We start from the raw sequence: 144179 nt of genomic DNA on the forward strand, positions 1-144179 counted from the left end.
GTAAGCTGCTAAATCCTTTCGAATATCTTGCCATGTTTCAGCCGGGACAAACAGTAACTACCTGGTGGTATTGAACAATTCTGGTAATCTTTAACATAGCAGCTTCCCAGAAGGTCTCTCAGAGGCTCATTAACTCTGAGAGTAGATTATCAGGGGTGTCTGTAAAACCAAGGCCTAATATATTTTCCTTTAGATACCTTTTATAACAATTTCCTATTAGCTTTTTGCCACAAAACTTTCAATAAGGTTATTTTGGAATTTTGAAGTCTTTGCTTTTAAATGCACTTCTTAAGTAATCTTATTGAATCATAACTTCCTTCTAATGGCCAACGTAATTATCCTGAGGCTGGAGGCAGTATGGCGGAACCCTTAGCTGAGTATGGAGTACAATTCACATTTCTGTCTGATCATCTCTGAACACAAAATGGGGTACAACCACATTTTTGTCTGACCAAATATTTTAGGACCCCAGCCTGACAATTATTAAGCTAAGCCCTCAGGACACAAGAGAAGCTTGGTAAGATTATTTTTGCTATTCTTTGTACATATTTACAGCTTCCAGAACCTTTAGTTTGAGCAATTATGCTGGAAGTTAGTAAGCTTTAAAAATGTCCCTATTACCTGGATCTTAGAAAAGGAGCCCCACAGTGGCTCCTGTAATTTTAAATTATCCTGAGTTATTTTGCCTGCCATTTACAGTTATCCCCATTTCGTTAAGCACTTGCAAGTTTCAGCATGAAGCCAGCCGGAGTTCTGATGGGAGGCTGCCCATTTGGGAACTGGTTGGCTTTTAGAAGCTTGATTTCCTATTTTTCTTTTAGCGTCATTTTACTATAAAGTCTGAACAATATCTAGGGACAATGTAGTGGGCTGGACATTCCCACAAGGTTCTCAGTCGCCTGAGAACACCTTACAGCTGGGAGGAGCTGGTGTCCCTTCTCTTCAGAGTGGAATAGGTTCAGACTCTAATTTCTCTATCGAACAGTTTGTTCAGATGCTATAAACATGATTTTTCCAAATTAAAAAAGGCCAACCTGCCCCATTCACTCCAAAGTTCCCCCTAGCTTCCCCTGGCCTAGGAAACTCCCCCCAGGTTTCTTTTTCCTAGGAATTCCCCCTTGATTCCTCTTACCTAGGAAATGTACCAGTACCCTCTTGAGACACCTAGTCTTAAGACAGCTCATATAAACTCTGGACCATCAACTTAAAATAAGGAGATCTATGTGTCAGGAGAACTCACCAGGGTCACCTGAAGAATGCAGTGATCTGGGTGGCTCAATAGGCCTCTATTGGTAGTGAACGCTGGTTCAGTGTAGATTCTAAGTCTTGTCTCATAGGTTTCTCTGAAATCCTGCCATGGCTATGCCAAGAACTGTGGACACAAATAATCCATACTCAATTTATAAATCAAAATTGGGGTGAGGTTATTATGAGCCATATTTGAGGACTATAACCCTGGGCCTTCTTTCCTTCCCGAAGGAAGGAAGGAAGGGCACCAAACAAGTGGGGTGTACAGAGTGGTAACATACCATCTTGGAACAAAGAGCATACATCACACATGACAGGAATATCTCTGTTACTACTGTCATGAGATGCTTAGCTGGCACCACAGGTCAGGGGTCAGCAGGTCAGTGTCACAATGTGAGCGCAGCAGGTCGGTAATTAATCCTTAGTTTTTAGGGAGAGATTCTATCCTAAAGGAAATGCCAATATGGGGGACATCCCTATCTTTAGGGGCATCGTTTTTGTCTTTGGGGCATAGCAAATGTTTAAAGCAGATTTACAATGCATGCTCAACAGGACACGTCAGGCCCATTTGGAAAAACAAGATCAGGCTGAATTAGGTTTACACCAAATCGTTTCCTCACATACTCCCAATATATCCTATTGCTTTTCATTTATTTATTGGTATTAATATAACATACGATAATCTGTAGAGTCCATGTGCAGGTAAGTCAGAGAAGCATTGATGGCAGCTCCCCTGACACTCTTAGGGCTCATGTTGAGGTTCACGAAATAAACTCCCAGAGAGGGGACCGTCTGTAGGACAGTGAAGGAGCAGAGCCCGTCTCCACCCTGGGATCAGCGCCTGGCACTTGAAGGAGAGCAACCTGACTGCACACCTGAGGCTCTCCGCAGAGAACCAGCCCGGAGGAGAGTTGTCTGACCCAATATGGCTGCTCTGCGACCAGTAGAAATGAGCCAAATAGTCCCCTCCCTCAGCCTCAGCTCCTTTCAGACCACCTCTGGCGATACTTTTTATGACACAGGTAAAAGAAAAAGTTATAGAGACCCAGGAAATGGTTAAAAAAAAATATGGGGGAGAGGGTGAGGAGAAATGGGACAGTTCTACATTTCCAGCCAGGGAAGCTCACAACACTAATTCACAAGCTATCTCCTGGGTTAGTATTCAGCTAAAGTGAGGGAGCACCTCCCGCAAACACGGAATTTAAGGAGGCGCCAAATCTAAGTAATCAAGATAAGTGATATATTAATCCAAAATTAAAAACTGAAAATTAATGCCAAAATGTCCATGATGAACAAAATATCAAAATTTTAAATAAAGACAAGAAATGGCCCTGCACTTGCAGGGCCCTGAGAGTCTTACAAAAGAAGGGGACTCCGTGCAAAGGAAATTTAGGCAAATTCCATTCAGTCTGTATAATTGATACCAAAGAAAATTAAATGACCTGACCTGCTAAATGTCCTCAACACCTTGTACAGAACATTAACTTTCTTTCAAAAAATACAGTCAAGGCGGGGTCCTGTGAAAGTCGTTTCAGCAACGTGAAAGTAAATAAAAATTATTTAAGATTGTCACGGAGGCCCGAGAAATTGTCAAGCACGTCAGTCCTCTCATTTGAAAACAAGTAAAGAAGTAATCTTGAAAATACCTGAGTTTGCTTCCATTAAAGCTAGGAAAGTATTATTATATTAAATTCTTCTTTAGGTATAAATAAAATATAGTTTAAATAAAGTTAAAGTTTAATAAAATACTGTTTTAATAGTTTTAATGTTAAAAATATTTTAAATTTTTATTTATATTTAATATTAAAATATTTTAATATCAAAAGCTGCTTAATAAAAAGCAGTTTCAATATTCCAGGTTTTCAGTTTCTCAGTACTGTCCTCCTCCACCTTCCCGCTGTCACGCTGGAAAGTCACTAGGAAAGTCCCCGAGCACGTGGGGGGCACCTTCCCCGCCTCGGACCCAGGGGCGCCGCGCCCGACTCACCCCCGCGGGTCCCCAACACCGTCCGCTCGCGGCCCACGTCCCCGCCGTCCCCTTTCTCCGCATCTGTCGCCGCATCTCGCCCACAAACGCTCCCGAATCTGTAAAAACCACTCAACACACTCGGATCCCGGCCTCAGACCCTCGGGAAACCGATTCGGTGTAAAAACAGCCTCGCTGAAGTTTCTGTGCGAAAGGAAAGCGCAAAACTCAGGGGCAAGTGCAGAAAGTGCCGGGTTCTGTGCTCTCTCCCTGAGAAACGCGTCCCCGGCGAGGCCGCGGCCAAGCTCTCCGCGCAGCAGTAGGGCCGCGGAGAGGAAGGTGTCTCGTGCACTATTAAAGAGGCACAAAGTTGGCTCCCAAGGCTGCGACCACACCCCCTCCAGCGGCCCGAACGACTGAAACCGACCAAGTCCGCGCCTCTGAGCGCCCGGCGTCAGGAAAGGCCCCCTGCGCGCCCCCTGGCGGCCGTGTAGTGAATCACAGGAATTCTCAATGGCCCAGATCCATTTGCTAGTGGCAGGAGTGATGCTCTGCTCCCTCCCCGCCTGCTCTCTTGACGGGGACTTGCCCTGGATCCATAGCCTAGAAAAGCAGGAAATCTTCATGCTGTTGAGACAACTGGAACGTATCCCATCTCAGTCATGCCTGAAAGACAGAACTGACTTCAAATTTCCTTGGGGAAGAGAGAATATCCCCGAAATGCAGAGGACAGAAGACGCCTGTTTCCACCATGAGATGCTCCGGCAGATCATCAACCTCTTCAACACAAAGGACAGCCATGCTGCGTGGAAGAACACCCTCCTTGAACAACTACTGTCTAGGCTTGATCATGGCCTGGAACGCCTGGAGCAGATGGAAGGAGAAAATCTGGCTTGCCCCTCTCTTGGAATTATTGTCCGGAAATACTTCCAAAGAATCTATCGCTTTCTGAAGGAAAAGAAATTCACCCTCTGTGCCTGGGAGATTGTCAGAGTGGAAATGAAAAGGTGCCTTTCCATCATGTAACGATCCTCGAAGAAAAGTCAGCAGATAAAGAGCAAAGTTATACTCATGATTCTCCCTAATCAATTACCTTACTGTTTGCTAAGCCCCCCAAAAGCAATCTTGACTCATGTTTCTGCACCAGTTGAAAAATGCCTGAAGCCAAAATCATGAGAATATTTTTAAAATATCTTGTGCGTTATGAGCTCACAAATATTTCTTTAGAGAGAAGGATATGGTCTATTTTCTTAAATAATTTTATGAACATTTTTAAATTTAAGATCTGGAGGGTATTTGCTGTTCCCAAAGGGTGAAATTTATTTTTTTATGGAAAGATTCTTCAGGATAGTTTATTGTTAGAGATATTTGTCAGTTAAGTTAATGGTAGCTGCTGTAACAGATAAACAGAAAATTGTAATTTGATCATAATAGAAATTTATCTTTCCTGTGTATAAGAGCCCAATGCAGCCATTTCTGATCAATCCTTCTCTCTCTTTTTTTTTTTTGCTGAGGAAGATTCACCCTGAGCTAACATCCACTGCCAGCCAAGCTTCCTCTTTTTGTATGTGAGCTGCCATTGCAGCATGGCCACTAACAGATGAGTGGTGTGGGTTTGCACCCAGGAACCAAACCTGGGCCACCAAAGCAGAGCTTGCTGAACTTAAACACTAGGCCACCATTGCTGGCCCAGTTGAATCTTCTTGTTGGCTCTTCTCCAAACTGTGATTCAGGGACATAGCACCCTCTATTTTGTGGCTTAGATATGTTTAACTGGTGACTCCAAATCTGTCTGTGGTACTTGAGTCTATTTCACTCAGTTGTAAAGAGCAAAAGCCAAGTGGATCACATGGGATGTTTTCAAGGGCCAGGACCAAACAGGGAAATATCACTTCTGCTCACATTAGTTTGGCCTGAATTTCTTTTCATGGGATGCCTAAGTGCAAAGAAGTTGGGAAATAGACTCCAATCAGGTGACTAATGGAAGAGGAGACAAGCTCAGTGAATGAGGCTACTCTTGGTTTTTGCACCATTTATACTGATGTTTTAGGGGAAAGAAAATAACCAATGTGTTTGCTGCACACACCTTATGTAAAAAAATACTGACCCAAAATCTGATTCCACAATTTAAACCCAGGGAGATGATGCAGATGTCACTCGTAAGAGTTTACAGCATCATTGACCCTTTGAAAGAAGCATTCAAGTTGACTCCCAAAGGCAGAGGTTAAAGTTGGAAAGCAGCCACTAGTATGGAGACATCACAAGTTGTTTCCTTATTACCTGGGGAGACAAGGAAAGTGTGACCAGATAGCTCCTTGCAGGTGTTGAGGATCACAGAAATAAAAGTGGAGAGTGAGTCTTCCATTCATGACCAGGCCTGGGATTCTCATGCTGGTATTCTAAATATTGAAAATGCAAACCTGAAGAAAAGATCCCTGCAACCAAAGAGTGTTTTATTTGTATCTTTTTTGTGTGTGAGGAAGATTGGCCCTGAGCTAACATCTGTTGCCAATCTTCCCCTTTATGCTTGAGGAAGATTGTCACTGAGCTAACATCTGTGCCAATCTTCCTCTATTTTACATGGGATGCCTCCACAGTGTGGCTTGATGAGTGGTGCTAGGTCTGCACTGGGTGTTCCAAACCCGTGAACCCTGGGCCACCAAAGCAGAGTGTGGGACTTAACCACTACACCCCTGGGCCAGCCCCCTAAACAGTTTTTTTTTTAATACATCACACAAGATTAAGTTATAACTTCTCTTGTAGAACCGTAAAGAATTTAGAAAGTATTGTTAGAGCTACTGTCCTCTCAAATTATAGCTATCTAGTATGTATTGGTATTACGCTTTCTTCTGTTCTTACCATGATTATTCTGTTCATGTATAGTATTGAACTCCTGAAATGGTAGGGACTGGACTAGATGCCTAGGAAGCAAGGTTGGGTAAGATGATTGCTCCGCCCACAGGTAGTTTACAGACTCCAGGGAGGTAGTCTAAGGAGATAAGAGGTCAGGTCAGGTCTTAGTCCATTTGGTCTACTTTAAAAAAAAAGCATAGACTGGGTAGCTTGTAAAGAACCAAAATTTATTGCTCACACTTCTAGAGGCTGGAAATCCAAGATCAGGGTGTCACCATGGTCTGGTTCTGGTGAGAGCCCGCTTCTGGGTCCCACACTGCTGACTTCTTATATTCTCATATTGCAGAAGATGGAGGGATCTATCTCAGGCCTGTTTTATTAGAACACTAATTCCATGTATGAGGGCTCCCCCTTCACGCCCTAATCAAGACCCTACCACCTAATACCATCACTTTGAGGTTAGAATTTTTCCATGAATTTTCTGGGGATGCAAGTATTCAGACCATAGCAGGACATTCGAGCCTACATGCCTGGCGTCTAGAAGACAGAAAACAGCCATGCTTAGTATAAAGAAGAATGAGCAGGTTAGCAGGCAAATACAGCAGACCACGGTCTCAGAATCTGGACTGTTGGTTCTCAACCTGAATTGGCACTGTAATTATTAAATGTCAAATTTTGGAAACCAAACTGAAATTGAGCCCACTAGCCCATGGAAATGGATGGAGATAACAAGATGCAAATGATCACTCATCCTTCTTTGTGAAGAGTCTCCAAAGAATCTCAGGATGGAGGTAGGTAATTACCACTTCAGTAATGAGCCACCAAAAAGTAATGTGGTAAATTCTCTAGGTGCTGTGAGCTGTGTGAATCAGAGAGAGTTTGAGTTTAGATATGTCACTCTGTGTATGACACCAGGCTAGTTGTTTTCTATTATGACAAAGTAGAGGGCAAAATAGAAAGGAGACCGTACTTGTGAGTTTAATATAGTCCTAGGCAGAGGCTCAAAATTGTGTTACTCTTGCAAATTGAATCCACAGAGCCACATGCACCTTGAAGGAAGTAGAATCCTAGTGTTTTTAGTAATAAATTCAGTAGGCATTATTGTCACCAGTAAGAGTAGACAATGTCAGCCATTGTCTGTTATAATCCTAGCCAATGTGGCCATGATGACGGAGAATACCTTGGTCATTCATGAACGCCTCCCAGTAGGAAGAGGAAATCTCAGAAATTTCTTTAGTGAAGGTTATTTATTGAGTAATTACACTGGACCTGGTGCCAAGGATAGAGCAGTGAATAACACAGAGTCCAGTTACTAATGAGCTGATTTGCTGAAGGTGGTCTCACACCTACCATTTAAAGAGTAAGAATGTAGAGGGCAGAGGAACATAACTCCCTAAAAAGAGTTCAGGATCAGAGCTGAAAGTTAATTCTTTACCTGATAATAATACTGATCCAATTCCAAATTTATTACAAAGATTGTTTCCTTTTGTTTGAAAAGAGTAGACATGGATTGGAACCTCTGAAAGTCCTTTGTGAAATATGAAATTGAATGCAAAAATATAAAGAAAGATTCAAACCGAGAATATTGTCTAAATCATGCATTGTCATCCTGGATGATATCGCTCCCCAAGGTACAAAAATCAGTTCTTAAGGGTGTGAAGAAATCTTAGGTATTATGATGCTTTGTGGCGCTCCAAAGCTCAACCCTATGCAACAAAATCTTATTCCTTAGTATTCATTTTTCTCTTTTATGTTTTTTTTGTGTGTGTGTATCAGACAGGAAGCACTAACACTTAGCTCGTGGAAGATAAAACTGTATGCAGGATCAGTGCTAAAACTATGGTGATTTGATGGCTCATTGGAGAACTTTCTTCCATCATTTGCTTGATCTTAAAGTCAGATCGTGAGAGGTGGCCTTCTTACTTATGAGCTGCCATTGACTATCCTGTGGATGTTGCTTGTGTTTGAGCCTCAGTTTGATGTGGATGTTGAGAATTAAATGCAAATAGTTTATATTTTATGATTTAATTCTACTAAAGTTATTCAACACATGAATAATTATGTCAAGTACTAAAAAAAAGGTTGACAATATCTAGATGAATATCTAGCAATTAGTAAAGTTAAAAATTATTTTCTGATATGAAACAAAGTTAAAAGTTTGCCTAAAATACACGTTAAGAAAGTAATTTATCGGGGCAGTCCCCATGGCTGAGTGTTAAGTTCTCGCACTCCACTTCTGCAGCCCAGGGTTTTGCTGGTTTGGATCCTGGCCACGGACCTGGCGTTGCTCATCAGGCGATGCTGAGGCAGCACCCCACATAGCAGAACTAGAAGGACCTACAACTAGAATACACAACTATGTACTGGGGGGGGTTTGGGGAGAAGAAGAAAACAAAAAGAAGATTGGCAACAGATGTTAGCTCAGGCGCCAATCTTAAGGAAAAAAAGAAAGTAATTTATTTTTTCAATGGCTTTTAGCAGTTTTACAATAATACATTGGTATTATTATAAAGTATTTATATAAATTTTTATTTGAATACGCAATTGGATACATTAATATTTATATAAGTAAATATATTACATTAAATGTCACTTTGCAAACTTACATATAAAGTTAAATTAACTCTAAATAGCTTTTTTTTTTTTTGGTCAGAAGGATTCTCCCTGAGCTGACATCCATTGCCAATCCTCCTCTTTTGTTTCACTGGAGGAAGATTAACCCTGAGCTAACGTCTGTGCCAATCTTCCTCTATGTTTTGTATGTGGGATGCCTCCATAGCATGGCTGACGAATGTAGCAGGTCCACACTTGGGTTCCGAACCCACATGTAGTGCATGGAACTTTAACCACTCAGCCATGGAGCTGGTCCCTAACTGTCAATAGCTTTTAAACTTAACTTAAACCTTAATTTTTTTAGTCATTCTGAATCCTGTATTGAATAAAAAGTGTAAGCTTTGAACTTTCTTTTTCTATGTATCAAGTGGAGACATAAATAAGGTACATAAATAGATAAACAGTATATCTGGGTTATCAAAATTTTATCAGGTCCAATAAGGAAAAAATATCTAAAAAGGCTCTGAGGGCAGCGGAGAGGGAGGCAATCATGAAAAAAAAAAAAAGAGTTGAGAAACACTGTCACCCGTTTGGAGAACACAAAATGAAAAGTAAAAACAGAAGTAGAAAATAAGAGAATATTCAGAAAATGGAAAATAATGTGAGCCTATTTAAGACACATGCACAAAGGAAGGTCTTCAGAAAACCCAGAGACCAAGGCTCACAGGTTACCCACCCCAGCCAGGCCAGCAGCATCTGCAAGATCCCCAATGGCTCTGCCTGTTTCCTTACTGATGGCCCTGGTGGTGCTCAGCTGCCACTCCAGCTGCTCTCTGGGATGTGACCTGCCTCACACCCATAGCCTGGGCAACACAAGGGTCTTGATGCTCCTGGGACAAATGAGGAGAATCTCCCCCTTCTCCTGCCTGAAGGACAGAAATGACTTTGGATTCCCCCAGGAGGTGTTTGACGGCAACCAGTTCCGGAAGGCTCAAGCCATCTCCGCGGTCCATGAGACGATCCAACAGATCTTCCACCTCTTCAGCACAGACGGCTCGTCTGCTGCCTGGGACGAGAGCCTCCTAGACAAGCTCTACACTGGACTCTATCAGCAGCTGACTGAGCTGGAAGCCTGTCTGAGCCAGGAGGTGGGGGTGGAAGAGACGCCCCTGATGAACGAGGACTCCCTGCTGGCTGTGAGGAGATACTTCCAAAGAATCGCTCTCTATCTGCAAGAGAAGAAATACAGCCCTTGTGCCTGGGAGGTCGTCAGAGCAGAAATCATGAGATCCTTCTCTTCATCCACAAACTTGCCGCAGAGTTAAGGAGGAAGAAATGACACCTGGTTCAACATGGAAATGCTTCTCATCGACTGATAATATCACACTTCCACTTGCTCTGCCATGTCAAAGACTCTCATGTCTGCTGTAATCATGACCTGAATTGAATTAATTTGTCAAAAGTTTTCAGGAATATTAAGCAACATCATGTTCAACTCTGTAGGCACTAGTCGCTTACAGATGACCATGCTGATCCATCTGTCCAAACATTTATTTATCTACCTATTTATTTACTTATAAGATTTCAATTAATGTTATTCATATGATATTATGTGCACTTTTAAATCATGTTTAAGAGAAAAAAATACAGTCTTTATATTTAGTCAATTTATTACTTTCTTTGTTCATTAAATTGTTTCTATAGAAAATTACTTGTATTTGTTTTTATTTAATAAAGAAACGCTACGTCTGATTGTAACCAGATTAAAGAATTCATGGTACAATTCAATTACTCATTATAATGTTTTTCAAGTTAGAAGTAAAAATAGATTTCCTCTAAGCCAGGTTATATGTTGTCCTCACGATATAGAGGTGAACACAACAAATCCAATCCTGTTTTCCGGTATCTTTGATTTTTGTTGAGAAACCAACCTGAAAACAGTAATCATACTTAATTAACATTAGTTATGCTAAATGATATAATAAGAAGATGGAAAAAATGGGATTCTCTCAGTGTAAGCTGGAGCAGGCATGTCAGGAAATCAAAACAAATCAGCAGGTATTGTCTACATTTGACTCATAGACACCCAAGTGCAGATATCCTTTGGAAAGTGGATATTTGAGTCTGCAATTTACAAGCAATTCTGTGAACTGAAAGCCTAGGAACAGAAGTGGTCACGTGGGAAGAGAGGATAGAATGAGAAAAGGACATAAAATTGATTCCTAGGACCTTTGACTGGTAAAGGCGGGAAAAAGCCACAAAAGAAGCAGGTGGATTGGCCATAAGTTAATAGGATGGGAGAGAATGGTGATTAGATTCTATTTAAAAGACTAAAACTGCTTTGACGAATTGCATCATTTCAAAATGTGGATGGAAACTGCCCATCACACTGGGAAAACAGATGGCTTTGGTGACCTTGGTGAGAGCTGGTGTGGTAGAATTAATCACTAGAGTCCATTATTGGAGTAGAAGGAAGGGTGAAGAAGAGCAGTTAGTGACTGTGTATAGAAACTAGTTTTGGGAGATTTGCCTTCTATAAGGCAAGAGAGAAATAGAGTGGGAATTGGAAAAGAAGGTGAATTTTTTCTGCCGAGTGTTCCCTTTTTTGAAATATTTTTGTCTCTGGATAGATTCATGGATTTGATGTATTGACAAATCATGCTAATATGTTTAATATTTTATTTACTTTAAATCATGACATATTTAATTATTCACGATAATTTATCATTGCTTTGATTAGTACTATGTTGAACGTCAGTCAGCTGCTCCGTGAATTGAAATCATCTGCTACACGGGGAAACAGATGGAACTGACCTTAGTGAGAGCTGGTTTGGTGGAATTAATGAGCAGAAACCACACTGGAGTGGTGGAACGGTGATTAGAGAAGAGAAGAACTCCCATTGCCATTTTTCTTACCTGGGGATTCACTCTATTTCTTTCATCCTATTCAGACCTACATGTATTCTCCTTTTGCCTCAGTGCATCCAAATGCAGGGACAGATTTCTAAGAAAGTTAAGTGGAGAAAGAAAGAAAAAATGATGTACTGAAAATGATGGAAAATAATGGTACAGGCCCTTACGTTTCCATTTTTATTTCTCTATTTTGGTACTAACCTCAAGACGAAATAGAAAGTAATTCAGAAACAGCAAGACAATCCTTGCCCAGAAAAATACTAAATTAAAATGAAAATATAAAATGTTAAGGATTCTGAAACTAGTAAAGCCAAGAAGGCTAGTTTTCTGCAGCATCATATGACGCCCTTACTGTCCTACATCTTCACCGTGAAAGGGAGAATGTGGAACCAACAAGCTCTATTGAAATGTACAGAGTGAACTATCTAGGGAGGGTTATTAACACTTCAATATAAGCTTTTAACAGGAGGTCAATCATCAATGACTCCCCTGTGGACAGCTCAGACACTTAGGGCATAATAGGTGTTCAACAGTTTAATAAATTGAACTCCACGTAAAAATCAACGTTTAGCAAAATAAAACTCCTTTTGCTATTTAAGGTGAAAACAAAACAAAACAAAATGGATAATTTACCTAAACCCATGCCCCCTCCACACACATATAGTGCATAACATTTGGCATGTGTCATCTGGAAACTGTGGAAATATTTGGCACCAGAGTACCTGAGAAAAAGAAGAGGCGTTGTCACAGAAATATTTACTCTGGGGTCTTGGGCAGTAAATTGTTCTGGGGACAAAAGCAATCACCCTCCAATAAAGATATGATAAAATGTGAAAGTCTGATGAGCTAGCTCCTGGAAGCTCATTAAACAGTGAGGTATCCAGAGTTAAATTGGAAGATATGTGGCTGTGTGCACATTGAGCCAGAGGGTCAGAAAAACACGTGCTAATTGGTAGGGTGAGATGGTGCCTGGGGAAGGATAAACATGTTGTAGGTCTTGTAATTAGAACTGAAACACCCATGCACACCTAAAAAAGTTAAGAAACCAACCAATAATTTTGGAAACAACCTGAAGAGTCATTAACAGGAAAATGTTGAAAGTGTGGAAAGTGCCAGTTACATTTCTGGTCAAGAGGTCCTAGGGAGCACTGCCACATGGCCATACTTGAAAGTCTTCTCTTGTACACAAAATCTGAGAATATTACTCATTAATAATTATGTCTTGGGGGCAGGCCAGCTGGTGTAGCGGCTAAGTTCACGCACTCTGCTTTGGCAGCCCAGGGTTTGCCGGTTCAGATCCTGGGTGCAGACCTACACACTGCTCATCAAGCCATGCTGTGGTGGCATCCCACATGGAAAAACTAGAAGGACTTACAACTAGGATATATAAATATGTACTGGGAGGAAAACAACATAATTATTATGTCTTGAGTAATTAATATGAACTCTGGCTAATGATAAAATTGTGAACAAGATATAGACCTTTCTCCTAAAGGTGTTATTGTCAAACAGGTCTAATAAATCCTTTCTTAAGAGGACAAATCCAGAAGAATGAGGCAGCTTTGCTGACATGCAAAATAAAGAGGGCAAAACAGAGTCCAGAAGCAGAGGTGAAATTTTGTTCTTAGCAAGGAGAACAATATTTGCATACTTTGACTTTAACAAAAAGTCTTTTCTCATTCGAAAGTTTTGAATCCATTTACATTGAAACATCTGAAGTTTTTTTGGCAAATTAAACTTAAATAGAAAAAATGAAAAGAACAATTTAAATAATTGATGTCTTCTAGTCTATTCTAATCTATTTGGTACACACATAAAGGAAAGCAAATAAAAAGAATAAAAAGTGTACAGGAACATTCAGAAAATGAAAATTACTATCTTTTATATTTAAGAGACATGTAAAGAAAGGACTTCAGAGAAACCAGGGGGTCAAGACTCACACAGACACACACCTCATCCAGGCCACAAGCATCCCCAAGGTCCCCAGTGCCCACCCCTCTGATGGCCTCCTCTGGTTAGCTGAATCACCATCTGATCTCTGGGCTGTGACCTGCCTCAGAGCCATGGACTGGCTCAAAGGAAGGCCAGATGCTTCTGAGACAAATGAGGAGGATCTCTCATTTCTCTTGACTGAAGGACATCTCTGGGAGATGGTGGATGGCAGCCAGTTCCAGAAGGCCCAGGGTTTCTCTGTCCGCCAGGATGTGCTCCAGCAGATCTCCACCCTCTTCCACACAGAGCGCTCCTCTTCTGCCTGGAACACGACCCTCCTGGACGAACTCTGCACTGGACTCCATCGGCAGCTGGAAGACCTGGACACCTGCTTAGCACAGAAAACAGGTAAAACCAAAGACACTCTTCTGAGAAGCAAGAAGCTTACACTAGAGGAGAAGAGGTACTTCCAGGGAATCCATCTCAATCTGAAAGAGAAGCAAATAGTGTGACTGTGCCTTGGAAGCTAGAAATCACGTGATCACTCTTCATATTCAAAATTGCAAGAAAGATGAAGAAGTATGGTAAGGAACCTGGAAATGATTCTCTTCAACAATTATACTAAATCACAGTCCCACATGTTTAGTCATTTTTAAGACTCTTATTTCTGCTTTAGTCTTAGAGTGCATCAAGTTAAATTGTGTTCAGATGCTGTTCTTAAATGAGTATCTCCGGGGTATCATTCCTTGAGAGATACCTGTAATGATGTTGTGTATGTATTCATGAATTGCGGGAACTGCTGGTTTCCCATTCACAGGTAACCAGCTTGGAAGTTATCATTCCAGAGCTCTTAGCAACAGCAACAAACATGCAAAACAAACTGAAAACAACAACTCTCCTTAGATCCATCAGAGAATTGAAGTCACAGTGCAAGCTGCCGCCCTTCTAACTGCAGAGAGAGGAGGATGCAGAGATCATGGCTTACCTGGAGCAGAAACCACAGCTGAAGCTAGTGTTGGTAGGAACACTTAACCTGTAATTCAAGAATTACTGAAGGGTCCATATGGATGAGCTTGAGATTAAAAACTGTAAGATGTCCACTCTTTGGGGGTCCCCGCACATTTGTGAGTTTTACCTTCAGGAGCCTCACTAGATTCTCACTGTGAAGATCAGAGAAAAATCTCTTACTGCTTCTGGCAGAGGAAGGGAAAAAGAAATCTTCTTGAAATACTCTCAGATCATTTTGAAACACTCATAACAAAGGCCTGCTCTCAAGGGAAACTATTTTACCAGAGCCTAATCCACCCAGGAGAAGGGAAATAGCTAACTCCAAACCCCTCTAACTTTCCTATTTCACCTAACAGGGTGGTAAAAATCTGAGAAGCACTTGTGAAGGTCACAGCCCAGGGGCATGGACTTTCTGAAAGACTGAGACATAATCATAGGGTTCTAGAACACTTTCCCTCCCCCATACCTCCACCACCTCAATAGGATTCCAGAATAATAACCAGAGATTACAATTGAAGGAACTGCAAAAGTCAGACTTTATTTAAGAAGAAATCTCTAGGGAAACCCTAAGACAAGAGAGGAGAAAAAAGCAAGGCCACAAGAGGAAATTTTAGCTTCTGACACCTAGGACATATTACTATGCCAATTTACTAATATGGTTACTTAATTTTCCCCTTTTTACATTGCCCTTTCTTTTATTATAAAACATATATATTTTGTGTATAGAGATTCATATGTCAAGACTTCATCTTCTCTCTTGCTTCCTCTCTGACTTTATATTCCACCAGATATTGGTGGCTTGTAAATATCTGGTATGGAGATTAGTCTCCTAAGCAGAAGTTGAAAAAGTGTATTTATTTGAATAATTATGTAGTAGATAATATATGATAGCATGTATTATACTATATAACATATTGAAATATATATAAGATATTTCTTTACTGATGCTGATACCTGGCACATTTCCCCCTTCCTCTCTTCTTGTCGGCCTCCCATTCTTTCACTCCCGTCTCCCCAGTGTTGAAATCCCCAGCATGCTCTCCTCATTCACTCCTCATTAACCTGTTCTGCGCATTCATACCAGTGCTTCCTGTTCTCTTGTGGTTTCTGCCTGTCAATTTTACTTGAGTCCAAAGTCACCAGTTGAAAGCAAAAGTTGTGTGAAAGTTCTAGGTTTTTCAGAAATTCCCATATGGGAGGTCTTTTTTTCTTCTTCTTCTGGTGACTATTTTTGGAAATGAGGGGATGTCCCTGTTGCAATGATGTAACAGTAGCTGTAGCAAAAAGGAACTAGAAAGCAGGGTCCATTTTACTCTGTGGACTATTAAAATATTTGTAAAGGAAGAGTGTCACCCACTGTCCAGGATGGACAAAGACAGCAACCAAGTCTGGAGATCTGGCTTCTGTTCTATGTAGAAGTTTGTGCCCTGGCAGGAGGTTTTTCTCCAGAGCTAAAAAAGGCTATTTCTTAGAAAGAACTGACTCTAATACTGGAAGAGCCTGTTTCTTTAGCTTTTATATATTTTTAAAAATATACTTTTTTAAAAAGAGCAGTTGGGTTCACAGCAAAATTGAGCAGAAGGTATAGAGATTTTCTATATACTCCCTGCCCCTATATTTGCATAGTCTCCCATTATCAACAACCCCCCCCAGATGGAACATTTGTTACAATTGCTTCCAAGGATGTCAAAATTTATTTCACAGAGGTGTGAACAAATCTCAGACATTGCAATGATTTGTGGCACTTTAAAACTCAAGCTTGTCTAACAAAACCTTATTCCTTAGTATTTATTTTCTCTCAATGGGTTTTCTTGTGTATCACACAAGAAACATTGACACTGGATTCATGGAAGATATACAACACGTATGCAAGATCAGTGCTACAAACCTATGGCTTTTAGCTGACTGTGATTGAAGAACTTTCTCTCCATTGTTTCCTGGATCTCAAAGTCATATTGTGAGAGGTCGCTTCTGCATACTTATGGCTGCCAATGGCTTTCTTGTGGACGTTGCTCATTTGACACTCAGCATTTCTGAATGTGATGTGGGCTTTGGAAATTAAATACAAATAGGGTATATTTTCTGATTTAATTCTACTAAAGTTACTCAACACATCAATAATTATGTCTAGTGCTAAACAGAAAAAAATGCTGACAATAGTTTGATGAATACCTGGTAGCTAGAGAAGTTAAAGATTATTTTCTCATATAACACAAAATTAAAATTCAGCACACTGAAAATTAACATTAAGAAAATAATTCAGGGGCTGGCCGTGTGGCTGAGTGGTTAAGTTCACATGCTGCACTTCAGTGGTCCAGGCTTTTGCCAGTTTGGATCCTGGGCACAAACCTACCAACATTCATCAAGCCATGCTGAGGCAGCATCCCACATAGCAGAGCCAGAAGGACTTACAGTTATGTACCAGGGGGATTTGGGGAGAATAAGAAAACTAAATAAAGCAAAACAAAAAAAGAAGATTGGGCAACAGATGTTAGCTCAGGTGCCAATCTTAAAAGAAAAAAAAAAGGAAAGAATTCAATTTTTCAATTGTTTTTAGCAGATTTGAATGATTTTAAATATTTCATTACATTGAAATTATTACTATGCATTTTTAGAAATTGCTAATTTGCATATGTAATTTTGTGTATTACAATTTATATAAGTAAATAAATTATAAGTCACTCAGCAAATTTAGTTATAAAGATGTGTCAATAGCTTTCAAATTTAACTTTTGTAGCTTAAAATTTTTATTTAGTCACACCTAACCTTGCACTGAATAAAAGAGTAAGCTTTACACTTTTTTTAATGTATAAAGTACAGATATAAATATAGTACATAAATATGTACACGGTATATATCTATATTACTAAGTTTTCTTGGGAGGTTTAATTAGCAAAACATCTAAAAAGACTCTGGGGGCAGGGGACAGTAATGAAAAAAAATAGTTGAGAAATGCTGCTCTCACCCATTTGGAGAGTGCAAAATGAAAAGCAAAAACAGAAGTAGAAAGGAAGAGACAACATTCAGAAAATGGAAACCAGCTCCCTATTTTAGACACATGCACAGAGGAAGGTCTTCAGAGAACCTTACACCAGGGTCACAGGTCACCCACCTGAGCCAGGCCAGCAGCATCTGCAAGATCCCCAATGGCCCTACTCTTTTCCTTACTGATGGCCCTGGTGGTGCTCAGCTGCCACTCCAGCTGCTCTCTGGGATGTGACCTGCCTCACACCCATAGCCTGGGCAACACAAGGGTCTTGATGCTCCTGGGACAAATGAGGAGAATCTCCCCCTTCTCCTGCCTGAAGGACAGAAATGACTTTGGATTCCCCCAGGAGGTGTTTGACGGCAACCAGTTCCGGAAGGCTCAAGCCATCTCCGCGGTCCATGAGACGATCCAACAGATCTTCCACCTCTTCAGCACAGACGGCTCGTCTGCTGCCTGGGACGAGAGCCTCCTAGACAAGCTCTACACTGGACTCTATCAGCAGCTGACTGAGCTGGAAGCCTGTCTGAGCCAGGAGGTGGGGGTGGAAGAGACGCCCCTGATGAACGAGGACTCCCTGCTGGCTGTGAGGAGATACTTCCAAAGAATCGCTCTCTATCTGCAAGAGAAGAAATACAGCCCTTGTGCCTGGGAGATCGTCAGAGCAGAAATCATGAGATGCTTCTCTTCATCCACAAACTTGCCGCAAAGTTAAGGAGGAAGAAATGACACCTGGTTCAACATGGAAATGCTTCTCACTGACTGATAACATCACACTTCCACTTGCTCTGCCATGTCAAGGACTCTCATTTCTGCTGTAAGCATAACCTGAATTGAATCAATTTGCCAAATGTTTCTGGAATACTAAGCAACATCATGTTCAACTCTGCAGGCACTAGTTGCTTACAGATGACCATGCTGATCTATTTACTTATCTATTTAAATATTTATTTATAAGATTTAAATTAGGTTTGTTCATATAACATCATGTACACCTTTACATTGTGGTAATATAATAAAATATGTTTTTATATTTAGTCAAATTATTTTGTTTTGTTTATTAAACTTTTACTATAGAAGACATATTCTTTAAAAAGAAACACCAAGCCTGATTGTACACCCTGATTAAAGAATGGATGGCACTATTCATTTACCCATCATGTTATATTCAGTTTATCCATAGCAAATGACTTTCTGTAAGCTAGGCTGTGTGTTGCCCTCAGGACATAGATGTTGTGGGGGATCAGAATTTGCCACCCCAGAATGTGTTTCTTTGGCTAGATTACTTTTTAAGAACAAAGGACTAGGAAGAAACTTTGACCTTCCCTCTAACTGCCTAAAAGAACTTAAGATAGAAGGCCTATTCCAGGAGGGAGCTAACACCATAAGATAGCTATAGTATGATATAAACTAGGCGTGTTTGAGAGAGAGGAACCTAGCAAGGGCCATTTAATCAAAGTCCTCTCCATCTCTCATTATCTTTTCATGGCATGTCAACATTTGTTTATCAAACATTTGCTTTTCCATCTGCATGTGAATTGACTTCCTCCCCTTTCAAGTCTTAAATCACTACCCCTAACATCCTCCTTTGTTTTTAGCTGAAGATGGCATTTAAGGCGGTGACTTTGGCCATTTCGGCAAGTTACTCAGTTTTCCTGGGTTTCTCTCATGTATACATGTAATTACATTTTGTTTGATTTTCTCCTGTTATTCTGTCTCACGTCAATTTAATTCTTAGAACAGCCAGAAGAACATAGAGGGTAGAGGAATGGTTCTTCCTCCCCTACAAGGTGAACAAAACAAATACAGTTCCTCCTTTCTTGTATCTTTGAGTTTTTAGGGAAAGAAGCCTAAAAACAATAATCATAACTAATATCAGTTATGTTAAATGCTATTATGAGATGAAGGAAAAACAAATGGACTCTCTCACCAGGAGCTAGAGTGAAGAATGAGAGGAAATAAAAGTAGTAGATATCCTCTACAGTTCGCTGGCTACTGAAAACCAGAAATGGAGGTGGTCATGTGGGGAGACAGTATAGAGTGAGAAAAAGACTTGAACTTGATTCTGAGGACATTTAAAGGAAGGGGAGAGAAGAGCCACAAAGGAAACAGAGGTAGAATGGCCATACATTAAGATAACAAGACAGAAAGGTGATAAGGGTTATTTAAGAAAATAAATGTGCTTAGAATAACATCAGTGGATTCATGGAAGATGTACATTGAAAGTGTCCACTACATCAGGAAAATCGATGGCATTAGTGACCTTAATGAGAGTTGGTTTGGTGGAATTAATAAGCATAAACCATAAGGGAGCAGATAGAAGCATAAATAAGAGAAGAGAAGTTAGTGACTCTGAGATGGAGAAGCAAATAGTGTGGAGTCTGGAAAAGAATGTGGGTTAGTTTTTCTGTGCATGGTTTTTCCTTTTTTGCTTTGTATTTTTTTTCTGAATGATTTCATGTAAGTGATGTACTTGCAAATCATATAAATGTTTAATATTCTATTTATTTTAAAACAAGACATTTAATTACTTAAAAAGATAATTTATCTTACCTTAGCTAATACTACTTTGTCTATCAGTAAGCTACTCAGTTTTTGTTAATTTATTAGGCAGAAATAGATAACTAATTGGATCCTTTAAATATCTAATTACTACTGATAATATAATGATTCCTGGCATTACTGGCTTTATTAATTAGTTTCTTAACTTACATCATTGTGACACTGGTTTACTACAGCAACTTTGTAGCACATTTCATTTTCTGGTAGAGCTAAATATGGTAAGAATTCTTTTATATTACTCCTTGGTAATTTTTCTAATTTTATGACTCTCACAATCATATGTGGAGCCCAAGATAACCAAATTACCATGGACATAAAAACTGACAGACTTCCTTCAAAAATGAAAATGGGAAACTGGATCAGGCAATCGCTTTTTCAATACTTAGGACAAAGGAAAAAAATTGGTCAAAATCAGCTGAAAATACAACATGAACATGGAGCGAGAGAGAGCTGTGTATAATTTGGGAGTAAAAGCAGACTTAACAATTATAACAGAAATCTAGCATACAAAACTCACAAAATCACCCATAACTCTCAATAAAGAAATTTTCATCGAAATTCCATTCTGCTTGGACATATGTCCTCTCAGGGAAGACGGCCCCTGGTGGCCAAGTGTAACGAGGACAGAGACCAAGAACTGGAGGGCAGGCTTGTGATCTAGGCAGATCTTACCGCTTCTTGGGGATGTGCTTTCATGCTTCAAAAGGGCTACTTCTTGGCAACAATAGATTCTAATGCTGTCATGATCCTGTTTCCTCATCCTTTGTCTATCACAAAGAGAAAGAGTCTCCGAGTCTCCAGCTTCAGGCAGGGTATGGACTCTTTGGGATGGGGCAGCCATAAGGACAGAGAAAAACATGTTGCCTGCCTACAATCTACTGTGGAGACCAGATCCTCCCTATGAATCACCCCTTCCACATACTTTGGGAGACTGGCAGATGGAGCTGCCAATCTGGGCATGGAACTCAATGGTAAGCAGGGAAATCTCACATTTAATAGTGCATTAAACAACCCTCAACAGTACAAGTTTAGCTTCACACATTTATTCCTAGTATCAGACTTCAACTATTATTAAGTAAGAAAATATTCTCATTTCCACTTTGAATAACGGTGTTCACATCTCTTTCACTCAGTAGTAAAAACTCTGTCTAGGTAGCAAAAGAGAGAAGTCTGATATAAGCTAAGGAATGTGAATGAATAGTATCATTATTACCTGAGAACTAGTGACATTTTATTTATTCAAATGCATCAATTTTGGTGCAATTTCTGCAATCAGCACGATATTTTCATTGACGCAGTTCACCAGGAAGTGTGTGTGAATTGCTAAGGTAGCAGGTGGTCCTGCAACCATGGAGAGGTCTCGAATCTTTTCCTTAGGTTACACGCTTGACATTTGGATTAGGTTACACACTTGACATTTGGATTTGCTGCTCTCCAACTTGGGGTTGGACAGTACCTTAGTTAAATTTCAACAGGCTTTTGTCCTTTGCTGTCTTGTCCTCCCCTCTGGAGGAGGGGATGATGGAAAAATTTAGGAGATGGACAAGGTTTGGAAACATGTGGCTTCCTGGCCTGTATTAGTCAGGGTTTTCCAGAAACAGAACCAACAGGATGTATACAAACATGGGGAAAGATTTATTTTAAGGAATTGGCTTAGGTGATTATGGAGGCCTGGCAAGTCCAAAATCTACAGAGTAGGCCAGCAGGCTAGAGACCCTAGGGAGAGTTGCTGTTTGATTCCAGAGGCAGTTTGCTGGCAGAATTCCTTTGTATGGATTCACCATGAGTTGCCCCAAGATGTACACTCTGGCATGGAGATTATTTCAAGCTAAAAACAATCAAGGCCCAAAAGACTCAGGAAGAACCTCTGACCTTCCCCCTAACTGTCTATAAAGAATTTAGATAAAGGATCTGTTCAAGGAAGGAGCTGTCACTATAGAGAACTATAGTATAACATGAACTAAGTGTGGTAGACAGGGCGGAACCTAGCAAGGCCTGTTTGATCAACGTCCTCTGTGTATCCCATTGTTTCTGGAAGGCCTAGGAAACATTTGTTTACCAAACATTAACTTTTTTTCTCCTTGTAAATTGTCTCCTTTGTCTTTGAAGTCCTAGACACACTCCTCCCTTCTCCTTAGGCCAGAATGACATACATACCTCATTTTGCCTGACTGTGTTTGGAATTTTTCACGATTCTGTGAATTCCCCATGCTTACATATTAAATTTGATTTTCTCCTGTTAATCTGTTGTACATCATTTTAATTATTTGACCAGCCAGAATAACAAAGAGGGGACGGGGGAGGTTTCCTTTCCCTGATATCTTCTTATTCTCCAAAGGGTCAGTCTGTTTCTATTAAGGCCTTCAAATGATTGGACATGGCCCACCCATATTATGGACGGTAATCTGCTTTACTCAAAGTCTACTGATTTAAATGTTAAATGCCCATAATCTCATGTAAAAGATACCTTCACAGAAACATCTAGAATAATGTTTGAGCAAATATCTGGATACCGTGGCCTAGCCAAGTTGACACATAAAATTAACTACCACACAGCTCCTCCCTAATTGATGTCTTAATATCTTTCAAAATATTATTCCTCTTCTATTCTTTGATGACTGCTTATGTATTTTCTATATTTTACTTAATTTTCCTTATTTTGTTGGTTTCTGGGTGAGGAAATCCTGAGATCAGGCTCTATTCAGTCACTTTGCCAGAAAAGTCTCTGTAGCTATACCCCATTTTATATCAAGAAGGTAGAAATTTGTATATATTCAAAAATAACGAACATTTCCCTTTTTAGGTTAGCTATTTCTCATGGTCTTCCAATGTTATCCTGGGCCTCCTCTCTCTTTTTAAAAATCTAATATTACTGTCAATTCTTCATTCCATCAAGATTTTATTATCATCTATGGCATGAGATGAGATTTTACATTGATTTCTTCCTAGATTGCTAACTAATCATACTAGAACCATTTATCGAAAAAAAATTTCCACCACATTAACATCAGTATATCCTTTATCTTAAGTCTAATTAATACAGATAATATAATTTCAGAGATTATGTTACCCCAGACCTTGGCTTCATAGACTATCCACAACTCTGCTCAAAACAAGCCTAACACATTCTCTTTAGCTTACAGGAAACCACAAAGAGAGGAAGGAAGAGATGGCAGGGACATATAGTCGAAACCAGTTAAAACCAGCTGAAGGCAACATGGCAGTCTGACTTGGCCTGACATAGACCCTGCAGCTCATTATATGCTTATTGTAATACATTACTGTGCTATGTAACACACCCAACAGCGCCATGACAGTTTACAACTGCCATGACAACAGCAGGATATAGCCAAATAAGGAAGGAAAAGAGGTGGCACCCTTGTTCCCCCAAAAAGCCTTCCCAGTTCCCCAAATAACTATGAATATTCATCCCCTTCATTACCTTGACCCCTTATAACATCTGCTTAATCACCCCAGGAGCTGAGATGCTGGTTTGTGAACACAGTTCTCACTTCTCCATCCTTTTGCCATTGTATAAAAGCTTGTGTGTTGAATGCTTAGCTTTGGTTTCACTGCAAATCCATGACACCAAAGAGAAAAGGACCCTTTGTGGAAGAAAGGGCTGATTGTGGTTTAACTGGGGGAAACAAAATTGGTAACAATTATGTGCTTTAATAATCTGTGTACCTAATTTCTCCCTTTATCACACTGTTTTTAGTATTACTGCTATAACCTCACTTCATTTTCTACAATAGATAGCTATGCCAAGAATTCTTCTATTCTTTAACATTATTTGCATTCTTCTTGACTAAATTTATATTTCATTTACAATATAGATCATCAGTTTCATAAAAATCACAGGCTTTTGGGGATGCACAGACAGCTAAATTGCAATGAACATAGTAGTCTGGACAATTCCTTCTAAGATGGAATAGTGCAACTGGATCAAGGAATTTCTCTTCCACAATATCTAAGGTAAAAGAATAGGTGAAAACCAGCAAAAAAAAAAAAACCCCCACAATAGCAAGCACCAATAATAATAATAAAAAAAGACAAGGGAGTAAGACCTGTCTAATTTTGGGATCAAAGTATATTTTAAAATATGCAACATAGAATTCTGTATTGAATCTTGATTCTGCCAGCAATTATGTGTGACCCTGGGAAATTCACTTAACATCTCTGAGCCTCAGTTTTCTTAAATGTAAAATAAGGTCAAAATATTCCTAGAGTTATTGCAAGTATTAAACACACTAAAACATCTTAAAAGACTTAATAGGCTATTTCCCAGAGTTAGGGCTTAAATATAATAACTATTTTCTTATTTTTTCATAGGGATATATATCAGAGTAGTGAACTCTCCCACCTGCAAAAACATGACAGGCTGAAGAATGGAAATTTGGGAAGTGTTCTGGAGAACACTGAAATAGAGTCACTGCTCACATTGAAGATGTCTGATTTGTATATTCAGTTAGGAAACGGCAGCTTGCAAAAGTATCTGGAAGAGAAGTTAGTCGATACCCGTAGTATTAATTTGCTCATTTTAATACTGGCACACTTTGCCTTTCCCTTCATGCTTTACTGAATCGAATTGTTCTATTCCCATATCACAATCGTCTCCTCTCTCTCTCCAGTGTAGAAATTCCCCGCGTGCTCGCCTCATTCACTCCTCCTTCGCCTGCAGCACCCATTCATACAGCTGTTTCCTGTTCCTTTGCGGTTTCCAGCCACCAATTTCCTTTCACAAGTACAAAGCCATCAATTAAAAGCAAAGTTTGAGTGAAAGTTCTAGGTTTTTCGGAAAGTCCTATATAAGAGACTATTTTTTTTCCTTCCAATGAAAATTTTAGAACTTAGGGAATGTCCCTGTTACAATGATGTAACAGTAGCTGTAGCTAAAACGAACTAGAAAGCAGGATTCATTTCACTCTGGGGGCTACTGAAACATTTACAGAGGAAGAGAGCCACCTATTGGCCAAGACGGGACGAAGACATAGACCAAGTCCGGAGAGCAGGCTTCTTTCTGTTCTAGGCAAAAGTCTGATGCGTTCCACCTACTTCAGAGCTACAAAGAGCTTCTTTCCTGGAAATAACTGACTCCAAAACTTTAAGCTGATTTCCTTAGCTTTTCTATCTTAGAGAGGGGAAACACTCCCAGCTTTGGGCCAGACGTGCCCTCTTTGGGCAATGGACAGCTATGTGGAGAGAAAGGGTCATCATGCGTTTCTTGCCTCCAGGCTGCTCACAATGGCCAGAGCCTCCTGAATCACTCCCTTTGCATAAATACATCCTGTAGGACACTTGCAGGCTTAGAGCCTACCATTCTGGGTGTGGAGAAGCAAGGCAAATCAGGAAATCTCTCCTGTTTGAAGGTGCTTTAACTCTTTCTCAAAACTAGGTTGTCAGTTATTTTTTAATTAAAAATTTTTTTTAATTACTATTTTTTTTTTGAGGAAAATTAGCCCTGAGCTAATATCCATGCCCATCTTCCTCTATTTTATATGTGGGATGCCTGCCACAGCATGGGTTGATAAGTGGTGAGTAGGTCTGTGCTGTGGACGGACTGGATCGAACCCTGCGCTGCTGAAGAGGAGCAGAGAACTTAATGTCTTGGCCACATGGCCGGCCCCTTGGAAGTTTCTCAGGTTCATTCCTACTATGGGATCGTGTTACTTGACTTTATAACTAGAGGAAAATTTTCAATGTCACTTTGAATAATGACTCCACTTGTATCCCTTCCACCTTAACTCAGTAGTAAGAAAGAACAGACACAGAGGAATTTCAGAGAATAAAATTGTCACCAACAGACAGCCTGTGGAGTATCTATTTGGGTATAAAGGAGAAGTATTAAGGTAATCCAATACTGTAGTTCAGGAAGTTAATCAGGAAGCATGTGTGAACTGCTCAGGTCGCAGGGAGGGGCTTCAATTTAGCCTGGATCTCTCAAATCTCTGCCTCTGGTTACAGACTCACTTTTTTTTTTTTTTTGAGGAAGATTAGCCCTGAGCCCTTTTCTTGCTGAGGAAGACTGGCCTTGAGCTAATATCCGTGCCCATCTTCCTCTATTTTATATGTGGGAGCCTACCACAGCATGACTTTACCAAGCAGTGCCATGTCCACACCAGGGATGTGAACCAGTGAACCATGGAGCCGCCCAAGCAGAACGTGGGAACTTAAGGGCTGCGCCACCAGACCCGCCCAGACTCAATCTTTAGATTGCTTCTCTCCAATTCATGGGTTAAAGGGCTCTAATTTACATGTTAAACGATTTTTGGTTTTTGCCTTTCTTTCCTACTCCACTGCTTGTGGGGGACCATTTAGGAGCAGGACAACATGGACATTTTTTTTATTCACTTTTCAAATATTGTGACTCTTTCCACTCTGGTTGTTGGTTATTATTTTTACTATAACTTTACCCTTTTTTGGTTGTTTTTCATTATATTTTCGGGGTGCAAAAGTTCTACGATTTGGTTTCATACTGTCACCTTACCCTGACAATCTCTATAGCCATATCCTGTTTCATATCCCAGAGTTATTAACTGTTAAATATTAGAAAGTGTCAGAGGACCAAGCGGCAGCCTGGAGGGCTGGGTGAGGGGGAGTAAGTGCTTCTCCCCTGCTGTCCCCGCCGCCTCGTGTCCAGCAGCTGAGCGCGACGTTACACCCCAAGGCGCCTCTGGTCTAATTGAGAAGGGGCGCGCGGTGCCTACGGATGGGCTGTGAGGGATCATGGCGCAGCACCAGCTCTCCCGAGGGTTTCCGGTGTCAGGAGCGAGTGTGAACGTGGCCATGCCTCCACTCTGCCTGCCAGCAGATTCCTGCGCTGCAGCCATCAGTGCCCCCGACTTCCAGCGTCCGGCACTGAAACACAGTAAAGACGAGGAGCCCCGCCCACGTATGTACGCCCAAGGACCTAGGAAAGAACCCGGGAGCTCATCTGTGCCTCTCTTTAGGCCGTTCCACGTCTCATTCCACTAGGAGGCTGTACCAGACGCAGGACTCTTGCTCAAAAAATCTAAGCAGACGCATATCTAGAAACGTGAAGACGTTTAAAGTCAGCAACAGCTTGAGAACTTGGAAGGAGAACAGAGATGTGTAAAGCATCCACTGGAACAGTGGCAGGTCCTCAGAAGGTGGAACAATACAAATAGGCAGCAGTGAGTCAACTGTTTCTCCAGATCCTTCTGATTCAGAGGATGAGAAGATTGAAGTTGATGCTGAGAGCACAGAGTTCCCCTACGGCGACACGGCCAATTAGCAGTGTCCCCAGCATGGGTGACACTGATAACACAGCAGCCTGCAGAGTATTAGAAAGGACGAGGGTTACCCTAGTGCCAGCTGCACACTTCCATTTCAAGTGGCAGAAAAATCTACTCCCTTATACCTATTTAAAAGGGATTCTGTCTACTTTTCCTTAGAACTTGAAGTCAGTGAGTTCAATTGATTCATACCACACCCTGTTGCTATGCAAAACAATAGACACCAATCCTTTGGTCCTGAAGTGGAAGTCAGGGTTCTTTGTCTTCTCACTCTCCTTGCTCTACTGATTTCACGCTGTGGCTGCTTGTGGGTTCATAAATCTCATGTCCACTTCTATCCTTCACTTCTTTTAACAGATTACTTCCAGGAAAGTCATTCTCTTAAATCTCCTTAAGGTTTTGGATCTTTGGTACCTTCAGGATAATCCACCCCTCCAGATTTATATTTCTCTACAAACAGTTGTATAAACAAATATAATCCAAATAGGGTCATTGAGAAGATTAAGATTTTAGAACAGTGGCTGGTCCATGGTTAGCATGCAATAAATTTCAGTGTTATCTTTTTTAAATATCATTATTATCCAGATTTAGAGCAGAATCTTTTAGCACCATCCAATTTCCTTTCTCATAATTCTAGATTTCTAGAGGCAATCTTTCCATTGTCCGAGTGGTTGATCAACTAGGTGGAGAGCTCAAGCAAGGGCTGATACCTCCTATCCTGCCAGACAGAGTTAGTGTTCTAGCAACTGAGGGTCTGGTTGCCAGTCTCTGTGAGCTGGTTGGTGAGACTTCCTTCTCTCCTCAGAGCTGATCACAAGTGGATTAAATGAAACAAACATCAGATGGCTGGGCTTGCAAAGCTGAAGGCAGGCCATTGACCCAGGAGTTGGTCTTTGAGCTTCTGGCAGAAGCGGCTATTGTCCTGCCTTTGTGTTGTTCAACATTGGCCCTCGTTCTTCCCCTCCGCCACACCCTGCTCCCCAACTTTGCTGCACTGAATTTTGCTAACTTAGAATATGTCATTTCATCAGCAGAAAAGTCACTTCTCTTTTTTCACTTTCATGACATTCAGAATTACGTTTGTTTAATTTTTTCCCACAAAGAACTGTCAAGTTTTGCTTTCTAGGAAAGTTGAAATGAGAAACAAAAAGTCTGAAGTCTTGAAAATCGTAGAGAAAAATAGCCCAGGCCCTTTGCCGTTCTTTCACTTCTCTTGTTCATGTTAACCTCGGGATGAAACAGAAAGAAATACAGCAGCAGGACGACAGACTGCCCAGGAAAGCACTATGTAAAAAATAAGTTATTGAAATAATTTTTGTTGTTTTCAAAATTTAAAATGAAATATCATGCATAAGTAAAGTAAAGAAGGCGTTTCTCTCTGACATAACAGTCTGGGCCTTACTGCCCTGCATTCTGAGCATGAGACAGAAATGGATGAGCAAAGAAGCCCAACAGTTGAATGAACAACAGACGATCACTAGCTTCCATAATGTAAGTTTCTACTCGAAGATGTCATCCTTCAATCCCCTGTGCCCAGCTCAGACATTTTGAGCATAACAAGTGTTCAATAGTTTAAGTAAAAAAGTTGAACAATAAAAGCTATAATTGGCAAAATAAAAATTATTTGCCTACTAAAGGTGAAATGATGACAATTTGGTAATTCCGCCACCTCCTTAGAGAAAACGAACTTTTACTCTCAGCACCTGAGGGCTGTTGACTCTTTTGATACCTGGGGCCTTCAGGTCAGGAGAAGAGGAGGTCACCACTGAGAATTCGGGTCCTTCACACACTCTAGGAGCCAGGGCCAGGGTCCTGGAAGATTGATTGTTCCACGAACAAAGAAACAAACCCCTCCTCAGTAGGGGAATTCTAAAGTCCTCAGGATGTGGTGAGCCTGTCCCCAGGGAGTGAGTCCAGGAGAGTTTGGGTTGAAGACACTGTCACTCCAGAGGAGAAGTGTTACTAGATGTGATAAATACCTTTTCAGTGAGGTGGTACTGAGAAAATACAATTACCTTGGAATTAGAATCTCCACACCTACATGCACCAGAAAAGGACCAGGATTCCTGCTGGGGGTATTGGCACAGCCTGAGGAGCACTACAGACTGGTTACAAAATGGCGGAAAGAAAGGGCAATATCTGTATCAGTCCGGACTTTGTGGACCCAGTGAAGTATAACCACGTGGACCTGCATGAATGTATTCTAGAAAGAAGAGAAACATTGGAGAAGCTCATTCACTTGTAATCATCAGGCACAGCTGTGAATAAAACAGTAAATAAAACTCGGTCATTTGTTCTAAAGAGCTTGTTTACCATATGTAGTCTGGTAAGTACCTAACAAAATGCAGAAACCTCTAGGGCTGAGGGAGACACTCTCCATATGTAAAGTAAGGAGGGTAAAATCATAGTCCAAAATCAAGGCCCAATATTGTCCTTAACACAGAGAAGAGCAATTTTGTATATTAAAAAATGCACGTGAGTATGTGTGTGTATGAGTGTTTACATATCTGCATACACTTCAGGCTTTAGGACAAAGAACTTTCTCATTTGATTAATGAGTATCCATTTGGATTGGCACATCTGAAGTTTACTGGGAAAATTAAACTTCTGTTGCAAAACTAACAGTTTAGATTGATGACGTCTTCTTAGACCACATGGAGAATACATAAATGAAAACAAAAAAAGGAAATAAAAGTGTAGAGAAATGTTTAGAAAGTGAAAATTACAGTGTTCCCTATTTAATGGCCATGCTTGGAAAGAATGTCATCAGAGAACCTCGGGTCCAAGGTTCAGAGACACCCAGCTCAGCCAGGCCAGCAGCACCCTCGTTTTCCCCATGGCCCTCCTGCCCTCTCTCTTGACGGCCCTGGTGGTGATCAGTTATGGCCCTGGTGGAGCTCTGGGCTGTGACCTGCCTCACAGCCACATCCTGGTTAGCAGGAAGAACTTCGTGCTTCTGGGCCAAATGAGGAGAATCTCCTCCGCAATCTGTCTGAAGGACAGAAAAGACTTCAGGTTCCCCCAGGACATGGCGGATGGCAGGCAGTTCCCAGAGGCCCAGGCCACGTCTGTCCTCCACGAGATGCTCCAGCAGATCTTCAGCCTCTTCCACACAGAGCGCTCCTCTGCTGCCTGGAACACGACCCTCCTGGACGAACTCTGCACGGGACTCCTTCGGCAGCTGGAAGACCTGGACACCTGTTTGGAGCAGGAGATGGGAGAGGAAGAATCTGCCCTGGGAACTGTGCGCCCTACACTGGCCCTGAAGAGGTACTTCCGGGGGATCCATCTCTACCTGAAAGAGAAGAAATACAGTGACTGTGCCTGGGAGATTGTCCGAATGGAAATCATGAGATCCTTCTCTTCATCAACAAACCTGCAGGGAAGGTTAGGAATGAAGGATGGAGACCTGGAGTCACCTTGAAATGATTCTTCTTGACTACTGTGCCGTGTCACCCTTGCACCTGTCTTTGGTCATTTCGAAAGTCTATTTCTGCTTTAGTCACAGAACTTATTGAGTTAATTCAGCTAATACTTTGTCAGTTATATTAAGCAAGAATATTTTTAAAATATTTAGCTCCAGGGTCCCTAAGAGATGACTCCTTTGGTATTATTTATTTATTTATTTATTTATTTAATTTCCATTCCTTCTTACATCTATGATATTTATAATATTTAGAAATTATATATATAATTACGTGTTCATCTTTACATTGTATTAAATTTTGCAAAATATATTTACCTTTCCATGTTATTAAATCTGCATTTTGTTTTATTTATTAAATTCTTATTAAAGAAAACTTCTTCAATTTGTTTATTTTAAAATAAAAAGTCCAAACCATCATTTTGTACACAATATGGAGGCATAGAGGGTGAAATTTATTTACTCATGCATTCCATTCATATTATACATATAAATTGAGTATCTAAATGACAAATTGTCTAATTGCTGGCAAGAAATATAGGTGAATAAAGCAAATACACGTCCCGCTATGTCAAACTCTTGAGTCTTACAGTGAAGGAGACATAAAAACATCCTAATGTTTATTTTATTTCAATTAAATTAAAAACTGCAAAGAGAAGTACAGGAAAATGATGTTCTCACACCAGAAGTTTTAGGTACAAATGATGCTGGAAAGGAAAAACAATATTAGATGTCCTCTCCAAGGTGCCTGGGAGATATATAAGTGCAGAGGCCTTATCAGCAGTTGGGAATATGGGTCTAGAATTTACAAAAATGCCATGGGTGCAGGTACTAATTTGGGATTCCTTACTGTGTATCTGGGCAGGAGGGCATGGGATGGATGTGTCACCTATAATAGAGTGGACGATGAGGAGAGGACCTAAACTTAGTCCTGCAGACCCTCAACAGTTAAAGGTTGGGCAGAGGAGAGTCTGCAATGAGCCCTGAGGCTGAGTGGCCAGTGGAGTTAGGACACATGGAGACGGATAGCAGGGAGACTACTGAAGGGAAGAGTGTGTTTAAAAGACAGAGTGGTGCTTGCAGGGCAGGTGTGGACTGAAGTGTCCCAGTAGACCTGAAAACAGATGCCACTGGGGACCTGAGCAGGATCTGGGTTAGCAGAAATAATGGGACAGAAACCAGATGGGAGTAGGTTGAAAAAGAAACACAAGAACGAGAAGTAGGGATACTGTGCAGAGAAAATTATCTTTGTAAGTGTGCTTGTGAAGTGGAAGAGAGAAAGAAGGTGGTCCCTGGAGGAGATTGTGGGTTAACATGCCCATGCGTATTTTTTCTTCGTGTTTTCTGAGAATCATTTTCAAAGAATGGATGAATTGGCACAAAATGTATGAATATTTTTAATATTTGACTTATTTGATTTCTATTACTTATTTAGATATTTCACATAATATATTGCTTATTTGGCTAAAAAGTAATTTATCATTGTTCTAATTAATATCACTTTGTAGTGATTTCAGTGTTAACATATTTGCTTGCTCATTTCAGTTATCTTTTCAATCAAGTTTCATTTTCTTGTATCAGTTACTTCATTTACTCTAGTTTTATGTAGGTCATTTAAATTATTTATTTATAATTTTATAATTTCTAATCATTGACGTAAACGTTTTCTATAAATTATAGCCATATTCTTTTGATGGACACTTGTTTTTAATTTCCCCTGTGTACGAAGAGCTGGACAGTTCCTTGCCTATTTCTCCAGGAGCTGTTGAGGACAGAGAACCAAGCCTCCTCCTAGTACATTCCTTTTTTGATTTTATACATATTCAGTTCCCTTTCTTGTTAACCTGTTTTTACATTAAATTCAATATTCCATTAGCAGATTTTTTCTAATCTATGATATGAGGTGAGAATCTAAATTGCTTTCTGTTAGAGTGCCAGAGAATTTTCCCAGAATATTTTATTGAAATGTTATTTCTTTCCTTATAACAAAGGATACATCTATACCAGAAATCTAATTAATTCTGATAATACAGCTATTTTTGAGATGATTTTCTTTATCTATATGATCACTGCATTTACTCGTGGCTACACTCATGTTACTATGGATACTTTAAAACTCATTTAATGCTTCTGATTGAGGTGGTTTAGGTAAAGAAGTCCTTTCTATTTTTTTAATATTATTGCTTGCATTACTTCCTGATTAACTTTAGAATTGTTCTAAGGACAAGAGCATTGGCTTCATGAAAAGCATAAACATTTGTGAATACCCAGATGACTAATTATACCAAGGAATGAGCCCTCCAATAAAAATGAATGAAAGAAATTGGATCAGAGAATCTTTTTCCCAAAACTGAAGGCAAAGAACAATTATTAAGTAATATGTAGGAAAAATTACAATACTAGCCACAAAAAAAAAAAAAAGACCAGGGAGCAAGAGAGTTTAGTGATTGCATAAATTCAAATTTAAGAAATGTTGACAGAAATCGGTAATATAAAACTTAGGGAATCCTCCATAACTCACAATATAGTATTTGGTATTGACCCACCCATTCTGCCCTTTGGTGTACATACATATGCATAATTTTACTTTCCATTCATTTTGTTGTATTTAATGTGAAAAACTTCTCCTAGCTAGCTCTGTACTGTCACCTTGCCCTGAAAATCTCCGTAGTCATATCCTGTTTAATACCCAGAAGTTATTAACTTGCATGTTCCAAAGTATTGGAGAACCAAGAAGCAGTGGGGCAATGCATAGCTGGGGATGAATGAGCTTCTGCCCCGCTGAGCTGCCAGCTCACCCTGCACAGGTCCTGTCCAGGCTCTGAACTGCAGCTGCCCAAGATATGCGGTCAGCTGGAGAAGAGGACGAGGGGAGATAGGGTCATGGCTGTGGTGGCCATGAGCTTCTGCAGGAGATCACGGTGCAGTGTTAGTGGGAGGCAGCTGAGTTTTGTTGGGCTGCAGGAGCGTGAGTGGGAACATAGCCACACCTCTACCCTCCCCACCTGCCACACCCTCCTCTGCAGAGGTCAGGGTGCCACTGATGTCCAGTCAGGCACAGAAACTCAGTAAACAGAGGGAGCTGCAGCACCGATACGGCCCACATGTCTGTACCAAACAAGCTAGTAAAGAATCCCGTGGCTCATAGCACCTATGTTTAGGTGCTTATGAGTTCTGATTCCACTAGGAGGAGACTGCACCTGTCACATGATGCCCAATGCTCAATAAACAAAGCATCAAGAACTATGAGAAAGTTGTAAGAGCCAGCAGCAGCTCAAGAATTTGAAATGTAAGAGACTTGGCAAATTCTGGTATATCCAGCTCTTGAATGCAGATTAAATAGGAGATGTCAAGTTGGTTACGTTTAAGTTACAAATGTGTTGTTTGGCCAAGTTGGAGGTCTGCTGGTCTGTCCTGTGGAGGATCATGGTAAGCTGCTATATTTATGGTTCTCTGCCTCCAGCTACATTTTAAGGTGAGTTGCAGGATGGCTGATTGGAGGAGGCAGCTGGAACCTGAGATCAGAAATTCAATGAAGGTAGAAAATAAACACTTCATATAATGCAAAATGTATACACCACCCAAATTCAGTTTTTAGAAAACGCTGCTGGTCAAACATAGAAGGAAACATCCTCAGGATGATGAGACTAATTTGTAACAGGTATAAGGAAAGTGATGACCAAATCAACTGCACTGAAAAATGTCTGTCTCAAGGGAATGTCGCCTGCTATGACTGGGACAAATGGGAATTGGAGAGAAAGAACTTATTGTTTCTTTATGTAATACTGTCCTGGAGAAAGGATGCTCAGATTCTCAGCAATATCTCTGATTCTTGTGGACAGTGATATTCCCAGAATTGGTAAAAAGCTCAGAGTGTGGAGTCAGAGAACCAGAATTCCAAAATGAGGCCCAGAACTTCAGAAAATTATTTAATCTCCCTGTGGCCCTGTTTTCTTCTCTATTCCAGGAGGATAATGAAAGAACCAACATCAGCCTGGTTTGTTAACAGATATAAAGATCAGAGAAACTCGAGAGTCAAAGACCATAAAGGAATAGAGCAACACATTTTAAGATATTAATTTTAAAAAGTCTGCCAAGCATCATAAAAAATTTAAATCTCATGAGATTGAAAAATTTTATAACGTATAATAGAGTATTAACATTTTCAATATAGAAAAGGCTCAAGAAAAGTTTAAGAATGCCATAAAAATCTGAGCAAAAGAATATAAAGAGGCAATTTACAGAAGCAGAAATAACTGAGAGGATAATATACATATGCCAAATCATCAGCCTGTCTAGTGATTGTGGATTTTTAAAATAAATGAAATTTCAAATGAAAAATCTGATAAACAACAGCAACAAAAAGATTGCTTAGTGATGGGTAGGGTACAAATGCATCCTCATGCAGAGTTGGTAGAGGCACAAAATTTTCAAACATTATTGGTGCTTAGTTTTGTAGCATCTATCTAAATCACCAGACCCAGCAAACATAGTAGAGGTGTTTATCTTACAGAAATACTAAGTGAATGCTCAAATTGTTTCATTGTGAAGCATTATTTATATGAAAAGTAATTGAAGTCAACTTAATATGCCATTACAGGTGAATAGTTAAGTAAACTATGATTCCTTCACATTATATTGTGCAGGCACATTAAATTAAACGAGGTAGATCAATGCTCACCAGCAGCCAAGGGTGTTCCTGACATTATCAGTGTTTTCTTGAGTGAAAAAGCAAGTTAACGAATAAGAATGATCACATTGGTGAAACTGATATCCAATTATTCCTAAAGATTAGGATTTGAGGAAATAAAGAATAGAAATGGGATTATTTGATGTCTTGTTTTCTGGAACCTAAATATCTCTTTATTTACTTCTAAGAATTAGCTATGTATTTAAAATTGATTTTTTACGTTGTTTCCAACATTTCTATTAGATTGAAGCAAAGGATGTTCATCTTAGCTCAGTGGCCCACATGTTGAAAGTGGAAATGGGCACTGTCTTTGTACCACGAGGAGAAGATGTGGGGGGAAATGGTTTACTGGATTCTTTAAAAGGTAGAACGGACGGCATTGACCACTTAAAACCTTCGGTAGCAGTCAGAACGTTCCACCAATACAGAAAAGAGAGAATGGTAGTGAATGTTTCTCCTTTAATAAATAAAAACTTTGAGATAACTTTATATAAAAGTAATGTTTTGAATCTTGGAAGTTCATTGCCTCTTTAACATATGAGTTTTCTTAGTAGTATGAATGAATAAAAAGCATGTCTTGATTTTTTGTTCAGACTCTTCTAGGTCTTGGAGTTGTTTCTGCTCCTCTTGACAGTGATTTGTTTCCTTTATAGAGCCTGAGTTTGCATCACAAAAGAGTCCTCTGATTCAATATTCTGCTCCAAATTTACCTTTAGCTGTTCCGTCAGCTAAGAAATCCTCCATGGGTCTCTATTCCAATCAGTAGGGAACTCATGGATGAAAATAACATGGAGGGTCTGCTGTGTGCCGTATGGAAGTGACACACTGAACAAGGTCTTCTGGTACAAACTTAGCAAAGATCTCCTACCTGCAGAGAATATCAACCTAAATCGTAAGTTTTGACATATATATCTCTCCATAAAACCATCACAACAATCAATGTAATGAAGATAACTGTCACTCCCCTCCAAAATTCCTTCATGCACCTTTGTCATCCCTTCTTCTGTCCCTCTCCAACATGCCCCCAGCCCCCATCAGCCAGCCATTTCCGTCCCCATAGAGAAGTATGCATTTCCTAGAATTTTGTGTAAATGGGATAATACCATATGTATTCTTTTTCTTCTTTCATTTCAGCTTCAAAAATTTAAGATTCATTCATACTTTGTCATGCTTCAATAGTTGATTCCTTTTGTTGTTGATAACCTTCCATTTTATGGATATATGATAATTTATCATTTCACTTGTCGTTTGACAGTTTTTTTCAGTGTTTTGTAGTGCAAATGAAGCTTCTCTGAACCTCTGAGTATAAGCCTTTATGAGGACATATGCTTTCATTTCTCTTAGGTACATATCTAAGAGTGGAATGGCTAAATCATATGGAAAGTATATGTTTTATATTTTAGGAAACTACCAAACCATTTTCCAAAGCGGTGTACCATTTGACATTCTCACCAGCAAAGGAGACTTGCAATTACACCACATCCTCTCCAGCACTAGTTATGGACAGTCTTTTTAGTTTTAACAGTCCCCATAGACAGGAAGCAGTATTTAATTGTGCTTTCAATTTGCATTTCCCTAATGACTAATGATGTTGAGCATCTTTTCATGTCTTTATTTGACATTCACATGTCTTCTTTGGTAAAATATCTGTACAAATCTGTCCAAAAATTTTTTACAGAGAAAGATTTAAAGGATTTAAAGAACTTCCATTCTTCAGTTCCAACTTTTGTCTGAGTCATGATGTGACTCAGGTCACAGGCTAGACAAGAGGCACATCTTTCTTTTCTTTTCTTTTTTTTAATACTTTTTGGTAAGGAAGATTGGCCATGAGCTAACATCTGTTGCCAATCTTCTTCTTTTTTTTCTCCCCAAAGCCTCAATACGCAGTTGTATATCCTATTTTTAGGTTATTCTAGTTCTTCTATGTGGCATGGCTTGAGGAGCAGTGCATAGGTCTGTGCCTGGGATCCCAACTGACAAAGCCCTGGCCGCCAATGCAGAGCCTCCGGACTTAGTCACTTGGCCACAGGGACAGCCCCAAGAGGCACATCTTACTGTTCCTCCAACAAAAAATGAGTGTTTCCCATCTGTTGTTCCTGCAGAATCTGACATTAGGTACCCTGAGATGCTGGGGGATGCTGGCCAGCTCTAGAGAGCCAGCCCCATGCTGTCTGCCCTGAGATGTCTCTGCAGCATCTTCAGCCCACGATGTTTGGGATGAGACCCTCTTGGAGAAATTCCACACTGGACTTCATCGGTAGCTGAAACAGCTGGAGATGTATTTGGGACAAGAGAGAGTTTTAGAAGAGAATTTGATGGAAGTGACTGTCTGTGAAGAGTTACTTTCAAGATATTAGCCTTTCCCTGAAGAAGGAAGGATACAAACCCTGTGTTTAAGAAATTGTCACAGTGGAAATCAGCAGGTTCCTTCTCTCTGTAACAAACTGGTACCAAAAAAAAAATAAGGAAAAAAGGAAGAGAACCAGACTGTCACAAAACGGTGACCACATGATTCTTATGAAGCCCAAGTAGTCATGCATTTTCGAAGTTGCTTTATCAACTGAAAACTGAAGCCTAGAATCAACATTGGTGACTTTAAAAGCAGAGAAATATGGATTATGTTCAATGATCAGCATGACAGGTTTAAATTTGTTTTTACGTATTTATTTTTTACATAGCATTTTTTTAAAAATAAAATGTTCCCTTTATAATGTATAATTTTATTTTATAAAAATACATGGAATTTCTCAAAAATTGTGTTCATGTGTTCAATTTTTACGTCTAAATCAATGGACACACAGACTGTAGGACCGTAGATGTTTTTCCATGTGAGATCTACACCAGAAACAAGGAATACCTGTACTTCCCAGACTGATTCTGGGGTTGAATCTCAGGGAAGTGTCTTCATTCAGGACCAATGGCCACATTAAGTTCTTGGGATGAGGGAGCATCTCCAGGCACGTGTCATAAACTCTATATCAAAATATTCTGGCTCTAAGAGAGCTTCAGTCTGTTATCGTCTCTATTTGGGGATAAAAATTGAACTTGCTTAAAGGCAAAAATAGATGGTTTATTTTGGCAACCCAAAGTATGTTAACACCAACTGAGAAGCTTCACTCACACCAGAGATGATGTAGCACAGACTGGACCTTCTCCTGTCACACTCTGAAAGCTTGGAGAACAGGTGCTGACTATTAGGAAACCTATCAGACTCATCTTAGGCATCTACAAGCAGGCCTTAAAAGTATGTCAATTCATCTGCAGTGCTTTATCACTGCCACACGCACATAAAAATACAAAAAGGGCAAAATCTTATTAAGCAGCAGCAGAAACAGAAATTATTAACATGGGAGAATTCACTCACTGTCTTTCTTACCTCAGGGACTCTCTCTAAAGAAACTCCTGAAGTCGTCTGAGTCTTTGTCGTGTGTGCTCAGAATAATGCATTACAGGGAAAGAGAAGCAGATCCGGAAAGGACCTAAAACAAGCAATGGAGCTTTCATATTGGACTGGAGGGAACATTTTGGGCAAAGAGTTGGGAAGAATGGATCCAGAAAAGTGCTGGTGTGCTCACACATGCCCCAGATAGGGGACCCAGCCCCCAAGAGTGAAGAACTCTCTTTCTGTCCTTTTCCTTGAACGAAAATAAAGTGGATTCCCCAGGTTGTTGTTGATTCTTACAAACTAGAGGCTATTTCTTGAAGCACAGTTTATAATTATTATCTGGAGGGAGGTGCGTGTATGTGAACAGAGAGGATGACAGGAAAAGTGGAAGAAACTTTAAGCCTGTTGTGAAGAAGTAAAATTTGCATGGACCGTGAAACTATGGGTTAACATTGAGTTTTCTAAAATTAAAATTCACAGCGAGTGAGAGAAAATTTCTTACTGATGACTCGACTTTGACTTAAAGAATATTTTGATTTCTGAGTATTACACTTTCCCACTTAATAAGAAAAAGTAGATGAGTCGATAGTAAATATAACCCTCCTCCCTCAGCCTCCTTGTCCATGCCCCCTAAGCCGTTGACTGGCCCTTGGCTGAAATACGTCAAAGAATGATAAGCTCTCACTTTTATGGTAACAAGTCCAGGGACATGGACCAGTAAAGGGCTGGACATGCTTTTATAGACAAGAAGTGGCAAAGGAGAGGGCAGAGCTTGAGTCATAGACCTGGGGAGCTCCCATTCACTGTGTATCCATCCTGTTCTGATATTGCCTCTTAACTAAACTTATTCCTTTGATTATATCTATATAAGAAGGATGGAAATACGTGTAGGTAAGTTGTAGTTTTGGATGCATCATTAAACAGCACATCCATCTTAAGCGGGAAATGCTTAGTGTAGGAGAATATCCTGCAGGGAGGATAGGCGGGAGCATGGGGGGATGCAGTCAATGCCACTTGACTGTTCATGTGGTCCACAAATAACCTTGCTTGAAACACTTGTGAGTACTAGGAGAATTTAGGTTAGCTGGTCCAGAAGCCATTCTGTATCATTCATACATGGGTGCCTGTGTGTGTGTTTGTGGGGGTTCATATTTATGTGCCTTTGTTCGTGCGTGTGTGTGTTCTTGTGTGTGTATGCAAGTGTTTTCCTGAATTCGGTGAAAGCTATTGGGCTACAGAAGCAAAAATCCTAGTCCTTATCATGTAATAGGGTATAAAAAGCATTTAGAATATTAAAACTTGTCAGCTTTATTTAGCTGTGGTTATGTTGCATGTTCCATTTTTTCTGCCTTTGAAAAATGTTACTCTCTTAAAGCTTGAAGATAATGCACTCTGCTCAGAAAATGGCATGGGGAAGCCATTGTTAAACGGTATTGTTGGTTCTGAATGCTTAAAATCAAGTTGAAATGTTGCAGGTTTGAAAACTTTTGAATGAGAAAATGGACTAAACAACGTAAATCTGAAATATAATACAATTAAAATATTTCTGCTCTGATTATTTGATGATGTAGATACATCATTTTTTCCATAGTGTTTTATTTATTTTTGGCTTGTTTTCTTTCTAAGGGGAAAATTTCATAAAGATTCTACCTTAACGCTATTTTCCTGGAAAGTATCTAAACTGGGATTTTCAATTTGAACCAGTAGAGGGCAGAAGAACATTAGTTACTAGAATGCGTTTACTCAATGTATCAACGGTAAGAAAGTAACTCTAGATATTCATGTCTTAGTACATTTGGTTAAGCAACATAACACCATGCTATGGTCATCCTTAATGAACATAGCTAAGGCTTTTGTTTTTTACCAGCAGTCAGTCATTCAAATATGCTCCTTAGCGAAGGAAAACCAGAGGACAAAGTTATTAAAATCAGGATGGAAAAAATTCCCTTAAAAAACAATTATATTGGACTGTCTGATGTGGTCAGATTAGATAGAAAATAATAACACAGGCACCGGCCCCATGGCTAAGCGGTTAAGTTCACACACTCCACTCTGGCAGCCCAGGGTTTCACCGGTTCGAATCCTGGGCACGGACATGGCACTGTTTATCAGGCTATGCTGAGGCAGTATCCCACATGCCACAACTAGAAGGACCTACAACTAAAAATACACAACTATGTACTGGGGGGCTTTGGAGAGAAAAAGAAAGAGTAAAATCTTAAAAAAAAAAAAAAAAGAAAAGAAGAACACAGAACTGGTATTCGGCTGACATTACCATTTTAAAGCCCATCTTTTCCCCTCTGTTTTGCATTATTTACTTGTTTTAGATTCCCATGAATATATTTGCTATTTAAATAAAATGACACTGAAGATTTTTTGTACAAATTGTTTTCAAGTTAGTTACAATCGATAATGTGATCAGTAACATGGATTTTAATTTTTTTTGTGAGGAAGATTAGCCCTGAGCTAACATCCGTGCCCATCTTCCTCTACTTTATATGTGGGATGCCTGCCACAGTATGGCTTGACAAGTGGCGTGTAGATCCACACCCGGGATCTGAACCGGCGAACCGGGGTCTCCGAAGCACAACGTGCGAACTTAACCACTGAGCCACCGGCCAGCCCCAGTAACATGGATTTTTGATCTACCTACCTGGAACAATTCAAAACAACCTATTCATCAGTATTTAACATGAGAAAACTAAACTGGCATCTCAAATATTTTGATGTGATATTTGTAAAAAAAGACATAATATACATCATAACTTTAAAGATTCCAAATTAATGAGAAATAAACAAATACATGCAAATAATATCAAGCATGTTTCTTGCAAGCAAGAGAATATTCTGTTAAACCAGAACATTATTTATAAAAATTAGGTAAAAGGCAACTATGCCTATTTTCCCCTCTAGTATTTAATATTGCAGTGGAACAATAAACTAAAAAGTTGTAAAACAAACAAGAGGAGTCAAAATTATTGTAATATGTAGATAATGTGGTTCCTTCAGGTACAAGTGCAACTCCCTTTGTGCCCTCCTAACAAGTGTCCCACCATAAACCTAACCACTCTCGCGTCCTCTGTCACCACAGACTGGTTTTGCCAGTTTCTGAACTTCCTGTAAATGAAAACACACTTCAGGTACTTTTGAATATCTAGCTTTTCAATCAGTAATATGTCTGTGAAATGATCCTTATTGTTTCTTGTATCAATAGCTCATTATTTTCATTGGTATGTATTGTTTTGTTTTTTTGTTTTGGTGAGGAAGATTGTTGCTGAGCTAACATCTGTGCCAATCTTCTTCCATTTTGTATGTGGCACGCTGCCATGGCATGGCTTGATGAGTGATGTGTAGGTCCAAGCCCGGGATCCGAACCCACTAACCCCAGGCCACCAAAGCAAAGCATGCAGAACTTTAACCACTATGCCAATGGGCTGGCCCCTGTACTGTTGTTTTTTGAATAGATCAAAATACATGTGTCAATTCTAGTATTAATGTACTTTTTCTTTATTTCTTTGGCATAGGTGGGGGCTACTATGATTAAACCTTCAGTGAGCATGCTTGGACGTTTCTTTTGGTGGACCTAAGCAACAATTTCTTTTGGATATATACCCAGGAGTAGAATGGCTTTGTCATGGGGTTTGTGTGTACATGTTTACCTTTATAGACACTGCCAAACCCTTTCCAAAAATTTTAATAATTTACGCTCCCATTGTCACCAAATGTATGTCAGTCTTTTTAGTTTTTTAGTTTAATCTTTTTAGTTTTAGCCATTCTTGTGTGTGTGTTATGGAATGACACTTTGGTTTTAATTTGCATCCCATGAGCAGTAATGATGTTGAACACTTTTTTTCAAGGTTTACTGATCATTTGGATATCCTCTTTTGTGAGGTATCTGTTCAAATTTTTGACTGCTTTTAATTGGACTCTTTCTCATTGACACTAAAATACGTATCTTAAAAGATATGCAAGAAAGCTACAGATGTAAATAGGCTGAAGAGGCAAGTGAGTTCATAACCTCCTGAATCTCTCACCCTGGTTAGTCTGACAGCATCACAGTGGACTTTGGTATCCCGTGAGGCCCTCTGATCCATCCAAAATGCCTCCTTAGTAGAGCTTTGCTTTAGATTCATACTCCCTGCCTGTAGGTGGGAGATCTTGGCTAATTCTGTACAAGAATTCTCAATGTCTTTCTTCCATACATTGTGTCCCAGAAGTTCTTCCTTCATGTTAATTTCATCAGAGCTTCCCTTCTGATAGGGATAGAGACAGATGCAGAGATTTCTGCTATAACTTATTCAGCAATTGCTGGATCAACTAAAAGTAGGTTTGGAACAGGATACTGAGTTAGAGTAGTCCTTTTTAAGTGCAAATATTTGCTCAAAAGAGAAAATAAGTCAATACCAAGAGGTGCAGAAACATAGATCCAAGATCTAGAATAGTGCTGAAGAGAAAAATCAGGATGGGCTTTATTCATCCATAAACCATTATGAAAAACCATACAGTAAAGACGATGTCAGTCAGCATCCAGGCATCAGAACTATATTCTTAGAGTTAAAGCAATATTTTTATTCATTAAATGAGAAATCACTAAAATTCTCTTATTTGTGTATTAGCAGGAAAATAAGATTGTTATCCAAAATTCCGTCGGTTCCACCTTCAGTTTTCAATAGCGTCCAGTGTCGTGGTCCCTCCACACTGTCTCTGAGGATACAAAGGAGGAGTCATCTTCCAGTACCCACCACAGAGAGACTGCACTAAGACAAGCTCCTTTTCCTTCAGAAAAATAGAAATACTGGACACAATTTAAAAGAGTCCATTTTAAACACATAGCTAAGAAGAAAAAAAAAGGTAAAGATTCCCAGTTTCCAGAAACTAAAAGGGAGTTTAAAGATCTCATTTCTACCTTCCATCTCCTCAAATCCTCCTCTTCAGGAATAGTGAGACATCAGTTTTCACCAGTGTAACCATTCTTACTCCTTAACTTGCTTTTTCACTCAACAACACTCAATGTATTTTGGACAAGCTTGGATGCAGGTGAACATTCTTTACCTAAATGAATTTAATGGCTGTATAGTATCCTGTAATATGAAGGGACCATTGTTTACTTAACCCGTCCTCTATAACAGTGCACTAATTAAACTACAGTTATCCTTTATATAAATAAAGCTGCAATAAGTAAATTTGTGTACACATTTGGGCAGGTATATGGACAGAGTATTTCCGTAATATAACTACCTAGGACTGTATTTGCTGGGTCCAGTGGTTTAAAAATTTTGGTAGATTTTACAAAATTAACCACTGGTGTTTGAAAACGTTACACTTCAGCTGTGTATGTGTGTGTGCTCTTACCCCACTATCACCAAGTCATCTCGTTGTTTATCAGATTTTTCACTTATATGAAAAATCCATGATCACTAGGAAGGCTGATTATTAGGCATATGTACATTATCTAGTTGTAGCTATTTCTGCTTTTGTAAATTGACTTTGTATTCTTGCTCATATTGCTATTGGGTTATTAAACTTTTTTGAGCTCTTTTATATTGAAAATATTAATACTCAATTATATGTTTAAGATTATTTCCTTATGTATTTAAATTTTCTTGATAGTTCTTTACTGGACAGACTTGTTAAAAATTCATGTATTATAATGTGTTGTTGTTTTCATTTCTGGGCTTGGGTCTCACATCACTCAGGAATAGCTTTCCCATTTGAGGGTTTTAAAACTTTTTACATACACATTTTTCTAACATTTAATAGGTCTGTTTTTGTTTCATATATTTATAACCATAGCCGTTCAGTGATTTAGTGACTTTTATTACCCTCACTTAACAGCTGGATGGACTGAGACCTAGAGAGACAGAGTAACATGCTCATGGCCATAAAGTATGGCAAAGCCGGTATTGAAACCCAGGCGATATGCCTTCAAAGCCCACTCTCTTATTTCCTCTTATTCCTTATACATCATATTTCATTTTGTGTATTGTGGGAGATTTGGAATCTAAGTTTTTCCCCCAGATAGCCTATTTTCCCAACAACATTTATTGAATCAGTCAACCTTTCCCCTTTGTTTCAAAAACAATCATTACTCAATCATCAGTTCTCATATATACATAAGTATATGCCAGGGATCTTAAAGCAATTTTATTTGTATATTTTTGTGCCAGTATACACTTTAAAAAGTCGTATTTTTAAAGTTATCTTTCTCTTTAAATAAACAGTTATATATGTCCCTACATAAAATATGCTTTTGCAAGGGCATATGAAAATACAATTCAAGTTGTTTTTGGAATCCATCTTTCCCAGGCTTTTCCATCTGGATTCTGCTCACCCCGTCCTGCACCCTATTCCTCCATGCCCTGCATGGCAGAACCCCTCACAATATTTCCCCCTTACCCCTCTCTTTCTAAATGCCCAGAAATGCTCTTCAAACCATCTCTGACGCACAGAGAGTTGCCCTTTTTTGGTCCCTGCCACTGTTTCGCTAGATCCATTCTTCTACCCATCTCCTAATTGCTTTCTTCCTTTCTATTACAAATATTGCTCTATATTTTTCTGGAGATCATTCCATTTCTGCATCACTGTCTACACTTTTTATATACATCTAATGCAGCATGGTAAAAGAGTCCTAAACCAAGCAGAGATGCACAATCTTCCTTAGAGGATACCTAAGAGGGAAAGGCTGTAAAGACTCATTCGTTTTTTATTCTGCTCCTGTTAATATTTCAATGCATATGAATTTGTATACAGCTTGTATCACATATTTAAATAAACAAGTAAAATGAGGACTTGGAGCTGATGAGGGAGGAGGCTATAGGAGGTCTACTGATGATTCTGACTCGCAGCTGCCATTGAAGGGTGATGCTCAGGGTGCTTGAGGTGATTCTGGCAGTTGTTCTGGAAGGCAGGATCCTGGTCCCATTCTCTTCAGAGGACGTGGCCTGTGCCCCCATTTACGGTTTGATCTCTACTCTTAACAGATCCTGTGAATGCCATTTTCAGTAGTACTTCATGATTAAGTGTGGGTAGCAGAGAAAGTCAACATTCACCCCTACGTGGAGAGACCTTGAGTATCCTTCTTTACTTCTAATTTTCCTTAAATTTTCATCGCTTTTTTTTTCTGAGGAAGATTTGCCCTGAGCTAACATCTGTTGCCAATCTTCCTCTATTTTGTGTGTGAGTCGCCACCACAGCATGGCTGCCAACAAGTGGTGTAGGTCTGCGTCCAGGAACTGAACCCAGGCCACTGAAGCAGAGCACACTGAACTTAACCACTAGGCCAGGGGGGTGGCCCCTTAGCAAGTTTTTTAATGAAAAGAAAGCCTCACCTCATTTCCACACTGACATCCTCCCAGAGACTGTATTCTTTTGCTTTTGTATTGAGGCTTATTCCTTGGAAGATTCTCTTAATTTCCAGGCTTGGTTCCTCACTGTTCAGGAGGGAGGGGTCTCTTCTTCCCCCTTTCCCGCCCCTAATACATCTCCAGTTGTCCACCTGCTGCTGAGGCCCAGTGAGGAATTTCCCCATCTGGGTCTCATCCCAAATAGCCCAAGACCCTCTGTGCTGCAAGGCTGAAAATCTGCTGGTGTGCGCATGGACACAGTGGCCTGGCCTTTTGTCAGTGGCTGGCTGTCTTCCATCAGCCTCTGAGGGCATCTGAAGTCTTTCCTATTCTCCAGGCATGACAGAAGCAAAATTCTCATTTGGTACAGAAGCTTTGAGATCTCTTTCTTGACCAGATTATAACCCTGAGTCCAAGCCCGGCCCAGCGAGCAAGTAGGGCTGGAGCAGAGTTAGGACTGCAGTTAGGGGTATATCTATTTCTTCAAAACATGTTTTTATTAGGTATGGGTTTTAGTTTACTGGATGTATATCCAGGATGTGATATCATCTGAATTGTCTAAACATGTTTATATATTTTCTATTTTTTCTTATGTCCTGAAGATGCCTAGCTTGGGCCTAAGTGGTACTGCTCTTAGATTCATACCAGTGTGAGCTTGTGTTGGGAGTCTTAGTTGCATATGATGACAAGGAATATCCTAAGAAGAGCCCATCCTGAGGAAGAAGAGAGTTATATCTACAACCTCATCTAATCACAATAACTCTGCTTGGGAGCAGAAGGTCAGCTTTGATAAAGCCATGTGGTATAACACCAGGATCACCCTTGGCCCAACCCTTACAACCATGTACCTGAATGCTGTGAAAGAGAAGAACAACTCGTAGTTTTTGTTTGTTTTCATTTAATTTTTTCATATTTATTTTTTTTCTTTTTCCCTTTTGAACCCCTCCACCCATTTCTCCTACCCCCACCCTTCACTTCCGGCAACCACCGATCTGTTCTCTGTATCTATGAGCTTGCTTTTTTTTTTTTTAGATCTTTTTATTTATTTTTATTTTTAATATGTCTGGCATTCGTTGCATAAGACAGTACATAACAATCTGAGAGAGATGCTTTAGGGAAGAAATCTTTCTTCTGGAAATTTACTCTCTGCCCCATGTATGTATAATGTCACACAGAGTTTTTGATGTCCAAGACCTCAGATATGGACCCAAGTTCCCTAAGGAACTTTGTGCCTAGAACTTATAGCATAAACCTGTTGGTGGAATCTCTAACACTCTTTTTCCACAGGACTCTTGAACTTACATCTTTGAGAAAATTTCCATGTAGAGTGCTACAACTGAAACTCTGAACTGTCCAAATTCCTCTCCTGGCCCTTCTAATTTCAACCCATAGTAGAAATACACTTAACCAGAGGCATTTGGGGGATATTTTGTTACTTTATTTATTTGAGCTCCTGAACCCTATCCCGCCAGCAAAGAATGTGTCCTCTTTCCCCTCCTCCGCTACTAGACACAAATGGGTCCTTTAAGGTATTTTTCCTATAATCCCATAATTTGCTCTGGGAATATCCTTACTTCCTTCTAGTCCCACCCAGCCTCTTTCTCCTCCACTTATCCCTCCCTCATAAGAAGTGAGAATAGATTAGGAGCTGCTACTAAAAAAACGTCTGCGCTACTGAATAATACACCAGATAACAATTCAATTCTTAAGGCTCTCAAATTAACTCCATTTTTATCAGATTGATAACCACCTTCTTCATCTGACATGAACAGAAATGAATTTCTGTTATTTGGAATAATTAAATTTCTCCCCCACGGATCTCTGCCTTATTTAGTACAGGGTATATATTGAAACTTAACTTGGAATAAATTTCACTAAAACAGTGTGCACTTAGCTTTCTTATGTAGAAAAAATTACATGATTTATGGGTCAAGGGAGCCCTACTCTTTGGTCTACTCAAACCTCACTCCACTGTCCCAAGAAGTACACATCTCCACCTTCAGTGACGAAAACTTGGTTGAACAGGTTTCCACAATTCAAAGAAGCTGGGATTCTTCTTGCACTGAAAGTAAATCCATGGACTGTTTCTGTGTTATGATTTCTTCTTTGCAAACTTGCAATGTGACTCTGGCTACTTACCTCTAAACACTCACTACATGCTGGCTATCTTCTCCAAACCCATAATGTTTCAAGCATACAATCCAAAGGAATGAGGAAAAGTGCCATCAAGTCTTTACTAAAATCTAGTAGAAAAACCAATCCAGTGGCCACTCATTTTGGACAATAACAAGATAAGCGGTCTTTTGAATATAACAGTAGGAAGAGTGTTACAGTTTGTAGAATTATAAAATCGAGCCATTTAGACTATTTGCATGTATCATTTTCATAATCTTTCCAATATATTGTTTTTAATAAACTGAACCAAAAATAGATCCTATTGAAACCACCCAAGTTGGTGCCAGGGGTTTCTACATAACTTGGCAGTTGAAAGCATGACTAACCATCATCAGGCTGAGAGGAACCAAAGGCCCATAAAGAGTGGGCTCAGGAAAGGATTTTCTAAGATGACCAGAACAACCAGAAGAGAGGCTCCCACTTGGACTTCTGCCCTACACATCCTTATTTTATTGCGCCCTTACCATACAGGAATAAAAACCACCCTTTCATCAGAGAAAGATAGATGCTTTGAGTTTTACTCCAAGATGTAGCTTTTCCAAATGGTCCATCTGGGAAGAATAAACTGAAAAACAAAAATAGGAACTTAACCTCTTAGTAGACATATCTAAACAAGACTTCCTCGTCTACATGTAGAAGTGACCATGACAATATGGTAATGATATAGCCCTTCTTTCTTTTAATGCTGGATTTTTTTTTTTGAGGAAGATTAGCCCTGAGCTAACATTTGTCCCCATTTTCCTCTACTTTATATGTGGGTTGGCTGCCACAGCATGGCTTGATAAGCGGTGTGTAGGTCTGCCCAGGGATCTGAATAGGCGAACCCTAGGCCACCGAAGCGAACGCATGAACTTAACTGCTGTGCCACCTGGGCCAGCCCCTAATGCTGCATTTTTAATTTCTTTATTCATCCAACACTTAGATTGCCCCTGTTGTGTGCTGAAGAATGTTCCCTACCATGAAGTAGGCCATACCCTAGTTGGAAGAAAGAGACGTAATCTGTTACTTGTGTACAATGTGTTTTATGACATGACAAGAGTTGTGTTTTGGAGGAGCAAATAGATTCAGACAAATTAGACATAAGGGCTTTTTGTGAAGGGAACATTTTTTAGTGAGTCACGAATAGCAAGAGAGAGATGTTAACACACATTAGGAAGAGAATATGTACCTGGCTAAGGAAATAGCGTGTGAGTTTGGGTTTTTCTAAGGCTATAAATGGAAAATCTGCTATTGGAGGTCAGGTGCCAAGAAAGCAGACTCTGAGACAAAAATTAGCATGTAAGAAGTTTATTAGGGAGTGTTATGGGATCAACACTTACGGGAAGAGAAGGCAAGAGGATTGAGCAGAGGGAAAGCTGAGCTGCAAGGCAGTCACAAAGTGGCCTTGGTCAATTACGGGGAGGCCTCTGAAGCTGGCATGACCCTTCAGAGGTGGAGTGAGGAGTCTGAGTCTTTATATTTCCACACCACCCAGTCACTGGATACAGGCAGACCCCAGGAAGGGGGAAAACGGGCTCAATGACTCATTTCAGCAATTCCAAGAATGACCCTAAAATCTCTTTATTTACCAAACACCTATACTTGTCAATAGAGATTACTGGATCAGTTTTCCATCTTTCACCTTAGAATCCTCTATTTTTTAGAGGTGTGTCTCCTCTGTGTCCACAACATATTCTTTGTCCAATCAGTTATTGCTACAGTTGTAGTTTTGATTTCATTCAACCACTGGCACGAGGACCAGAAACCCTTTCAGAAAGAAACTTGGTTTGGACCATTTTCCTTAAAAGGCAGTTATTGTCACGGGGTGCACCTGGGGTGTTGTGGTCTCTACACACAGCTTCTTTAAGAAGGAAAGAGACCATCGAATCTGTTGCTGTGAAAAGGCAGCGATAGAAAAAAACTATCCTTACCAACTCTCTCCCATTTAGCGTACTTAGTTCTCTCCAGCTATCGTGGGAAAATATGAGAATATGAGACCATTAACGTCAAGGAGACCATGGCTTCATCTGTTAAGTCTACTAAGGTTATCAAGAAATGGGGTGTGGTTTATAATGTGTAGTCACATGACCAGCAGCATCAGCATCATCTAGGAACTGTTAGAAATGCAAATACTCAGGTCCCACTGCAGACCTATTGGATCAGAAACATTGGGGGTGAAGCCATGTGATCTGTGTTTTAACAAGCCCTCTAGAGGATTCTGATGCATGCTGGAGGTGAGGCTTAATTTACTACAGATGATAAGCATCCCAAGCCAAATCCACAAGGGGCCATGTTTGTTGTTCTTTTTTTAAATTTCAGAAATAAAATTATTTAATTTTTTCCTGGTTATAAAATGAATCCATATTCATGGGAGAAATATTTAATCCAAAAGGTGTAAGAGAATGGAAATTCTATCATCCAGATGGTACTACTGTGAACATTTTAGTGCATTTCTTTTAAGACATTTTTCATGCATATTTTATTTGTAGAAAATACAATGATGCTACACTTGTTATTTCGTAACCTGTTTTTGATTTAATAATCTACGTAGCTCAGTGCGTGTAGTTGTCAGAAGGATAACTCAGATGACCCAGCCAGCAAGGACAAACGAACTTATCTTTACTCTGAGCCCACTACTAGCAGGATGTCTAGCCTTTTAAAGTGTTTCTCTTCCTCAATATCTCCAAGTTTAGAACTCTGGTTTTAAAGTTTTAAGAGGGCATATATTTAGAAGCAAGCAATTTTTATCTTGTGATAGGCAGTTAAAACAGTCATATAAGCAGGATGTCAACTTAAAGCTAAATGGGGAAACGTTAGCATGTAAAGTATTGGTTTTTAGCTTCTAAATATGAATATTATTTCTGTTCTAAGTTACCACTGGCAGCTCCTCATACTGTTCTCAGTTCTTAGTAAAGAAATGTCCACAGGTAGAAAATGTCCTTTCTTTAATTCAAAACTGCAGAGAATATGTGAACTTGGAATAAGGAAAGCCAGGAGCAAATTTTTATCACTAACGTTACCATTATTATTTCGCGGTAGTGTTGCACAATGTTGTTCAGGTTTGTGACGTCTAGAACACCTGTGTAGGCTTCGAGTCAGGCAGACTTGGGAGGGAATCGTTGCTCTGGCACTTGCTGGCTCTATGGCTTGCTTGCTGTGCTGCTCTGAGCAAGTTACTTCACCTTTAAAACCTTGTTCTCCTCGCCTGAGAAAAGAAGAGAATAATGAACTATCTTGCCAGATTAATTTGAGAATTGAATGATGTGTTAAATGAAGGATTTGGTTTTGAAAAGTCCCTGGTTTAAAGAAAACAACAAAAATTCTAGAGACCGTGAGAAGCAAATGACCTGTATTTGCAGTTGTGTGGGGTAAATATTTTTCCTCTCTCCACTTCCCAACCTCTATGTGAACTTAAAGTTAAGTAGGCCAACTCCTGAGCTGAAATGTGAAGTTGACAGGCTTCCTCCTGACTGGCCGGCCTCTGCTCCCCTGCCCCTTCTGCTACTGCAGCAGACCTTGCCTCACTCTCAGGATCCGATTCAGTTCCTCCTCGTCCTTTTCAAGTGAAATCTGGCAGTGTTCAGCCGATAGTTAATACACTTAACCAATTAAACTGAAATGCAATACGTTTTGTTTCTCAGCAAGCTTTTACATTCAGTGATAACTTTTATCTCAAGTTATCCAACGAATCTGAAGCAGAACATGACATAAAGTAGAAGTAGCCCCAGATTTTTGGGATCATGGCTCTGCTTCTTACACTGGGCAAAAGTCACTGTGACTATGGGAAAGTCATCAAGTCTCAGTGAGCTTCAGTTTCTCTGGCCCCACGTTTGTTCCATGATGATTTCTGGGAGCTCCCAGCTGGAAGAGCTGGATTTCTTCATCACCAGCATCTCCCAGAAACAGGAACCCCCTCCCTTGGCATGGGCATTCTTCTGTCTAGCCCTCCTCCTCCCGGCCACCCAACCAAGGGTAGGCTGGCTCAGTCCTGTTTCTTCTAACCCTCACCTAGCACTTCCTTTTACCAGAAAGACTCCTTCATGCACATTTCTGATAACTACGATTTGTTAGATACCTTTTTTTGGAGGAAGATTAGCCCTGAGCTAATATCTGCCACCAATCCTCCTCTTTTTGCTGAGGAAGACTGGCCCTGAGCTAACATCCATGCCCATCTTCCTCTACTTTATATGTGGGACACCTACCACAGCATGGCTTGCCAAGTGGTACCATGTCCGCACCCGGGATCCGAACTAGCGAACCCTGGGCTGCCAAAGCGGAATGTGTGAACTTAACTGCTGCGCTACTGGGCCAGCCCCCTGTTAGATACATTTTGATTTATTATTTTAATTTGTAACATCCACATGATTAAAAATTAAAATATAAAAATTTACTATAAAACCTCTCTGACCCTGTCTTTCTCATTTAGTCTCTTCTCTTTCACCCCAAATACAAGAAATCATTTAAATTTATTTCTTATATATTCTCTATTTATTCACAAACAGGATCAAATATAAAACTTATTTTACACTGTAATCTCAAATATAGCATTTTATACACACTGTTCTGCACCTTGCCTATCTGTTTACTCTTTTACTTTATTGTTTACTTTACGGGAAGAGAACCCTCATTCTTTTCTCCAGCTGAATAGTATTCCTTTGTGTGAATATACCTCAAATGTCTCTAATTAGAAGAATTTAGGTGGTTTCCTGTCTTTGGATAGTGTAATGCTGCAATGAATAATATTGTTTGTAAGTCATTTCATACATGTGCAGGCATTTTTATAGGATACATTTCCAGACGTAGAATTGATGGATCAAAGACTATCACAACTGTAATTTTGATAGATATCACCAGATTGCCTCTACAGTGATTGTACCAATTTCTAATGCTCTGACAAATTATAAGACCATCCCTCCCCAAAGTCTCTACAAGAGTGTTTTTATGTCAGACTTTGGGATTTCACCTGATAGGTTATAAATGGCATGTTATCCACTTTTAATTTGTATTTTTTATTATTATGAGTGAGGTTGAAACTCTTTTCATGTATTTTCTTCTTCCTCTGCAAACTGCTCATTCATATCCTTTGGCCATATTTCTATTGTGTAATAAATATTCAGTGTGTAATGATATTTTCAAGTCTTGCAATGCAAATTATTCCTATCATTTCTACCAATTTCTGGCAAATAAAGAAATCATTGGAATGGATGTTCTATGTAAAGAAAAATATTATTACAATGAAGACATATTTCATTCTATCTACTCCGCCAATTTTATGAAAATATACTCATTTGAAGAACAAGCTATGAAATATTAATGAATCTATTTTAACTCACAAAGATTTGAGTTGGATAGAAAATATAAAGTGAAATTATGAAATGAAAACAATTGTAGTCAATATGTATAATCTTAAAGCACAGACAAATATATATATACACATACACACACACACAAAACCAAAACAATATTACCATTTTATGACAAAAAGAAATAAAAATGTCTGGAGAAGTCCTCCCACCTACCCTATCGTTTTAACGCCTGCGGTTGGCTCCTGCTCCACATGGTTCAAGGGTCCATTCCTTGTGTGCTCAGCTTTCCTGTGAGTTGGAACACAAAGAACAGACACCGGTTGATTTCTACTTGGACAATGGTCCTGGCACAGCTGCTGTATTCCTGGTTTTCCAGGTAATCACGGATCCTTCGGAAGTACATTTTAACCTGTAGCCTAAGGTTCTCACTACCCAGTGGGCCACATTTCTGCTCTGCTTCCAGTCCCATGAGCGCTTCTAGGTATTCCAGCTGTTGATGAAGTTCGATGAGGAACGTCTCCATGTGGCTTTCCTCCCAAGCATCCAGAGGAATATTGGCCCTGAAGAGGTTGAAGATCTGCTGAAGCATCTCATGAAGAATGGCCAGTGCGTGCCTTTTCTGGTACTGGTGTGGATTCACAGACTTCTGGGGAAGCAGGAAGTTTCTCCTGTGTGATAGACACTGCTGAATTGCTGAGGGTTGCAATCTATTCAAGAGTTTTAAACTCTCTCTGTTTACTCTTCTTTGTTGGAAGAGAACTAGTTTCAGTTCTAGGGAGAAAATAGTGGAAGAGGCAAGCAGTACCAACATAATCTCAAAGAATTGCTTGTTTATCATGGCTAAGATCAAATACGCCACTTATCTTTGTACACACTTAGTAAAGCTCTAACTCTAGTGAATGTTTGCCTTTCATGCATCTCAGATTGTTCTGGAAGGTGTTCTCCTTTGTTGGTTTTGTTTTCTATTGCTGTCATTTCTCCAAGTTTATGCGTTAGGCTTTCTGGTTCCCTATTCATAGTGTTCATGGGCCAATTCTTCACTTTCCCCATTGTGTTGGCTGTTTGAGGAAGTAACCAAAAGAACTTGTTTCATTGTATGCATTCTTTGAGACAATTACAGACTAGTCATCCCATATGACCTTCTATTACTCTCTTTATTTATTACGTACAAAGTTTCACTCAACACAACATGCTTTCTAAATATTTAGTCAAGCTTAATAAATTTCTTTTATTGAGAGTAAGGTGTCTTTGTTTTTTTTAAAGAGTAGTCTTTCACAAAGTAATATTTATCAGAGGCTTAGCAGAACCTGTAAGGCACTCGGGGGCAAAAGTTAAAATACATTCAGACTACTAAATTTAACACTTCAAGTAAAGCTGTAAATTTGCCCAAAGCTTGAGCAAATTGATCTTAAAATATGTATCAGCAATCTTAAGTTGTTTTATATCTTATCCAAGCAATATAATATCTAAGATTCTAGCCTATGGAAGTAAAGCGAAAGAAAAAAAATTAGCAAAAGAAGGTTGTTATAAAATTATTGCAATTGTAGAATATTAGAGACAGCCCATAGGCCCAACAATAGGGGAATGGTTAAATAAATGTTGGTAAATCCCTGTAATGAAATGCTTTATAACCGTTATAAATGATAACATTATATGAGAAGAGATTGGGGGCAGTTGGTTAGTCTATATTCCTTAGGATACCAATAACTATGGTACATCAGTGTGATTATCTTTACATCAATAATGCCTCTTGAATTACAAATATCCAGTTCCATATTCTAAGTCCTCCTGAACAAGCCCCTAATCTACCTTTTCCACCTTATCTCCCACTGTTGCTCTAAATATAGTGTGAGCGAAACTGAATTCCAGACAAAGTTAATGACATTATTTCCTTAGTACAGCTAGCACTAGTGTGTGTATTTACTGATGATGTTCTCTCTCTCTGAACCATCACCTATGGCCTCTTTCACCCCAAGTACCTGTGTGTCCCAGGTCTAAGGATTACTTCTCCTTTAGGGCCTGGATCTCCCCCTCAAGGAGCTATAATCTCTCTGGATCCTCACAGCAGTTTATACCTCCTTCGAGACACTTTTCTTGTTCTCTCTTATATATGGCTGTTGATGTACCTGTCTTACAACCTTTCAACATTAAAGAGGTTTAACTCTTAAGAGTGTGGAATAAACACTCATCATTTTTCCTGTCTATACAACTGTAGTAGGAGCTTAATAAACATGTGTTGCTTTGGAGTGAATCAATGTGCTCTACCACAAAGTAATACAAGATGTCACGTCTTATCTTTGACCATTTCTCTGCAGGCAGTTGGTGGGTGAAATCCTAATTATTGAAAACAGACACTCTGTAAACACATATGGTCTCATTATCTACCGGCTCAGCTCTATGTTGGTGTCGCTTAGTCTGCTATTAAATTGAAAGAAACTGAGTCAGCGTGCTCCATGGAGGAGTCTTGTCCTGTACGAAAGTTCAACTGCATTCATCAAAAAGTTTCTAACATTTTGGGTATTGCAGAATTGGAACTTTCAGATCCATGAGAGTCAAACTACAGAAATCTCTTATCTGAGCTAATAAGGAATAGACTTGAAGGTGATGTCAAAGAGTGGGAATTGGGAAGAAAAGAAAACTTCACACCTAATTGAACAATGATAACTCTGTTCAAAGGTAGATTATATCACGTTAAACCTTATGCCCATGTGTACAAACTTAACATCTAAGCTATGTATAGTTTGCACTGGATATTGTTCTCTAAAGCATGTCCTCTTTGGAAAGTTTTTAAACTTTCCACTTGATCAAAAATTACCTAACAATTTCATTAGAGTTATTGGTTATTTGACATCTGCACATAGCATTCCTCTACTTGGGATCATGTCCCAAATGTCTGAATACTTCATTCATGTTTTCACACCACCAGGGGCAACCAGTAACTTTACAACGTGATTCAGTGACCAAAGGGCTCTGTTCTTTCCCACTAGCTGCTAAAGAAGCCAAATGCTTAAGCAAAGGATAGAGAAAAAGATGGAAATCTGTTATATCCTATCATCCAAATTGTGGAATTTGGGTTTTGAAGTCACAGAGACCCGGACTGGAATATTCTGTCTACCATTTACTGGTTGTGTGACTTTGTGTAAGTTACTAACTTAATCTCTTTCTGCCTCAGTTTTTTCATCTCTAAACTCTAATTTATAAAACACTTTGGAGGATTACCAGATAGAAAGATTATAAGTAAAAATCTAGCATAGTGCCTAAAATGTGGTAAATAACTAATGCATATTAGTTCACTTCCAGTTAAAATGACTAAATCAGTCACATTCTTCCTGGGCGTTCATAGGTAGTTATAGTAAAATATTTTTACACATAGAGCAGAAGATATGAATTAAAAATTGAACATTTTTATCTTCTTGTGGCTTTCAACTTTTGAGGGTAAATTGAGTTTCTCTGGGCTTCTGAAAGGGTATGATCTCTTTATATCTGATATATTGTATTACGGCAGCAACTCCAATAGTGTTTCTGAAAGATCTTTCTCTTTCTCTCTCAGAAAAGACCTATGGTAAATTATAATATGATAAAGGGATAATAAGATTCTGCTTAATCTACCTGGACAGTAGAATTTTGACCTGGTCTCAACATAAATCTATACATCTTTAAAGCAGAACTTCAAGAAAACATGATAAGGATAAATAAGCATAATTTCTACTGCAATCAGGACTTCCACATCATTTTCATGGAGATAATAATGTAAAATTGTGCTGTTTAATTTCCAAATACTTGAGGATTTTCCAGATATCTTTCTGTTATTGGTTTCTAATTTGAATTGGCTGTGATCAAAGAATATAGTTTAAATTTATTGAGACATTAAATTTATTGAGAACATATTTACAAAATAAATCTTTGTTTTATTTTTATAGTAGTTTCTCCAGGGTTTAAAATAGACATCTTAATTTAACATATTATAGTTTATTTTCAAATAATGTTACACATAAAGTATAGTCTAAGGATATTACAACAATATGATTCTATTTCCTCCCTCTCGTCCTTTGTGTTATTGTCATACAGTTTTATATGTTTTAAACTCCACATACATGGATATATTTGTCATAAATAGTCAATTATATTTTAAAGAGATTATTAAAATGAGAAAATCTTTCTTCTATATATATTCACATAGTTACCACTTAACCAACCATACTTACCATTATCCAATATTTACCCACATAGTTATCATTTCTGGTGCTCTTCATTCCTTTGTGCAGATCTAAATTTCTATCTGGTATCATTTTCTTTATTCTTGAATAATTTCCTTTAGTATTTCTTGTATCTCAGGTCTCCTGGCAACGAATTCTCTTGGCTTTTGTTTGTCTGAAAAAGTTTTTTGCTTTCATTTTGGAAATATATTTTTGCTGGGTATAGGATTATAAGTTGACATATTTTTTCTCTCAGTCCTATAAATATGTTGCTCCACTGTCTTTTGGCTTCTGAAGAGAAGATTGCTGTTACTCTTAATTTTATTCCTCTGTGCATAATGTGTCTTCTTTTTCTCTGACTGCTTTTAAGATTTTCTCTCTATTATTATTTTTTGGCAATTTGATTATGATGTGCCTTAGTGTGATTTTCTTCTTGTATCTCCTACTAGGAGTTTCTTGAGCTTCTTGAATCTGTGATTTTATAATTTTAATCAAATTTGGAAATGTGTTAGACCTTACGTTTTCCAACAATTTTCATCTTCTTCTGGGACTCTAATATAGATATGTCAGATCATTCAATATTATCACACAGGCCACTGATGCTTTGTTCATTTATTTTTTAGTCTTTTATTTTTGATAATTTATATGAGCCACAAAAATTTCTGTGTCTTCAAGTGTCTTGGTATTTTCTTCTGCAACATCTTATTTAATGTTAATCCCATCCAGTATATTTATAATTTTAGGTATTATATTTTTCATCTCTAGAAGTTAAATTTGTTCCTTTTTGACATCTTTCATTTCCTTCTTTAGCATGTTCATCTTTTCTTCTACCTTCTTGAGCTTATAGGGTATATTTATAACAAGTGTTTTAACCTCCTTGTCTGCTAATGCTATCATTTGTGTCACTTCTGGGTCTGGTTTCTTGAGCATTGTTTCTACTGCTTTTGAGTCCTATTTTCCTGCTTCTTTGCATGCCTGATAGTTTTTGATTAGATTCTGAACACTGTAAATGTTACTTTATTGGGTACTGGATTTGTTAAGTCCTTTATGGTTGGGCTTTGTTTTAGGACATAGTTAAGTTACTTGGCATCTGCTTGATTCCTTTGGGGCTGGCTTTCAAGCCTTGTTAGTATGGATGGAGCAGACTTTATAGTCTATGGCAATGTCATCCCACTACCAAGGGAATAACCCCATGAAACTCCCCTTAAGTCCTCTTCCTGTATTAGGAAGTCTTTGCACATTGGCTCGTGGAAACATGAAATATTCCCAGTCCTGTAGATAGTTGGTCTTCTCCTTTCTGGGCATTCTTTCTCTATTCTTGGGTAACTCAAAGATCACAAATCAGCCGTAGACTCCACCAGATCCTTCTAGAGATCTGCAACTCTCCCTCTCACTGTGTGTAGCTCTATTCTCTTCAGTATTTCCCTTGCAATCTCTAGCTACCTCTCTGAACTCCAAAGTCTGATTTATCAACTCAGTGAGACCACTGCTCTGTTTGGGTTTCCTCCTCCTTCTTGTGCTGCAGCCTAGAAACTCTCTCCACGCAGTAAGATAGAGTGACTGTAGGGCTCACTGTGCTTATTTCTCTTCTCTCAAGGATCACTATCCTATGATGCTTATTGTCCAAAGTCTGAAAACTATTGTTTCATATATTTTATTTAGTTTTCTAGTTTTTTAAAGTGGGAAGATAATTCTGGTCATCCATCATGGCTGGAAGTGGAAGTTTTCTCATTAATGATCTGAAATAGGAGTTGGCAAACTACGGACCATGGGCCAAATCCAGTCTACTGCCTGTTTTTTTTAAGTAAAGTTTTATTGGAACACAACTATGCCCATTTCTCTATGTACTGTATGCGGCACTTTCATGCTATAATAGGAGAGTTGAGTAGTTGCAACAAAATCCATATGGTCTGTAAAGCCTAGAATATTTACTATCTGGTCCTTTATAGAAAAAGTTTGCTGAACCCTGATCTAAAAGATTAAAGATAAAATACAATTGTATTCAAAATCTAGAAACTTTGAATATATTTTTATCAAAAATGTAATCTAAACATTAAATTCTAAATTTTTTATGTTTTCAAAAATATGAAATATTCAGTATTATCTACTAAAATTAAAAGGCAAAATGCCTAGTATAATAAATATGAAATTTTTCTTTTGCTGAGGAAGATTTTCCCTGAGCTAACATCAGCTGCCAATCTTCCACTTTTTGTGTGTGAGCCACTGCCACAACATGGCCACTGACAGATGAGTGGTGTAGGTCTGCACCCAGGAACCAAACTCAGGCCGCCAAAGCAGAGCAGGCCAAACTTAATGACTAGGCCACTGGGGCTGGCCCTTATGAAATTTTCATCAAAATTATTTAATAGAGTTTATACTTAGCACTTTAATTTGAACTTTTATTTATTATTAAACATTAAACACTTTTATAGAAGTAAAATTATGTGCAAATCTATCTTTCAAGGTCTGTCCGGATGACAATGAAAAGAATTCTTATCACACTTCCAGCATGTTATGTCTAGACTGACATAAATACAGATTTAAGAGTAAAATAAATTGTTTAATATTGAAAAATATTTCTTAGTCTCCATGTGCAACTATTGCAAATGCCATCCTAATTTTTGAGTACCTTCTGAATTGTTACGTAAAGAAAAGCAAGCAAATGAACACTTGGTACCATTGAGAAATGATACTTTATTATGTAAGACACTACCATATTCATGCTGTCCCTGAGGAAGGATTTACAAGGCATTTATTGTGTCTCTTCTCTTCCCAAAGAACTTCTGTAGCTCAAATCCTCCTCATTCCAAAGAAATATCTCCTTAATGTCATCCAGGCACAGTCATTTTTTGTTTTGGGGACATAAAGCAAGAGATAGGAAGAAGTGTTTCCCTGGGCCTGAATGGAGTTGCTAATGAGAATAGATATTGATAGTTATCAGACCATGTGTGAGCACTGAGTACCGGATCCTAAGAGACATGGGCACCAGAAATTCTTTAAAAAAGTTGTGGGTGTGTATGTGCTTGAGTGTGTGCATGCATGTGTGTGTGTGCATGTAGAGGGTCATGTATGATATTCAGAGTCCTTGAAAGGGCAAAGCCTGTAGCATGGGTTCCTCTTGTCTAAATCTAAGGATATTCTTAACAGAATCCACTGCAAGCTTACAATGCTTTAGAGACAAACAATGGAAAAGTGTCATGATGAAAAAAAGTACTAAATCTGAAGCATCACTGAACACAACAAAGCCTGAAAAAAATGGAATAAACGACTAATGGTGGCAGTCTATCTTTTGCTAGAATGGGCTTTGTCAATGACTTTTAAATTTATTGCATAAATATATATTTTTATTTATTCACCTTTTCCAACAAATTATTTATTTACCATTACTGCCAATCTAAAACATGTAATGTTGTAATTAAGATCCTAATTACTTCTGTGTGTTAAAAATATACCAAACTTGTTCGTTAATAAGGAAGGCATTTTAAATTCAACCAAAGGATGGCAGCATAACATCAATTACTTAGACCCTGGGATCAACTTGCACTATAGGCAACAGAAATCAAAAAGTTCATGGCATCTAGTGGTCTAATAATGTGTGGTCAGCAACACATTATTACTTTGACCAAAGGAATTGTTCCTATAATGCATAAGATTACTAATCATGCTAACTCATATTAAGATACTTGCTGGTTGGTATTGTTAAATATTTCCTTTTATTGCCTTGATTACTCTAAGGGACATTTGTTGCTTTCTGGCCAGCCACTGTCATCACCTCTCCCTTTTCTGAAAGCTATGGGGAAACATATCCTCTATTCTCTGCTTACTCTTGGATCTTGTGCTTCTGGCCAGACTCCTTTGTGTGACAGATCTAGTCTTCGTCCAAGCTGTTCAGTGCTTCCCTTTGTCCTGGCCTCAGTGATTACTTCAGGCATGGTCACTCGTCTCAGTGATCTCAACACATCTCTACTCCCATTTTCTGAGCATGAATTTGCAAATATTTAACCATATTAATTTATCTATCATAGAATGTTGGCGTTGGAAGAGATCTTAAATGACATGTAATCTCTGCTACCCTTTCCCTTCCTGAAAAATCCAGTCCTAAAGCCAACAGATGGATAGAAAAAGTAAGCATTGTGCTGGAAGAAGCAGAGACCCATGGTGGTCCAGTGTGGGATGCCAGAGTTCAAAGAGGATGAGGTGATTGTCCATATGGAGAGAGAACCTGGCATGGGATTTCAGAGCCTGAGGAGAGTGAGGAGAGTAACCGTGGGTGGGATACTGATGTGAAAAGTCAGCGTGAGTGGGGTCAGGAGAGCAATGTTTCAAAGTACTGCCTTACAAAATCTTCCATAATTTTATTATTTATTTATTTATAAAAGTTGTCTATACTTAAGGTATACAACGTGAGGTTTTGATATACATATACGTCATGAAGTGATTACTATGGTCAAGCTAATTAATACATCCATTACCTCGCACAGTTATCTAAATGCTTATTAGTTGTTTTTTTAATTAATTATTTTTTTATAGTTTTTTTAAGATTGGCACCTGAGCTAACATCTGTTGCCAATCTTCTTTCTTTTTCTTCTTCTTCTCCCCAAAGCCCCCCAGTACATAGCTGTATATTCTAGTTGTAGGTCCTTATGGTTGTGCTATGTGGAACGCTGCCTCAGCACGGCCTGAGGAGCGGTGGCATGTCTGCACCCAGGATCCAAACCAGTGAAACTCTGGGCCGCCAAAGCAGAGCGTACGAATTTAACAACTCTGCCACGGGGCCGGCCCCTAAATGCTTATTAGTTTTAAAGAGTGAAAGAGCAACTTCACAGTGGGAAATCCTGGCATCCACAACCTTACTCAAGGGATTGGAGTGAACTTCATTAATAATGGGACAAATTGAAATCGCGGACCACCAGATGAGTTTGCAACTCAAAAAACACAAGATCCCCTCTGTGCTATTCCTGCCAAATGTAAATAATTTGAATCTAATCACGGGGAAACACCACTTAAACCCAAACTGAGGAACATTGTACAAAACAGTTGCCCTGTACCATTTGAAAGTGGTGAAAGTCAAAGAAACACCAAGATACTCTTCCAGATTAAAAGAGACTAAAGTGACTTCTGTTTTCCAGTTCTGCATATGAGGAGGTAGGAAGCCGTCTCTCTGTTCTAACAACAAGTAAAAAGCTAGACAGACTGAAAAATCAACAGCTCTTTTTGGATCCACAAGAGAGAGAAGACACAGGGCAAACTGCTGTCCCCAAAACTGAGAGAGAGACAGGAGAATACAGGAAGTGACACTGTACCAGAGCAGAGACTCACCAATGGAAACCACTGTGGGGACCAGTGCCAGGGGAGGAAAACCTGAACTGTAATTGGTGAATTGCTGGAGGCTCAGTGAGAATAATGGACATGCCGATGAATATACAGAGAGATTCTGAACAGCGTCCATTTGTTATTAAGGATATTATTGGTACAACTGAGCAAATCTAAATATGAATGCTGCGTATCATGTGGTACTGATGTAACATCATTAATTTTGTCAGTTTTGGTAACGATATTGTAGTAATGTGGGAGAAATGTCACTGTTTGTAGGAGACACACATTAAACTATTTAGACTATTATAGCATCTGATTGGCAACTTAGTCTGAAACGGTTTTAAAACCGTAAGGCCCTTTTTCTTACATTAGCAATTTTTGCAATTATTTCAAAAAGAAAAAAAGTGTGTGTGCGTGTGCGTGCATTTTTTAAAAATTAAAGAACTAATTTTTGAGATGTGATAACTGAATCCTCATAGGGCAGAGTAACCTTCTTTCTACACAATATCATCACCTATTCTACTCTTTCTTCTCCTCTTCCTGGTTTAAATTAGGCCAAGAATGGCAAAAATATATGGGAAAAAAGGCCACTAAGAGTATAGAGTACCCCATTAAGAGTATAGAATGATGCTTAAGTCCCTGGACTCTAAATTGTGACAGATTAGGTTTAAATCCCAACTCTACCATTTGTTTGCCATGTAGTCTTAGGCCAGCTATTAATGTCTCTATGTCTCAGTTACAGCAATGTGAAGACAAGGTAATAATGATATCTCATGTAACTGTTGTGAGATCTAATTGAGATACTCCAGTTCATGTGCTTATCACAGTGGACAGCACATGGTTCACGTTCAATAAATAATATTATTATGTTATTTACATTAGGCATGACAGTATTAATAGGATACAGCACTCTATTCCACTGACCCCTGGATAACTACCTTGAACATTGCTCTCCAAGAAATCCCCTATTAACCAATCACAGCTGGAAATAAGAAGAAGCCTGTCTCCCATCAATGGATTTTTCAGTAAAGGTCAATTAATCCAAAGAGTGACCCAGTGGGTACATGCTCTAGAAGCACTTACACAACATGTACTGGTCCTCAGGGTATTAACTCAGTCAACAAATTTTTATTGATTGTTTATTATCTTCCTATCATTGTTTTAGGCCTGTGCAGTGAGCCAGTGATAAAGATCTCTGGAATGGGTTTTCTCTGGATTAGCTAGGGTGAGAAGGGAGAAACAGAAAAGTATAAGAAAATTATATAGCATAGTATAAGATCAGTTGGGAGCATCTTTTCTTTCTATTTACTGACCCCATGGCTGTAGAACTTCCATATACAGAGTGAGAAGAGCAAGCAGCCTAAGATCAACTCCTGAGGAACATCAGTATTTAAGGAATGAGCAGAAGAGAATAACAGAAAGGGAAATAAAGAGTATCTAAATGAGCAGAAGGAAAACCAATTTTCAAGAAAGAAGGATAGTCCAACACTGTCCAGTGCTACAGTGTGGATAAGCAAAGTAAATACCTGAAAGCTTATGTTGGAGTAAATGACATGAAGGTCAGTAGTGACTTTGATAAATAGAATTTTCAATAGAGTAGTCTGGGTGTGTTTCAATGCTTTTAAGAAGAAATGGAAAAACAATGTAGACAAGTCAACAAAAAATTTGCTCACTACACCAAGGAGAAACATAAAGAGGAAGAAGGAGTAGGATGTTCAATCTTGGAAGGTTTTGTTAGTTTTTATTTTGATTTGTTTTTAAGGGGAGAAAGACTACCTGTTGACTGGAAGAAGCCAGCAGAGAGAGAGAGAGAGAGATGGAACTCATGGCAGACTTGGTCTTTAGCAGAAAGGAAGGAGGAAAGAATAGGCATGAACGCAGGTTGGAGTACAGGCTTGGAAGAGGAAGCTGAGAGTTTCATTCTGATGGTTTCTATTTATTTTCTTGGTGCAGTAGGAGGTTACATCACTGCAAGACCATCTTTGAGATCAACATTTGCCCTGGCACGTGCTGTTTCCTCTGCCTTGAAGGCCCCTCTTCTCCACCTCTCTTCACCTGGCTGATGTGCTCTTATGCATGTTCCTATAGTCCCACTTATGACTCTCGTCATAATCTATGTTTATCAGATTTGTGACTATTTGATTAATTTCTCTCTCTCCTCAGAGGACACTAACCAAGTCTGTTTTGCTCACACTGAAATCACACAGCCTAGCACACTATATTCCTAGCTTGGAATATAGTAGGTATCCAATAAAAGCTGGATAAAGAAATGCTTTTGTTCAATAGAGGGAGAAGCGTTCTAGGTTTGAAGAGAAGGGACAAGATTTAGGGTTGTGATAGCAAAGAATGTGAGGAAGAGATGGCTGATAGGGTAGGAGAGTAATACTGAATTACTGATGGTTAATTTTATGCGTCAACTTGGCTGGGCCATGGTAGTCAGATATTTGATCAAACATTATTCTGGATGTTTCTATGAGGGTGTTTTTGGATGAGATTTACGTTTAAATTGATGGACTTAAGCAAAGCAGATTGTTCTTCATAATATGGATGTGCCTCATCCAGTCAGTTGGAAGCCTGAATAAAACAAGACTGGCCTCCTCTAAGCAAGAAGGAATTCCACAGTAGACGGCCTTCGAACTTGAGCTGTAATATCAGCTTGTCTCTGGGTCTCCTGCCTGCTGGCCCATCCTTCAGATTTTGGATTTGCCTGCCTCCAAACTGCATGAGTCAATTCCTTAAAATGAATCTCTCTCTCTCTCCATCTCTTACTCTCTCTCTCTCTCTCTCTCATACACACACACACACACACACACACATCCTATTAGTTGACTAACACACCTGGTTACTGACCAGGTTGGTGATACTAAGTTAATAATGGTATCAATTTACATTGCTTTCAGCAGAAGCAGAGAAGTTCCACAGTCCATCCAGGGTTGACATTTTTCCAGGTGGTATTCAACTAAATGACAATGAAACAAGGGATTCTAAGATATTAGTTAAGAGAGTAGTAGAAAAATTAGACCCTGGAATTGATAACAGATGAGTTTGGATTATACACAAATGATCAAATTCAGGGGCAATACAGTCCTCCTAAACCCATCTGATCATATTTCATGATTGACTTCTCATTTTCTCTAGTCTTAATACTTGGTTAGATAACAAGGCTAGTTGCGTATCCACTCATATGGCAATGTCAAATAATAGCCACCACTTTCTGAATATATACTATATATAAAACACTTCTTGAAAAGCTTTATGTATTTGGTATTTATTACCTCCTTTTCTTTCCCTCTCAACCCACAGCAGGATTCTTTGGTAAAATATTGTAAAGCAACAGAGATTCTGTTAGCCATATAACACATCAAAGCTATAAGAAGTGGTCCAGATAGCAAGAGAAAGATTTGTCCTATATATGACCCACTTTGACAAAATTCAAAGACCTAAGCTTTTCTAAGATGAACAGTAAAACGTACACCAAAGCTCTTCAAAGATGCAGGCAGGTATGGTTATTGTAATCTTGAGGACATTTCATGATGTGGCCAGGAGCGAATCAGGAAATTGGGCAGGGAAGGAAAGAGAGATTCAGAGAGAGCAAAAATGAAGGGGAGCGGGATATTAGAGATATGGGACCCTGGACAACCATTCAAGATGGTCTCTATGGACTGAAAAGTATTTCAATGGGAAAAGCTAAGAAAGCGTTTGCATGTCCTCTGAATTCTAAATGTGTTCACTGTTGATTAATGGTAAGATTATTTTCTTTCTGGTGGTAGACAACACCCCCACGATTGTCCAAAATTATTTATTTAACTAACACTTATAACTCTTACTATAGGCTAGGCATTGTTCTAGGCAAACTACAAATATTAATTCATTTAATCCACATAACTACTCATGAAGTACATACTATTATTATGCCCATTGTACAAATAAGGAAACAGACACAGACATGTTAATGTTGTGCAGTACTAAGAGAATACATTAATATTATTTCTAATCTTCATAACATGTGTGAGGATAGGTCTTATGATCTCCTCTTTTAAAATGAAAAGAAAAAAATACCTGTGATTTGGAGAAGTTAAATAACATTTCCAACCACAAGGACTTAAACTTCTGGTCATGAGGGAGTAGCAGGGTCAAGAATTACCTTCCCATTGTAAACAACTAGAAAATTAGATAAAATATAGGCAACAAGTAGTTTTTGTCATTGGGAATAGGCAGGGGAAGACTATGATCCCTGAGAGACGGGAAGCCAATGAGGCTTTCTTCCCGGAAGCAATATCTAGATGAGGCTGCAGGGAGGAGAAACCTCCCTGGACAATCTCTTCTTTGAGTTGCAGAATCAGGGATCAGAGTTTGGGGAGGCCAAAGCAGCTAGAATTTGCAGGACACAGTACTCAAACGGAAGGAGCTATCTAGAGAAAGAGTCTAGAAATTTCCATAGGGGTAGTCTTGAGTCTTTGGTGAATACTGATGTGCACACATCAGGTGAAGCCCTAAAAGGCCCAGCAACTACAACCTGCAGAGGAAGAAAATAATTATCATGGAGTTTTAAGCCAAAGAGCACATTCAAGTTTATAAATCATTCAAGTTCCCACCAGCCACATGGGAAAGACCTCACTGAATATATAGTGCATTCAGCAAAGACCCCCAAAAGAACCACTCTTCAGTGTAAAGCTAAATTAGTTTTAAAGTAAAGACTACTCTAGAATGGCCTTAAAAAGCTTAAGAACAAGACTGGAAAGAAACAAACTAATCTACAACCAACATGACTGCCTGTCAGAACAAAATCCACAACTCTTTAAGGAAATACAACAAAATCCAGCACACTAAAACATAAAATCACAATGTCTGGCATTCAATAAAAAACTACTACACATATGAGGAAATGGGATAGTGTGACCAATACTCAGGAGAAAACTGAGTTTATAGAAATAGACCAAGAAACGATGGAATCAGCAAAGAATTTAAACAGCTATCATAAATATGCTCCATATGATCAACAGAGAGAAAAATGAACACAAACACAAAGAGAAGAGAAATGTAAAACAAAGCAAAACAAATGAACCAAAGAGAAATTCAAGTTTTGAAAAATACATTATCTGAAAATGTCACTAGATGGGATTAACAACCAAACAACAAAGATACAACATAGCAAAGGTCATAAGTAGAATTAAAACCCAGCTCCACGCGACTCGAAGGTATTATCATTTTCCCATGGTCCTTCTCATTTTATAGTGCCCTATAAAAGCCACAGCTAAAAACAAAATCGGAAACATCATTCAAGCAGAGGGACTGTGGGTAGAGAAACAAATGTATACATATCACAAGGAAGAGAACAATTTAGAATCAAAACAGACACAGGGTCAAATTCTAACTCTTTAAGTTAGCTAGAAGAACTTGCACAAATCTCTGAAAACTCTTGAGTTCATTGTCTCATCTGTAAAATTGGGATAGAAAGCCCCAATACATAGCAATAATTGAGATAACATGTGAGGAAATATTTATTACTATCTGCTTGGCACATAGGCACATAACTCTTCTTCAATAGCTGGTAGGGGAGAACCCTGAAATTCTTACCTGAGCTCAAGAAACTAAATATCACTGATTGGAAAGCCTAAACCAGGCTCAGGAAAAGCTATGGGATGTGTGTGTGTGTGTGTGTGTGTGTGTGTGTGTGTGTGTGTGTATTTAAGGTAGTGGTCCTGGGTGCCAAGAAGCCTTTTGCGCTAAGCTTCTAGTCACCTTTAATGGTAATGGGCCAGACAATGTGAGTGAACACAGCTCTCCCAAAATAGTATACAAAGTCTTAACGGATACTACTCTTTTGACCTAAAAACGTTAATAGGAATTCTAGATGAAAATCCTCATAGAAAAGGATTGGCCAAACTATACATATTAGGAAATGTGCCAGTCAACTTCACATTGTAATGAATGCTCTTTTTCCCTTGGAACAAAATGATGTATTTGAAAGACTCTGTGTTTCACCCTGAGACAGTACTGGCTCTGAAACCCAGCATACTAGATGTACAGTACTTGAAGAGTTAGTCAACCTTAGTAAGGCTCCGTTTTTGTAAAATAGGTGTGCTAATAATAACCTTGTAGAATAATTACAAGGATTAAATAAGGTAACATATGTAAATTGCCTAGCATTAGTAATTTAAAATTTATTTGTTTCCTGCCCTTTTGGAGTCCTTTTTTCCCTCCAATTCCTATTTATTTTATCTTATATTATGAAATCTTCCTCATATGGGGACTGAACTAAGATTCCATACCACTGACCTCTGATGTCAGCTTTCTCAGTTTAGACTTGTCACTTCTTTCTTTGCTGAAGAAACATTTGAGGGGTTAAAAGAGACAAACACCAGAGAAGTCATTGTAACCTCATGGGGCTTTGTCATATTTGGGGGTCATTAATCTCTGAGTTTTGAGAAGAACTCGGTTGGCTTTACTCCTTGGTAGAGCAAAGAGAAAAATAAACCAGAAGACTATAAAATATGAAAGAGCTGGAAACTTTGCCCTTTGCCTTCTTAATCTGGCCTACATTTTTCAAGGCTCTAAGCAATTATCAAGAGTTGTCTAAAATCAATACTGCTACCTTGTGCAGCCACCAGAAAACAGATATGAAGACTGGTGCCTGACCTGGTCCAGAGATTAATGAGTTTGCTGAGTAACGTTGTCTGACTACCCGGCCACACATTTCTCTTGGCACAGTCAACATCCAGGACTGGAAGGATGACTAGTGAGGAGGTTATGGCCTGAAGTGGTTCCAGGAAATGCTCAGATTGATGTATTATCAATGTCCAGTGAGACGGGAGATTATCCAAGAGATCTATAGACTGCCATGCTAGGAACCCAAGTTCACCTGAATTCTGGGTAAAAGTACTCTTGTAGGCAAGATAAAGGTTGTTGTCTCAAATAAGCAAGGTGCTCTTCTAAATACAGTAAAAACTGAGACAAGATATTACTTCTTAAAAAAAAGTCTTATTTGGGGGCCGACCCAGTGGCGCAGCAAAGTTCACAGGTTTCACTTTAGCGGCCCGGGGTTCGCCGGTTCGGATCCCTGGCATGGACCTATGCACCGCTTATCAAGCCATGCTGTAGCAGGCGTCCCACATATAAAGTAGAGGAAGATGGGCATGGATGTTAGCTCAGGGCCAGTCTTCCTCAGCAAAAAGAGGAGGATTGGCGGCAGATGTTAGCTCAGGGCTAATCTTCCTCAAAAAAAAAATCTTATTAAAGGTGTAGTAGTAGATCTGTAAAGCAGTAGATTTGTAAAGCCTGAGTATCTATGCCTGGAGCAGAGGGAAGAATACTGAATAGATTTACTTAAATTCAATTTCCATTTTTCTGGGCTTAATTACTTATTAACATTGGGTCAATTTATCTTCACGATCAACTTCCTGAGGGCACCTTAGTTGACCCCATCTATCAGTGTCAAACTTCAGTCTAACCTAGGAAGCCAAGAAACCCAACCTGTGCTGCCTTGGGTCACATGTGAATGCAAGATGAAGGAGGTCATTCTAAAGAAGTAAAACTGGGAGACTGCTGCCCAGAGGGGCCTCTCTTGAAATTCAAGAGGAGATGGCTTGGAAATGGTAACACACTCAACAACAGGTAGCAATTGGGGCCTGGGTGGAGCAAGCTGGAACAATGACAGTGTCTTTGATAAGCATCGTTGGTGGTGACAGTTCTCCTCTTTGGGGCAGGAATAAAGGTTTTTTTTTTTTTTAATCTTTAGACACAGAAACAAATGTCCTCTTTGTCACTGTGACTGTGCAGCAGATACAGTCAGGTCATATAATGAAACCATTCATTTGCCTTGGGAATATAAACTGAGCTTCTTCCTATTCATCTCACCCATCCTGAAGAAGATTAAGATCACCCTGAAATGAATTGCCTCCCTGGCTGGTGGTGTACTGATACTTTCAAGGTGGTTTAGTTACAAGAGTTTCTGAGGCCTTCAGAATTTTTTCTTTGAACCAGCAGGATATATAATATTTATGTGCAAAGCCGAAAATGACATTTTTAAGGAAAACACTTTATATCATAGAAGAGGGGAAACGGACATTATGAAATGTTGCCAGTCAGCTGTTATTGGGATTGAGTGCTGAACACAAAGTACTGTAGTACTACAAGACTTTGAGGTTATTCGTTGGAATTTCAGAGACCAAGGAGACATGCCATTTTATATTCACCATGTGGACTCAAAAAATGTGTAATTTCAAATCATAACTCACGGCCACATCCTTTGTACTTTCACATTACCATCCCAGATAGTTTAAGGACAGGGATTTTTTTTTTTTTAAAGGAGAGTATGAGCCTGAACACTACAGTGCTTAATTTTAGATTTTAGTAAAATTGAACTTTTCCATCTCTAATTCATGTCTATTAAGCCGTAATTAGAAAATCACACACTGATGGGAAAAGAAAAGGTGCATTTATGTGTGGTGAGGAGGGGGGTGGTAGGAAGCTGAGGGCATGAAAAAACAGGCAATAGGTCCAAAGATTTTGTAATTTATTGAGAACTAAGTACAGGCACAGCCATTTTTTTAAATATGAAAAGGAGTGATAAATTTTCTGAAAGTCAAATTTTACGTTAGACAGATTTGTGGTTTTTTAAATTATCAAAAGATAAATAACTAAGACCATCGGTTCTCAGAGTCAATGGAACAAAGATGTTGCAAGTTGAAGCCAGACGATCTACTGCTAAAATCAAATAATAGGAAGCGTTTCCCAACACATATACAAATAAGTTAATGGATGGAGCTTTTTAAATAGTAAGCATTCTCCTCATAAATTGGTCTTAAACTATGAGTGAGCAATGATTTATCTTGACTTCTCAAGGTGGTATCTGATTTGCCCATAATATATAATTAAGTTTGTCATACCAATAATTCATGGTGTTCTTTTAATAACACCATGACTCCTGGATGTTCTTTCCCTTAAAGATGTTAGAAAACAATAGACTAAGGCCATTGATCTCTTGGCAGATAAGCAAAGTTAAGCTTAAACAAATAAAGAGAAAGGAGTCCAGACATGCTTCTGGGCTTCAAACAAAAATGAGGACACTAGATGTGGTCGTGGAAAAGAAGGACACTGCATAGAAGACAATGTGGATATCTTTGGCAGTTTTTTCAAAGGAGGAAGTTTCAGTAAGCATTACACAGTTAATTCCGAGACTTTTCTGGAAGGCAGTGCTGTCATTAATTATTCTTTATGTTCCTCCCAAAAGAAACTTGATTTTTAAGCACTTGTTATTTCTTTAAAATCTAGGTAATGAGGGTTTCAAGTGACCATACACTCTATTTAAACACTGAAAAGACTGTCTGTCATTTTAACAAATATTTATTGAGTGCCTGTCAATGATAGCAGTGCAATCTAGATACTCCTCATCTGATTCCTTAGAGGTTGGTTTTGAATGTTATATTACACTGTTTTTCTAAATTATCATTCCTCGTGCCCTTTTTGAGAGAAAGAATATGTTAGCTTTTAGATTCTTCTCCTAAGAAGAGCTGGAGAATAAACCCACAGACCAAAACATATTAATGAGGAATTACAAATATTAGCTAAAGGCAAGAGAAATGCCAGTGAAGACTTTGTATATCAGCACGCTGCTTTATTACTATTTTTAAAAACTCAGTCCATTAATGTTTAAAAAAATTAAAGAAGGCCAAAATAAAGGAATGCTTAAGTCCGATTCTGGCTACAACCATAAAAGGATGTTTTCAGGAGCACATGAAGAAAAGTATAAGATGAGATTATTAGAAACTGGGGCTATTTATGCTATGGGCATAACGTCATGTACTGAGATACTCAGAATTACGTAACTTTGGATTTAAATCAAAAGTTCAAAGATCTTGGGGATTTCACAAGATATTAGACTTGATTCCTTTCATCTAGGAAGTACTTCTTTTTTTCTCATGACCTCTCTAACTCATTTATTCAACAAATCACTGAACTTCGAATTCATTTGTAGGGTGGGTGTGAAAAGAACCTGGCCTAGGGGCTGGCCCAGTGGCATAGTAGTTAAATTCAGGGGCTCCGCTTCAGTGGCCCAGGGTTTGCAGGTTTGGATCCTGGGCACGGACCTGCTCAGTGCTCATCAAGCTATGCTGTGGCAGCATCCCACAGACAAAATAGAGGAAGATTGCCACAGATGCTAGCTCAGCGATAATCTTCTTCAAGCAAAAAGAGGAGGATTAGCAACAGTTGTTAGCTCAGGGCCAATCTTCCTCATCAAAAAAGAAGAAGAACCTGGTCTAAAGTAGAACATGAAATTCAGAGAGCTAGCCTCATGTGTGCTCCAAACAGAGTTTATCCAAAATTCTTGGAAGAAACAAGATAAGGGATGATAAAAGAGAAGGTAAACACCAGAAATTGGGAATTTACATGGGCTCTATTATGAAAAGGTGAGGAAGAGGAGAGATAAGGAATTCCTAAGGTTTAAGCCTTTCTGGAACATCAGCATACCTAAATCTGATGTGTGTGAGAAAGTCCTGTAAATCAGTGGTTTGAAGGACAAAGTACATTATGACAAAGAGGAGAAACAGAAAAAGGGAAAAACAAGAATTGGGGTTATGATGTTTTTTACTCAATAAAATTAGTGTTTGTGTGAGTTTGGTTAGGATATATGATAGTAGGAAAATAATTCTAAATTTGTAAGTGTGAGTGGATATATAAGTGGTATTCAGTGATGGCATTTGGTGAGTTAGGCAGACACTGCTCACACCCTTTATGAAGAGGGCTCCACAATGCCTACAACCTAGGCAGCCATGATTTGTAGCAGGCTAGAGGTGATGGGACCAGAGGTGGTACGTGACCCAAGGCTGCCTCTGCTAGGACCCTATGATGTGGGCTGGTACAAAAGGAGAGCTGGGCCCATCAGCTTCTCACTCTTGGGAATTCGAATTGGGATAGATACATGGCGAGTCGGCTACAATTAACAGTGGGAGGTGAAGCTGAAAGGTTGTGATGCAGAGACAGAGTTCATAAAAGCAAGTGGTAGTACCCAGAAGAGCCCTTTCTAAGCCAAGCCTAGGAGTAAGAACAGAAAAGTGAATTGAAGAAGAAAATGGACTCTCAGAGGGGAGTAGGGAAGCAACGAGCAATAGATATATAGAAATGACAGGTGGAGAAAGGAGCCTACCCTTAGAGCTGCTTTGGTTCTTGACATCTAGTTCCAGTCATGAATCCTTACACTACACCCCTTCTCTTTGAGGTAACCTGTGTGAGTCTCTGATCCTTAAAGTCAATAGATCTTAACCACAGCAGCTCATATAATAAAGCACTTCTGGAAAGGCTGAGCTGGGAAATGAGCCCTCACATAGCAAAAGGGACTGTAATACATGCAGCCATTTCACAGATGTGTGTGCACGTGCATGTGTATGTTATTACAACTTATTAAAAGCTTACCTCTTGGAAGTACTTTGCACACTGAACAGAACAATTGATAATCATCGTGACAGATATTCATCAAATGTATTGTATGTACGAGGTTTTGTACTAGGTACCGTGAAGATACACAAAGAAATAAGATACGTACTCTCTCCTTCCAAAGCACTCTTACGAGGATCTGGCTAAACTTACCACACCTCTTCCTTGGAATGGGTTTCCTTCACCATTTCCTGTCCAAACTAGCTTCCCTTGTTAAGTTTCCACACACAAAAAAAAGTATTTCCCTATTATAATCAAACTTGCAATGGCTTATCTTTTTTCTAAGACTGCAAGCCATGGGAGGGTACTGACTATGTACCTGATACATGGTATGTAGTTAATAAATATTGAATGATGAATAAATAACTGAAAAAAAATCTAGGTCATGACCTAGAAAGTTGGGTAAAGGATTTCTGTAATTCTGAAAATACTGATAGAGCTTTTGTATCCAGTGAAGGTAACGATGCAAAGAAGAGTCACGTATTTCAGAATAATTAAAGCACTATATAATTATTTTGTATGTATTAAATTTAGGGAAAATATTCATCTAAAGACTTTAATTTTAAATGGTGAGTTTTCTCTTATTTTTCGGTTTGTGGCCCTGCCACAAACTACACTTGCTTCCTTTGTTTTGACCTCTTTTTCATTCTCAAGTGCTGATCCTTCTTTCAAGTAGATTACACCTTGACCTCCTTCCCAAGATAACCTTCTCTCTCTCCCCGGACAATCCAGCAACAGACCCAACCTAACTTTTTATGAGTCATCTCCAAAGCCCAGTTTATGGGTCCCATAAACAGTTTTAGAAATTAGGAAACGTTCGCAAGTAGAAAGGTAGGTGAGAAAATATGGGCAGAGATGATTCTTGGTCACAAAAATTCCATGAATGCTTTTCTGTAAATTATTTCAGTGGCCAGGTAATTAATTTGGAATCAGCAAGTCAAAGCACTCATTTTTTTGCAAAGTTAAGCAATTAGATATATTTCCAAAATATGCCAACTATGAAGGTGGCCTGCTTCCCAGCAACTACATCATCTCCCTGCAATGCCATCCCAGTTTTGTTTCCTCATGCTTGCTTGATGATTCTCCTCAGTACAGATCTTCTAAATTTTGAATTCCAAATTTAGCAAATTATCTTTGCTGACATTTTTCTAATTTGCTTTACTCATGCCATTACGTAGGCTTTGTAAGGCAAATGCTCGCACTGTTATTCTGATAGGAGTTGAGACTTCGAAAGTTCTCTAGGCTTTTTAAGAGGGGGTATCTGCCTTTGTTGCATGCAAACCGATGATGTGCCTGCTCTGCCAATGGGGCCTCTTATCTCCAAAGAGGACACACACCTATCCTCAAATACTCATTCAGGTTGGCTAATCAACTTACAGAAAGAATTTCTTATCATTTACCATGTGGGCTTTGCCTTCAAAGACATAAGATGCAATGTCTTTACATAGGGGAGATACTAATAATTCTTGATAGCAACTAAATATATGACCATATATGCAATGCATGGACAAAGTCGATTAATCCTCACTTAAAACTAAATTTTTTTTCATCCAAGAATAATATATGAACTTTTCAACTTGCACCGTGCATTGACAAAAGTTTAGGAAACATCTAACCTGTTCCAAAAAGCTTTCCCCTGCTCCTTCACAGCAGGATCTTGCTCATCCGAATTCTGTTTCCCAAAGTTTGGTATTTGGGGAGCACTTTCATAATTTTTGTCATATTCACTTACCATAAATTTATTTACATTTTATTTAAATTAACTTTTAAAACATTAAAGCAAATTTACTTTTAAAAGGAAACCCTAATGTGTATTTTAAAATGTACATTAAACAAATACATAAAATATTTATATAGAATAAAAACATCATCTAAATTTCAGTGAAACTAAAAGGAGTACTTTGGTTTAAATGTGACTTTGAGACACGTGTTGCTGGAATAGGAAATCCACTGTAGTGCATGCTCCAGAGTTTCCACTTTTTTTGCACCTGCATTCCTAGATGAGAACAGCTGAAAGAAGACGGGCCCAACAGACAATCTCCTGTCCGTCTAGTTGCTACAAAAAGAATAGTAAATAATTAGAACCCTAGGAATTAAAACTTTACAGCCAGGTTTAGGATAAAATATTTCAATTTTATTAAAATTTCAATCACTCCAAAAGCAAACTTTTGTAGGGGTAAGGGAGAGACGGAGGTTTGGAAGGACTTTATAAACATTATCTTAGGACCTTGTATAACTTCTTACCATTTTCGAAGCAGTTTCATATACCTTATCTAATTTGAATCTCATAATAAGCCAATAAGATGGAAAGCAGGTAAATGAGTCACAGAATCGTTATTAACATTTGAAGACCTATAAGCCATTACTAGCCTTTTAAACAGCAGAACAGAAGCTGCACCTTTCCTCAAGATAAAATTAACTAAAATATCACATTTCTTCTCTTTTGACTGCAATTGGTTAACAAATAAGTGGTTCAGGCTGGTTGAGAACAAAGTTCTGCCTTTTATCCAGAACTTATTATTTCTTTCTCATATTTATATTAGACGATAACAACACAAAGCAATAAAACATTGAAATAAATTTTAAATTACTACTAAAAATCAGCAATGATTTTCATTTTGTAGATTACCTTCCAGTTGGCCTAATGCTGGGTTTTCATGGCTGTATTTTGCTTTGCCCACTTTTCTTTCTAAAATATCATAGTCTCTCGTATTATCCCCAATTTACAAACAAGGTAACAGATTAAATGATCTTTCCAAAGTCGTGCACAGAGTCAGAAAATGACAGGACTGGCACTAGCCTAGATCTTTTTGCATTTCATTCTGGAACTCTTCCTACTACACCATACTAACTCACAAAGGAAAAGATGTCCCAATTAAAGAAAAATCCACAAAAATCTAAACTTAAGAAATAGATCAATTAAGATGTGATCTTTTAGTTTACAGAAAGATTTACCACCGTAGGAGACTCATAAATGTTGAAAATTCCCCTTCTGCATAATTAGACCCAGTCTCTAGCCTCAAGGAGCTCATATATCATTTACAATTTGTCAGGCATCTTAGAGAAGAATGTATATTTAGAAGTAAAGGATTTGGGTCAATATCAAATCAATCAGAAAAGAAAATAAAACATCTTGGAACTTGTAATGTGAACCAGTGGAGAAAAGATGATTGAAGTTAAAAACAACTCTGCAGAAGCACATTGGCAGCCCATAGTGCTCCTGTGTGTAGTTATATGGGCTGTTTATATAAGAAACCTCAGAGTATAAAGCACAATTACAAAACACTGTTCCAGTTTTCCATAAGCACAGATGCAGTGGGAAAGCAGGCTGCTTTCAAGACCATGCCCAAGTTCCATATTGGGAATTGTGTAAGATTTTTAAAAACCTGCCCTCTGACTTAGGACCTAAGACGAATATTCTGAAAGTGTAGTTTACTGTCAAACAGCATCAAAATAAGGTGCTTGTTAAAAGTGAAGATTCTTGAGTCTCAGTCAAGACCGATTAAATCAGAATGTCTAGGGGATGGTTTGGGATCTGCATTTTTTAACAAGGTCTCCAGGTGATTGATAACGCAGCACTAAAGTCTGAAAACAACTGACTTAGAGAAAATATTGGATACTTTAGAATATTAATTCCTTAGTCTCTCATTTTGATGTTCCTAAGTCCCAACTTTTGCTTTTCCGCCCTTGATCACTTGGAATCAAAAAAGAAGGTTCAGGTTTTTAGCAAATTACAGTAAAACACATTAAGATGTGGAGGATTGATCCAAGTGAGCTCAGTGTTCATGTCCATTATGGGTCCAGCTCATCAACCGTATTGAGGTTTAAGGTGCAGTGGATATCTCTGTCAACGGATGGAGATGGGGGTCAATGGAACTCTGAAAAAGGTGAAAGCAGACCAAACAAGCTGTTGAAACAAGTTTTTAGAACAAAGTTACAGGCGAAAAAAAGTATTAAATAACAGAGGTTCTTATAATAAGCTGTGTGTCCTGGCCTATTGACTCTGCACCAATTATTTTTACTAGCAAGATAGAGAATGAATAAGGCATGTGGATTTCAATTTCCAGCTATAGCTATTGTGTGGGTTCTTAAAAGTCTTCATGGGCAATACCAGCTTATGCAATGACCCTCCAGAGCTGGTGCTCTATGTATTTATTTCCGGCTGATAACTTTAAGAACTGAAAGAACAAAACAAGGTGATGAATATACAAACAATCAAGACTGAAATAATAGATCTGTAGCTACTTTAAAAAGTAGCATGGGGCCGGCTCCGTGGCCGAGTGGTTAAGTTGGTGCGCTCCACTGCGGCAGCCCAGGGTTCGGATCCTGGGCGCGGACACGGCACCACTCATCAGGCCACGTTGAGGCTGCGTCCCACATCCCACAACTAGAAGGACCGGCAACTAAGATATTCAACTGCGTACAGGAGGGGGTTGGGGAGATAAAGCAGGGGGGGGAAAAAAAGAGATTGGCAACAGTTGTTAGCCCAGGTGCCAAGCCTTAAAAAAAAAAAAAAAAGTAGCATAATATTGCTTAAGGTACTTAGTTATCATATTGAGTTTTAAATGATGTCTTTAAACTAATCATCCTGAAGTATAACCGGAATATGTATAAAACTTTTAGACTAAAACTGCCATACTTTTGTTCTACATAGTTTTGTTAAATTAAGAGCTCAGATTAATATACTCTAAGAGGTATGACATAAAGGTATAATGAACACTTTCTGAATGTTATAGTACCAAGAGTAACAATAAATAATGAGGGTCAAGAGTAGTGGTTATTTTTATTTCTTGGAAAAGCATTAAAATTAAAATTAAATTCAGTTTATTAGAAGCAAAACTTGTTATTAAAGTTTCAGTGCTAAAAACATGACCATGAAATAGTATGTATTAAATATTCTTATTCTGTAAAGTGAGTCTCTATGGCTGCTTTTCAAAGAAAGAGATCTACAGACAAGGAGTAACTCCAGAAATAAAGGAAGGTAGAACCAACCAGACAGGAGAATTTGAGATGCTCAACAGTTAACTCCTTGGCCTCTCAAGATCTCTGTCCTCACACGGAATTCCACATGTGGTGTATACTTCCACACATTCCATGTCAGATTACCTGTTTCTAAAACTAAAGAAAAATTAACTTTTTTTTCCTTAGTAGTAAAATAATTAAAATGTGTTGAGTGTCTACTCCTACATATACATCAGGAATTTTATAGACACTAACTTTTTAGATATGAAGTAAGAATCATCTGGCTAAAAAATATCGTTTTTTTAATCTCAAGAATCCTGGGGGTTAGTATTACTATCCTCATTTTGCAATTGAGAAAAATCATGGCTCAAAGGGTAAATGATTTTGTCCAAGAACACGCAGACAGGTGACACCACTGGTGAGATCTGAACATAGGTTTTATTTTGAAGCCCATGCTTTGCCCACTATGATAGGCCTTCCGTGAATCTGTGGACTCAATGACGTATACATTGTGACTGCTTTAAGGAGCCATGTGTGCAGGCCCAGCACAGCTGTTTATTTCCTTATTGTTACTTGTGAGTCAGGGGTTAACCAAAACCATTTGTACTGGGGAAAATATAATTATTTGACATCTCTCTTGGATGATAAAAGTCAGGGTGGAGTTTCAAAAATATGTACTGAGGCCCTACTATGTGTCAGGCTCTGGGGATACAGTGGTTGAACAAGATAAACAAGGTCCCTAACCCCAAAGGAGCTTACATTCTAATGTGGAACACAAAGGCACTAAACAAGTCAACAAATGTCTTTCACGTGGTGACCAATGTTTTGAAAAAATAAAGCAGGGTACAGGGAGCTACTTCAGATAGTGTGGTCAAGGAAGGCTTCTCTGGGGAGCTGTCCTCACTGAGACCCAAATGATGAGCAAGAGGCAGACAAGCTAAGAGGCAGGAATATCCAGGGTGTGTTGAAGGAACAGACAGCAAGGCCAGTGTGGTTAAAATGGAGTGACTCAGAGCATGGGAAGAGAGAGGTCAGGGAGGTGAGCAGGGCCATGTCATGGAAACCCACATCCAAGGAAGGGCACACATCCGTAGCAATACATGGAGGACTGGCATGCAGGTGGCCATGGCTGCTGTCAGACAAGAGAGATGGCAATATGTTGGCATAGCAGGTTCTCAGTTCAACAGCTATGCCAGCATCTTGCCTCCTCTCCAGTTCCAAGTTACAGGAGCAACATCATGCCTCTTCAGTGTTTCACTTTTCCAAAATCTTCCCTTCCACCTGAGGGGGGGAAAACACACTCATTAATTGCAAAGGCAAGCCTTGTTTCTGAACATTACAACACAGTCTTCTTAGAGCGCCCAATTTTGAAGATGTAGTTAAGCACAGGAAGGCTGTGGCTAGTTCATTTTTTTCATGGCCTTTGATCTAAAATGAACCCCGAGAATGTTTACTGACTGCTTGTGAAACGACAGGGGAAAAATTCTGACAAAAATTTTAAGTCAGTAAAGCCTAAAGTTGATGACAGTTAATTATAGGCTTTTACCACCATGTTTACAGTCCACCGCACATCCCAGTGACTCTCAATACAGTTTTATTTTTACTCTAATAACTCCACTGGTCAATTTCTGCCACTCAGATGTACTTAAATAATAACAAACTGTTGCTCTGTAGTGTGTAGTTCATTGCTTTATGTGCTCTTAAAAATAGCGCTCTTTTGAGCCCACAATCCCCAGCTAGGAACTTATTCCACAAGCACATTTGCAAAAGCACCACTAAGCTATGTGTCCAAGTTTGTTCGTTGCAACACTGTTTTTAATAGCAAAAAAAGAACTGGAAACAACTTGAATGTCCATCACTGTGATTGAAATCACCTAAATTATGACTATAAATTATGATGTGGTCTTAAAGTATTTTGTCATCCTCACAAAAGATCAAGGCAAAGAATAACGACACTGTGTATTAGAACTTTGGCGTAAGCCAAAAGGTATGCCTATACATACACACATCCTGGGGTTTACACATAAATTTTTTCCTGAAGGATATACAGGAGTGATTTATTATGTTAAATAGTGGTTTATTGTTTTAAAAAATAAGTGGATGATTGGATTATAAATCAATTTTGTTTTCCTCATTACACAAGTTTTGAATAAGAAAAAGTAGTATCGTTTACCAAAAAATGAGCATAAGATATACAGACAAAGGGAAAATATTTAGTTAGATAGTGCTATCAAGGTACAGATAAGAAGAAGCATATGCACTTAAACATGACTAATATCAACTGCATTTGCCAGATGTTTCCTAAGTCATGAACTAGGTACATATACACATAGTCATTCGCTTACACGTGTGCGGTATGTGATCTATATTTCTCGCAGGAAGGCAGGAGGGCAGGAGGGTTCTATTGCACAAGACCCTGTAAAATCTTGTCCTGGGGCTAGGTAAGTGGTGGAAGAGGTGCTAAATGACTTCCTAGAATACAATTCAACTTGATAACATGATCTATTAATGTGAAGGTATTGGGAATTTTTGGTTCATCAAGTACAGAACACTGGATCAAAATGAAGGGCAAAAACAATACAGATTAGGTCACAAAACACATCATTGGATCAAGAAGATTTAATTGAATCAAATTTCTCCAAAAAGTTCATTATTTTATATTCCTAATATTCCTAATTGAGAGGCAGATGTAGGTTGCATCATTTTAGAAGCTACACACTACATATTTGGAAACAATTTCTTGTGACTTTTTCAGACTCATTGTGGACATACAGAAGAAAACTGAATGCTAGCAATGATTTGATTGACCAGTCAGATGCAGCAGATACTTGAGAATTCACAGGGGCTGTTTTATACGAGGGTCACTTCAAGGGAAAAGACAGGATAATACGTCAACTCATGCCCTACTTTCCTCTTTCTGTTTATTTGCATATTTAAAAAGGAAGAAACTTACCTTGTAAGTTATCAAATAATTTCTAAGTTCATAATTTCAAAGTCTAGAAGAAGACCATATCCTTCCCCTATTATAGAAGCTGTTGCAACTTAGGTCCGTTCTTTTTTTTTTTAATTCAATAATGCTTTTATTTATTTTTCCTTTTTTCTTTAAATTGAAGTATAGTTGACATACAAAATTGTTAGCTTCAGGTATACAACATAGTGATTCAACATTTATATACATTACGAAAGGATCACTGGAACAAACGACACATTACAAAATTTCGTTAATTTCTCTGATGTATCCAGCGACGCATGGCTTCCATCAGGTCACTGGTAAAACGCACCTCCTTACCACACACACCTCAGACAAATTTCTTGCGAAAATACAGCCTAACCATGAATTATGTTACAACTAGGAAACAGAAAAAATTTTATGGGTGCCTGATTATAGCCTTTAGCAGTTAAGGTTAAACTTTGAAAAATACTGTCAATAAAATGCCCCGGAGAAAACGCAGGACCTATTTATATAAATGCTTTTCTAAAAGAAGAATATCATTTTTTTAAGTTTTTACATCTCAAACTGTTAGTAGTGTAATCAATAAACTTCAAAGTCTAGAATTTTTCAAATTATTTTAACTAACTTCAAATTCATTTTAAATGAATAATGTGATTTCATTTTGTGAATAATTGATTTAAAACTACTCTGGCAGCAAATCCAGCATGTCCCAGACTGAAGGGGGACAGGGGACAGGAGGTAGTTAGCTGTACCCGCCCCAATTAGTACACAGACATAAAGAATGAGAACAACCCAATCACGGCAACTAAAAAAATGGTGTAACTAATAGTCACTGTGTTTTTCCAGAGCTGGAATACAATCTACTTAACACCTCATTGAAAAAAAATTTTTTTCTAAAAAAAGTTGGAGGTGGGGGCTGATTATGTATGAAGAAGCTAGAATGTCCTATTTTTCAAATACAGTATTATGGAAAAATTTGTGGTCCAATCAAGAACATAACTGTGGGGAAAAAATAACATTCACTGAATGTGTTGGTATTGCTTTTGGGAACAGACAATTTGACAGGATGTGCTTAAAGCTACTCCCTACTGATAGAAGCCAGATGTGCGTCTGCCTACATCTGGCGGGTTGCAAGAAAGGAGTAAAGTTTTATATATATATACTTTATAATCAAAAGAAGAAATATATCTCTTATAAATTGATGAAAACAACATTATGGCCATAAGATGGGCTCAAAATCTCTGGAGAACTCCATGTAATAATGTACACAATCACTTTTTATTCATATGCAGAAATGTCCCAATGAGGGAAAAAGCAAATACAGTAAAAATATTTTCAATTTATTTGTCCTTAAACATTTAGGAAGCCATAGTATTACTGAGGAGAAAAACTAGAATAATCACAGATACTTTTAGAGTAAAAAAAGGTAACTTACAGGATTAACTAAGAAAAGAAAAAGAATTCAGCGTTTAAGCTTTTCAAAGTGTCTTTACAGTAGCAAGACTGTATATGTTTATACGTGTCTGTGTACACATATATGGCATATATGAATTTTGATATAATTCTTTCTGTGGAAGGAAAACACCAAAAACAGGATCTAACTGCTTTTAATTTAGGAATATTCATAAAGCACAACTGAATATCTATATGAAGGATCAGAAACAATCTCCAGGCTGCAACCACTAAAGTAGAGATGAAATAGCAGATAAGGTTAGGCTTTTATTCCTTGCCCTCCTCACCAGCCCCTGACTTTCCTGCTGGAAGACCTCATACTCCCCCTCATTGTCCAGTGTCCGTCCCACACACACACATATACTGTGGTACCCGCCAGGCTTGTTCTCTCTCAAAGAGCCCCATTTCCCAAAATTACACTCTTCTACCCATTCTAAATTTCCTTTGCCTCTACAGAACTAAGAAAAAAGAAACCTATGCTTTCATTATAGGAATTTAAGGTAAATTGCAAATGCTTAGTAGGCTTAAGCCTTCAAGGGGACCTAAATATTCTAGGAGATGAGTATTATATAAAATTATTTTTAGTTAGTAAAAGATACAGAAGTTTTTTTGTTTTTATATTTTTTGTTTTTCTTTTTCTGAGGAAAATTAGCTCTGAGCTAACATCTTTTGCCAATCCTCCTCTCATTTCGCTTGAGGAAGATTAGCCCTGAGCTAACAACTGTGCCAATCCTCCTTTACTTTATATGTGGGTTGCCACCACAGCATGGCTGGCAAGTGGTGCAGGTCTGCACCCAGGATCCAAACCTACAAACCTGGGCCAGTGAAGTGGAGCACACCAAATCCAACCACTACGCCATGGGGCTGGCCCCCTAGAAGATATTTTTAATAGAGAGATCTCTATCCTACAACTTCTTATCTAAAATAGGCCAAGATTAAACCATTTACTATTTTCCCAGATTTGTATAAACCCAGTAAGAAAAGAAAGTGAAGGGAGGAGGGGAGAAGCAACTCTCTTCTTTGAGAAAACAGAATGTACTTTTACATTTTTTTTCCTTATTTAAGCCTCAGAAAAGTGGCTGTAGTAGGTATTATTGTCTCCTATTTATAAATGATTAAGCTGAGGCTGAGAAAGTTTAATTATCTCAAGTCAAGGGGTAAACCCTTAATATATTCTATATTTCCACTTAATTTGGAAGTCCTATGATCAAGTTATGCACCAAGCATAAGAAGAGAAAACATAGCATTGTGATGGATTACAGTGATGGACTAAATTCTCCCTGTATCCACATCCTGGCCATGTAACCTTGCAGTACCCATTCCGACTCAAGTTAGCTGCATAATTTGCTTTAGTAAACTCATGATGTTAGAAAGATATGATGCAAGCAGAGCTTAGAAAGTACTTGTGAGATGGGCTTGCCTGCTTTCCCTTGAGCTTTAGCCATCACTATGAGAACATATCCAGGCCCCTCTACTGAAAAGTAAGATACACAGAGCAAAGTCTCCTTGGTTGTCCCAGCCAAGGCCAGCCTAGATCAGCCAGCAGCCAGCCAACTCTGCTATACAAGCAAGCCCAACCAAGATCAACAGAACTGCTTAGTGGACCACCGCAATGTGTAAGCAAATAAACACTCTGAACTCCTTTGTGGTTTTTTCATTGTTTGCTATGCAGTATTATTGTAGAAAGATTGATTAAGACCATGTGCTGGATTTAGGCTGACCAGTTCAAAATTACCATTAGAGCAGAAAGTCAGCTATGTTTGTTCAAGCCACCTATTTCACTAAAGGCGCAACAAAGTCAACTGACACCTAAATTCATTCTGGCACTCTGCTGGTAAATTATAGGATTTCAGTGAATATTTATGAATGAATAAGTAAACTTTGATCAAGCACTGTTTGGCTAGACCGTGGGCTCTTGAGGGTAGGAGGCGAGTCTCATTTATCTCTGCATCCCCAGGACACAGCATGATGAAAGGCTTTTAGCAGAAAGGTCAATCAGTATTTGCTGAATGAGAGAATGGCAAGGATTTGGGTTATTTTACCAAGATCAGTGGGAAGCCGCCAAAGGGCTGTAAGGAAGCAACATGAAGAGACTTGTGTTTTGACAAGATCGCGCTGGCTGTTCTTTAGCGAATGGACGGGAGGGGCCAGAATGGACGCACAGAGACCAGCTAGGAGCCACCAAGGCTGTCCAGGCAGGGAGAGTGTCAGCTTGGATTAGAAAAAAAACTACACAGATTCGAGATAAATTTGGGAAGACTTGCTTGAGGACTTAGGACCTAAGGAAATGGAGGAACCAAGAAAACACTCAGTCTTCCGGTCTGTGCTCCTGGATGGGCAGAGGGGCCCTGAGATAGAGAACTCTGGAAGAAGACAAATATTTTAAAAATGTAGACTCCTGATTAGAAAGATCTTGAGTTAATCCTAGTCTAAAGCCACCATCTGGAACTTCAATTTAAAGAATCTGTGGCATCAATTTAGTTGAAGATTGATGTTCCTTGAAGACTAAATCGTACCCCTTTGCACTGGAAAAGTTAATTTGCTCTATGCGGCTGAAGTGAGCTGAAGGCAGGCTGTGCCGGATCTCTGTTAGAGGGGAAAATACAGCCCCGCTGTGAAAACTCCTTCAACTCTGTCAAACCTTTAAAAGAAATTACGCTTAAGGAGGAAGAGAGTGTATATGCTACATTTGAATCAGTTTTAGAGACTAAGGATGAATCCTTTCCTGCTTAAGAAATTTTCCACAGACCTAAAAATTAAACTAGACTTTAGAACATTCCATACACACAAAGGATGAACTCTCACTTTGCTCCCTTACACTCATCTTAAACTCCATATGCCTAGAATTTCATCTATTGCAATTATTTTTTAAACACCCAATTGTTTAAGGTCATGATTCAATTATCCTTTGGAAGATTGCTGTAGCCACCACACTGCAGTGTTAGGTCAGTGTGGAAGCAGTGGCTTGGATTGATAACTGGCATCATTCCTTGAATATTTTAGTCCTTAATCAAGCCCTTAAAAACTAGGTGCTTTATGAAATTAAAAGGTTTATTCTACAATAGGGCCATTACTTTATTTGAGTGTGAGTCATTCTACTTTCTCTGGATTTCATGGCCACGGACCGCTGCCCCAGTCATAGCTAGTCACCTAAAAAATGTGTGCTGTTGTCTTTGAAGGGGCCAGGGCTGGGAGAGGCTGGGGATAAATCTGTGCAAACTCATCAGCACTTCTGGAAAGAGACCAAAAGCATTCTGATGGTGGCTGAGTGATATTTTCATGTGTCAAAATGTAGAGAATGTGGGGCCATCATGAGTCACAGGAGGAGCTGAGTGACTTACCAGTGACACAGGCTGCCTCCCAAAGCCCAGCCAAGCACAGGGGACCCCTTTCATCACTGGACAGCCATCACCCTTAAAGATCTGGGGCAGTGCACATCTTAAAAAATAACATCTTTATAATGGTTGAGTTTCCTATTAAATTCATATTCTAGATCCTCCAAAGCTGGAACGAAAGGAGGATGAATTTAGAATACACTAAGTGTCAAACACTATATCTCTATTATTTTATTAAATCCTAACTCCAAACTGAAGAGCAGTTGAGGAAAATTATCTCCATTTTATACAAGAGGAAACTAAACCTCAGAAAGGTTAAGTGGTTAACTGACAATCACACCACTAGTAAATGTAAGAGTAAGAACTCAGCGTGTCTTCCCAAAGAGCCTGCACTCTATCTGTCCCCCAAACTAACTTCCAACCTCACCAGCCTTATTTTCTACTCACCAACATGGCTCCCCCTTTGGGGCCAGATTCATCTCTTCACCATCTCCTTAGCGTGCCGGATACATTCCCACCTCACTTTGTGGATACCATTTCTCCTGCCTCTGAAATATTCCCCTAAATGATCATTCTGCTTCATGATTCCAAAGGATCCATCCAAAGGAAGCATTCTTGACTCAAAGGAATGAATGATTCGCCTACTGATTCACAACAAAACTATAAACGACTCAGCATTCCTATTTGTCAATAAGCTTTGGAATACTATCTAAATATATAATTAAGATGCAAAGCATTTGTATCAGGCCAGATGGTTATTTGTGAGCCAACTACGACCAGAATCAGACATGAAGCACACACTGCAGGGGAATCTCCCAAGTAATCTAAAAACCCAGGTTTCCCAAATATTTCCGTCACCCATAAGTGGAATTCCCTTAGAATGCTAAGTCTCTAGCCCTTTGCAAGTGCTATTCCCTAAGTCTATACCTCCTCCTAACACACCCCTTGGTCTACCTGGCAAACCAGAATTCGTCTTCAAGACTCTGCTCAGGTACTGCCCCTTCTCTGCCTGTATCTTCCCATTTCCTCCACAAACCTAATATAATCCCTTTCTTCAGCAAGCATCTCTCTCTCCTTGTGGGCAAAGACCATGTCTTCTTAGACTTTTTATCCCAAGGCCCACCAAAGAACCTGGCACATTGAATGGAGTGCCTGGAATGGTGAATGAATGACCTACACATATTGACACTGTGATTAAAAAACTTCTGGATTGGGGCCGGCCCGGTGGCGCAGCGGTTAAGTTCCCACATTCTGCTCTGGCAGCCCAGGGTTTGCAGGTTCAGATCCCGGTGCGGACATGGCACTGCTCGGCACGCCATACTGTGGCAGGCGTCCCATATATAAAAAGTAGAGGAAGATAGGCACAGATGTTAGCTCAGGGCCAGTCTTCCTCAGCAAAAAGAGGAGGATTGGCAGCAAATGTTAGCTCTGGGTTAATCTTCCTCGAAAAAAAAAAAAAATTTGGATTCAAGAATGGGTAGAGTGTGTTTGTCTTTACAACCAACTATTACAAATCAAGGGTCTGGGGAAGCTTCTATGTTCGTTCACAGCTAAGCATGTTTTCAGGGAAGGTGGTGATCAGCATACAGCAAAGAAGCTGTGCTAACACAGCTCCTTGCTATGCAAACACTGTGGCAGGCTATGCCTAATTCTTCCCCAGGCGGCAGAACCTTCTGTAGAGACTATGGGAGAGTATGAAACAGAAAAGCAAGCAAGCCAGGAAACTGAAGTGCTATATCCACAGAGAATTAAGGCAGCGCAAAAGAAAAGAGAGAAACCAAGTGGAGATTAGGAATGCTGCGGAAATAACATAGCAATGAAAGATTCTCTGGGTCTAAACATTTGTGGATTTTTAGACTAGGGTCATTTTCAGTAGCCAGATTTTACCCGTGTTCTAATTCCCTTCTTCTTTCTATCCACTGGGAAATAATAAATCAAAGCATTAAGCAAAGTATAAAGTTACAAATAGGTTGTTTTTAAAAATCTGATAACCTTCCATTCTTCGCCAGTGCAGGCACCTGAAGTTGCGCATTAGCACATCACCAGTGTAATCACGCTGACCTCATGCCAACTGAGTTGCCTCCTTCTTTCCATGTTTCTCTCTTCACAGAAACCAGGGCTTACCCTAGTATTTTTCAGTCTGCGACTCGCTTCTGAGTTTCTCAATTTGTCTTAGTGGGAGGAATCAAAAAGTGGGTTTTCACATCCAACAAAATCTAACCGTTGAGATTTTCAATATGGTGTAACAGAGAGAGGGAGAAAAAAGGGGAGGTGGTTTTGTGTCCGCCGTGGAGGGGTCTGATCAATATCTTCGTAGGATTCCCAGCTACCCAAAGACCTGGGTCCTCGCCCTATCCTGTGAGTCTCCAGTCACTCGCTGCACAGCTGATTCTCTTTGGAGGCCAGGTTAAGGAGGGGATGTGAGCCTGCTGAGGGTCAACCATGAACCTTAGATTAGAGAACAGAGTCAAACAGCTATAAATATGTAAGGTCTTCACCCAAAATGGATCAAAGCCCAGCCCCATCCCTCTTAAGCGTCATCATAAGTTTCTGTCATATGGTGATTTAGGGCATAGGCTGCATGACAGAAGGCTACATTCTCATCCCAACCTTACATACTTGCAAATTGTACAATGGGCAAATTATTTAATTTATCCGAGCCTTGGTTTTTTTTGAGGAAGATTAGCCCTGAGCTAACATCTGCGTCCATCTTCCTCTACTTTATACGTGGGACGCCTGCCACAGCATGGCCTGATGGGCGGTGTGTAGGTCCACCATCGAGATCTGAACCAGTGAACCCCAGGCCGCCAAAGCAGAGCACATGAACTTAACTACTAGCCACCGGGCCAGCCCCCTAGGCCTTGTTTATTTTATACGCCAAATGAGGACAAACAATACCTACCTCATAGGGTTTTTGTGGGAATCAAATGAGATAATGTATGAATTAAACAAGACAACGTACGTACGAGTTTACCTCAGCAGCTGCCATACAGTAGATCCTCAATACAACCTAACATGCGACCTTTTATCCTTTTCCATTCTTGTTGAATGATGAATAAATGTTATCATCAAACAAATGATGATGATGATGATTGTTACAGACTGAATGCCTGTGTCCCTCCCAAATTCATATGGTGAAGCCCTAACTTCAATGGACTGTATTTGAAAATAGAGTCTATCAGGAAGTAATTAAGATTAAATGAGATCATCAGGGTGGGGCCCTGATCCAATAGTTATTAGTGTCCTCCTAGGAAGAGAAACCAGAGTGCTCCCCCACCATTTCTCTCTCTCTCCATGCACAAGCACCAAGGAAAGGCCATCTGATGAGACAGTGAGAAGGCAGCCATTAGCAAGCCAGAAAGAGAGCTCTCACCAGAAACTGAATGGGCTGGAATCTTGATCTTGGACTTCTAGCCTCCAGAATTGTGAGAAAATAATCTCCTGTTGTTTAAGCCATGTTGTCTGTGGTATTTTATTATGGCAGCCTAAGCAAATGAACACAATGATGATGATGATGATGATAAATGCCCTATTCTAACAAAGAAACAGCTGAAGGAATGCTAAGTTATATTTACTGGAGGTTTTCTTTTTTTTTTTAAAGTTTTCCCTTGCAGATAATTTTGATGCTGCTGCTGAAGGCACACTGGCAAACTGGGTCCAATCTCTGCATGCTTTTGCTGAGGCTCTTGTCCTAATCAAAATCTAATGCCCTGAGCTACTAATGATGACAGGGCAGTTTTCAGATCCAGAGACTACCAAGGCTCCAAGAAGAGCTAGAGTCTAGAGGGAGGCTTCAGGAAGGAATGGCCTGACCATGACAAGGAGACTGGTGTGAAGGTCATGGTGCACAGGCTACAAGTAACCTGGGGTTAGAGATGAAGAGGTGGACAGTGCAGGAGGAAACAGCAGTGGTAACAACAACAACAATGGCTGTCATTTGTTACTACTCTCTGCAGGCACAATGCTAGGCTTTTATACACATTATTGGATGATTGCCAATCCTCCCAAATGTGACTCCCAAAATGCTTATCTCCTGCAAGGTAAGCATCATCATTCCCATTTTACCCTCTTTACAGAAAATGTGCAGAATCGATGTTTCATAATCCTAATCTGATTTATGAACAGAATCACACTTTGCTTAAAAACAAAATTATAGCATTTTTTTCCTTTGCATCTTTTCCGCTTGTGCTACCCTTTCACTAAAGGTATCTTTAAGGTCCCGTCCAGAGCTCAAATTCCTCAATTTTAATACCCACTAAGGAAAGATAAATATTAGCACATGTTTAACTAGAACGAGAGTGAATGTGTGCATTCTTGTTTTTCCTCTAAACAACTTGAGGCACTCTGGAAATCCTTCTCAAAGGGTATTAATCATTTCCCCAGTGATTGTCCATTAGCATCTCAAATAACCTCAAGAAACAGAAGAGAGGAAACGTGGAAACCGAAAGAAAAGCTGGGGAACCAAAGACTCAAGTCCAACTTCAGTGAAGGGGAGGCAAGTTCAAACAGTGATGGAAACCGGCAGTGTACCGAAGGGGCTGCCCTCCGGGCCACAGCAGCAACGTCAAACTCAAATTGTCAGCAGCAGCCTTTATGTTGCTCTTTCCATCAGCCTTTGGTAATCTGATATAACCACAAGGAAGAAGTGCTTGTCCCCCAGACAGTGAGGAATCTCCTGCCCTTGGGACTTTTGTTTTTCATAGAACTGGGTATATTACTACAATTATGTTTATTTTCTATTACAGTGAAGAACCATTTATACATTCTTAATTAAGTTTATATTTCCACTTGTATTGATAAGGATTATCTTTTTAAAAGCCCTATGTCTGATTTCTGATGTCAGCCTGAGAATGCAAGCGGTACAAAATCAAAATCATTTCACTTCCTGATGACAGCCATTAATGGATTTAATTAGTACATGGCATTCTAAGGCAAATAAACACATTACACTTTTAAGACAGAAACGTAGGAAGAATTTTTTCCTTATTAATTTACAATTAGTCTTATTTTCTAGAGACATAACTTGCGTTGGACTTTTAGCAAGAAAAAAATACAAAGGAATAAAGATGTTCTAACTGGGTAATTTAAACTTCGGTTCTATCACATTTGTCATCCAGAAGAAAATGGAAACTGTTCCATTTGCTATATTGCAAACTATCTGCTACCGCACAAATGATGACTTTTTAAAGACCTGAAACAAAGAATCAGGCTGGACTGTACCTGGAAGAAGCAAATTAGTAATAAGGCACTTTTCTGACACAACGGGATGGTTAGAACAGAACCAAGGATGCACAGATTTCCTAAGAATGTTGGTAAAAAGAAAACATAAAGCGAAAAAATACAACTCATTGGTGTTCACTTAAAACATTAGGTAAGAAATAATGGAAATGTCTTCCTATAATAAATTATAGAGCTTTACAATTTATTACACGAGAGAAATGTATATTTTTAGAAATACTATTCTCTTTAAATTATGCCTAGAAATCCTATTAAAAATTTACCTTGTAGCTTAAGACAATTTCTCCCGAGCCATTTCGGAAACATTAAAAATACCACCACCTCTAATTAAATGTCTATTTTCCTTAATAAACTTAAATGTTAAGAAATACAGTTTTCATATATGCAAAAAAATACATAGCTACCACTTAGTGTATGATGGGATATCAGTGGATGAATCTTGGGAAAATATAACTTTGTCTCCAAATCACATTTGTAAGCACAGATATTTGCTTCTCGCTAGAGTTTTCTTACTCAGTTTATTTCTGAGTTTAAAAATGTCTTAAAACCAACATAATCATGAGCAATTTAGTCCCAATTTCCACGTCACCAAATCAGTCTCCAATCTTTTTCCAGATAAAAAGCTTACTTTTCATTTCCTCCCAATTTCTTGACCAGTGCAGAGGGATAAGGTGAAACTGTTGAGAGCAAGCTGCTGCTTGAGGCTGAAGCTAAGCCAAGTCTCCTCCTTTCTTGGAATTCTCGTGCTTCCTGAGCCTCCATCAGAACAGGGTTCTCAGTGCTTGCTATTCACTAGAATCCTTTGAACTTTCCAAAACTAGTGATGCTGGACCCCCATAGCACAGTGAATAAATGAGAATCTCTAGAGATAGGGCCTGAGCACGGGTATGTTTATAAAAGCTCCCCACATGATTATAATGTGCAGCCAGGGCACAGAACCACAGATATAAGGCTTTGAGATAGATGGTTACATTACGGTCAGCTTACGATTGCTAACAAGCTGGTGAACCAATAATTTGAATGGAGAGAAAATGGGGGGAAGGCTCCATGATAAAGTGACAAGAAGTGGAGAAGGCTCTTCTGTAGATACAAGAGGAGGGAGCCAAAAGCCAGGAGAATGTAAGTCCTGGGCGTGACTTTGTCACTAGCAATCTATGTGGCTTTAGGCAAATCTTCTAGGTCCCCTGGGGTACAGAATTGGAGGAGAAAGGAGAGTGAAGATTCACCATCCTCAACCACAGCAGCTGTATTTTTGTCTGTTTCATCTGTTGGGTTTTTGCATGAAATTTCGGATTCTTGGCTAAAAACAGTTTAAATACAGCTGATCTACATGTCTTCTAAGGTCTCTTCTGAGACAAGTTTACAACATCACATGGATATCAGGAATTGGCCTTCTGGTCCAACATAGAAAAGAACGTCAGATAATGACAGTGACGCTTCTGTTCTCTGCGGTCCTAACACCCACTCTTCCTCACTGGTGAACTCTGTGGGTGGGAGGAGTTTATCCAAGGTGCTCCCACATCCTCAGTGGTTTTTCCTCTCCCTGTATCTCTCAGATACTCAACATCCCTGCAATTTTTCCCTTCTACCACGGCACCAGACTGCCCTCCCTTATGAGTCAATTTAGATTATTTGTAAAGTAAATATAATCAACTCACACCTAGATTATAGCCAATATTTGAGGCCCTAAAACATCATTTTTCTGGAAGAAAAGTTTCATTATGGAATAAAGAGGCTATATGTGTGCCAGCTCTCTTCTGTGTTTACTTCTCCAAATTAACTCTCCATCATTTTTCTCCACCCTGCTGTCTGCTCTGGGAGGCTGACCTGGAAGGGACTGTACAAACAGATTCCCCAGTCCTGACTTCCTGTTGGGGCCAGCACTGAGAAGCCCTGATAGGAAATTTGAGGGAAGGAAGATAGGGAAACTGGGATATGTATTCCCTGGACTCGTTCCCTGTGGGGCTGCCACAGGTGAACTGTGACCCTCAATTGAAACTCACAGGTCCTCTCTCAAGGTGACCTTCACTTTGCAGGTTCCAGTAACCACTCCCACGCCTCATCTTCTTGCCTAGAGCTGCAAACTGTCTCTGTTCTTACCAGCTCTGCTCTTGCTTTGCCCTCTCCCCTTTAAATGATTTTTATTGAACTCTAAATGAATTATCCTAATTTGAGTGATTGGCCCCTGACATATATTTTTGACCAGAGATTCTCACTTTTAGATCTTTAAATAAATAATGAGAGATGTATGCAAAGAGTCATGAGTGTCATTAACTATCTTGAAGAGATAGACCATGGCCAGGACTAATCAGAATGGATGCCACCTGTGTCCCAGAGGCTGGCTACGCTGCCAAGTGTTACCCTTAGCCACTGGATCATCAGGAGTCCAGAAGAAGGGGACTCAGGATGGCTGGAGTGGTGACTATTTTCCAATCAGTATGGAAATATTTCAGTATTTTAACAACTGGCGTAGCCAAACTGGTTGAATGTTAGTGAATCCCGCATATAATGCTATTTAGTGCAGAGTGACTTATAATAGCAAACAAACAAAAAACCGGAAAAATTTATATTGTCAATAAAAAATTATAGTAGGTCCACATTTTAGAAGAGTATTTACTAATATGTGAAGATAATTACAAACTACTTGGCAAAAAGCAAAGCTGTTACAAAATAGCATAGACTGCAAAATCCAGATCTTGTTTAAATATATATCTTTAAGTAAAAAGACTGAGGAAATATATCAAAATGTTAATAATGTTGATCTCTGAGTAGTGAAATAATAAATGATTCAATTTTCTTAAAATATATGTTTTCCAAAACTTCTGCAATGAAATTTATTTTTATAGCAAGAATAAGGTAACATTTTTTTAAATGGAGCACAGTAAAAAAAAAAGTTGCTACATTATATTTTAAACTGAATCTTAAAGATCTTTTAGTGATTATGGTGAGCATTTTCACTTCATTTCATATCAACAAAGATTTATTGCTTACCCTTTCTCTATCAGGTAATAAAGAGCAGAGATGAACCCAATGCAATTCAGCATTAATGAGCTAAGCACCAAGTGGAGAAGGTGGACAAATTAAAAAATAACACAACACTGTGATACAAGCAAGAACAGAAATATCTATAGATTCAAAAATATAGGGAAAAGAGATGAATTTTGTCTGGAAAGAGGTCATGGAGAGCCTCACAGAGAAACTAACAACTGAGCAGGATTTTGAAGACTAAACAGCAGTTCAAAAACCAGATAAGGCAGAAGGAAAGTTTTCTAGGAGAGAAACAGTCCCTGCAAATGATCTCAGGCAGGGAATAGCCGGAAACTAATCAGAATTAGCTCTGCTCTCTTTCTCCTAAAATAGAAACTTGCAAAGATCTTGACTTTGAGGGCAAGGAGTAAGCATTTATGAAAAGCACACTATACGATAAGGATTGAGCTAGTTTTTATTTTGTTTTGTTTTTTTAAATGGAGACCATATTACAAATAAGAAAACTGAGGCCCAGATAAGTAAGTGCTACTTTAGACATCCCTGGAATCATACCTTCAAGGGTAGTTAATGACTTTGTCTATATTATTCTTATGCTTATATGAAATCCTTTTTGTTGCTGTTGTATTCTATCAGTTGCTCTCATTACATGGAAAGGATTAAGTTGAATTACAGGGTCTGGGGTTTGGGATTTACACACCAGAGCACTTCCTCATCATAACAAGAGTTAAATATTAACTCTCTGCTGATACCTGTCCGTGGTGGGTGTGTGTGTGTCTGTAAGAGAGAGAGGGGCAGATAGGAATGGGACATGTCATAAATGTAAACAGTTTGGGGAGCAGGTATTCAGGAAATAATGTGTGCCATGCTGGAATAATCAGTTTAAAGGTCAAACCTTCAATAAAGCAAATCTTTAAGAAGTTCAATATAGAAATTAAATTATTTTAAAATTACAAGGTGTTTTGAACTCTGCATCTCGTAGAATTTAGAATAACTATTGATAAATACTTGAATTCATTGTTTTGATAATATTTTTCAGTGTGAACCATTTTAGGACTCTTATTTTTATTAGAATGGGTTAATTCTGGGCTTATTAACTTTTTGCTACTTCTCAAGTATAGAAAAAGTAATTCTTTAATAATATGACTACAGAGGCCCAAATCCACAAATGTTTAATATAAATATCAGCTCAAGTGTCACTCTACAGCCTCCTGAATAGTGCAGGAATCAAGTTAAAAACCCAGTCCATTTCTCACCATTTAGGAATTTTATTTGAGCATGAATTTATTTGGCCAAGACAATAAATTCAGTTTTTCTTCAGCATGAATCAAATTACTTTCTTAGATGTATGTTGCTTTACTCCACTTAGATCTCTGTTCTTTGAAGCCCAGGCATCCTCTTAAGAATCTTTTAATACTTCTATTATAGCTCAATTATAGCTCAATCTTACGCCACCTGACTTCAATGAGATATTCTCTATGAAAAAGCAAGCTGACCTGAGTTCCTGTAAGGTTGTAAAAAGTTAATTAATATTTGCCAAGCACTTTGAAGATAAAATGTAAGTGTCAAGAGTAATAATTATTTTTAAAAATAAAATTACAGGGAGCTACCATTCTATACTTTTTTTGGTGCATCTTTACTATATTTTTAATCCACGCTTCAATATCCCCCAAAGTCAGGAGGCAGTGTAGATATCAGCAAGTAGTCTGTATTTTCTTTCAAGCAAATGGAAAGTCAAACAAAAAAAATGCACTTTCACACCCCATTTTGCTCTCTATATCTTCCAGGCAGTAAGCACATTTAAAAGCACTATTCTGAGTGTGAAAGAAGCATTGCATCAAAAAGCAGCAAGAAGGAAACTGACCAATTTTTTAAGTCCTAAGTCTGACTCTCAAGGTCCTGTGATCATGGCCACAATTCGCACAGCTACCAAACCAGGAGACACGGATTATATCCTCTAGCAGACCCTGTCCACTCAGCCTCAGCACTGCATCTGTGCTACCCCACATAACCAAGCTTTGGGAATCAGCCTATTTATTCTACGTATCAAATCATCAGACACCACGATTCAGAACGACCATGGGAATTTGATCAATTATATAATTAATTTATTAACACTTTAAAAGACTTTAAAAAAGATGATCTCTCAAAAGACAAACTCCGAGTGGATTCAACAGCGAGAACCCAAGTCGAAGAATCTAGAAGAACCCAGTGACTTCCTGGTAGGAAATTACAAAGTGTGGTGAGGCTGAGGTTAGATGCCCGCCCACCAGCCAGTACCTCTGCATATTAACAAGCCTTCCCACTGTGTGGCCTTCCATACAGCACACGTGTATAAACATACTTTTTTACATTTATCAAGAGAGTACATGGTGTTTGTGTATGGACGTCAGGAGCACTTGCAGAAGCGAGAAGCATTGCTGATACTGAACACACCAGAAACTCTTGCCTCTAGAAAATCACTTAGAAGTCTCGGCTTCTGGAGAAAATGGCTCACTGCATTCAGCTTGTCAAACCCTTGACAGCCTTCCAACTTACTAACTTGATTAGCATAAAATGCCTACTGGCAAAAGCAAAGACCGAACTGTTTACATTTTCTCTCACTTTGATGATGGGTGTCAAAAATATTTTTTCGAAGATTTTAAAGGATGGCCAACAGCTTTAAAGTAAATTAAAACATTTTAAATTCCTAAGTCTACTTAAAAAACAATGTTGATTTTTGTACATTAGCATTTGCTTAGCTTTTGTCTGTATCTAGCCGGCATTTCCTAAAATTATAACCAAGTGTTCAAAAATTCAGTGAAAAGCACATTGCTTGTAATGATCTGAAATAATATTAACAGTACAAAGGCAGAATAGAGCTGGCTAAGTGAATAAAATTTTAAAAAGCATCTTCTCCTTTAGGACTCATAACTGCAGTATTTTGCCAGTGAATCTGTAAAAATCTCATATCATCTGTATTAAGGATTATGCTTCTGAATTATTAACTCTTAAAAGGTAAAATTAAACTAATTCACAAATTTCAATAATTTAAAACATTCCAGATTTGAAATTAATACAAATATTCCTAAATACAGAAAAATAATAAAATAGCTATCTCCTGTGTTACTGGAATAACATTGTTTTCTTCCTCAATCAGTAGCTACCAGAATTTTAACTGCGGTGATGAAGTATTCTACATTATGCAGAGTGGCAATTTCAAAACCTTCCCATGAAGTCAGTATTCCCGTTTTTCATTTTCTATTTTATTTCATATTTTTAATTTGATAAATTTGACGTTACAATTTGTAAATTTAAGACGTACAGCATGTTCCTTTGATCCATTTAGGTACTGTAATACCCATGTCTTTCAAACTCTTAACTAACCAAGCAGAACGTCTTCATACACAAAGTCCAGCAAGGCTATGAATGGTTGGCCACGTTAACGTGAATCTACAGAGGAGGCAGCAGAAAAGAAAATACACACCAAAGTCATTCATGGATAGAGGGCAGAAAACTCTTGGAATGGTGAGAGAAATCATGATGGAGCATATTTTGCCTGGGCAAGCAAGGTCAGCTCTGGGCTGGTCTTTCCCAATAAGCCAAATGAATGGTCACTTTTTAAAGTGCCCATTCACGGATGTGCATTTTCCTGGGAATTTTTATAAAAAGCATGCATAATGGGTGCCTGTTTTGACAAATACACCATCTTTGTGACCACAGGCAAAAATGGCTTGTCACTTGGCACCCTCTGGGTTACTCTTAAAAGGAAGTTCTGCTTTCAGAAATGACTGAGATAGACAAACAAGGGCTTTTAGGAGGTGAGGCCTGGAAGAGTCAGGGAAAGAATACGGATTTTTGCTAATGTTCTAATCACAGGTCTGGTTACCTCCCAAGCCAATTAGAACCTGAAAAGTCTTGAAGATAATCAACGAGAAGAAAAGTTAATAAGGACACTGTAGATCATGAGTCAATTGAAGGACGAATCATAGAATCTCAGGATATGAAAGCCTGGATGGAACCTTTATGGGACTAGACTGGATAGTCTAAATGCCATATTTAGCCAATTCAGAGAAGTAAAAACGAGTCATCTGTGAGACCTCATAACCTATAAGAAACACCAAATTTACATTAAATGTGCACAACACACCATTTGCTTATCTGCTCTGTGGTATGAAATGCAATGGAGAGTAAGCCAGGCTGTGGAAAGGATGGCCTTGGGAATGGCACCAAGACAAAGCAGGTAGCCACGGGTACAGAGGTAAGGGGTGAGAGACTTAACTATTTTGCAATTAACGGTCCCTTTGGAAAGTTTTGCTTTATGTTCTCAAACACTGATCTTGCCATTAATGTTTCCACACATGTTCACATGGAAATTGCTTATGTTTTAAAAATATACTCCAAATCAACAACTTTCTCCATGGGGAGAACTGTTTCTGGCCACTGATCACATGTTAGGGATTTTACATGCAAGCTCTAAGTTAATCTTGATGATCACCCAGTGAAATATGATGTTACCTCCATGTCACATGAGAGAGAATTGAAGCTCCAGAAGGTGATCTGCTGAAGGCAACAGAGCTGGGAAACGCAAGAATCAGGATTCAAACCCAATTCTGTCTTACTCAAACTCAAGGTGCTTTCAATTTATCATGTCTTAAAAGTATGTTTAAAATACCCAATTCTTATCTATTGAACAGTCAGGCAAGCCATGCATCAGGGTTTCCGCTAATTATAAGGTATCATTGTGGGACTTTTAAGTGACCATTTTGTGCCTGAAACCAGTATTGGAATAGACGCAAAGTGTGATCTTTCATCTTACCCAGCTTCTTACCCTCTTGCTCCCAATCCTCTTTCCTCATGGTTTCTAAATACTCTCCTCCTTCCACAGACACTTCTCTTATCCTTATTGCAGAGTTTCACTAATCTCCCTGGACTTTTGGAAATTAAATAGAACCAAGAGATGCTGCATCAAGTACTAAAGTGGTATCAACGGTCAAGTACTAGAATCCTAATCATTCATGGTGCACATGCCCCCAGCACGGAATATAGCAGCATTTTTATTTCCCATGTTTAACTCTGATGACGCTTCTACAAATTCTTCCCATGTGATATGATGATCTGGCCAAGCAAGAAGAGAGCGTATATCTATGTAGTAAGTGAAGAATTCTGAAACTAGGTCTTATACGTGTGTGTGTGTACATACATATAATAATATGAGTTGTTATGGTCACAAAATCCAAGACTTTAAGCAGCTTCTCCAGGTCATACAGCCCTAAAGTGGCATGGTCTATATTATAAAGCAAGCTTCTAACTACTTGGCTAATTTGCCTCCCACCAGAACTGACTGTAAATAAAATTATTAACCACCTCAGACAAAATATGAAGACTAATGTAATGACTATGTAAACTCAAAGAATATACGCATTATGTACTGAAGAATGACTCCTAGAATGTATGAGTTGTTCCATGTTTTTGACTAACTGGGCACAAACTATCAAAAACATCATGTAATTTCAGAAAAACAAAAACAGGATGAACACAGAAAAAAAGGAGTAGGAGTTCATGCGGCCACTAGAATCACATTTTTTTTATGGGACCCATTGTAGGAAATGCATTTTATATCTTGACCTGTTACACAATACATATACAACTAGAAGTTTTACAAAGCAATACTTATCATCACTATGTGCAATGCACTCTATTTCTCCATTTCCTTTCTTAAATAAAGCTTATGGTGGTCCACAAAATTGATTTCATGATACACTAGTGGGTCACACCCACACTTTGAAAACCTCTGTCCCAGAATCCTGTGCTGTCACTGCCTTGATCTCTTGTCCAAGGCAGACAATATGAATGGATCACAGCATCCTTTGCGATGAGTTCAGCCAAGCCTCAGGACTCTTCAAACTAGCATTCTAGGCAGCAAGTTTCAATTGCAGTTGGGACAAAGATATGATGCAGTCCTTATCTAAGTTCCAAGGGGGCAGGGTGTAGAAGCAGAGTAGCTATTTTAGTTATTTGCTCTCTTTGTCTCCCTAGTGCTCACTTAGTGTCTGGCAAACAGCAGGCACTCAAAGTTGCATCGGTTAATGGCCACTAAGACTAGAGGGTAAGCTCTGGCTTCTAAAGTTTCTCTGTGAATGCTCTCTCTCCTCTTGGCTGCCTTGTTATCTTTAAACACAAGGCTTTCAAGATTCAATGGTTTTGAGTACTGTATGTACCCTGCCTTCTTTCCAAACTCCATCTTGTAATGAGAGTTATCTGCACTAGGCTACTTGATGGTATCTCTGCTCCTTTCAAAGACAATTGGTTTACAGTTAATTACCCAAAAGGATTATGAAGCTGACAACCCTGGTAGAGCTCCTTGATAAACTGGTCCTAGAAGAAAGGAAGAAAACTGACATGCCAGGACCTGGGCTGGATATTGGTGCATATATTTTCTCATTTCAACCTTCCAACAATATGATCGGTTTCATATCATTACCCCATCTTACTGGTGGGGAACCAAACCCTTAGAAGAAGAAGGTGAGGTCACACATTTAGTAAATGTTTGGCAGAGCCCGGATTGAGACCTGGGTATTTCACTGCTCTTTTTATTATACTTCAGCTGCTCCTGAAAATGGCATATTAAATTACAAAGCAACAATGACCAGGAACCTTGAATCCAGTTGAAGTGTGTAAATTTAACAGGTTATCACACCGGAAAAATAAAACCCAATACCTTAGTAATATACTTCATCATATAACTTTATTTTTTCTTTGCCAAATCTTTGTGAGTTATTCATTGCTGGGTATGTTTCTCTTGGCAGCTGTTAAACTTGGCTCAGACATAGGTTCTTACAGTAGAGTAATTCAAATGTGTTAAGTCCTGTATTACGCAGAGGAAAAACAAGACTCTGTGTGTGTGCGTGTGTGTGTGTTTATGTGGGTCAAGTCCAAGGGGAAGTATAAAATGGAAACAATATATGAATTGGGGGTGTGTGTAGGGCAGTTAAAAGAGGTTGCAGGAAGAATCAACAATTTTGGCTTTCTGGCTCTCAGCAGAAGCAGTGTAAGGAAATGCAGTGGAAGAGAGCAGCAAGGGTCAAGTTTAACTCACATCCACCCCCACACAAGTGAACACAGCTTGATATAGTCACAGAACCTCCAATGTGTAATTTGCCCGATCCTGATCATGAGTCACTGTAAAAGTTACTAAGAAGGTTGTTCAAGAAAGCATATTTCTGCTGTAAGTTTACAACAGTGGTTCTCGACCAGGATCAATTTAGCGGACACTTGGAAACGTCTGGAGACATTTTTGGTTGACACAACTGGGTAAAAGGCAAGGATGCTGCTTAACATTCTACAATGCGCAGCCTCCCCTAACAATAAACTATATGGCCAAAATGTCAATAGTGCCAAAGTTGAGAGACCCTGGTTTACAGGGTGACTCTATCACCTGAGTCACACAACTACTATACTCCAGCTGCCCCTCTGGTCTCAGTCTCCTCATCTATAAAATGTAGATGATAATAGTACCTGCTTCTCTGGGTTGTTGTGAAGATGAAACGAGTCTTATTAAGTAAAGCGTTTAGATCAGTGCCTACGATGCAGTAAGCACTCAGTAAATGCTACTGCTGTTGTCTTTGCCATATCATCACCACCACCAGCATCATCATCATCGTCAAAGCTCACGACTGCATAGGGCAGTTTTCCCCAAAGTAAGACCTCTTATTAGGTAGATTCTCGGGGGGCGGGGGGGGGGGGGGGGGGAAGGATTCTGTGGTCAAACAAATTTGGAAAATGGTGGATTAAAATCAAACAAGTTTCTGAAGTGCAGAACTTCTCAGAATCTTTAATAAGCAAAAATATACAGCATGCAGAATTTTCACAACTGACCTGACTGAAAAATCCCATGCAGACTCTTGCAGGATCGAACACACTTCAGGGAAAGTCTGGTGTGATGAAAGGGTGGTGGACTGAGACTCTACAAACAGGATTCAGCTCTTGGGTCTACCACTGCCCGCTCTGAAGCCTCGGTAAGTCCTCTGACCTTTCTTGGCCTCACTGACCACCAACGCCAGAGTTTGGGCCCTTCCAGTTCTGAAAGGCTCTGACTCTCTGATAGTCCTGTACGTTCAGTATCACTAACAGACCTTCAAGCCATTCAATTATCAGATAACAAGGACACCATGGTCAAGCGAGATCAAGAGCTGTGACAAAACCCAGGACAATCACGTTCACCAGATTCCTGTTACTGAAGAAGCTCAAATACCCAACACTGGGAGATCGAGATGAACATGACGTACACAATAAATGCTAGTTTATTTGTTGCTGTTGTTTCTGTAAATGCAGCCTAACTTTTTAAGCAGAAAGCGGGGCTAGTAGAGAAGAACAGGGAGGCAAAAAAAAAGTCTCAACTACTCAAAGTGCACACCTGTTAAATCTACTCAATTATCGCTTGTTAGGCGCTAAATAAATCAGCAGAGAACATGACAAGGCAGGATTGCTACCTCAAGGAACTAAAACTGTTTGGGGAGAAAAATGCAAATAACATATCAGGCGTCCAGTGAACGCTCTGACAGAAGTTTAAACAAAGACCCACGTGAGCAGAGTAATCTTAGTTATTGCCATTCTTTATAAGTCAAATGCACAATGGCAAAAACACAAAATAAAACTGAAAGATGAAATGTAAACATCTATCTTCTTGCTTGGGTTTCCAGATCAACATTCTTAGTGCCTGCTGTCCAGACATCATCTACAGGTGTCGGGAAGGTACCTAAACTGGAGGGTATGGAGGTGGCTTATCATTCACTGTGATCTTCACCCCTCTGAGTGCCTCTATATGGGCTGGCCTGAATCCACCAGGCATGACAGAGTCGGTTACTGGTGAAGAGATTTGTGCCTTGTGTTGTCCAGGACACTGTTTCAGTATATTACAACTTTAAGCTATTTTAATTTGCATAACTGGAATTTCTCACTCTATCAGCCATGGCTATCTGAGTAGCCAGTGAACGGGTAATCTTTCTTTTAATACTAGTATCTCATGAAGCCCTCTGTCAGAATAATAACCTCAAAAAAACCCACAAACTTTTTTTGCATCTATGAACCCCTTCTCAGATGAAATGCATATAATAAAGTATACCAGATTAGAAAGGAAACCAATTATATTGAAATATCCAAATATTAAAACACGTATTTTAATATAGTAATATATGTGATTCTTTAACACATTAAATAACAAGATCTAGCAGTATGTCTAATAACTACCATTACATCAAAGCTGTGTCATACAGAAACAGTATTTCTAGATGTCAGCAACAACTGTAATGTGATATGAAAGTATCTGTGATTTCTACTGGTGACAGTCACTGGTACTGCTAAAATACTACTGCCACTTGCCTCCATTCATAATTGAAGGAAATGCTACATTTCAATTAGAGGTTTAGTGCAAACAAAATTTTTTTTTGCATCTAAGCTCACAATCCCCTGAATTCTATTCATGGGCCCTCTTGTGACCCCAAGACCTCCAGATTAGGACGCCCTACATTGAGGTGATGTCCTAGAGCTTCAAGAACTCTAATGATTGGAAAGAAAAAACACTAACTCATCATGTTGTTTAATTTCTTCTTCTCATTGGAAATAATTCCAAAAAGATCACTCTCTGTTACAGTGAAAACATCCAGGTACACTTACAAAATACTTTTGCATACATGAGCTCATTTGATTCTCATAACAGCCCTGTGAAGAAGGTATTAGATTAGCATTAACCCTATTTAACAAACATAGAAAGTGAGACAGAAAGCTTTTGGAAGACCTGTCCAAGTCACCCAGCCAGAAGTGAAGTGCTGAGCTGGGACTCAAACACAGGGCTTCCGACATTGAAGTCCATACCTCCTGTGAAGTATTTGTAATGTTGGGGTGGAGAAAGGAGACAACAAAAGCAAATGGTAAGACTCTTCTATCCACAGCAATCGACTTACTAAGTTACTGCTAGATAGAGCAGGCCCTAGTACTGATAAGCAGTGTTCGCTCATTTCCTCTTTGTTCACTTTCGTGCACAATTGTGCATAAACTCCTGTCATTTTCTAGAATGCCACAGGTTCTAGTAAATATATCAGGTCCCCCTGACTCAAACAGAATTCAGCATTTGCTATTATTTCTGTAAGTTTCTTTTGTATTTATCATATTGTTTTTATTTTATTAGCTTTTTGATTCCAACGGGTTTTTTTTCTTTTTTGCTGAGGAAGATTCGCCCTGAGCTAACATCTGTGTCAATCTTCCTCTATTTTGTATGTGAGTCACCACCATAGCATGGCCAACAATGAGTGGTATAGATCCACGCCCAGGAACCGAACCTGGGCTGCTGAAGCAGAGCATGCCAAACTTAACCACTATGCCACAGAGATGGCCCCCTGATTCCCACAATGTTTTGAAGCATTTCTGATGACGAACTTGTCTGTTAGGGCTTTTTCTTTAAGTGCTTTAAATTTCAAGTGACTTTCAACCTGTGTAGTCCTTATTTTTCATTTCCGACACAAAGAGAGGGAAGGCTTCCTATTTTCAAATGACTTTAGACCAGTCTTTTGTCAAAAATATCCCTTTCAAAATGCTTGGATTAGGATTTGGTGATGTCCTGGAACGTTGTTTTATATCACTCTCCTCTAAACCTCTCTTTCCTCATGCACATAAAAGCTTTGCTTTCCTGGAATATAACCATCCTGTTCCAACCAGCTCAAAAGAGGAATTCTGATGAAAAAACCTAAAGCTTTAATTGCTTTTACTGTTTAAAAGTCATTTTTCCATTATGAAATTTCTTACATTTTTACTTTGTTCTCACATAAATTTAATTTGTCTAATTTTGTCTTTAACACTTTTGCTTTGAGCTTATTTTGATAATTTTTTTTCACTCCTAAAGTTCCTTTTGTTTCGCTGTGTTTTAATCCTTGTTTTGTCCAGCCTGCAAACTGACCCAGTCCACTCTTTAACCCTCTGCTTTTGCTCTTTTACAGCGTTCCTATGCTGAATTTCAGACACTGCAAAATGTTAGCCCTGAAAGGGGCCCTTGCAATTATCCTGCAGAGGAATGCAGGGTCTTTAACCCGTATAAAATAAAAACTAACTATACCCTAGCTTCTTTGCCATCAGAGAGAGCAGTGAGAGAGGCTGGGGGCAAAGGAGAATAATGCTAAGGGGAAAGCTTAGGTCTAAGAAGCAGTAACCTGGATATGGGAGGGGGAGGGGAGGGAGAGGGAGAGTGAGCACGAGCGAGTGTGCACGCGCGCAGCATGTGTGGGCATGTTAAGGGTGTGGGTATGGAATGGCAGTGCCCTCCCACAGGGAGTTCCCTTAAGTCCCCTAGAAGAGGTACAGTGACAGGAGGAAGGCCCTTGAAACTTCGCAGGCAGAGCTTTAAGATGGACCATGCTTGAGAGACTCTTCGGTAGCCCTGAAGGGTGCCCTCACTTTCCACATAGACAGCCCAGGTGACTTCTCCAAAGCCACAAGTCAACACTAGAGATTCAGCTCTGGAACACAGTCCTTTCCTCTAATGACTCTTGCCTCGGTTCCCATCCTAATTCCAGAACCAGCAAAGCACCATTTTCACCTTCCTTTCTCTGGTGGGTTTAGTTCCATGAACTCTTTTCTCAACTCATGCCTTCATCATGGCTGGCTGGCAGTTTTCCTTCAGTCCTCACCACTCCAATGGGCTTTCTACCCACACTAAAGGTCAGGTGTGATAATAAAGAGAAGGCAATTATCATCTATTTAACCATAACAACTAACTGAGGAAGACAGAATTATTCCCATTTCACAAAAGAGGAAGCCGAGGTTCTAGAAGGTTCAGTAACTTGTCCGAGGTTGCACTGTTAGTGGTAAGCTACCCACACTTGCAGTACACTTCAACACACAAACACGTATTAGAACTTTCATAGGCAAAGAAATGCTATCTTTTTATTCATTCCCTTATCCATTATTTCAAAAAAATATGCACTGAACACTTCTTATGTGTTAGGTGTCCCAAAGGTTTTAACTATATTCCAGTTCCAGTCCCATGGTTAAAAAAAAATGTCTATATGATTCATTTGGAATAATCTTCAGTGAAAATTTACAATCCATCTGAAATATCAGGCTTAGTACTGTAAAGACGCTACCTATTCCTTTTCATTACTACCTATATCGTCTAGGTCTTTCGCCACACTTGGACATGAAACGCTTTGAACTGGTTCTAAAAATGAAAGAAAAAAACGTGCTATAACTGAGGACATTCAAAAGGCTACACAAGTAACTCCCCAACATGAATGCTTTTACAAGCATTTCATGAATATTCTGCTTAATTACTGTGAAGTACAGGAAAGCAATCAAGAGCAGAGAGGTGGGAACGCGAAAGACTCAGGTTTGAATCCCGCAACCACACCATTTATTAGCTGCTTAACTCTAATCTCACAAGGCTGCAGTTTTCTTGTTTGTAAAACAGGAAAAATCATGGCGCCTCGACTGTAAAGTTGCTATGAAGCTTTCTGGAGGTAACACAGATAAAGCATGTGGAACAAAGCACAGCATGCTAGAAACGATCAATAGAGAGAACTATAATTGTCATTATTATTATTCTGGCAGTTAGAAGAGTTGGACACATTTTAATATTTGCTTTTGAAAAAAGATCCAGATGAAGCTGACACCCTTGTAGTTTTCGAAAACAGTTTTGTGTTAACTCTAGATAATAATTTGGACACATTCTGAAATAAAAGTAGACAATGAATTAAGCTGTTCCATTTATATTTTAATATTCCTAGTATCAATTATGTTTTTAAGTTAGCTAACAGAGCTATGTAACACATAGCTACTTGTCTATTATTCTGATATATGTAGTTGTCTTATCATTTCTATTTTAATAAATTTTTCAAAAATAATTCTATCAACACACGATTAGCATAATGAACTTCACCTTCAGAAGGAGGATTTACTTTTCAAACAAACCTGTTTTTTAAATTATTCTTAACTGATTTATAATTAGCTTTCCAATTTCATTGGTCTCTTTGCGACAATGTGTTAATTTAAAAAAAATATAGAACACTAGCTTTGACCAATTGCTAACTACATTTATTTTAAAAGGAAACTGAATTTTGTCAAATGTTTTGATCATCTTTATCATTACATATGATTTACTGTCATTTCTCTAGAATTTGAAAAACTACAGGTACTTAGAATATTATATTATAGATTTAGTTCTTCAAAAAAAAATTCCAGTTGGTTATCTTTTATTTTATATTTCTTTTCATTGCCTTTCCATATATTCTTCTTTTGTCTATAAAGATATTTCTAGTACTTCTGGTTGAAAAATCACAAATCACTGAAAGAAAGTATCTTTTGGCTAATTTGATTTCATATTTAATAGATTAAGATGTCTTTTTATATTTTTTCTCCTTTCTATGAAACTAGATATTTGTTTCCAGATGTTAAAAAGTTATAAGGGGCCGGCCCCGTGACCAACTGGTTGAAGTTCTGCATGCTCTGCTTCGGCGGCCAGGGGTTCGCGGGCTCGGATCCTGGGTGCAGACCTACTCCACTCGTCAGCCATGCTGTGGAGGGGTCCCACATGCAAAGGAGAGGAAGACCTGCATGGATGTTAGCTCAGGGCTAACCTTCCTCAATGCAAAAAGAGGAGGATTGGCAATGGATGTTAGCTCAGGGCTAACCTTCCTCAATGCAAAAAGAGGAGGATTGGCAATGGATGTTAGCTCAGGGCAAATCTCCCTCACACACACACACACACACACACAAAACCTATGATAAATTTCAATTGTTCATTTATTAAAAGCAATTAGAATGCTACTTACCACACATAAGTTCAGGAGCTAACTTGTAATTTTTTTACTTCAAATTACAATTCAAGCTACTGTTTGTCATGACTAACATTTAACATGCATATAGATATTCATTTTAAAAAGAAATTAATGTTACTCTTTTAATTTTTTAAAAATTGTCCTAGTTTCTGGACCAAATTAAGGATGGGGGCTGGGTTGCCAAGGGAAGCAACCAAGGATAGAGGATTGGAACTTTCAGCTCCACCCCCTGATTTTCAGAGATGGGAGAGAGGCTGGAGGTTGACTCAATCACTAATGGCCAATGATTTAATCAATCATGCCCATGTAATGTAGCTTTAAAAACCCCAAAGGACAGGGTTCTGAGAGCTCCCAGGCTGGTGAACACGTGGAGATGTAGGGAGAATGACGTGCCTGGAGAGGACATGGAAGCTCGGTACCCTTTCCCCAAGCCTCGCCCTGTGCATCTCTTCCATGCGGCTATTCCTGAGTTACATCCTTTTATAAGAAGTCGATTATGTAGTTAAAAAAAAACACCGTACTCCCAATCCAAAAGCAAAAATAAATAATTAAGCAACCCCGAATCTTATCAGTATGAGGGTGGTGGCAATCACGCAGCAATGCAGCAGCGTTACAAAACTATTAAAATCAGGTTGTAAGCTGTACGTTGTTTTGTTTTTTAATTTAATATAGTTCCACTCTTACCCATAAAAAGGAAATCAGTTTTGAGTCATGGCACAGAACATGAAAAGGAAATGTCAAGTGACAATATTACCAGTTAGTTACTTGAAAACCCACTGGAGTTAAAAGCCAGTTAAATCCTAATTTAAAAGGCTCCATTCACTATATATAGATTTTTCCACAGAAAGCTCACACTTTTATTGCTTTAGTCTATTGTTCCTCATTTGAGACTTTTTTTTTATTAAGTTCATGAAGCTGAGATAATAGGTAAAAGGTCAGGTTTAAAGAAGAAAAAAATTACCAGAACCCCACAGGGTTATTCACTAATGACTTTATAACTTGAATTTCCACTTGAGTATGCACTGCAATTCAAAAATCTCAGGTTATTTTAGTAAAATCTTATCAGTTTGACTTTTGGGGGACCAATCCTTTGCTTGCGTCAACCTTTGGACTCCAAAATAGTTTTGCCTCAAATGTATAATACTGGTCTTGATTGATCATTATATGTCACGTTTAGACCAGTTAAAAAGCACACATAATGCAAGTTTCTGGAGCAGGCCTTTCTGAGGGGATTTCTTTATCTTATTTTATACATATTCAATGTATTAATGTGGCCAGAGTTCACGTGAAATCTGACAGAGATAACTTAAGACGTCAGTGGTCAGACAGCACTGGTTTTTAAGCATAGTTCTTTTCCTCTTCCGCTTCCCTTCTCAGAATCAGGAATACTTCTAGGCAAAGAACTGAGATTTACAACACAAGGAAGAAGATCCAACAGAGAATTAGCTCGTCAGGAGTGGAAAAACTTTTACAGGATCGATGCTATACCATCTTGATCACTTTAAAATTTACCATTTTATTGTACTTTTTCCCTCTTCCAAACTGTAGACACTGAAGTAAACGCACGCCCCCCCCCCGCCCCGACACGCACACACGAACCAGAGAACTACAAACTATAAGTAATTCAAAGTAAGGGAAAACCCAAATTCATTTCTGAGCCAGTCTCCTACATGCTACCCACCCTGGAGGACTTATAATCAAATCATATTCTGTCCCTTTTTTTTTTCATTTAGGTTGAAAGCAGTTTGAATAAGGCTACTGCCGATACACAAATGGCACTAATTTTCCCATTTGGGGTAAGTCTTTTAACTTCAGCTGTTATGCCCCTGGCAAGGAAGTGGAGCTGAATTGGACGAGACTAAAAGATTTCGTGGGTTTGATTTGCTGTGGATCCTGAAGTCGGCTTTGCAAATAAGAGACAACTACTCCCTTCTCTGCCACTGCTAACTCACTGGCATCAGTGGAAAAGGGCTGTGGGGAATTAGACTTCCAGAATTTCTCTTCTGGTTCTGAATTCATGTGGACACAGGCTTACAGGGCAGAACTATGATCAACCCACGTAGCTTGTTTCATTAATTTTCTCCTCACAGTCTTTCATCTCCCAGTACCGGATCCTTAGCAGAGGCAGCATAGATACAGAAATGGAAACTGGGCCACAAACTACTTAGCATAGCTGCCCCAAGGCCAATAAAAATTGCATTTTCCCCTTGCTAAAAGTGTAATTTGTAATTAATATAACCATTCTGACTTTACTCAAAGGATTGGTGCTATTTGTGATGTTAAAAAGTAGTCCCTCAAAAGGGGCATTTCTCTTAAAATGGAAATTACTTAATTAACTTTTCTAATACATTTAATTTATAAATTGGTCTCAAATGTTGGAAGCTGGTATTTAGACAACACAGAGTAGGTTATATATTTGATAAAGCCATGATTAAAGATTTTCAAATGAGATTTATTTTTTCTAGTGACTGCTTTATTTTAATATACTCAGTAACTACACACTGGCTAAAAAGTCAATGACACAATAAAGTAGAAAATGCTAGAGAGCCTGACTATGTGGATAAATTTTGATCCCAAACTCTTCTTTTTCACTCTTTCCTTGCTACAAATCAACACACCTATACACCATAATCATGCTTAGATTTTTTTTCCCCCTTCATTTCAATCCTCTTAAAAATTATTTTGATAATTTCCTGGGCTCCTCTCCTAAGATGTGGAGAAAAAAAAAATCTAAATATCCGTGAATAAAGTAAGCACATTAGGGCACTTATATTGTACCAATGAAATAATTATTCTCTTTCTTACTAACACTTACATTTTTAAAAAGAGGACAGTTAAAAAGTCCACGGTGAAAATACATTTTACACTACAGATCAAATTTCATTGCTTCTTATTTAAGACTGACCTACTCTAGGTTCAACAAGTTTTTTTTCCTAGTGTATAGAAACACGTTTTAACAGAAAATAAACTTTCTTGCTCCCATAAAATTTTTTGAAACACTTAGGATATTAGTACTAAGGAAACAGTCTGTTAAATACATCAAGAAACTGTTAAAACATAATTATTGATTCTTTCGTTAATTTACTTTACGATTTCAAAGAATTGGAAAAGAACTATCAAAAACATTATTCTCTAAAAATAATACCATCCTATGTATTCTAAAATATCTTCAAAAAGCCATTTTATCTTAAAGCTAGATTTCATCCCTAAAATGTTAATAATCAAGAGTTTAATCTATTGCTTTCTTACAGCCTAAATTTAAGAGACCCAAAAGTGTTTATCTGTTAAAACTACTAGATACACTAAATGAAGAAAAACTGTGGCAATTATACGAAAACGTAATGACATCTACGGTCATTAAATGTCAGTGCCAACAAACCTACCAATAAAGAATTGTTAAAGTAAATGATTTAAAGGATTTTGAATTGTGCGATATAGCTACCAACAAAATTTAACTATAACTTCAATTTTAAGGCAAACCCAGAAAAATATTTTTTAACTGAGAAAAAATCATATGCAGAAAAATTCTTCAATTTTATTCTGTTTAACACTGTCCACTTGAGGATTTGAGATTTACAAGTGTGCATTCTCCTTAAAATTCTAAAAGTACAATACATAAATTTATGCTACCATTTATCTTACTTCCTCAAGCATTTTTATAGCATCTAGAATAGCTACCTAGTTATTACATTGTACAAATATGATATCAACTTTTTTCCATTTTCATTTTAAAAACAATGCTCAAGAATAAAGCATTTTATACCTTCCTTCTTAATCATCTATTCACAATTTCAAAAAGAGCCAACAGTCTATGTTGTAAGTTAAGACTTTTGTCTTCGATATATACTTTTCAGAGCTATAAAATTTCACCCAGAGAATAACTCTGTACTTTTTAAAGGAGTTTCTTGACTTTTCCCCACATTTACCTGTCATGTAAGCAAGATCCACATGTAAAATAAAGTCCTGATACGGCATACATAAAAAATAAATATCCCAAGCTGATAATTCCATAAAGTCTGATAGTTCTATTAAGATAAACGTAAATTTTAAAAAATTTCATTTTGAGGCCTAAAATTTAACTTCAGATTTTTTTTACATCCTAGTGGCCCAACTTTCTTGAGGCTCTGTGACAAGTTACGAACAAAAAGCCGGGGTTATAGTTCTTATGCGTGGCTTTAAACCACTGTTATTTTTACATTTGTGCCTTAAAATCAAGATAAAGGCCTTCACTTCAGAATGAACGTCTGGAGACGATGAAAAATAACCAGGATTAGAGCTGAAAAATAAATTTAAAAGTCAGTCCCTCCCCTGACCAAACAGAAAATTCCACAACAAATAAACCTCAACTTGGCTGTCATTTTTAAATCAAATTCTTACCAATTCAAGCAAAATTTCTTTAAAACAAAGTAGCAAATAGAATACTGTTTAAATTTCTGTCCATAAGAGAAACATTTCAATGCAGAATAAACTCCAGACAAAAAACAGAATCATTTTCCTAATTTCACTTCAAAACTGCTGCGATTTCACCGAAGGAAGCCGAAAGGCCCGATTCCAGAAAGTAGAGGTCCCCGGGCGGCGAGGGGTGTCCGGCCACAGCCTCAGCTCCAACCCAAGTCTAGGTCTTGAGCTGTCATTCTTAGTCCTAATACCACCTGTGCAGGGACAAAAATGGTCCCGCCAGAAGCCGATTAAGGAGTCAGTAAGGCTTAAGTTTTCCTTAACTTCTCCCCTGCCAAAGCGGCGCTAAGTGAACGTTTCCGTCGTGTTTTTCACGACTGCCATTGTCTCGCTGTAGGATAGGAAGCTCTTTTAAGTGAAGCACGGTTGGAAAAACCAGGCTTTTACAGAGCATCCTTTCCCCACCTGTATATGGCGAAAACAAACTCGAATCCTACTAGGTGGGGATTTAACATACACGCCTAACCTTTTCACTCTAAGAGGGGCAAGCAGAGGAAGTTGTAAAGTGACAGGAATTTTAAATAGCAAATGCGCTCTCATCCAACATCGCTGGCTGAAAGCGCTTGCCCCTAGCCCGCTCCCGGACACACACAGTTCGTTCTTCGCGATTTAGGGGAAGAGCGCGGATATATGACTTCGGAGATCGTGCCAGGGAAGCCACCTGCGATGTGGGCTCCAGGAGGAGGCGATTCTGCGCAGCCAGGGCCGCCGTGCCCGGGATGCGCCGGAGCCGGCCGCAGCATCCTCGCCCCAGGGCCCGCGGGCGCAGACGGCCGCGTGCCCAGGCCCCGAAGCCCCCTTCTCAACTCGGCGAAGGACGCGCCCCCGCCCCGCTTCCCGCGCGTTCCCCGCTTACCTGCGGGTCCGGTCGGAGGGCGGAGGCGCCGCCCGGCCTCGCCCGGGCGCCCAAGCAGGGGCCGCATCCCGCCCACCCCTGAACCCTGGCCGCGCTCCGGCCGCCGCCTCCCCGCTTGGGTCCGCGCGGGCGCCGCGGCCGGGGACGCGCGTCTTTCTCCTCCGGGCTCGGGACGTGGAACCTGCGCGCCCCGGGCCGCGCCCCAAGTTGTGAGAAGCTCCTCCGGGGAGGCCTTGCTGGCCCCCGGGCCCCGGCTCCCAGCAGGCGCGGGCGGGAGAGGACAGCCCGGCACCTCCGCCCCATCCACACCTGCCGCCGGGGCCGCCACGGCCCGGCTCCTCCCCGGCTCCGCCCCTCGCCCGGCCCTCGCTCCGGCCGCCGCCGCCGCGGCCGCGGGAAGGAGGGGGAGGGAAGAGGCGCCCCGGCCCGGGAGCGAGAGTTGCTGCGCTGTGCCTCCTCCCTCGGGCTGGGGCGGGATCCAGGTCTCTCCACTGCAGCGCCGCCCCGGAGCGCCGGGATTTGGTGGGGGAAGCGGCAGCCACCACTGTCCCCATGGGCACGCAGCCTTTTGCGGGTGGGAGCGTCTGGCAGAGAGTCAGAGCTAAGGAAGGGAGAGGGTGCCCACCTGCGTGAGCCGGAGCTCCCCGGTACATTCTCCAAAGGCAAACTTAGCAAACTGCACAGCGGAAGTGCCTCCTGGGTCGGACCCCTGCATTTGTAGGGGTCTTCTAAAAACGTGGCAGGTAGCCCGGGCCCCGTGATGTAACTGGCATTGGAGCAACCGGGGGGGTCCTTCCATCTGGAGTGGCCTCTCCCGTATCCGCAACCCTGTCGGTGCTTCGAGGCCTATCTCAGATGCCATCTGCACCATGACATTTTTCCAGGTGCCCACCCGCGCCCAGATTTGATTTCGCCCTCTTTTGGACAGCCAGTGCTTTCTGAACCTCTCTACCGGTCCTTCCTTTGGATAAGAGTACTTTGTGAAATGCAATAGGCCATCTTTGCACACGTTAGTTATCTTTACTGTACTGTGTGGATTCATATTCAGTAATATCGTATACAAGCAGAGAGATCTATGCTTTCCTAATCCTTTCCACCTGGGTTTAAATTCCCTGAAGGCAGAGGCTATAAGTTGTTCCTGTCTGGTAGTTTTCAAGTAAATACTGTGCGGTACATGGCAGGGTGATCGCACCAGATGACCTAGCTGGAAATTCTGGCTGTCCTACTTATCTATAACCTCTGAAAGCCCAGCATGGCGCCTTGCACCTGGATGTAGGAGGGGGGAACTTTGTTTCTGTGTGTGAATGCAATTAATTTTTGACAAAGGTCAGTGTAATTCCCGCAAAGAAAAATTCCGTTGACACGGGGGTGTGGAGGGGGCGGCGAGGCAAAGTTCATAGTGGTATTTTATTGATGGTGGAATATATCTCCATTTAAAAAATCATTTATTCAATCAAAATAAAAAATATTCGTCAGATGTTCCCTAATGAGTTGATGCTTCCTAAAGGCTCCCTTCCTTAGCCAGCTCAGGAAGATAAGTCATAGGCTGTTGATGTATTACATTTGCTTGAGCTCAAGGACAATATGAAAGATTCCAGTTTAAAATTTTCTGTATAAAATATAGTTGAATAAAATATGTTTATATACCATCTGTCATTTCCTACACTTAAGTGTATGTTTTGAGTTGAGAGGTCAGTAGTGTTTAATAGTTAATAGTATTAAGCAAAAAGCTAGGAATCAAAGAAGTTCATCTATACTTCAGCTTAAAACAGGTTGAATTCATGAACTCTGTTTTAAAGAACTGAGAAATCTCAAGCCATCTTGACCAAGACATGAAGAAGAAAAATTAACAAAGTTATTGCTACTAAAATATTCCTGATACTTTTGAAAAATGAGTCTTCAAAAATTATAGTCACAGTATAAAGGAAAAAGCAAATTTTTGCAAATAATGAAAAATGTGCCTTAAGATATAAAAACTGTGAACCTTAGAAAGAGCTAAGTGTTTTTAAATATATACATGGTTAGTGAAACCTGTTCATAGAAAACCAAAAGCATTCTTTGAAGTGAAAAAAAATACTACTGTAACTTGATCATGCAAAGCATAGTGTCATCAAACTCAAATAGCTATTTTAAACATCATACATAAAAAGAAAAAAAGATTTCATTTTAAGTGAGTTCCGCTAGGCAAGACTTTATCCAAAGTCCAATAGGAAAAGATATTGAATAAACAAACATAAGCATTTCATTTGTTGAACATATTTTTAAACTTTTATACAGAAGCCCAGAATAATGTTATAGAAAAGATCATACAATTACTTAACCAAAATTATATATCATAATATAATGAATAGAAAAGAGCCAAAGAAGGGATAATTCACCTCAAATAGTAAATATCAACCGAAACAAAAACCATTTTAAGCCTGTAAAAAGAGAATTATCTTTTAGACTTTGATTTGAGGCAGACAAGCTGGTTTGCCCCAAGACAAATACACATAATATCACAGTAAACCCAGAGTTAATAGGACACAGCCATAAATGGCCCACACTGCAAACCACATAAGGCATCTTCAACTTGAAATATCAAAAGGGCTGGCCCAGGGTTCTTGACATACAACTCTTTGTTCTCATTTTACTCCATAATAATGACAGCATTGTCTGAAATTTGAGAATTTCCTCCTCAATCTTTACCTGCAAGGGAAAGCTGAACTACTGTTTACTTTCTAGCTGTACCTAAAAATGAACCAGTAAGCCAAATTTTCTCCCAGCATCTAAATAATCTCTAAATATGTTACTTTCAAAGGTTAATTTATTGTTTCAGTTATTAATAATTTCTGTACCTTAAAATTGTTCTGTGTTACTTATCACGTCTTTACACATCCACGGAGAGTCAAGGGCTCTCAGAAGAGAATGAAATAGAATCTTTATTTCATTTAAAGTTTAAATATATATATATACACACACACATGCATATATTTCACACACATCCACTCCCTACCTCCCCACACAAATGAAGCACAGAACAAATGGGAGTAGAAGAACTGAAATGCTTTTTTCAAAAATAAATATTTACAATAATTATGAAACAAATCATTATTTTCTGTTCTGTTTTTAATTAATTTATTTAGAAAAATTTTCCCCCATAGGCAAATCCGAATCCTGGTGATTATTATTGGTATCATTTTTGAGCACTGAAGTGGTGCAAAAGGCATGGAGAAGAATTTCTTAGTTAGATGCCTCTCCATCATCCTTTAAAATTCTGATGAACTTTTATATGGAAGAACAGACAATTTCAGTTTAAGTGATTCACCTCTTTGATGACAGTGACAAATTCTTTTAATGTCTTCTTTTTAGTGAAAAAAAATTTTGCTAAAAAAGACAACAGAACAGATACCTATGCAAAATGTTAACATCTGTTAAAACTAGGTGGTGGGTTTATGAATATCTGACATTGTTTTGAAATGTTTCATAATTAAGAATAAAAATTCAAATAAATAAGAAAATATAGCAATGGTAAGTAAAACATTGAAGTAATTTAAAAATTATTTGTGATTCCTCACAACTTTTAACACTTTAATATCTTCCATTTGTAGACTTTTTTTTTGGTGGCCACAATCTCATGTCTGCTACTTTCTCAATAAGAGTTCTAACTATAGAGAGAGGCGGGAAGGAATCATTTTTTGGTGAACATAGGAAGGGGGAAATAAATATTTCTAAAGGAAACAATGTTGTGTTTTTCAAAGTAAATATTGTAGTTAAAACAGGAACAAGCTGAAAATGTTATATGACATTATATCTTTTGTTCCATGCTGAGTCTGAAATGTTATTTTGCATAGTAGTGTTATTTTCTCTAAACAATTAGCCAAAACACACATGTTATTCACCTAACTTCCATAAAGTAGGAATAGTGAAAGAAATATTTATATTACCGAAATAAACTGAATATGCTAAAATTAGCCATATCCTATTTTGTTCCTTATCTTTTTTAAATAAGAACATTTATAGAAAGCCATGGTTTTCATTCCCTTAAACATGGAATGACATATTCTTGGACTGTACAATTGCCATTAGATATGCATACATTTATTAAAAGCTAAATCAGTTTCCCTAATTTTTCAACTTTGCCGATTCAACCTCCATTTTAGGAACTGTTATGAAACTTTTCTTAATTAAAAATGTAATCAATAATACCGGCTGCCAAAGAAAATTCATGAGTTGCTAATATACAGAAAGTTAATCTCTGGCTCAGAAATAAATCTTTCTTTCTGATCAGTGCCCTTGTTCATCTTTGACTCATCTGTATTTTGAAAAATCAAAGGATGGCAGTGGTACCTACATGGGAGAGCAGTGGTTCTCAACTCCACCACACATGTGGGTGATACCTGTATATCTATGTGGGATTGGCATCAATGGCTATGTTGTAATAGTATAATTCTCAGTACTTGCTAACTCTGATGCCGTCTCTTCTCTCTTGAAAACAAGCTAACGTAATGTTTTTAGAGGGATAATCTTAAATTTGCTCTAATTTAAAGAGATAAATGATTCATATGCATTGCTGGTAATCTACCTCAGAACTTAGAGAAACACCACAATGTTGAGTACCACAGAACTAGATAGAGAACTATTTAATAGAAAACTCTCAGATCATTTTTAGTCTTATCCTAAGGGAAAAAATCAGTTTACTTTCTCTTACCGAACACCCTGGTGATATCTTCCTCGTTGTGTAGGTTTAGGCTTCAGCTGAGGGGTGAAATGGAGAATTCAAGGATACATGAGAGAAAGGTGGGAGGGGCTGCTGTCAAGTGCTTTGCAGTAGAAATACAGAACTGGATCCACTACTGGAGTCCTACTACTCAGCAAGTATGCTCCACAGACTGACAGCCTCAGCATCACTTGGGAATTTGTTAGAAATGAAACCTGGATCCCACCCCAGATCTACTGAATCAGAATCTGCATTTTAAGAAGATCCCCAGGTGATGTGTGTGCACGTTAACATTTGGAAAGCACTGGACTAGAGAAATGCCAGTTGGTATAAACATTTCCTGTCCTGTGGTTTGGGTTACCTGGCCTTGTTGGAGAAAGTCAGAAATCTCCAGGTCACTAACACTCCTGGAATTTTTATTAAGGCTTCAAATAGGAAACAAGATTCTCAGGGCAAGGATTTTAGAGCAACATTTAAAAATTGGGGCATTCAATTTTCATAGAGTAATAGCTCAAGGGTACCTTAGATATCATATGGGCTTTGCCCTGCTTTATTCTAGATAATTTTCTATTTTTCTTCAAGGTCTTCAGGACCTCATCAAAGCCTCCTAGTGGGGTCTATGGGCGAGGTAAGTTTTAGAGGCTGACAAACACACTGAATATAAAATGTGACTACTGTCTATTTTTCTAAAAAGAGAGTTTTTAGTGTTCATCAGATTCTCAAGGGATCTGCCTCTAACTGTTTAAGAACCACTGATACATTTTGCTTCCCTCTAAATCCTATTTCACTGTGTCATTCCTCTGAGGCCAAGGGTTTTTTTAGTATCCACTTGAAAACATTGCCTATTTTAATTTAACTTCCATTTCTTTTGTTTAATTATCTGCAGCATGTTGTGAGTACCCTTAAAAAATCTCGGGAATCAATGCTTTGCCTTTTAATTAACTGTTATTCTGAATGAAATATTTTCAATTATGAAACTATTTCTAAAGAGCTAGAAATATTTAAGGGTCAACTTAAACTAAAGATTCTGGAAAGCCCATCCCTACGTGTGTGTGTGTGTGTGTGTGTGTGTGTATGTGTGTATGTGTATGAAAAGAGTTAAGGAAGGCAAAAATGTAAAGAAAATGTCAGTCTCTCCCAATGGTAACAATGGCAGCCAGCAAAGAGTTCAGAGTACCAACCTCAATTCTAACCATCCTTTCCTTATTCAAAAGGAATTGGAATAATACCTTCAAGTGATGTATTTATTAGAGAAAGAGAGAAAAGTAAAGAAATGATGGACTCTGTTTTGAACCATTTTGCATGATGTAAGTAATGGTAAGCTACTTTCATAAAGAAAGTGCTAGTTCATCCTGTCTAAAGAGCTCTTGTCATCAGGTTAGCACACTAAATGAGAATTATTTTAGAGTGGGACAAAATATGTCTTAGTCATCCCCTTATTCTGGCATTGTAGTAGGAGCAGTGAAAAATGTGTTTAGGCTTTGGAATGAGGTAGATCTCTTGTTTTACTCCTTACCCTGCCTCTTACCTTGGATAAATCCCCAACATCTTTGTTCCTCAGTTTGCACACCAGTAAAGATGGTGAAAATACTGTAATACCTATCTCATATGGTCATTCTAAAAATTAAACAAAATAATGTATATGAGTAGATTGGCAGAGCAGAAAGCACACCATCTCTCTTTATTAAAGAGAGAGAGAGAAGAAAACAAGACTGTTTCCATTTCCCTTCCATTCCTCTTTAATGCTGCACACCTAGTGTGTTAGGTACTGTATAGAACACATCAAAGACCTTCAGATGTCTTTGGGCTGTTGGTTTTAAGGCTGAAAAAGCCAACAATGTTTGGAACCACAACAAAGATTCCAATCCATTCCCACTCCCCATCCAACGCATGACTAGTTAATAAAGGCCATGCTAGTATGCATGTTGGATACAAGAAAAAACAAGTTCACGGCCAGGGAAACCTGGCACATTCCTTAATTCCCTGTCCAGCTGTGGGAAGAGAGCTAGGATTTAAGCAGATGTCCAATTGAGATCCAAATTGTGAGTGTGTCAAAGAAAAAGAATGCAGGCTATCTTTATAGCCACTACTCACCCTTCATGAAACTATCTGAAATGAGAGCTGACTGTCGTAAGGGAGACACACTGACATACCCAATGTCCTGAGGTAGAATGCATTTGTGTCACTAGGATATATCTTAAATGGTTTTAGAAGTGGATATATGAGAGGGTCTTTCCCCCGCTGCTGGCTGTTTTATAAATCTTAGTACCTGACATTTGCATGAATATCTTCTTCCAGTGAGACTTCATCACCAGGGAAGCTTTCCCAGAAGTGATCCTAACCTTCCTTCTTTCCTGTTCAGTTGCTTTGTCTTCTGTTTTCCCACAATTAAAAAACAAAACAACTCTGTAATATCATTTGCGTTGCAATTCCTCTGCTAACCTTTCAGGGACAAGCACGGTGCCTTATTTGTCTTTGTTTTGCCAGCCTGGCCCATTTCCAAACACATGGCAGGTCCTCTATAAATGTAAAAATGAATACCCTGATCCAGCATTTGCATCTCTCAAACTTGGTCTCCCACATTAGGTGTCCTATGAAAAAAATTGAAAGAGTCAAATAAGTTTGACAAAACTTGGGTTTAAAAAGTGAAACAATTCTTTTTTAAATATATGGCTTCTCAGAGCCTTTAATATTCTAAGATGCTTTGTATTTCCCAAACAATTTTGACCATTGAACCCACTTTCACTTTTCTGGCGTTCAGCAGGGCACAGCTTGCAAAATTCAGATCTAATCCAAACAAAAGCAATTCACACATTCAGCCACGGTTCTTTAATGCTTTCTAAATTACAGTGTGTAATACTCTTTCAACAAAACACCAAAAGATTCACAAGTACCAGATTTTCAACAATATTTAATACAATGGAATCCCAGCACAATGAAACAATTTAGACACCCCACTTGGAGTGCATTGTAACGGATTTCCCCTGGGTTGGATTTGAATGTGACTAATGTTATTTTACCCAAAGTAAGCCAGCACAAAGGTCAAATGAAGGAAAATGTTTGGCATAATATTTTGTCAGACAATGGTGTCAGCGTAGCAAACATAGTAATTACAGCTCCGGTTCTAGACGGGGTACCCTATGCTTTTCAAAGAGCTTTCACTCACCGTCCTGGGAGGGCGGTTTGAATTGATGGAATGCACACGAGCAAGGTGATTGTGTGAAAGGAATCCCTGCAGGTGGTGATCTCCTTATACCAGCCTCTCCTCCTGCTTCTTTTCCACCTTCCCTGCCCCTCCTACCTTCCTTCCGTGGGTTTTCACCTCTCCTCCTCTTACGCTCTTTTATGATCCTCAGAACACTGTACTTTTTCCGCGTTTTGTTGCATCAGGGCTGGTAGATATTGCTAAATCAACGCATAGTATATTGATTTAAACAAAGACAAAATTTAAAATATACCACAACTAGTATGCTATGGGAACTGGCCAACCGGACCTGAAGGGCCCAGAGCTCTGCAGTGAGATCTAGAAAGCCCCCATGTTTCTCCAGACTTAACCCATTCATTGCTGAATCAGGGGCAGGGGGACTGTCCCCAGGTAAGGGACCAGGGATGTAGGAGGGGCACCGGAGGGGCCTCAGGATAGTAGCTATTTATTGCTAGTACAGAGCTATAAAAATGTTTCACAAATCAGGTCCTACCAGTGCGTGCCAGACGCATGTCAACCCTACATTCAGTAAGTGTTTTTGAGTGCCTGCCGTGTGCTAGGCATTTTGCTAGGCTCTGAAGGCAGAGCCAGGAGCAAGATTTTTATTCTTGATTCTAAAGTGATCAAGAGGGAAATTCAAATGAAGTCAGGGTTACTTCTATTTATCTAACTTAAATATCAGCCCCAGTCTATAATTAGGTTTTAGGCAATGGGCAAAAAGGGAAAATAAGGGAAAAAGAGGTTAAACTTGGGAGTGGGAGTAAAACAAAGCCACGCTGAAAAGGACGAGCTGCCACGCTGTGACATCACGGAAGACTTTGGCTTCTCTCTGGCTTTTGAAGGTGCTTCCTCACTCTTGGAAACTTCTTTGCTAAGAACTTTTTCTTAGCAATTTTTCGTTAAATATTCAATTTATATAACCATAGAAATTGTGGGGAAAAATGTTTCTTCAGCATGTCTTTAATTTCAAAAAACAAAAATAATACGAGAGTGTCTTTCTTTCCTAATTGGAGTATTAAAAAATAATGAATTTGTATCCTATTTGCTCTGAGGTTATGAAAACACAGCTATTGCTTATATAAAACATAATCCTTCAAATAATCTGCTTTTATCATCTGAAATATACATTGAAACTTTATCCCACTATCTCTCTGGCTAGCTTGAAGAGGAAAAACTAATCACTGAGTTCCTTCTTCCGGGAGAGGTCAAGATCCGTTCACAAGTGACCTCACAATAATGCTAGCAGGTGGAATCACAATCCCTATTTTAATGGGGAAACGGAGGCTTAACTAGGTTAGGCAGCTTGACTAAGATGACACAGAGGAAGTGGCAAACCAGCATTTGAGCTCCTAAGGCTCCAAGTTCAAGCAACTACTGATAGGTTCATCTTTGCTAACAAATTAATCGTGCTTCCTTGAAGTCTCTGAAATGAATACTTGGTACCATCTTACATCACCACTAATTGAACAAATCACCATGAGAAAAAAATTGCTTTGTATTATACACGAAAACAATTCACTATATAACTATTGTGTTACAAGACACTGTTCACTTGAATTGATTTTAAAGTTGAAATGAGTTCTAATATGTATTAAACAAATGTCAGTGCTCGTTTAAAATGCTGGCGTAATTCATTATATATTGTATTTCTAAGATCAGAATAAACTTTTATCCTCTAATGCGAATTCAAAGCAATCTAGGCTTTTTCGTCCAAAACAACACACCCCCAAACAGATGGACACATAGCCCCAAAACAAGACTCTATCTTGTTTGTCTGCTTTTACTTTCTCTTGAGAACTAGAACTAAATCTGTGGATGTGCATATAAATATTGACTCTTAGGTTAAAAGGTGGACTGTCATTGCAGGGTTGGTTTATTCTCTGTTCTCTCCAATGGATGGTTTTTTTCACCCTTTTCTCTGGACTGATCACTTGGGACTATTTCCTTATACAGAAGGGGAAACTTGACATGAAACAGAATAGGAAATAAAAGTAGGATATAGAGGAAAAATAGAAAATGAAAACTTTTATGAGAATGGAAAAAAAAGATAAAAATATATGTGTGTTTGTGTGTGTGTATGTGTGTGCATGCATACCGTTGGTAGAACAGGCATACAGTTTTCTGTCTAATATAAAGTACAGATCTAAGAAGGAAAAGGGAAGCTATAGTAGAAGCAACAAGATGATTGACGTTTATTAAACAACAAAGGGTATGGACTTGTTCTCTGAATCTCAGAATTCATGAAACTTGAGAAATGACAAAAAAAGCTGTTTGTGGATAAAGTCAGGAATGAATATACAAGTGTGATAATAATTCTTATAATATGGAAAAAACCCCAGTTTCAAGGAAATAAAATGATTTATTTATGTTAACCATAATTTATTATCTCTTTTCAAATGCTAAATGCCATAGAGGTGTCATTTTGACAATTGAATATTTTGGTACCATGCATGGCTGTGAGTGCTTGTTAATGACTTCTAGTTGACAGTAGGCTGAATAAATGTACTTTTGTTGAATACGAGGTAAACCAGCTTTTTTGTAATTTTTAAGATGAACGTAAAGATGTTTTTCTTTATACATAGGGTTGTAAACTTTCTAAAGCTTAAAACTTCAGTAGATGCAGCTTGAAAAATGAGATAGATTCAGAAGTGATTTAATTGGATTCATAAATTTAAAGGAGGCTATAAGGGAACCTAGAGAGATTTGGGGGAGATTTCTTGTTTTAAAAACAACAGAGATGGACACCACGAGAGAGTCAACGCAGTGGGATGAAAGCATCCAGTAGCTTGTTGTAACATTTCTTATTTTCTTATATTTAAGCTCTTGAAATTGATATATACTAACCTGATTGTGTATAAATACCCATCATGCTTTCAAAAGAACTTAAGGAGGAAACTGGATATATATTGATTAAGTTATATGCATTTTCTAAAGGAACAATTTCTGTCTTGGACCATAGTTAAAACTCATGAACAGAAAGGAAAAGAGTTTCTGGAATGAAATCCTCCTAACCAAATTAGTTCTTATTTTCTTTAAGTGCATCTGAGCAATAAAAAATGAAAAGTGATTATGGACACATAATGAATATTAGTGACTTTTTGTACTTTTTTCAATATGTTGGAATTAATATGTTAAACCTTTGCTCAAACTAGATTAATCACTGATGATATTAGTTAACCAACTCTTAATGCATTCTTTACTTCTTAAGATATTGCTGTCTTTGGCATTTTGGAAAATATAGCGTGCTAAATTAATATGACATCATTCTTTTTCTCTACTGCTATATAACTTCTGGTTTTCTAAGCTAACTGCCTTTGCAAAAATATGTTCTTGTACTTTGCCTTGTCAGCTTATTTTAAATAAAATCTTTTAAGACACATTTACAGCACAAGTTCAATGTCAAAGAGCTCTAATCCCGTAATCATGGAAAATTGGAGATGAAATGAGCCCAACCAGACTATCTAACGCCAAATCCTCACCAAAGTGGGATTTCTCTGTGTAGAACAGTATCATTTACCTCTATTTCCTTGGATATTTAAATCTTTTAGAAATTATCTGGATTCTAACAGCTCTCATAACTGGGATGTTTTCCTACTTTCTTTTCTGCGGTTCAGGTATCTTTATCATATATAATCAAAATATCACTTCCTATTAGTACTGCATGTGTACATTCTTCTTGTGCTATCATTTTTAGGGAAATAAACCTTTTGCTGATATGAAATGAGATAATGAGAGAATTGCCCATCTTTTCAATGACAAAGCAAAAGAATGGAAGAAAACTCAAGTAGTGGACTGGGAAATGGGACTTAGAAGTAAATCTGTTCAAATAGTATTGTGTTTCCCATTATGTTGTTCAGTATTGATCTCTTTACCACCAACAACACTTGAGCCACCCCTCCCCCAAAATCTGGAACATAAAATGTTTTCCTTCAGAAAACCAGAATTACAAAGGCAGGAACGAGCACAGTGCTGCTATCAACAGAGGTGAGATTATTCCTGAGGAACATGAGAGGGGGTGGTCAGGACTGGAGGAGTGGATTTTGTTTAGTGCTGGACAGAAAGTAAAAGGCAAAGAAGAAGGAAACAGAATGAAACATCACGGAAAGTAAAATGGAGGAGAGTGGGAAAGGGGCTCAATTGGTAGACCCAAAAGAATCCAAGAGATGAGAGCCATCTCTTAGTACTTAGTACTGGGCCTCTAATACAAATTCTTCCCTGTACTAGATACTGGTTAAAAACACAGAAATGTAAGCTAGGACCCCTCACTAGCTTCACTTATAGGTGGTAGACACACTTAACCTAGATAAACAATGGTTGACAGAATTTTCTTTTGTGTTAAAGATCTTAAGAGTTAGAGGAATTTAGTGGAGTGAGCAATCAAAGAAGACTGTCGACCTTTGGGAACTGGTTAGGTTTCCACTTGGCTGTGTCCCCACACACTTCTCTCTGTCACAGTGATAATACTCATTTGCCATTTGAGCCCTTGTCATCATAGCCAAATATGCACAAAGTGATTTCTCTGGAATAACTTAGATTTTAGAGGGTGATTTCAGAGGGAAAAGTGAATGTAGCTTACAGTACAATTAGATTGCTATCTGCTACAAAATTCTCTTTGTAATTTCTTTTATAACTTCCCTTTTTATTCACTGTAGAAGGAAAAGATACAGAGAGAAATGCTTTGAATACAAAAATATACCATGGTACAAAACTATTTGCTAATAAATTTGGTTCACTTAATTCTTTGGAATAGAATCAGAGAAAAATTGAACTGAGAGAAATCATAGAGATAATTTTATTTCATGTTCTCATTCTACAGATGAGGAAATAAAGTCTAGTGAGACGCGATGTTACCCATGGTCGCATAGCTAGAAGCTGATAAGACCCCATGTCTGCAGGTCAATGTTTTTATCTTTACACCATACCATTCCTAGTTGTAGTATTTTCATACTTAAAATGATACACTTTACATATTAATAACTGACAAATTTGGAAATTACAGGCTATGTTATAGTAAAAAGTGCTTAACTTGGAGCCAAACAGCCTTGAACTAGAATCCTGTTCAGCTCAGCTACTAAATAGCTATAGGGCCTTGACAAGTTCATTTATTCATTTGTCAAATGGTTATTGCATACTTAGTATATCTCAGCTACTTTTTGAGGTGTTGGGGATAAGTGGCAAACAAAAGCTTACATTCCGGATAAGGGAGAGTAACAACAAACAGGTACATAAAAACTTACGATGTCAAGTGTGATAAATCTAAGAATAAAAATAATGGTGGATATGGGGTCAGAGAATGACAGAAAATGTTACTAAGGGTATTGGGAAAGGTCTCTCTGATAATAATAGCTAATATTTACAGAGTTCTCAGTATGTGCTAAGTGCTTTACACATAATTGTCATTAAATTCTCACATTATGCTATGAAGTTGGTCCTATTAATATCTTCCCTTTACAGATGAGGAAATGAAAGCCGTGGAGGCTGAATAACCAGTCCAAGGTTATCCAGCTACTAAGTAAGAGAGCCAGAGTTTTAACTTAGTTCCTCTGTCTCCAGAGTGTCCGCTAACCACCACTCCAAGCTGCCTTTCCAGAAGGGTAACAACAGAGCAGAGAGCTCTCTGAGTTGCAGTTTCTCTGCCTATAATAGACTTTTTTGAGAACTATAAGATGTATTATTTATTCATTTTTAGCCCTGCATATGTCACAAAGTAGATTTTATAAGTCAGAATTCTCTGGCTGCAATTTACAGAAATCCAACTAAAGGTGTTTTAGGAAAAATGAAGAATGTATTATTTCAGGTAAGCAAATTGCATGGGCAAGGGTAGGGCAGATCTAGTGATAACTGAGGTCAAGGACTCAAGTGCTCAAAAGGAGACTTTCTCTTTCCTTCTCCTGCTATCTCTGTCCATGTCTTGACTTTATTCTTTCCTACTACAGAATGACTTTCTCCTTGTGACGGGAAGAATGGCTGCAGATTGCAGGCTTATATTCTTTGAGATTTTAATAGCAAATTAATGGGCCCATGTCATAGTTAAAAGCTTTACCTGTACTCACTCACAACAAATAAGCTTCACAACAACTCTATGCAGTAGGTACAGCTGTAATGCCCATTTTCAGATGAGGAAATTGAGGCATGGATATTAAAGCAATTTATCCAAAGCCACTGGCTAGAAAAAGTCACAAACGTAAGGAGTCTGTTCCAGGACAAGTGCCCTTAAGTCAACATATTCTGCCTGGCCTGAGTTTTTAAGTTAAATTAAGAAAAGGAAAGAAAAGGATGTGTACGTGTACTAGGGACAGAGTTTGTACCACCAGCTCGAACTAGACCATTCATGAGATCTAAAACCTTTGATTGACACCATGTGGGCTATTGCCACACACTTGACCTGCCTCCTAATCCCTGTGCCTCCTGCCTGCCCCACTATAGGACTCTTCAGGCAATGTAACTGTTTTCTTCCTTTGTTTTTGGTACCTCTGCTGGATCCCTGCTTATGACTGAACCATCCTTTCTACCATTGGAGCTAATGCCTAAATCAGGAATTGGATGATGCTTATGTACCATATCAATGTGTTTCATATTTCACTCTCAAATATAAGAGGAGTCCATAAGAGAGGTAAGTGGAGCCAACTTCCTGAGCTGGAAAGAGGAGAAGATGGGCTGCGACTGCTCTAAACCTCTAGTTAAGATATCTGGGGATAGAGGGGACCAGGTACATCCAAAGAGTTGGGTCATTTATTTGCAGAGAATCTTCTTTGAGGCTTGCAAAACAGGTTTAATTTCTCTGTTCTCTGTATGGAGCTTCATCTTGATTCAATTTGGCAAAGTACTTTTGCAACAGCAACAACTTTCACAACCAATAAAGGTTCAGAAATAGGTGTTGTGAAGAAAGAGAAATAATTGATTCTCACAGGAATTCTGCAGAATTGGAGGCCATATTTATAATTGGAAATCTTGCCTTACTTTGTGACTGCCAGGCGTGGAACAGTTCTAATTTAGAATTCTTTATTACTCTTCCAGTTCAGCCTAATAGTCTACAACACTGAGTTTGGTTTTCCTTATAACATAAACTGCCAAACATTATTCTCATGACGGTCATAAATATGAACAGTCTAATTGGAAGTATTTTGTTAAATAGATGACCAAATATACAATTCAATACAGTGTAACTCCTCTAATGGTGATCAATAATATAGACTCCCATGTTTTATTGCCTGTGACACACTTATCAAGAACAGACCAGACAAGTGGCTATCCAGAGGGCAGCATAAAGGCAATATATTATGGGAAGTTGGCAGATCGTGGAGGGCTTCTCTGGGGTCCGTTAGATCCTGAGCTCCTTGGGATAGAGATATTGTGTCATTTATTAGTGTATTCCCAACGCAGATCACAGTGCCTACGATATAGTAGGTTGCTCTAAATGGCTTGTCGAATGGCTTCCCTCTGCTGAGACACAGTAAGGAAATAAGACAGTAAGAAGAGGGTGGTGCCAGTTCAAAGTAAGAGAATCTGAATTGACGGGTGAGTGAAAAGGCAAGACCAGAAAGTGATAAGAAATGAGACTTGAGGTTCAAGGTCTAGACAAGTTAGGAGAGCTGCAGGCGCAAGGTAGTAGTTATGGAGTGCACAAGGACCTTGGCTTACAAAGAACCCAGAGATTCCTCCTCTGCAGAGGCCGGTGGCGGATGCTGGGTTGGAGGAGGGTCCACACAAAGGGACTGGACACTGGCTCCTGACAGCAGGTTGTTTGTTTGTGTGTTTGTTTTCACTAGCCCTAAGTAGGTGGATTTAAAATAACTTTTCATGGAAAGAATCATATGACAACATAAAAAGGAAGTTTGGAGAAAGAATTGTATAAAGTCATTGGTATCCAACGATTATCATAATTCTCAATTCCTGTCTTTCTGGTATCCTGATCAACTGCAGGATCAGTCTTTAACCTCCAGCCGCTCCCCATTATGAGTAAGCATAATGATGATGATGATGACAACGGCTAACATTTATTGGGCATCTATTATATGCCTGACACTGTTCAATGTCATTTAATTCTCATATTATTTCATTTAATTCTTCTGACAATTTTATAACGTAGACCCTATTAATATTCCTATTGTACATATAATGAAACTAAGACACAAAGAAATGAACTTGTCCAACGTTTCCCAGATAGTAAGTAATGAATTTGGATAGTCTGATTCCAGAGTCCATGCTCTTAATAGTAATGCTATGATTTTTAATTTAAGCTCAGATGCAGGTAGGGTCCGTCTGAGAGTAGTGTGGGTGACTTAGGCTGAGCTCCCAGAGTTCCCAACCAGGCACTCACTCCACTTCACTCTGCTTCCTAGTCCCTCCCACAATTGCTTTGTCTGTAGAGGCAAGCTTTCTTAAATTCTTTTCATTATTATCATAATGTAACAGTTGTGAAAAACCAGTGGTAGGGCCTGGCCCCGTGGCCAAGTGGTTAAGTTCGTGTGCTCTGCTGCAGGCGGCCCAGTGTTTCGTTGATTCGAATCCTGGGCGCGGACACGGCACTGCTCATCAAACCACACTGAGGCAGCGTCCCACATGCCACAACTAGAAGGACCCACAACGAAGAATATACAACTATGTACAGGGGGGCTTTGGGGAGAAAAAGGAAAAAATAAAATCTTAAAAAAAAAAGCAGTGGTAAAATTGGGGACAATATGGGCAATCTGAATATGGAGTGGGTATGGGATGATAAGAAACTATTGTTAATTTTCTTAGGAGTGAGAAAAGTATGTTAGAAAATATCTTTAACTTTTGGAGATGCGTACTGAAACATTTAGAGGCTGAAGGTCATGATGTCTGGGGCTTGCTCTAAAATAACTGAGCAAAGAGAAAACAGATGAAGGAAGTATAATAAAATGATAACAATTGTTAATGTTAGGTGATTGATACACAGGACTTTATTATAATATTCTCTCTAAGTGTATTTGAAATTTTTTGTAATAAAGTTAAAATAAATGGAATATTACTTTTTCTGATGTCAATACTATCACATTTCCCCAATTCTTTTTTTTTTAAAGATTGGCACCTGAGCTAACAACTGTTGCTAATCTTCTTATTTTTTCTGATTTTTCTTCCCCAACTGCCCCCAGTACATAGTTGTATATTTTAGTTGTGGGTCACTCTAGTTGTGGCATATGGGACGCCACCTCAACATGGCCTGATGAACGGTGCCATGTCCGTGCCCAGGATCCGAACCGGCGAAATCTAGCACGCGAACTTAACCACTGGGCCACGGGACCCGCCCCCCTCCCCCATTCTTATCGTAATAGAGAGTACAGAGTTTCCAAATATGAACCCTCTCTGAACCTCATTTTCTTTGCTGGACCCACTTCTGTCTACAATGAGCAAGGAGTGTGAGGGGGATTTGTCTCTTATGCGAGGGGGATTTGCCTCTTACAGAAGCAGATCTCAAACTTTTGCGTGAACTTCAGCCAACAGGCGATACTGAAATGTGAAACAGTCTCCCCAGCCTCTGCCTTGTGAGCTTGTAGGCTCCAGGTAAGCTGCCTAACCACTCTAGGTCTTTTCTGGAAAAGGGATTATAACTGTACCTATTTCTGAACTGTTGTTAGGATTCAGGAGATAATGTATAAAATCACTGAGTACATTGCCTGAAACATAGTGAGTACCCAATAAGCATTAAATATTTTTAGCAGCGGTCAAAATACAAAATTTGCGTTGTACCTCACGAGGAGTCTCCACGCTGTAGTTGGAAAAAAAATCATCACTTAGTAAGGCAAAGCTACACAATATAGCTCAGTTTTCAGCTTTCACACCTAAAACAGAGACATTGTGTGGGTCTTTCTCTCAAACCAAAAGGAAGTTATTTTTCTTTCCATAACAAAATTAATTCCTTTGCTTAGAGAATAAGAAGGCGATTGGACAATTTCTGAACTGTGAATAAGCAAATACAAAAGAGATGATAAAAGCTGGGTTTGATAAAAGCAGGTCTTACTCATTCCAGAACGATGACACAAGTTTGGGTTAAGGATAGTGAAGATAATGAAAGCAGTTGCACTGACAATTCAACTCATTCTTTTAGCCATGTTCATTAAGGCCCAGACTTCTGGATTCAGGTAACCACCCTTCCTCTATGGAAAATGGAGAATGTTCATTTCAGAGATGTGCCTTTAAATGAATTGAAAAGGACCCTAAAGAGAAAGCCTGCCTTTCACACCCCCATTCCTCCTCCCCAATGTATTTAAATTCAGAGCTTTCATCTTCTCATCTCCCAGCTTAGGTCCCCTTTTTTCTGTGATGCCCTGTTAGGTTGCTTTGTTTTGGTTTCTCTGGGAGGCCTGCCAACCCCATCTTCAGAGAAGGTTGGAAACTATTGAGATCAAACGTTTTGAGACAGTGTTACCTTTCCTTTTCTTCCCCAATCTTGTCTTTGTTTATTTCCATGCTCTGTTTTGTCTTAAATCTTCTCTCCTTTAGGTAGTTCCTCTGCAGCCAGAGATTGCTAGGTCATAGAATCACATAAAGGCCTAAGAGCTAACAAATCCAACTACCCGATGTAGGAATATCCTTTACAACAACTCCACTGCACGCTTATATTCAAATATGACTCGCACACACTTCGTAAAAGGGAATTCATTGCCACAAAGGATGCTAATTTCATGTTTAGAAAGACTTTCCTTGTGATTTTAGAACTGCGAGTAGTCTTGATTCTAACTAACGGAGTTTCACAGAACGTCTATGTGATAGGAAGCTACCATATTCTCTCTTCTTCTATTTGTCTTCCCTTTTTCAGATTAGAAATCTCATTTTTTTGACATTAAGGAGAAATTAAGTGTGAAAGTGGAGGGTAGCCATAAAAACAAGCAAACAGACGGGCTTTACAGAATTCATTCATTCTTTCATTTATTCAATAAATAGCCCAAAGTATGGGCCAGGCACTGCACTGCATTCTGGGGCTACATAGTGATATATGCTGAATGTTTGTGTTCCCCCAAAATTCATATGTTGAATCCTAACCCTGAGTGTGATGGTATTAGGAGGTTGGGCCTTGGGGAGCTGATTAGGTCATGAGGGTAACACCCTCACGAATGGGATTAAAGCCCTTCTGAAAAATACTTCAGAGAGCTCTCTTGCCCATCTTGACATGTGAGGACACAGCAAGAAGGCAGACCATCTATAAACCAGGAGGAGGGCCCTCAACACACACTGAATCTACCAGCACATTGATCTTGAACTGCCCAGGTTCCATAGCCATAAGAAATAAATTTCTCAGGGCCGGCCCCACAGCTGAGTGGTTAAGTTTGCGTGCTCCGCTTCAGAGACCCAGGGTTTCACTGGTTCAGATCCTGGGCACGGATGTGTCACCGCTTATCAAGCCATGCTGAGGCAGCATCCCACATGCCACAACTAGAAGGAGCTACAACTAGAATATACAACTATGTACCGCGGGGCTTTGGGGAGAAAAAGGAAAAATAAAATCTTAAAAAAAAAAAAAAGAAATTTCTGTAGTTTATAAAACACCCAGTCTATGGTATTTTGTTATAGCAGCCGGAACAGACTAAGACACATAAAGAGACACCCAGTACTGTCCTCAGAAGAGTTTACCATCTAGCAAGAACTACAGGCATAAGAAAGATAATTAACCAAAGACAACCAGGGGGTAAAATAAAAGTGTATAAGAGGTTCATTCATAGATGGGCGGTCAGAGAGTATTCCTGAGGAAAGAATATTTGATCTGAGACCTGAAAAAATATAGGAATTGGCCAGACAAGAAAGGACATGTGTGGAGGAGACAGGGTGGGAGGAGCGGGGGGAGAAAGAAGAGTCATTCCAGGCTGGCGAAATGGTACTTGCCGCAGTTCTGAAGTGGGAGGAACCTGATACATTAAAGGGACTGAAACGTGTCACTAGAACTTTGCAAACAAGGAGGACAATCTTAGAAGGTGAGGCAGGGTCTTAGAGGGTTTTGATTGGATTCTGAGAGTAATAAGAAACCGGGGGGAATTTAAAGCTGAGAAGTCATAGGATTTCCAGACATTTTACCATTGTGGCCACCCTCTTCTGGACAGACTACTTATTCACCATTCTGCTTCAGATGTGGTGCACAGCACTAACCACACACTCCAAACGGTCTGGTGAGTTCAGAATGGGCTGGGCCACTGCCTCCTTTGTTCTGGACATTAGACTAATGCATCCTAATAGTGCATTGCTCAGATCATCACTATGTCGTGGTTTTGTATCCTGTAGACCCGGTGGTCAACTCAAACAGTACCTGGTTTGGGTTGAATTTTCACCACCCCAGATGGACTACAAGGGAATCTCAGGTCAAATCAAGATATCCAGGATGAAATTCCTCTTCTCTTTCTGCATCTTATTCAGCCTCTAGGATTAGAGAGTGTTGCTTTCATTCTAGCTTTTCTCCTTTCTTGTATAATTTTCTCCTAATTATAACAGTAAACTTGTAAAATATAGAACAATATCGCAAAACAAATAGAAATAATTCAAATAAATAGAGATGACTGTTAGCACTGCTATTTACATCTTTCACTAAGAATCATTTTCTGTACTTGAGATCACACTGTAACATAGTATTATAGCCTGTTTTTCCCCATTATTATTAGGTCGTAAGACTTAATTTTCCACTGTCATTAAATGGTCTTCATATGTGCTTCTTGTTTGAGGACATTTAAGCTTCCTTGTTTTTTAATGTGCAAAAGAATATCTTTATATTTAGATATTTGCTTGCATTTCAGAATATTTCCTCAGAGTAGAACCCTAGAAGCATATTTAAAGCTTCTTTGATAGGTTTTTACAAATTGCTTTACAAAGCAGTTGACTAAATTTATACTTCTACCTGTGTCGTACATTCCAAAATAGTTTACTGACCGTACTAATTAACAGAAGAAAATATGATTGCATTATTATTTTAATTTTTAATTACTAGTGATGTTACAGATTTAAACATGTTCATTAAGCCACTTACATTTCCTTTTGTGTAAATGTAGTTGTCTTTTTCCTATGCAAGCATGGGGGTCTTACTGATTTTTGTGTAAATTTGCATAATCCTTTTATAGATAAGGATTTTCACCCTTAGTTTGTTATAGCTCTTGTAAGTATTCACCTCCATCTATTCGGAACTTTTAATTTTGTTTGTGATTTAAAGAAATAAAGGTAAATAGAAACTACAGCCCATTCTGCACACACACATTTGAGTGCTACTCTATAAAAAATACAGGGGTTTCCTCGCTCGATTTACTTTCTCTTTCAGTTTCGGATGAGCCTAAAAAAAGACAAAGAAAAGTAAAAAAGAAGGTTTCATGGGCTTCACCCTGAAGAAATCATATATAAATCCTTTCAAATGCAGTTAGAAATGTCAGGAAGAATCAAGAAGAGTCTTATTTCCCTAATAAAACTAAAGCCTTAAAAATGTAATTGAGGGTATGAGTTGGGGCCTGCAAAGACTGAATTCCAAGACTTGCCTTGATATTTTATAGTGTGTGTGTTTCATTAAGCAGAGAGGAAATTAATAAGATTCATGTGATTCTTTCTTCTCTGGTACATGGTAACTTCGCCGCTGCTATCAAATGATGTTAACTTATTGTTTGTTGTAACTTTTGTTTAAATTCTAATCTTAACCCAGTTCTTAGGAAGGACTTTGGGATCAAACAATTCTGAACCTGTTTTCTCATCTGTAAAATGGGGATAATAATGCTCTTCTTGCAGTGCTCCTGTTGGACTAAAAGCCACAGCGTACACAGAGCCTACGGCCAGCACCCAGGAGATGCCGGGTTAATGCCTCTGGTCTCTACTCTGCCTCTCACTTCTGTCTCAGGCTAGGAAAGCCTCTGTGGCTCCTGAGAAGGAGCCTGTGTGCATCTGACTACAGGCATCCTACACTGACATTAACCCCAATAGCATGCCAGATTGATGTCTGAATGAAAAAATAAGTGATGATTGACTTTTGCATATTGTTCACTTATTCAACAAACACTCTCAAGAATAAAATGTGTAACTAGTATTGTGTAAGGCACTGGTCATACAGAAGGTAATAAAACTCTCCTCTTGCATTGATAAAGCAGGATTGGAACCTTTGAGTAGACACTGAGAAATACTTATCAATCTAATTTTACCATGAGGTCTAGCTCTCCTGTTCTGCTGCACCAATACTAAATTTCCCTGGAAACAAGGAATAATCACATTCACCACCTGGCACTGAGGTATGAATGACATCAACTCTGCAAATGTGCCACGTGCTGAGAAGAATCAGAGAAAATAAGGAATCTATTCAGGCAACTAAGTATAGAGACAGCATATTCCCTCTATGCTTTTACAGCATCCCATGGTACCATTTAATGCCAGGAGAAATGGTTTACATGTGATGCTAACAAAATATTCCAAAAAGAAAATTCAAATAACACAAGTAACCATTTGCTCCCAGAGGAATTGCTGATTCATCTTTCTCGCACAGGGCAGATTCTGACCACATAACTCTCTGTGGAATATTCAAGTTTCTTGGTATAACACTGCTTTTAATAGTAAGCAAAATGAACTTTTATGAATTTGTTTTAATGGTCTTATGATTCACATTTTTCTTGCACAATTTTTTTTTTTTTGAGGAAGATTGGCCCTGAGCTAACATCTGCTGCTAATCCTCCTCTTTTTGCTGAGGAAGCCTGGCCCTGAGCTAAAGTCCTTGCCCATCTTCCTCCACTTTATATGTGGGACGCCTACCACAGCGTGGCTTGCCAAGCAGTGCCATGTCCATACCCGGGACCTGAACCAGTGAACCCCAGGCCACCAAAGGGGAACATACGAACTTAACCTCTGTGCCACCAGGCCAGCCCCACAATTATTTTTATTTTCAAGATAAGTATTCTTAAATCTTTACAAAACTGAGAAATTTAAATTTAGAGAAGAACAGCAAAAGAAGAGATTATCTCTCACCCACCTCATTTGTTCTACTTCATAGAATAGGAACTTACGTTTTATGACCTACAAAATGTCATTTGCCAACATGGAAGTCACTGAAAAAAAAAGCAGTTATTTTCTTAAACTAGAAACAATTGTAATTTGAAGAGTCCTTGTAAGAGAAAGAGAGAGCCGATTCTTGTTTCTTTCAACTTGTGCATTCCGAATCTTTCTCCAGAACCCCAAGATCAAACAGATTTTAGGCAATTTTTGGTCATTATTTCCAAAAGTAGACCTGACTCAGACACATTAAATAATTTAATTTCAATTGGAGACTCTATATTCCTGAAGAAACCAGCCACTTAAACATGAGGTGAGTGTTTGGAGCTTCCAAATGGTATTATCACTATTCAGTTAAAAACCGGGTCTTAGGTGAACTGTGGAATAGTACTTTCATTACGACTATGGTTTACACTCTCAGATTCTCCTCTCTTTTCACTCAATTGTGTACATGACTTTCTGAGAGCTGTTTGTGTAGTCTGATGGGTCAACCACCATTGGTAAAAGTCTGTCTGGTCTTGGATATTTACAAGGTCAGACAGAACGGGAAAATTAAAAAGAAAAGAAAAGGAAGGAAAAGGAGAAAGAGAAAGGAAGAGAGAAAAAGAAAAGAAAAATAAAGAAAAGAAAAAGGAAAAAGAAGCTTAGGGTAATATAGATGTGTTTTAATTAATTTGTATCATTTCTGAATCTTCTGCAATATACTCCATCACTGCCTCAGCAAATTTATTTTCTCTCAAGCCTGGTGGTGTAGGACGTTTAAAAAAGAAACCTTGAGAGTGATAGAAGTCTCCTGTCCTGGTGTCTTCTGAGCATAGGCAATCCACACCCGTCTTGAGGCATTTGCTGGATCATTGTCATTTTATAGGTAAAAGCCAAAATAAACACTTTGTACAAAAAATATCACCAACAGCACTGGTTATGTCTGTAAGGCAATAACCACGCCTGAGATTGTGCATGGAGGCGGGAATCATTATCATTTCCTACCCCCACCCTTTCTGGTCACTCATATGCTTTCCAACGTGCACACGTGTCCAGAGGAGCATTCATTTGCTTTAACTTTATAAAGCGTAAATAGAATTGCTCAATACAGTCAGAACTCAGCTCAGTTGCTACGTCTGGTGAACAAAAGACTTCAAATGATCTAGAAAGAGTGCTATGAAATTTGAAACTGATTTTAACATGTTCTAAAGTGTAGCTGTAATTTGATTCACATATTTTTTTTGATTCTATAATTTATTAAATAGTTATTTTGGCCTTTCTCCCTTTGTTCCCTTAGCTTTCAACTTATTCTGAAAAGCATCAAAAGGAGAGTTGGCTATTCCTCCCTTTAATTCGCATCTTCTCTTCCTGACAATTTGGAATTCGTGATATTGACAGGTGTTTCTAAGAGTAAAGAGTAAAAATAAAGTGAAGACTAGGAAGAGTTTAAAAATGCTGGAAGGACTAGATTTTAAAAAGCGAAACCAGTCCACGTTATTTATGTGATATCATTATGAGGAAAACTTCCCATAGTGTTCAGAACATTGCTTTTTGTTTTGTTTTGCAGAAGGTTATATGAAAAGATATCTAAAAACATCTTTGACCTAATGAATTACATCTTGGTTCTTTCTTCTTATGTTATCATACTTTCTGTAATTCACCAAACAAGCCAGGAATATATTTTATTAATTTATTTGGATTGTGTGTTACGAGAGAGAAGAGATCATCAGAAAAGGCTGCCTTTATAGTGTTGTGGTAAGTAAAGAGGGTACAAAATGCACTTGGACACATGCTGTTCAAGTTTGCTGTTAAGCTGCTGAAACAACTTTTCGGGCATAAGGGATGTATTGCAACTTATCAGAAAGTAGAAAAACAGAAAGCAAATGAAGAGTCTCCTTGTGATAGAATTAGATCAGAACACAAGTGTTGTGTACATTTTCCTTTGCTACCACAATTCAGTTTAGACTGAATTTTCACATTCATTGATTTCTATCATATGTGCATGGGCTGGGCTACATTTCCAACTGGACACACAACGAGACTTTCCAAACCAATAATGTTCAGCTTCTCAGAGGAAAGTGTAAAATTAAATGTGCTCACATAAACTTAAAAATACACTGGCTTGGTCCTTATTCTCCAGATTCTGGAAGAAAATGTTAAGGTCATATTTGTTCTCTACAACTTCGTCTCTGTCTGTTTCTGTTGCTCTGACTCCTGACGTGGGGTAGTGTGTGTGTATATGTGTGGTTTCAGTTGCTCCTATCTTAAAAGAGGTTTCAACTATGCATGAGGAACAAGAGAATAGCTTTTAGCTAAGAGTAACTGTAGACCAGTCACCCACAATTGTCAATGCATTTTGAAAGGTTAGACTTTATCAGGGACATCCTTGAATGCAGGACATTAAAAAGAAAAAGTGATCTATGAGTGTAAATAAAACTGTGAGTGTCAAAGCATGATAAAATCTTTAGGAAATGTTCTTCTGTTTCATTTATTTTCCATTCAGTTTGAGGGTAGCTCCATTTTGCTTTATAATTATAAGGCTTTCTTTTTTTGGGGGGGGGGGGAAGATAGCTAACATCTGCCACAAATCCTCCTCTTTTTGCTGAGGAAGACTGGCCCTGAGCTAACATCCGTGCCCATTTCCTCTGCTTTATATGTGGGATGCCTACCACAGCATGGCTTGACAAGTGGTGCGTAGGTCCACACTCAGGATACGAACCAGCAAACCCCTGGCTGCTGAAGCGGAATGTGTGAACTTAGCCGCTGCACCACTGGGCCGGCCCAACCTGGCCTGGCTTTCTTTGCTTCCTCCTTTTCCTGTGGTCATGGTGTGCCAAGGAGCCTCAAGCAGGAAGACAAATTCTAGAGATGTGAGATAAAAGGAATAGCTTCTCCCGTGTGCATGCACAAGTATATTTTAAAGTTTGAACAAGCCCACAAAATCTGAGCCAAAAATGAATAAAGAAAAGAACACATACAGAACAAAAGAGCAGAAGTCAATTACAACACACACATGCATAAACATTTGGGTCTCGGGAGGTTCTTTGGTTACCTTCTTACTGTGAAAATTACATTGGCCTTTTTTTGTGAAAACCACATCATACCACTGATCTGATCTTTGTAATGTTAAATGTTAGCATTTGTACATAGGACATTGTATGTCTTTTAAACATAAGCTGTATGTCATGCTGTACAGAGAACTCCTAAATTCCCTTTCTGATTTTGCAGATGTAACAGAAACAATGACTGAGTCAATAGTTCATTGCAACTGAGAGTTGGTTTCTGTGTAAAGTTCACAGACGTGTCTACTCCGCAACTGACAGTATAAAATAGTGGGTAAGAATTCAGACTCTGGATCTAGACTGCCTGGGTTCAAATCCTGGCTCTGCCCTTGGGGGGCTACACGGCCTTGAGCAAGTGGCTTCACCTCTCTTTACCTCAGTTTTCTCATCTGTAGAATGGTCATATGAATTGTATCTATTTCATCAGGTTGTGATGAGGATTAAATGAGTTAAAACATGCAAGATGTTTAAAACTATGCTGGTATGTAGAAGTGTTCAATAAATGTTAACTATTATTATTAGTCAAGCAATTCTGAAGTGCTTGGGAACTCAACCTGGATGTTTCTTGGGAGGGAATTAACGGCTGCATTTTACTGTATATACTACTGGTTCCTATATTACAGAAAATATTTAAAGGCCATTGGCTGAGGAAAAAGTTAGCTTGTGTGGTTGGATCCTGCTTGTTGTAGCCGTCCCAGATCTGGTCTTCCCCTTCCGTGACTCGCCTGGACCTCTTAAGTTTTTGCAGATCTGGTTCCTCATTTTTTTAAGTTGGAATTTTAACCACATACATTGATTAGCCATTTGGCAACTGCATCCTCTTTTCGTCTGCTTTGTCTTTCTGCCAAAATTATGATTTCCCGATTGTTCTGACTCTTGTATTTAGCTCCCAAGATGACTCTAACTCTTCTGCATGCACAAACGTTCGATGATTCTTTTTTCTCCTTCCGCCTTGCCTCCACTTCCTCCAGCTCCTTGTTCCAGACTGATAGCAGAAAGAGGCCTTAGAAAACAGTGGTTTAGAAGCTTAATCTTGCCAGACCCCAAAACTTTTGTCTGTGAGAAATTTAAACTACACAGGCAACATTGAAATTCATTCTTCCTTTCTGGCTTCTCTGGTTTGGTAGTTCTTCCTTTCCATAACGCAGTCATGTCTTGAGTGTCTGGAATGAGCTGGAGCCTGGCTATGTACTGGAAAGGGAAGACATGGCCTCTGCCCTCCACAAGTTCATCAGCTAGCGAGGAAGTCAGAAAAATAAATGGCGAGAATGCAATGTGACACCCACCGTAACTGAAGATGGATCAAGTGCACAGAACTGCTCTCCCATACCAACCCGTGATTGACAGAGTCGTGAGAGCCTTCGAGGCTCCTGGGATTGAAGTACCACAGTCGCCTAAGCTGTCGTTCCTCATGATTGAGATTCTAGATCACTAATGCTTCCCCAGTGTCTGACCTAACGGCAACATCTTCTAAGCTCTTCCTTTACCATTCACCAAACATAAAAAGCTCTTCCATCTCCCCTCAATGGGAGAGAGTTTCTTCCTTTGAAATCCCATAATACTCTGCTTCAACATCCCTGTGGTTCCTACCAAAGTTTACCTTGCACTATGGCTACTTAAACACATACGTGCCTTCTCTCCTTCCAGATTAGAGAGTCCCTGAGGGCATGGACTGCTCACTTCAGTGCCTTGCACAGAGCATTACACATAACTGACGCTTAATACATATTTGAACATATGATTCAACAAGGGAAACACCTTCTGATAGAAGGTTCTGAACCTGAGGTATCAGAGATTGCCCTGATCTGAATCATTTCCTGTTGGTTTTAGATAACTAACGCAATCCTCCACCTCCGGCCTTGGGGAGAAAAAAAAAAAACAACTCAAACCCTCTAACTTCTGGAAAGATTTTAGAAGATCCAAGGAGTTTTAATCTACATATAATATGTTGAAAGACAAATATCAAAGATTCTAATTATTCCATGTTTATATTTTAGTAAATGCTCTGGTCATAACAATCTGATGTGTAAATCTGAGAGCTAAGCTTTGTAGTTTATTGAGAAAAAGACACACACAGAAGTGTGGCAGTAGTAACTTTCTCCAGAACTGCTGAATTGAAGTACTCCACCTTGACCTTGAAGACTAAGTAAAAATACAGGCGAAAAATACTCAATGTAGAATATTTATTTAATTGTTAGAGCAATAGATAAAATAATGAAAAGAAGAAAATTGAGCATTTACATAGAACTTCACAAGTTGCTAGACTCTGCGAATTGCTTTCATGTACATTATCTATTTAATACCTGTAGCCACTGAGTGACATTGATGTTGTTAACTCTATTTTGCACATCAGAAACTGAGGCTCACGAGCCTAAGAAACTTGGACAAGATCATTTGTTTAACATATGGAGGAGCCAGACTACAAATTGAGTTCTGTGTAGCTCCAAGTCCCATCTTCTTTATGCTGGTTACGCATCAGAGATCTAGCTGAGTCACCAAAATGAAGTATCAGGGATATCTCATTTTATTACATTTTTAATGCATTATAAGTAAAATTAATAATTTATTCACTCTGCAGATGTAATCTTTTAGCGGCTACAATATTGTTCAAAGCTCTTACCTATTATAACATGCAGGTTTGGAATGGAGGTGCACAATTGCACTAAATGGCCTTGGAAATGCAATATCAAACAGATTAGATTTAGGACCTGTGAAAGATCCCCAAATAAGTTATCACCCAATTTAAAAACACTGAGGTTATAATTTGGCAGCCTACTGGAAGGGGCGTGCCAAGCTACTGGTACCTGTCCTCAACCAACCAAGGGTTTGGAGTCGATGGAATAAGAGGGGAGGCATTTAGATTCTTAACAGCTTACTTTTTCTCTCTAACATTTAGTTCTTTTATTTATGAAGTGGGGGGAAATATAGTATCCACTTCATGCAGATGTAAAATGAGATGATGTTTATATGGTGATTATCAGAAAGTCTGAATAACTCATTATCTTTAAGCGCAAATATTCACTCGCTCAAAATTCATTCAGCAAATATCTACTGAGTGTCCAATACAACTGTGAATAAGACAGACAAGACTGTTAACCAATGAAAATGCAAACAACAACATTTTATTAGATTGCTATTGTTAATAGCAATCAATACTAAATTAGTAGCAACGCTATTGCCGTTAATAGTAGCATCCACTGAGTGCACATTGTTGCTAAGTGCCTCGCCTATATCAATCAAACAAGTTAGAGTTATTATCTCCATGTGTAGACGAAGACACTGAGGCTCAGAAATAATAAATGACTTGGCTAAGGCCGAAGAGCTACTGACTGAGGGACCTAGGATTTATCCCATGGCTATTGGTCCAAAGCCTACGTTCCTTTCACTGCGCCCTTGACAGCCAGGTCCTTTGCTCAAGCATTTCCAACCATTTTTCCTTGTATTTGCAGAATGAGGTTTTGGAGAAAAGTGATAGTTTCAGAGAATAGCGGCTTAAATATCCTGCTACAATTAACTGGGGTAAAGATTAAAAAGCAGTATGCATTCCATCTTTGTCTCTCTCTCTATTTCATTCATTCTCTTATTCAATGAATATTTACTGATTATACTTCATTTTCTAGGCTCTATTCTAGGCTCTGGGAATATAATGTTGAATGAGTCAGACACGGTCCCTATCCTTATGAAACTACCTTATGAACTCCCGTTCTAGCG

General features: G+C 38.9%; 5 protein-coding genes, 1 long non-coding RNA gene and 1 other non-coding gene across 7 annotated transcripts; 4 read left to right on the forward strand and 3 right to left on the reverse strand.

The window, feature by feature from the left end:
* The first annotated feature begins 3596 nt into the window (after positions 1 to 3596).
* On the forward strand, positions 3597 to 4240 carry IFND2 (interferon-delta 2). The gene is given in 1 exon segment (NM_001143796.1): positions 3597 to 4240. A coding segment is annotated over 1 exon segment (513 nt). The 5' UTR covers positions 3597 to 3727.
* A 5150-nt stretch (positions 4241 to 9390) lies between these two features.
* IFNA1 (interferon, alpha 1) lies at positions 9391 to 9945 on the forward strand. Its single transcript, NM_001099441.1, is given in 1 exon segment — positions 9391 to 9945. A coding segment is annotated over 1 exon segment (555 nt).
* Positions 9946 to 17245: 7300 nt separating this feature from the next.
* Positions 17246 to 18323, forward strand: LOC100053210 (interferon alpha-2-like). Its single transcript, XM_005605032.3, has one exon. The coding sequence runs from the start codon at positions 17620 to 17622 to the stop codon at positions 18172 to 18174; it is 555 nt and encodes a 184-aa protein (XP_005605089.1). The 5' UTR covers positions 17246 to 17619; the 3' UTR covers positions 18175 to 18323.
* Positions 18324 to 30086: 11763 nt separating this feature from the next.
* On the forward strand, positions 30087 to 30701 carry LOC100053263 (interferon omega-2). The gene has a single exon (XM_001497725.4). It carries the CDS (start codon positions 30114 to 30116, stop codon positions 30699 to 30701), a length of 588 nt encoding a protein of 195 aa, XP_001497775.1. The 5' UTR covers positions 30087 to 30113.
* Positions 30702 to 49565: 18864 nt separating this feature from the next.
* IFNE (interferon epsilon) lies at positions 49566 to 54544 on the reverse strand. Its single transcript, XM_005605033.4, has 2 exons — positions 53793 to 54544; positions 49566 to 51478 (listed from the first exon to the last, which is right to left on the reverse strand). The coding sequence occupies exon 1, from the start codon at positions 54415 to 54417 to the stop codon at positions 53836 to 53838; it is 582 nt and encodes a 193-aa protein (XP_005605090.1). The 5' UTR covers positions 54418 to 54544; the 3' UTR covers positions 49566 to 51478; positions 53793 to 53835.
* A 22092-nt stretch (positions 54545 to 76636) lies between these two features.
* LOC138920458 (uncharacterized) lies at positions 76637 to 114391 on the reverse strand. The gene is made up of 2 exons (XR_011431632.1): positions 80555 to 114391; positions 76637 to 78402 (listed from the first exon to the last, which is right to left on the reverse strand). It is a non-coding gene; the product is annotated as an uncharacterized lncRNA (long non-coding RNA).
* On the reverse strand, positions 80633 to 80699 carry MIR31 (microRNA mir-31). The gene has a single exon (NR_032994.1). It is a non-coding gene; the product is annotated as a microRNA mir-31 (primary transcript).
* Positions 114392 to 144179: the final 29788 nt, after the last annotated feature.

This window comes from Equus caballus, chromosome 23, assembly GCF_041296265.1.
Source record: "Equus caballus isolate H_3958 breed thoroughbred chromosome 23, TB-T2T, whole genome shotgun sequence".
Classification (NCBI taxonomy): domain Eukaryota; kingdom Metazoa; phylum Chordata; class Mammalia; order Perissodactyla; family Equidae; genus Equus; species Equus caballus.

Excerpts from the sequence above, each read along its gene's own strand:
- LOC100053263 (XM_001497725.4), top strand. The coding sequence starts at position 30,114 with ATGGCCCTCCTGCCCTCTCTCTTGACGGCCCTGGTGGTGATCAGTTAT.
- IFNE (XM_005605033.4), bottom strand. The coding sequence starts at position 54,417 with ATGATAAACAAGCAATTCTTTGAGATTATGTTGGTACTGCTTGCCTCT.
- LOC100053210 (XM_005605032.3), top strand. The coding sequence starts at position 17,620 with ATGGCCCTACTCTTTTCCTTACTGATGGCCCTGGTGGTGCTCAGCTGC.